The sequence below is a fragment of the Rhododendron vialii genome, chromosome 8a, assembly GCF_030253575.1.
Source record: "Rhododendron vialii isolate Sample 1 chromosome 8a, ASM3025357v1".
Lineage (NCBI taxonomy): Eukaryota > Viridiplantae > Streptophyta > Magnoliopsida > Ericales > Ericaceae > Rhododendron > Rhododendron vialii.
Genome location: NC_080564.1, coordinates 9,896,221 through 10,040,399, shown reverse-complemented (window position 1 = coordinate 10,040,399; position 144,179 = coordinate 9,896,221). Strand labels below are relative to the sequence as shown.

The window sequence follows — 144,179 nt, the reverse complement described above, 5'->3', positions numbered from 1 at the left end:
ACACAGTGGAAAGCCTACATAAAAAAAAAGAGTGCGAATATCAATTCCTCAAAAGAAATTTATTAATCTTTGAAATATGCAGTTACAATATTAAATGAATTAATAAGAGCACGATAGCATTTTTTTTTGGTTAAAAGTTGAGAGGTAGTATTCATAAAAAGATTCCCATGGGAAAAAGTTTGGACATTCCAATAGAAATAACATATAAGCGCATAGATGTGATGCTCTACAAAATGAGAAGAAACCCCCCGAAGGAAGACAAACCCCCCCTCCCACCCAACCACCCACCCACTCAACCACCCAATTAAGAAGGACAAAACTCTCCGAAAGAGGACATTATTAAAACAAATAACAAAATAAAAGAAGCACCGCCGAGACATCTGTCGTCACTCTTTTGCAACCACCTTGATAGACTCGTAACCACCACCTCTGCTTCACAAAATAGGAACACAACATTGGGAGGTGGTCGTCCAGCAAACGCGGTAGATAGTGTTAGGTCACAGATCTGAGAAGATAGAGGCTGAGAATGGTGGTGGACAGCATCTTATCTGCAACCACTAAAATCGAAGCCCAGGAACATCGTTGGAAAATGATTTTGGCTAAAAAGTTCCCGATGGACGCCCGAACTTCAATCGTGGCATTGAGATAGAAAACGGTTCGACGGTGGGGGAAGAGAATAGAGGAAGAGAGATCTGAGGGACAGATCCCTCCCTTCCCGCCACTTGAGAAGGGGGGGAGGGGAAGGGCTATTGGTAGGGATGGCAATCCGCCCCGCCCCGCCCCACCCCAAACGGGGTGGGTTTTCCACCTCATTTTGGGGTATCGGATTGGGATCGGGGTAAAAATTTTCAAACACGCCCGGGTTCGGGTAGGGTTCAGGGCAAAAGTACCCCACCCCGAATACCCGTCCCGAAATTACCCGCCTCGGTGTATATATGTATATATACTTATATACATGTCCTTTCATTTTTTTAGCATTAATCGAAAAAATAATGTCTCTTTATTGTCCAGTAGCCTAATTGAATTTAAAAAAGAAATAAAAATTGATATTTATTGGGTTTTTTTAAAAGTTTTCTTCAAATATTTTTAATAAATTATACACATAAAGAAATGGAATGAATTATCTAAAATATTAACTGCAATTAAAAGTTTAGATAAAAATGACATGAAATTCCCAACTTTGAGAGTCGTAGCTAGGGATGTGTTATCTATACTTGTTTCTACTGTTGCATCCGAGTCTACTTTCAACACTAGTGGGAGGGTTGTGTCTCCACATCACACTAGGCTCCATCCGAAGACAGTAGAGGAATTGATGTGCGCTCGTAGTTGGTTATTGACTCTTGAATCTAAGGTAATACTAAATTCCATTTACTTTTCTAGTGTTTTGTTTTTACTTTGTGCAATTGAATTGGATAGATATTAATCTGAAGAACATATGGTTTATTTTGTTTCCTTTTAAGGTGATAATTCAAATGAGTTTGCCTCGGCTGTTGATGATGTGGACGTTGATAGCTGTCAATCCTGTGTTACGGTGGTTGAAGATTGATTTGGTAAGTTAATTATGAAATTTTTTTTTCATTAGTTGTCAAAACTGTTAAAATAAAATAGCATTTTTGTGGATTGAAATGGCTCACTTTTGTGTTTCTCGTTTTTTTTTTTTTTCAGGCTTACTTCCAACATCTGAAATGGCTCGTGTTTTTTTTTTTTTTCAGGCTTACTTCCAACATCTGAAATGGCTCGCTTTTGTGGATCGAAATGGCTCTATTTGTCGACGAGCCTTTTGGGGTTTTATTTTAGTTTCCTGAAATTCCTAGTTTAATTTGGATGAATTTGTTGTAAGATCTCTTGTCGAGTACTTGAGTTGTTGTTTGTTGTTATGTTCGGATACTTAGGAGTAGCTACTTGCTTAAGGTTGACACGTATTATATGGCTATTTATCTTTGGAATGGCTTGTGTATACAACTAATACAAGAGGGGAAGAAGTCTAGACTACAGAGTCTGATCCTGTGCTAGTCTTTGATGGTGGTGGTGCTTCTGAATCTTCTTATTTGGTTTGGTTTCCATTTTCTTTTCTGCAGGAAATGTCTGAGTTTTTCTTTTTGGGTTTCAAGGCTCATTCTTCTTCTTGTGTGATTTGCATGTTTGCTATTTTGAATATCAGTGGCTTGGCTTGTAGTTTATCTGTGTGGGAAATGATTCTTCAGCTCTTTTCTGGGCTAGATGTCCATTTTCATCTGCATTGTTGGTCAATTTGCAGCCAACTGAGTTTTGATTGAGAATTGAGGGGAAAAAAAAAGGGGCGGGGCGGGTAAACTCGTCACCTGACAGGGCAGGAATGGGGGAATTTTTCATTACCCGGCAGGGTTTCAGGACGGGGTCGGGGTACATCAAAACTTGCCCCACCCCGCCCCGTTGCCATTCCTAGCTGTTGGCGGCTAGGGTTTTGAGATTTTTAGAGAGAGAGCCCTGAGAGAGAGACTAATTATGAGAAGTGAGCATGATAGCATCACAACGGGAGAAAAACAACGCACCCATACTGAGTTGGCACCCACATGGACAAAATGGAGCTAAGTATCCAGCAAATACAAGCCTCGATCAGGGAATACCCACACCTAAGCAGGACCATAACAAAAGAAAACGCAAGCCCCAAAGGTTAATCTGATTAATTGGTCGGTGAGTTTGCTCTCTGCACAATTGTCTAGGGCTCAATTTTTGGGGTCAGACTGCAAGAAAATAATTTCTCGTCAATTTTCTAATTCACATGGATGGCCTGCCTTTGACCAGACCGAAAAAAAGATTAGTTAATTGAAGTGCGCGTAAGCTGCTCTGACACCCCTAACCGTCGAACCAAAAACAAGAGAAATCACAGACTCATCACCGACCATCGGCTACAAAAGTATCACAGATGCCAAAACAAGATATATGTTACTTTCCAACCAAAAAAAAAAAAAAAGACCAGCAGGTTGCACCAAAATGAGATCTGCAGAAACAGCAGGACCGTAGTCATACCATTTCCCTGTGATAGCAGCAGGGACGGAGCTAGAAATTTCATCACGCAGGGGCGATCATGCATGCGAGAAAAAAATATAAATATGCATGCATAATCATGTAAATACATTAAAACTCAAAATAACGTAAATAAATAAATCAGTTTAACTAATGAGATCAATCTTGATGTATGTGTCTTGTTTTTCTTTTATTAATTGTTCATCTTCTTCTTTTTCATTCATCATAACTGGACGAATTCGGTATATGGGCTTTCATGTTACTTAATTTTACCAGTCAAAAAACAAAGAATTAGTAGAAGTATAGAATAGCAATTGGGGAAAGACATACCTACAACTTAAATTTCACAAAAATTACTTAGGATTTCCAAAATTTCTTCTCCTCGATCCATCACTATTTTCTCGAAATTGCCTTTGAAGTCTTAACATTTGGGGATGTTTGTGCCAAGAGAGAGGGGGGGGGGATTTGGTGTGCCATTGAGATTTTAGGGTAAAAATAAATAAAACTCTAAAACGCTAAACCCATCTAACGAAAGGTGGAAGTTTATTACTTGAAGAATATTCACAATATTAATCCTATAGTTCTATTTTTTGTTATATTTTAACCTTAGCTTTTAGTAATTAATGTTGGTATCTTCGTATTTCAAAGATTACTATTATATTTTTTTTTCCAAATTCTACACAGGGCTGAGCCTATATACTTTCATAGGATTTTTTTTTACATATAATGATAGTGTTTCTTTTTCTTCTTGCAGGGGCGACCGCCCCTACTGGCCCCTCCCTGAATAGCAGCATTTGCAAGGGTCATTCCTTGTGTGATTGGGCATTTACGGAAGTTGATTGCATTGAACGTTACAATCTTTGAATTTCTGAAAGTGATAATACACACTGACTAGCTAGCTAGGCCGGTGGGAAGCACGTGCTACCCCATGTAGATCCGAGAATAATTTTGTTTGTTCTCGTTTAAAGGGAATGAATATTACCCTTCCTGTGATTTGTAGGAATTTTGTATGGAACCGAGTCATGGTGAACTTGTGAATCCATTTAGTAACTCATAATACAAGAGACTACATGCATAATAATATCTTCCCCAGTGGTATTATTTAATCTAGACATTTGAAATTCTCTCTCTTTATTGACAGGGAAAAAAAATAATCCTGTCACCTTAATTCGATTCATTTTTTCATTCCACGCAAATGAAACAAAGTACAACTAATCCAATATTATCCAAAATCTTATCTTTAATCCAAGGGCCCCACGTGTTCCCTTCATTGTAGTACTATTCATAGTCCAGCAGCTTTCATTAATCCTTCGAAAGCTCAAGCATCATATACGACATCAGTGTCGTACCCATCTAATTCCACGCTTCAGTGTCGTATCCATCTAATTCCACGATTACCTAATTTGTTTTGACGTAATTGTTTGAATACAGATCACAATTTTTGTAATTTGAGATGATACATGCACGCCAATACCATAGCATTGAAAAAATGCGCAAAAAACTCTCATGTTTTAGTCAAAGTTCTATCCAAAACACAAAGCGAGAAAGACCGATCAAAAGGACTCTTGCCAAATTTTTATTTATTTTTAAACAGCGAACCAAAAAATTTATTGATAAGAAAAAAGAATTACAAAGCAAAGTTCAAGTTAGCAAGAAACCAACAGAGCATCCAAAGGGCCAAGTTTAGAACACCAAAGGGATCTAAAAATAGGTATAAATATAACAATGAAGCCCATAAGAAATTCAAAACCCAAATACAACAATTAAACCCAAAACACCGAAATTCAAAAACTAAAAGGCATAACCCATAGAAAACATAGGCCTGGCCGGAGACTAACCCATAGACAACATGAGCCAGCCTAAAAAGCATTCCTACCCACCACCAACCGTAGCCACCTGGAGTGAGACGGGCCGCTGCCACCACCGTCCCCGAAGCCCGAAAAACAAACCCCTATTGCTACCCAGGAGAACGGCTCGACCACCCCATCACAGGCCGCCCCACCACAACCCACCCACAGCCACCAACACCACCCAACACAGCAACAATCCACCACTACGACGACTCAACCTCCACCAGCCAAAAGCTGCCACCCAAAATACGACACTGACGCGTGGAATTAGATGGATACGACACTGATGTCGTATATGATGCTTGAGCTTTCGAAGGATTAATGAAAGCTGCTGGACTTAGATGGAGTAACAATGAAGGGAACACGTGAGGCCCTTGGATTAAAGATAAGATTGAATAATATTGGATTAATTGTACTGTGTCTCATTTGCGTGGAATGAAAAAATGAATCGAACTGCGAGGACGAATGCCAAATCGGGGTTCTCGGTGGCAAGGACTCACGCGATGGCTTAGGGCCGTAAACGAATCGAGCAGCTCGTGAGCTTGGCTTGGTCTGGCTCTGCTCATTTAGTAAACGAGCCGAGCTCGAATTTTCGGCTCGTTTACTGAACGAGTCAAGCGAAGCTCGGTTCGTTCGACAAAAGCTCGACCCGTTAAAGGAGGCTCGGCTCGATTAAAAAGGTTTGTTTAGTAAATGACTAAGCTCGGCTCGTTAAGGCTTGAGCCGAGCTCGAGCTCGCCGAAGCTCGATTCGGGTCAGGTCGTTTACACCCCTACGCGACGCCCAACCACCAGCCACCGCCGCACCTAGTCGTTAGGCACAGAACTAGAAACTCCCAGATGTAGAATCCGGTGGCTGAACGGAGGAAGGAAAGGAGGACGACAATAGAGGGTTCACTAAAATTGATTACAAAACTAGCAACCTTTTGCATAGTGCATGTCTATTATGACATGCGATGCGACACAATGAGTCCGTTTGATTAGCGAGATAATAGTTGAAAATGAAAGAAAGAAAAAAGAAATATATACTTTTTTTTGCGTTCACTTAGGAAGAATATCCTAAAAAGTGGTAGAAAGTGAACTTTCCTAGACAAGCTTCTAAGGGTATCCACAATGCTATAATAAAAAAATAGATAAACAATAATTGCCACATCAGCTTTTGAATATTCATTTAAGAGATTGTTAAGATTAGCAATATAAAAGTTCACAATGACATAATCAAAATTAGATAATCAAAACTTGTCTCATCACATTTTTAAACTACAAAAAAAAAAAAAAAAAACTACAAACCATAAACATAGAAAATATTTTTTTTTTCAAAAAATAGTTTTAAACTAATAAAAGTTAAATCAAAAATAGTTTTTGAATTTTTTTTTTTTAAAATAACTTTTGTGTAACTACAGCTTTTGAAAAATAGTTTTTATATAAAAAAAAGGTTTAAAAAAACAGTTTCCAAAACAAAACAGTGTTTTCAAACAAAGTACAATTTTTTTTTTGTATAAATACTATTTTTGAAAAACAATTAAAAAATAGTTTTTTAGTAAACTATTTTGTTTGAAAACATTGTTGAGAGAGAGAGAGAGAGAGAGAGAGAGAATATGAGGGTTCACTAAATTTGATTATTGACAAAAGATTGCTAGTTTTGGTTATCCAAAGCCTAGATGATAAGTGATCACCCATTCCACATCCAAGCAATGTTTAACATCCCCCTCATGGGCAGCTGCGTCTGAGGTCCGTCACGTGTGGCTTATCGTTGTGAAACATTTTTACTGGTCTATCATCGTGGGGTGTGAATTATGAATTTTATGTAATGTTTGGTGGAACGGGTCTCGCTCTGATACCATGTGGAAACCTTATAACTAACTCAAGACCAATTGACGATGAGTGGAGAGATCCCAAATGTCCCAGATGATAAGTGATCACCTATGCCACACCCAAGTAATGTTTAACAGTGAGCCATATTTTGCACAAACATTACTCCCTCCGTCCCTTATTTAGAGTCCAGTATTCTATTTTGGGCTGTCCTTTAATAAGTGTCATTTTGTAAAATTGGTGGGTAAAAGTTGGTACATTGTCTATTTTGTCTCTAAAAGTATATTCCATTTTGAAAAGTAAGTGAGTAAAAGTGTAATGATGATGGGTAAGTAGGAAAAGTGGAGGAAAAAGTTGATGTGAAAGGTATAATGATGATGTCTTTTTAATTAGTTAGAGTTACAAAGCAGGACACTTAAAAAGGAACGGACGGAGTATTAATTTTAGAAACCTATTACTTTTAATTATGTCATTGTGGATACTCTAAAGCATGAGAGCTTGTTTTACTTTTTGTCACAAAATGTGTAGAAAATCTTATTTTCTCGAGAAAATCAATAATAATTACTCTTACTTCTTTATCCTCTTCCCTCCCCATTTTCTCTTTTAATTTTAGCAATTTTATTCCTTCCAAACAAGGAAATCTTATTTTCTCTACTAGTATTTTCTTGTAAAACTTCCATTCTAATCAAACGGATGTGAAAAAAGGATAATTTTTCTTTTTCTTTTCTTTCACTTCACTTTCTATCATTTTCACTTTCTATTTTATTTTTCTCTCTAAACAAACGAACTCTATAGCTAGTGATGAGAGAAAATTGATGAAGTTAACATTGTACCACGAAATTAAGATTCAAATTGTTTTTATGTTGTGTGTTAAGGACCATGTAGTAACCAACTGAGGCTAGCTCAGTTGACTAGAACTTTTGTATCTCACTTGGAGGTCAGAAGTTTGAGTCATCCCACCTACATGTGGGTATTCTTTCCTTTGTATTTGTTGGAGTTATTTAATTTATTCCCTTAACGGAGCTTACAGTTAAGTTGGACTTATCATGTTAGTTCAGTTTTTGGGTTTGGTTATCTCGTAGACTCTCATCCAATAGATGTAGTGTCCCGTAATTTGTACTTTGTAATTCATAGATGATATAATAATCTCTCCTACCGATTGACGGAAAAAAAAAGAAAAAAACATGTATGTTCGACATTGTTGTACTCCTTGGAATATATACTAGCATCTCCAATGGTTCAAAAGAAAAACAACATTAAAAAAAAACCGACTTGGGTAACGGTCAAAAAGTTTCTTGTTCAAAATGTGTTGCACGTCGCTGACTTTTTCGGCATTAGGCTCCAATTGCCAATTGGGCTGTGGTCTTCATCCTTCTAAACTTAATTTTCTTCTTCGTTTTGTATTTTGTTCGGCTTTTTCAAATTTTTATTAGATTCGTGTGATATTTTTAGATTAATCATCAATCTCGACGAGAGGAGTCTAAAAAATACAAAATTATGACTGAAAGCAAAAAAAAATTTACTAAAGACGGAAAAAGTTCAAACAGATGTCTCTTATTTGTCTAAAGTGCCGTCTTATTTGAATTTTTCAACATCAATCCATATTTTTATACTTTTTGAGACGAACGATAACCCTAAAAATTACACCAAATAGCTAAAGAACAATTTACAAAGACTAAAAACTACCGAAATAAGTTTCAGACTTATCTATCTATCTATCAATATCCTATAGGAATGTGTGTGAGCCTCACAAGCCTCTAAACCCACCTTCCTAATTTTTTGGATTTTAATTTTTTCTAAAAAATAATAACCTAAACCCTCGGATCTAATTCTCTAGACCAACACCTGTACCACCCACATTTCTAGGGTGGGCTAAGCTCCACCCACTACCTATGTATACTTGAATGCTACTCTCAAGTCTGCCCCCCATGTTGCCCATTTGAAAGCCAAAAAAAATAAAGTTTTTTTTTTGGAACGGGAGTTGGCTCCAAGTTTGCCCACACCACTTATTTATATATATTTCCACCTTTTTTTTTATGAGTGTTGCTACAGGGACCGAATTGGGGGACCGAATTCGGACCGACGGCCGCCGGCGGGCCGTCTCCGGCCACCGGACGGCCGATCCGAGCCGTCCAAAAATTCTAAAAAACAAAACCGAGGGGCCCCACGCGGGAATCAACGTCATCCGAGGTGTGTAGGGTGCTTGATCGGAGCACCCATTTTCGTGTGTATATGTATAAAAACACGAAAAGGGGTGCTCCGATCAAGCACCCTACACACCTCGGATGACGTTGATTCCCGCGTGGGGCCCCTCGGTTTTTTTTTTTAGAATTTTTGGACGGCTCGGATCGGCCGTCCGGTGGCCGGAGACGGCCCGCCGGCGGCCGTCGGTCCGAATTCGGTCCCCCAATTCGGTCCCTGTAGCATTTTTGTTTTTTTATAGGCATATATATTCCCACCTCCAAACTCTAATAGTAAATCCCACATTCTTTAGAATTATCATTGCACACAATTCAAACATTCATCCCGACTGATGAAAACATTTCTAATATTCGTCCCCCACTAATAATTTCTATTATCAATCTCACTCCATGGTTTGTTGCAAGAATTTGTTCATGGAAATTTAAGCAGCAAGTTCGGTTTCATTTTTCACGAGAATTTGTTTGTGGATTTTCGAGTACCAATTTGTATGGGTCTAATTATTACGTGAATTTGTTCATGAAGCAAATACCATTTGCTCAAAGGTCGGTTTCCATTTCCAAACTACGTACCTACGCATTTACAAAGTTTTGACACGGTGCTAGCTAGGCATGTATTTGGCTGTGTTCTTCAGCTAGTATATTTGATTTAGTTCTTCGGCTCCATGTACCTGTATTCTTCGTCTCCATTTGCTACGAGAAGTTTGTCAGCGTAATTTTAAGTATGCTCCATTTGTTCCAAGAATTTGTTCAAAGATTTTTTAGCACCAAGTTCAGCGAGAATCTGTTCATGGATTTTTTGGTACAAGTTTGATTAATTGTTATGAGAATTTATTCACGTAGAGCATACCAAGGTTGGTTTTAATCTCCAAACTACCTACGCATGTAATTACTTCTTCTTCTTTTTTATTAGCGTTGTGCCCGTTCGATGCACAAGAAACAAAAAAAACCATCAACATAAACCCCATTTTTTCTATTGTTCCGTGCATTGAACGGGCACAACGCTAGTAAATTTACAATAGTGAAAAATAAGTGGATATAAACTTGTAGTATCAATATGGAACTCATAACTTCTGTGAAGGAATTCATATATAATACATGCCCATAAATCCACGACATCAACACTAAATTTTTAATATTTGTATGTTACTATATGAGTTTTTATCTTGATTATGTTTTATTTTTTTATCGGCAAAAAAGGATTTTTATTAATCATTGGAAGCGTTACAACGATTAAAAGGGATTCGAACTTGAAAAGGCATCACAACAGACAAGTCTAACATCCCAACGAAGTTGGCACGCCAGGCCCCGACAATCGCGGGCATCTTGAACCTCCGAGATAGAGTTGGCAAATGTTATGAACTTCTATGTGCAAATTAATGTTATGCATTTAAGGGGATTTAAAAGATTGCAGGTACACTCTCAAACAGAGATATACTGTACCATTTCCAGGTTAAAGATAGTGTATTTAATTACAATCCAATTTTTATACGGAGTAAGTTTTTCATCATTTCATTAACTTAAATGAAAAAACGGAAACCCATATATGTACATAGGAAATGAAAAACATTAAGACAAGCTTCAAATTAAAGATAAAAATACTCTCCTAGTGCTACTGGTTGCTAAAACTCCACGTACACCTCAACTGGGACTGATCCATGAATTCTCCGACGTGGGGGCGCCAAATTTTTCAAACCTTGAACAAAAATTTATAATCAAGCACAATAAAACAAAAATAGACTTCATCATATGAAAAAAAGTTCATGATTTGTATGTTTAATTTCAAATTGAAGTTCCTAAACATAAGGACAAAAACCATAAAAAAAAAAAAAAAAAAAAATCCAAATAACCTAAGAACACCCATACCCGGCCCACACCGAATAGCTCTTCCCTAGTCATATAATCCTTCAAAATATCATGGGCTCTCGCACTCAATCATCGCATTGCGCTTACGCTCTCAATTCTTGTTCTCGCTAATTTTAGTACTTTGAGATGAAACTTATAGACGCTTTCACGCTTGCGCACACGCATGCAGATTAGGCTATTTTCCCATATATAGCCCTCATCTTTAACCTGATGTTTGCACTCCCCAATACGCCCATACCGAATGGTGTGTGTCCTTCCAAAGCCCAGTAGTGTTACCTGCAAATAAAATATATATATATATATATATATATATACATCCATCTGTTATTCAACCAAAAACATTAGTAATTTGATTAATTTGGCACCAGTACAGTACTGCATAGATAAAATTGATAGTATCTGATTGGTTGAAAATTCTTAATTAGGGCCTATTCAAGTAAAGCCCAACTTATTAATCTCGATTGGTCGGCTGTTTGGTTGAAATTCTAGCTTAGGGCCTAGTCAAGCTCAACTGATCATCTGGAAGAGTTGAATGGTAAAGTATTATTTTTCTTTCTTTTGGGAAACATATCCAACGTACAAATTTGTATTTTTAAGCACAGTAATTTAGAAAAATGCACATACGTAAAACCGCACGCCATTTAGAGAGGTAAACAAAGTATGCAAAGTACATAAATATTCAACAAATTAGCTAGAGAAGTTAGTAAATATTCAAATCTTGACTAAGTTTTAATAGTTTCTTAATCTTTGTATTTGATGGAATTCTTGTAAGTGCCGGATGACTTATTAATTTGTTGACAATAGAATCAAAGCTATAGCCCCAAAAGCGGCATGCGAATATAATTAAGAAAAATACATGGCGGCCGGTACCTGGTCCTTCTCTCACTAATTAAAAATTCCATCAATTAGACCAGAAGTGTCACGCTATTCGTAATTAATTAATGCAGGGTATCTGTCCCTCCTTAATTTGGTAATCAATTACGCAATACATAACGCCGTTATTATTATAAGGTGGCTGTACCCCCACTTGATATGATCTCACATGGCCTTAATTAAGCTACTTAATTGATTATGTTGTTTCTGTACGTTTGTTTATTCGGTATATATATATATCAAGGAGCTAGGTAATTAACAATAACGCTTACATCTCCCTCCTCTTAAAAATCAGCTCAGCTGGATAGATCGATCGATGTCGAAAACTGATAAATCGGTTCCTTTAATTTTTACTTCAGAATTTTGGGCTGTGAATGAGCACTTTGCTGCATGTTAATAGTACTATAATGTTGGGATATCTCCACTTATATAAACGGTTAAGTGTTCTGTTGGATATAAAGCTTCTACACTTGCTAACCGAGAAGAACATAACCTCAAGGGGTTGGCCTACTGGTCTCGATTAAGACCTAAGATTTAAGATTTGCTCTCTCCTAAAATCTCATATTCGAAACCTCTCAGGTTCTATTAATAACTGAGATTTAAGATTTGGGATCAATTTATATAGAATTTTGCCCTGGCTTTAATTGGTACACCTTGCAAGTGCGCAGGGGAATTGGTCCCCTAAAGTTAGTCATAAGCTGGTCTGGACACCTGAGTTATAAGAAACTATGAACAACTTGCAAATTTTCCAATTAATTAATTAGACGTGGCATTTTGCATTGTAGAACGCAGGATATCTGTCCCCCCTCTGGTAATCAACTAATAACATGACTTTTTAGTTAAGGTGGTTGTAGGCCCACTTGATATGAACACGGTCTTAAACTAATTTATTATTATTTGTTGATTATATTTTGTTTCTGTTTCTTGAATCCGTATCAAGAATATTGAAATCAAAGAGTTGATTACTAGATTTTAACGAATCTAACGACTGTGATCTTCTAAAAATGATTAATTATTTTCTGATGAAGAGAAAAAGTCAGGGCCTCTTTTTATTAAAAAAAATATGGAGGAATCCGAGACATTAAAAAACCAAAATACGGAGTAAAAAGTACTCCCTCCGTCCCAAATTGAATGTCAATTTTTGATATCCGCGTCAATTTCAACTCCTTATATCTTTCAATATGGATCTCAAAATATATGCAATATGGATATTGTTTGATAGTTTTCGATTAGTTCTATTATACAAAGTTTTCAAACTCATGAAAAACATTATAAATTGAAAGATATAAGAGATGAAAAATGGCACGGGTTTTAAAAATTGTCATTCTTTTTAGGACGGAGGAAGTAGTATCTATCTGAAACAGACCCAAATGGACTTTGTATGCGGTGGTAAATCTGTACCATTAACCTTTCTTAAAATCAACCATGCAAACAACTCTTACGAATCAATATACTGGTGTTTCTTTGGAAATATAGTAGTAGAATTTTATGTGCTAGGGTTGCCATTATGTTTATTTTGAATAATAGAATTTTTTTGCCTAGCCTGCCATCATTTCGAAATAACCAAAGAGGACTATGCCAAAGCTTTTGATTATGACGTTCCTATTTTAAAACGGGAAAAAAAAAATACAGTATCTAGAAGAATTAGTCTAATTGGCTCTTGGGTCAAGAAGGATGCCGATCTGGTGGTGGGAATATGTTACTTTGTGGATATATTGTCTCCCGCGTGCGGAATTTTTTATATCCCGAGCTAAGACGCATGTCAATCATCACTGTCTACGTAATTGAAGGAATGAACATAGGAGCCCAAGGAACGAGTTCAATTTTGTTTACTAACTTTTTTTAGAGTGAGTGAACATTGCCCACTATGTCCCCGGTCTTATTTTGATGATCGAAACGGATCATCTCTTATTTTGACTAACCCTGTAAAAAATCAATGCAATTGGATATTGGGAATTGTTTGTTTAAATCGCACAATATTTTTCATATCAGATTCTTGTCAAATGGGTGTTCTTGATTAGTTTCTTGCCAATCGTAGGTTTAGATCTCGGATTGGGCAGATGACTGTTCTTTGAACACGATACTGGTTCAAGATTAATGAAAGTTTTTGCCGTTCAAAGAAAAAAGATTCTTGTCACATGTTTAAAATGAAAATTAGGTGATTTTATCAAGCATTTACTGATACCAGCTTGAGCTACTTTTTGCAGAAGAGTTAAAATATCATGTTCAAAGAGATGAACTGTTCCGATCATCGACATAGGACCGGGAACATGGTGTGGGTGAACAAAATTAAATTCCTAAGAAATGGAGGAAGTTATAGTGCAAAGAGTGTGTATCATAGCAAGGTTACATAACTTTTTTCTTTTCTATTTAGTTATATATTTTCAGTTTAATTTTATAAAAAAAAATCTATGGCACTACCCCTACAAGTTCCTAAAGTGAAAAAAAAATTCTTAAAACTCCTATATGTGTGGAAATATTCCAGAATTTCAGCTTATCAATCAATTTTTCTGTCGTGTGGATAACATTAAACATTGGTGAGAAAGGGTTCATTGAAGGAAAACGGGAAAAACACGACATGATGTTGATACACATGTCAAGCATCTGAGCCAGTTTGCCCACAACTTAACTATTTTTTCGGTGAAAGATTTCACGGGCCACAAGGCTCGATTAAAATTGGGACAATGATCATTGTGAACCGGCTCCACAAAGATTCATTACACCTTTCGAACTTAAGTCATTTGAGAGAGCATGCAAACCACACTGATCAAGACCTTAATTGTAACAGTGCACCGGTAAAATTAAGAACTGGACAAAAGTAATAGCTGTACAAAGTTGGAGCCATAACTTGCTAATTAAACGACACTAATCAACCCAAGGGTTGGCCTAATGGTCAAAATTTAGGACTTAGGAGTTTGCTCTTTCCAAAAGTTTCAGATTCAAAACCTCCACTACAAGAAATTCAAGATCTCCCAGCGGTTTTTTTTGCAACGGTTGAAAAAACCATCGGTATAGATGGTGTATAGCAACGGTTTTCATGTGACCGTTAGTAGATTATAACACTATAGCAACGGTTTTCATTAACCGTTACTAAAAACTGGACTATAGCAACGGTTTTCATTAACCGTTACTATAAACTGGATTATAGCATCGGTTTTCATTTACCGTTGGTAGAAACCGGATTTTTAAAAAAACGATTAAAAAAATCCCGTTAGTTAGTATAAATATTAAAAGGTGTATGATTTTTCACAAGTTATGGGCTAGCACAGTTGGTTCGCGCACACGCGCGCACACGCGAGGTCGGAGGTTCGATTCTCAGGAGGAGCAAGAATATTTCGCCCGCCATGTAGGCTGCCACGTGGGTGCCACGTCAGCGCCATGCGGGCAACATGTGGCTGCCATGTCAATGCCACGTGGAGGCTTACGTCACACAATGGTTGGTTTTTAAAAAAATGAAAATTGCCTTTAGCAATGGTTATAAGCGTTGCTAATGAAACCGTTGGTAAAAAAAATCTGTACCAACGCTCGTCAAAACCGTTGCTATACCTCTATAGCAACGGATATATTGCAACGGTTTGGCCGACGGTTCTCCAACCGTTGGTATAGCCTAAACGGGTCTCTACCAACGGTTTTTGGGTTTTTTGGCAACGCTTTCGACGTTGCTATAGAACGATTTTCTTGTAGTGCTCTCAGGTACTATCAACTAGGGGTGATAAACGAGCTAGCTAAACGAGCCGAGTAGGTAGTTGATCAAACTTGGTTTGAAAATTTAACAAGTTTCAAAAATATGTTCGAGCTTAGCTCATTTGTGAGACGAGTCAATCTCAAGTGGCTTAAATTTTTTATACATAATAAGTCGAACGTCGCACGAGCCGAGTAGTATCTTGTTCAAGCACAAACCAATATTGAACAAGCTTTTAACGAACAAACACGAGCTCAGGCTCGAGTAACTTGGTTCGTTTAGCAGCCCTACTATCAACTCCTTTGGGGCAAGTCCATATGGAGTTTTGTTTTGGCTTTAATTGAGCTCCCCGCATGATTGCGGTGGGATTGAACTCCCAGAATTAGTTGATTTGCGCTGCATACGTAAGGTGGCCCGATCCTGACTCTAATTCCTCCCTCCATGTATCTCCGTTATTCCTCGTGAATAAAATCAACAAAATTTCACTGTCAATGGAATATCAAAGTACCAACAATCCATCTTTGAGAGAGCATCACTCCTAGAAATTCCATCTCCTTGGCCCAGCCACTACAATCCATCTTTCTGTTCTTGTTCTTGTTCCTAATTTTCTTTTCTGTTTTTTTTTTTTTTTGAACTGGTTCTTGTTCTTGTTCTTTGTTTTTTTTTTTTTTGGTTCGACATGTGAAAACTTTTTATATATATCCGTTTAAAAACTAATTGGCAATGAATAGATAGGTCCCAACATTATATTAAGTGATCACTCATCCACTCGATCCCATGCAAGCAATGTGAGACTATAATAGGAGTATTTCCTTAACACAGCGATTAGGAAGTGTCCGAGCTAACATATACACACCTTGACTATTCCCTTCTCCATTCCGGTCAAAGGCAGGTCATCCATATGAGATTTAGGGATTCACAAGATATTTCTCTCTTGCGGCTTGGCTCCAAGAGGTTGTCAGGTTTCGAACTCCGAATATCTGGGTTTATAGCTCTTGCTGCTTGAACTATGTTGTTCTTGTTCTATTTGCTCTGGAGAATTTTTTTCCCTATTTTCCCCAAGCATGTGTAAGTGTAACCTTGACGAAAATGTTGGGATAAAAAAAAAACTTGTGAAAGAAACGCTCCCCATGGGGATCCGGGGTGCTGTAGTGCACCCCTGTGTACTGCATCTGTAAGACAGCCCATAGTCATCGTTCTTATCAACTAACAGTTCAGATTAAAAACAAAATTATTCTAGGGAAGAGTTAAATTCTTCTGGGAAAGAGTTTGTTTTTAATCTAAACCGTCAAAAACACTTTTGGACGGCTATAATGCCAGATTACACACAGCGCACTACAGCATTTCCAATCCCATGGGGTTTGCATGGCCCAAAGTCCTTAATGGGTTGGCTGGGGGAAATGGATCAGGCTTAACTGAGGCGAGGACAACGTAAAACCAGAAGGTCCAGAACGGACGGAAGCCCAGACCCCCTGCTCGTGGGCCGTACTTGTTTTAAATTCATCCAAACAAGACGTGTTTGCTTCCAAAAAAAGAGAAGAAAAAACGGCGGTGCTACGCCCACCATTCTATTTCACCACTCAGTATCTTACCGTCTGTTTTAACAATCAATTATCTGGATTTAAAAAAAAACTTTTCAAGTAATTTTTTTAAAATTCGGACCGTCCAAAATACTTTTGGACAATGAGATAGAGAGCGGTGATGGATAAAAAGAGAGAGAGAGAGAGAGAGAGAGAGAGAGGTGAATTCTGAGCGGTGGGCATAGAGTTTCTCAAGAAAAAAGGTTGTGTCCAAAATCAGGACCGATGATTTTACAGGCCCTACAGGACCGGCACAAATCATTAGTTGTATACCCGGACAACAAGAAAATAAATTATTTAGTAGTCTTGGAACACGATTTAGTGTCAAGATCTTTTCTAGATCCACATGTTTATATGGAACTCTTATATGTAAGAGTGGGCTTCTCACAAACAATATGTGGTTATATAGAAGATTGGTATAAGTCCAAAGAGATTAGTCGATGTGTGCGTAAACTGACTTGAATACGTGAGTTATTAAAAAGGATATAAAAAAGTAGTGCACTACATGACAGTACTCCAAAAGCACGTAACAGTTTTTCATAAATTTAAAAGATGGAAGAGTCAAGTTACAAATTGTGTTGTGGGGCCCGTAGCTTGGTCTTGAGCCTCACATAATTAACTTTCGTTTACGATTATATAATAATTAGATTGGGTTTCTCCTATATATTGTCTATATCGATTAAACAAAATGAAAACCCGAATTTCGAAACAGGTCATTCTCTCCTAAATACATCTTACAAAGTCCATTCATAAAAAAACAATGATTGTATGAAGTATTCGCAAATGCCCAAATTTGGACAAAAAAATCCGGCTCCACCGCCGGATGCGATCCGATATACTGTATCTAGCAGTTTTAATTATCCAGAATGCCTTGGAATTGGAAGCATCTATAACTGTCATTCTCTCTTTTGGTAGGTGAATTGTGTTATATAACTGAGACTAGAGAGAGAGAGAGAGAGAGCTCTCCCAACCTACCATTCAAACACAAAGCAATGCTTGGAGACAGGAATTTCGGTTAGCTACCAGACTATCTCGAAAGTGTATTAGTTGAGTTTCAGACAGCCCACCATATCTTCACTATTTTCCTCAACCCTGCTAGCTAGCTGCTGAAATAAATACCAGTCTCTGTCACTTTGTTACTCGAGTTTCATGCATTCCCCTCCTCGTTGCCAATCTCTGTTGCTGGATATATAGAGCAATTCTTTCTTAAATTGAAATTTGTCGGACCCCGGAATCTCTGTTACCGGCATTGTCGGCGGGCACTTTTTTTCTTCACTGGGTTGGGGAAGAATTAAGCTGATTCAGATTTCGATACTCCACTTTATTTCAAGGTACGTTTGTTTATCTGATTAAGGACACTATGTCTATATGGTTTTGTTGCCAATGGCAAGTTTGGCTTGTGAATATCAGAACAGACTCCTTTGAGCAAAAGCTTTGATTCTAAGGTAAATATGTAGGTATGAGAATAAATTATTTTGTTTCCTCCAAATCAATTACATTATGCCACATCGTCTAAACAATGGTATCAATTAATAGAATATGGCGGCATGGCGCAATGTAAATAATTTCATCTCTATAGGTACTTGAACTAAAATGACTTTGTACCAATGAAGTAGCATTGCTTGCTAATTTATCGATATTTTGAAGCTGTAGCAGGTCAGAATCTTACCTTTTAGATTAATTCCTGAAAAAGTGCTTTGACCCTTGAAAGTGATCTTGCTACCCATGGTAGTATTACTCTTCCCTCAAAAAAGTTGGAGAAATGGACGGATAGTTAGATTTGCTTATTATAGAATAGACTTTGTCGAGCGACTTGTGGGACCCATCAAAAATCCCAAATTGACATTCTTAAAAGTTCATAAGAATATCTGCTGATCATAGAGTAGATTTTATCAAGCGACTTGTAGAACCCATCAAAGATCCCAAATTGACATCCTTAAAAGTCCATCAAGAATATCATTCTAATGAAATTAAGTTGATCGGATATCCATAATTATTTGATCGATTCGTATTTGTGCTAAAGAATAGGCGATTAGTATATGGACCGCTCATTTTAGGGGCCCAAAATAAAGAACTGTATTATGTTATATTTATCCAGTACAACATCCCATACTTCGATTTATCCAGTACTATGACGCCTCATTTTCTTCTCATTTTCTTTTTTTTTTCAGCAGTAAATTCTATCAGTGATGCAAGTAGAGCAAGAATGCAGGGGTGAAACAGAGTCATAAAACATGTCTTCCAAAATTACCACAGACAGTTCACTCAAACTCGAATTGAACATCACACAATATGGCATTCTGACCAGACCTAATCAAGTAAGGCACCATACACATCACTTCTCATGTCGACTCCTTTTCGCGAATTAATTTAACACATGCTGAATTTTTGAACCGAATCCTGCAGGATCTTCGCCTCAGATGGGACATTGTGTTCTCGTTGGTGGTTCGTATGGTTTTATACGTCTCTATATTAGGTACGTTGTTTCGTGATCTGTTACCATCTGATTTAGGTTGTTTGCTCAAGACAGAAATTTCATAGATCAAGTTATAGTTTAGCAAATGGTTATCCAAAATGAAAGCGAACCATATCTAAAATTTTGCTAAATATTGTCAAAAGTTTTACCGAACCAATGGAGATGCTTTTAGTTGACAAGAAAAACGGTACAATAGCAAAATCGTTCCTGCCCGGAGTCCGGACATGATCTATTTTCTGAACTATGGATTATTATCGTCGCATATGTTGCAGTTTTGCTTGTGATAGTTGTCACTCTGATCTTCAAGTATCTGGGGCAATGTGGGAATGACGAGATTGTAGAACGAACGACAACAACCGAGAGTAGCCATTTGACGCCAACCAAGGCGATTTCATTCACGTATGGAACGTGTGATCCAGAAGAAGATCTGGAGTCCGGAAAGCGCAGTAGAAATTCTTCCGATGAGTTGTATGATGGAAAAATATGCATAATTTGCTACGATGAGCAACGGAATTGCTTCTTTGTGCCTTGCGGTCACTGTGCTACTTGCCATGTTTGCGCGCAGAGGTATGCATAAACATTTGAGTCTTATCAATTCGGTTTTTTCCCAAGTAAATTGAGGGACACAAGAAGCCTTACGAAAACTTGTCAATGCAGGATTATCGACGAGGACAGCAAAGCGTGCCCGGTGTGTCGAAGATTCATTCACAGAGTAAAGAAACTTTTCACACCACAAAATCAAAATGTGGCGGATTTTAGTAGGCAGAAAAAAATTGTATCTTTTGAGCGAGCATGAAAAATGTTCGATTAATATCATGTATGTGGACTGTGGCCCCATTCCACAAAGGTTTTTATTTTTTGATTTACGAGACATGTCATTCTCTCACAATACATCACCATTAATTCAAAAAATATTCCGAGTGAGCATGAAAAATGTTCGATTAATATTATGTATGCGGATTGTGGCCCCATTCCGCCAAGGTTTCTTAGTACTTATTTTTTGAATTAATGGTAATGTATTGTAAAAAAATGACATGTATTGTAAATCAAAAAATATATACTTACAAAATAAAAAACCTTAGCAGAACGGGACCGGAGTCAAACTTCTCATGAATGTCTTGTATGAAAGATGTTGGATGTCACCATTGTTTCAGTATTATTTATGCTAGGGTAAGATCCAAAAGATCTCATGCACGCTTCCATTTTTGGAAACTCTAACGTCGAGGATTGCTGACCCTATGTACGAAACTTTCTTGGGCCATAACTTGCAAATTGCTTTGAGCAATGCTATATTAACCACGTTTTGGATATCATGTGATGTGTCGCTATTATATTGATAAAATTTATTTCACTACATGACAAATAGGCAGGGTCGGCTCATACGTTTTAGAGTTCGAAAGCGAACCTCTTGAATGATGCCTTCCTATATTTTTCATACAAAAGTGATTAGAGATGGCAACTCAACCTGCCCCGCCCCGTCCCGATCGGGGCGGGTTTTTGTTGTGTTTTTTGGGGGTCGGGGGAAAATTGATGAAACCCGATCGGGGTAGGGTCGGGTTCGGGTTGACGTTACCCCGTTTGGGTATCCGCCCCGAAATCATTTTATGCATAAAAAACTATTTTTATTCTTGTATTTTTACCCTTAGAACTAAAATACCACATAAAATATTAATTATTTTTCCATTTTCCTTTTAGATAATAGATTTTGGTTAAATCATAAATTTTAATTGTTTGTGCTCACTTATTTTAAAATCTAGATCATATTTTCTCAATAAATAAAAAAAATGAGGGGAAGGGTACGGGGCGGAATGGGTAAACCCGATAGGGTCGGAGTGGGGGTACCCATAAATTACCTTGTCCGGGTTTGGGGTGGGGGCGGGGCTAAATTTTCGGGTCGGATCGGAGTGTGGCAAAACCCGCCCCGCCCCATTGCCATTCCTAAAAGTGATCTAAAAAGAGACTCATAAAAAAAAAAACTCTAATCAAGGCTTCAATCCTCCAATCACCCATGAATTAAAATCAAACGATTCAAAACCCCAAATAATATTATTATATTCATCACCATAAATAGAAAATCCTAAAAATTTTACCAATTAGGTCAACTGCTCAAGATAATAAAAAACTTACTTGGTAAAGGTGGAGAGTTGGAGATGGTAAAAGAGGGGTCTCAAGGAATTCTGTATGCAAGTATTTTTCATCTACGTCGTCGGTCATTGTCTTCCCTCCCCTTTGACTCCTCAAGCCGTCAAGCGTAAAGCATGAAGTGTTTGCTGTTTGCTACGTTTTTTTCTTCTTCTTTTTTGTTCGACCGCGTAATATATCTTCCTGCCGTCCCTTATTATTATTTTTTTTAACGCCTTAGTGTTTCTAATGAGTAATTCCACCATTTAGGTCTATTTTGTGGCTTCTAAATTTCAATTCGGCTTATTTTGTGTAAAGGTGCCTAGTGCAAAATTTTTTTGGACCATATATACATATATATATTTAGGGATCCTAAAATTTTGGGGGCCCTCATTTTTAATTTTTTGGGGGGGCCGGAAGCGCAGGCTTCCCCTGCCTTGGCCATAAGTCGGCCCTGCAAATAGGATATATTCCATGTATACAAGGGTGACACATTATGGCATCTTGTACCCAAATAAGGCACATTATACCAATACGATTCCTAAAACGATAACTCACTACAAGCTAGCTTGTCGGCACTCTGACAGCAATCTTCAAGAAATGATCATCACAATTCGAAGTGGTCATTTTATAGAGTTCACCAAGAACTTTAATTTTGTAAAAAAAAAAAAAAAAGTCAAGTTCATCGGAAATTGATAACTATATAGTCAACATGTGATTATGAAAAATGAACGGTCAGTATGAAGCAGAGAATCAACTGTAAGGCAAATCTCGTTTGATAATATTTTTATAAATTTCCGATTACCTTGATTTTTATGTGCACTTTCCACAAAGTCTAAAAAATTATCGTTAATAGTTTGTTTTTAGTCTGAATCGTTCAAAATATTTTTAGAAGACCAAGATTGGCCTCCATAAACTTTATTTACGAAACCTCTGTAAACATAGATTTTCCCTATAACAAGTGCCCCTGGGGCACAAGTTAAGATGCGATATATGTAGAATATTCACAAGTTAAGGTACAATAAATATGGAAAGTAGAATATATATGAAATATGCACAAATATCACAAGGAAACATTGATGAATGAGTATTTCATGTAATTGATTTGTATATTTTATTCTTAAATGTCCATATTAGTCCAATCTAAATACTTTGTTTAGGAATTAACTAAGAAAATCCCTAAATACTTAGTTTGGCTTTAGTCATTATGCAATGGGCCATTTACATAGGCAGAGGGCTTGTTTAATGGAATTTGATTTATACATTATCTAAAATGATGGAAATCTGTTTTTTTTTTTTGTTGTAAACCATTACTTCATTGACGAGACTTTCTAAATCTTCTTTCTATTAAACATGCGAGAAAAATTTCAAAAAAAAAAAGAAAAGAGAGGAGGGATCCTAACCATTCAACTCATAATGATTATATATTAATAACATTCATGCAAATATACGAAATATACAAATACGGAAAAGTGAGAATAAAAAATAAAAATCAATTACATGAAATAAATGTTTCCTTGTGATTTTTTTTGCATATTTCATATTTATTTCACCTTTCATATTTATGTACATATGAGGTCTGCCCTTTTCAACACAATGTCAATACTTATTACAATATACACGTCCAGCAAACCTACTCCCCTCTTCTAAAACCCTGTTTATTCTCTCTCTCTCTCTCTCTCTCTCTCTCTCTCTCTCTCTCTCTCTCTCCTCCTGCCGCCTTCCCCCCTTAAACCCTGTTTATCCCCCCAACAATGTCCGAACTCCCCCTCAAACCCTGTTCTCCCGCGATCGCCGAGGACGGCGAGAACGACTGCGAATCCAAATTTGACTGGGACTCACGCGGCCTCCAGGATCCCCGTCCGAAATCTGGACGCACTACAAGAAAGTCGGGCTATGCCAGCGGGTGGAATGGTCTGCAAAGTGCTGGTATAACCCAACACGACCTATACCAACGCTTGGGCAATGCGCTGGCGTAGAGGCGCTACTATAGCTCTATGCCAGCGCTTTTTGTGGGCGCTGGTATAAATTTATTTTTGCCAACGCTTTCTTTCCCAGCGATTTTAAGCGCTGGTATAACATAATTTTTACCAACACTATGTTCCCCAGCGGTTGCAAGCACTGGTGTAGACCTAAATGCACCTGGCCACCTCCACACTTTTACCAGCGCCTAAAAGCGTTACTGTAGGTTTAGTTTTTTTTTTTCTGTAAATAAAGAATTACTACTCCAATTTCAGCTACATCCCAACTAGTATAATAAATTATACTAGTCGCTTTCCCGGCCCATCACATATCGGTTCACTAACTTTTTCCAAATAACTCAAAAACCAAAATAATTCATTTTTAATTGGAGAAACTAATACTTCATATATGAAATGTCAAAAGTAGATCCATAACATTATCAACATTTAAAAGTAGATCAAACATGCCAAAATATTACAATCCAACTACATTGCAAAAAGTACATGGAATAGATAATTAATCAAAAGTCGACCATGCCATCCTTTACAAGATCTTCCCGAGATAGCTTTCAAAATGACAAGTTGAAATCATGGTTTTTGCTAGAACGTTCTATTACCTGCAATGCAAATGACGAAGAATAAGAACCAAGTTTATCTTTTAACTCCCATGAAAATTCATTCAAGTAAAAAAGTTGGATAACCACAACTAATAGAAGCTTTAAAACGGAACAAGCCAATGAACTGGACAGTTGCACTGGACACAACAATCAAGGAATGAGCTTCACAACAGGTAGCAGCTTTTGGGCTTCCTATAGCTTCATCCACATGATGCACAAAACACAAAAAATGTAGAAAACTATAGCAGCAGCTAACTGCTAAACAAGAGCAGTGAATAGCAGCAGTAGCGCAATCAGCAATGAGATACACCACTTTGATATGAACAAATGTAACAACAGAAATGCACCACTTGATTTGAACTCCATATGCAGTAAAACAACTGATAGGCAGTCAGAATAAAAACTGTAGATAGGCCGTATAATCAAAACAGCAGCAGCAACAACAAAACATCTTATACAGCGGACATGGGAATAGCAGGCAGCCATATCAGGCAACTACAAATTGGACAACAGGAGCATAACCATAAAACAATCAATAACAACAACAATGAAGAGCAGCAGCAACCAAAAGGGCACCTTATCTACGTATTGGACAAGGGGACACAGCGGGGACACGCCTAAATACGTAATGGACACGCTAGCAACTAATTTTCAGTTTCCAACAATATGAACTCGAATCCCAATTCTTACAACCATATATATTCCAGGCAAATCAGATCAATTTTCAGCCATTAGAGTTCAATTTCAGCATCTACAAGGGTGATTTATGCCTCTAAACAACATTTCCAGCAATTGCAACTGTCATTTCTTGCAAAAGATACAACTATAGACTTACAAGGGTGCTATGATTTCAATTCCTATACAATGTAAGAATGTACCTCAATCAGAATGCACCTCAATCAGAATATTCGATGTCATGACTTGCATGCGATGATCCTTGATGTGCTTGTGGAGAAATATGATCTAGGGAGCCATTGCAACTATCTCGAACCTAAGATATGCAAGGGAAAATTTGCATAAGCATCTAAACAATACAACTATATACTATCTTAAGTGTAACAAATTACAAATTTCATTAAGTGAAACAAATGTAATAACCTGTAATCTAGCATGCCTCATCACGATAGCCATTTGTTCTTTTAAAGTGCTCATTTCAGCCGCTTGAGATTGCACCTTGTCTTGTAGTTCACGTATAGTTTGTTTGTCTCTCATTCTCTCTTCTTCATCGGCCACACTAAACCGCTGGAAATCATTGCAAGTTGAGTGACTACTTTTAGGAGTAGGCTCAAACCCACAACCACAAACACGACCAGACCACTCTTTTTTATTAATCGCTTGAGAATAAATGTCATTCGGGGACCAATATATGCTGCCCTTAGAATTTCCTTCCAAGCTATTTGGAAGTAATTCCTTAATTTTTGCCTAAAAAATTGATACTAGTTTAACTAGAGCACAGAAGATGAACTAAAAACTACCAAAAAAATAGCGATAGACTATGGAGCACGGGTACCGGTACGCGGTACGGGTACGGGTACGGGTACGGAAAACGGCAAAACCCCAAAAAAGTAGGGTACGGGTACGGCGGGGGTACGGTGTATATATATATATATATATATATATATATATATATATATATATAATGTTTTTCTATTTTTTATTGCATAAAATGAAATATAAACCCATTTTACCAAACAAAAGCAAAATCAGTTCAAAATATGCATATCTATTAGTATTCAGAATTTCCGATACATATATACATATACATTACACATGCATACATTCGTACATATATACAAAGAGAGATTATTTCGATCGATAAAAAAAATATACAGAGAGAGACGAAGAGAAGAGAGATGGAGAGAGAGAGGGACAAAGAGAGAGAGAGGTGTTTATAAATGACAAATAAATTACATAATAAACCCACATTTTATAATTATTTACAAAAAAATCCCAGAAATTTTGAAAAAATTTTGGGCTAAAACGTACCCGTCCCGTACCCTTGCCGTACCCGTCCCGTACCCTTGCCGTACCCTTGCCGTACCCGTGCCGTACCCAAAATTACCAAAAGTACCCGACATAATTTTGCCGTACCGGGTACGTTTTTGCCGTACCCACGCCGTACCCGTACCCGTACCCGTACCCGGTACGGGTACGGCGACATTTTCGAAGTACCCGTGCTTCATAGGCGATAGATGAGCATAGAAAAGAAAAGTCATTTAATGCTAGTCATTATAAAATGGGCAAATTTTCGTACTCGTTCCTGTAGTTTTACGGTTGTCTCACTTTCGTCCCTCTAGTTTTAAAGTGCTCTAATTTCGTCCCTGTAGTTTGTTTTACGTTCCAAATTGGTAAAATCGTTAACACCGTTAACGAAACTAACGGAAAAAAAAAGTGTTCCAATTTTCAATCTGTTTGAACCGGTGCGAAGATTTTATTTTTTTGATCATTTTATCCTAAATGGTCGTAATGAATTTTTGGCTCTAAAGCCTTTCAACGAGCACCCGAAGACTCGTTTTTTAGTTTCAAGGCTCTCTTAGGGTGTTCATTGAAAGGCCTTAAAGCCAAAAATTCATTATGACCATTTAAGATAAAATGATCAGAAAAATAAGATATTTGCACCAGTTCAAACGGATTGAAAATTGGAACATTTATTTTTTTTTCCCGTTAGTTTCGTTAACGGTGTTAACGATTTTACCAATTTGGAACGTAAAACAAACTACAGGGACGAAATTAGAGCACTTTGAAACTAAAGGGATGAAAATGAGACAACCGTAAAACTACAGGGATGGCTACGAAAATTTGCCCTTATAAAATTTAAACTTGAAAAACATGATAACTCATACTATATTTGTAGCTGCAATGTCATTAATAGCATTCTCGTCTTTATCTGTGTGAGTTGTTACATACAGCTGTGCTCGGCTAGGTGCAAACCCAAAGCCTTCCTCCTGTTTTGTTACCAAGTCCATACATCAACTAATTGTTGAATTCAAAAAATATACCAAGTTGAAAATATGAAACAATAAACCAACTTCAAGTACCAATTCATGAGCATGTCGTGCATAAGATTTTGATCATGGACAACATTGAGGCTAAGCATGAATGAATTTGCACATTTCACACATGGACATAAGATTGTGCCCTCCTTTGACCCATTGAGAGAAGCAAAGTGCAAAAAGTCCATAATCCCTTGCAAATAGTCTCTAGACGATCTACTCTTCGTCATCCAAGTCTTATCCATTGGTTTAGTATTAACTAAAACAATGTAGGAAAAAAAAGTATCCAAGTAAAAAGGCGAATGAATTATCAATATGAATATCAATTAATCATCTTAGCCTACTATTTTGGGTATCAAGGCACGTAGAACATGATGGTTACTTTTATCTAATTCAATGGCATACAACAACGTAAGAAACACATGGAACAATTCATTCAGAATTACTCAATCACTTTACCATATTATTAAACTTGCTAGAATTAAATTAATCCTTGTGAAAAGTACCTCAAAAAAGTTCATTTGCTTGTACATCCAAGTCCTCCTCTGCCTCGTGAGGCTGCGAAGAGGTATGTGAGTTGGAAGGCCGTGAAGTTCTAGGCAAATGGTGAGGCTGTGAAGCTCTAGGCAAATAGGTAGTCTGCGAAGATCCATGTGGCTGAGTGGGTTTTGAAGCCCCACATGATTGGGCACGATTTGGAGATCCATGTGAGAGACTAGGTTGTGAATGTTGCTCTATTTTGCTAGTAAATCGTCTTTTCTTTGCCATGCCTATTCAAACAAACAGTAGAATAATAAACAATAATGGTCATTAATGCATAAGAGGGCATTAGCAAACTTCATGTAGCAAACTCATACTCAGCTAACTGTCTTGATTATGCAGGCATGGCTCCTTGCTCTAGTTTTTTTACCAGCAAGGTCAAACATTTTGATGCGTTTTGGATTAGTCGTTCATAAAGTGTTACTAGTTCACATAATAAAATACAAGTTCGCAGATGCTATCAATTTAACGAATTGCACAAAAACCAAGGGTTTCGAGTTTCTCAGACTGATTTCAAGCCCATTTTGGTCCACCAAACCTCAGAATCCGAAAGCAAGTATTCAAACAAAGTTGTAGAGGATCGAATCAGCTGTCCAACGCAATTTGAATCGAGTCTAACGAACATTGCATGTAAGAGTTATGCCCAAAATACGAACTGCTGTCTGGGAACAAAAACAGGACATCCAGATCTGGAATACAGATTGGACAATGGACGTTTCTGGGCATAATTTATGAGTATGAATTTCTGTTCATATTTTTTCTAGATAGTAGACTCAAACACAGAACTTTTGGCGCAAGAATCAACCAAAACGGAGCTTTGTAGAGTCCTACAGAATTTCTGCAAGATCTGTAAAAAAAACTTGAACCAGTCCGGCTAGGTGCAGAAAAGTGACGAAAATTAGGGATTTTCGAGGCCAAACTTCAACAATCAACAAGAGTAAGATCAACCACAATATCCACACATCACACTAACTCGAAAACACATAAAAGTAGTTAGATTTCCCTACCTCAAGCTTGAGAGCAACCCAAAGCTTCAAACCCAAACCCTAGCTTCAAGTCTTCCAATAAAGGGATGGCATGAGAGAATGGGGCTTAGTTCGGTGAAAAATGGTTAGTTCAGTGAAAAATGGTTAGAGTTCTAGTCAATGTCGTGTGTCAACGAACACCTCGGAGAAAATTTCTGTTGTACATTAAGTTGGAAATTCACCGAACTTATGTTGATACAGTTCCTGAACATATCTATCTGATGCTTACGGTGCAATATATATCCATGCTCTGTCACAGTATATTGAACTGTGTGTCACACACCTATTGTTGACCTGTGACCTACTCATGTGCGTTTTGCTGAATCAGCCGACTTCGCTTTGAATTATTTTTAGAATGATTTCAACAATCAAATAGTAGCCCAATAATCAAAAAACCCAACAAATCTCTGGCTATATAAACATACACATGCCAATACAAGAAATCTCTACCTATAGAACGAAAAACCTGGTCATTTGAAACAAAGATAAAACAAGATTCGTACATGCAGGGCCGAAAACCCACCTGAAGCACTACGTTGTACCTATTAATGTTGATTGAACTATACTATGATGTCAATAGGGAAAAAATTAAATCAAGGAATAAACTAGAAAACTAAAATAGGGGTGCTCGGTTCCAAGAGCGCTGGCCGAACACGGCGTGGTTTGCGACGTAACAAACTACGCCAGCCTCACAACGAAGCCAACATAAATCCTATCCAAATAAAAAAAAAGAAAAGGCAGTTTCATTATGGTGGTATACCAGCCGCCTGTTCTGGAACTTTCAGTTCCAATCGGCCGGTGGGTGCTTGCATGCTTGTGTGTGTGTGTGTGTGTGTGTGTGTGTGTGTGAGAGAGAGAGAGAGAGAGAGAGATGACTAACCGTTGGGAACGGACGAGGGAGGGCTTGGCGGATTGTGACGCACGGAGTGGTGGGGATGGAGGCCGTCGGGAGAGACGGAGGAAGGAGCTGCAGGAGAGAGCGAGAGTGAGAGAGAAGCGGGATTGATTTGGGGATTTCTCTTCAACGCCCTTTTGAGGGAGGCGCGAACGATTTTTAGGGATTTCAAGTATATGGGATTTCCTTCAGCACGCGCCAACAGATTGTGTTTTGGTGAATTAGGACCAAAAGAATTAAACGCCCTCGTATCGAGCAATACAAACAAACTCCAAACTTAATAAGCCAATTATATTTTAATAGTAGTCGATCTGAACCATTAGAATTTCACGTCTTACTGATTCCTTCATTATAACAAAAATCGAAGATCATCGGATATCAATGACCGCCTGATCGGACAATATTTGATACATCCCAACGCACTAAAGTATTGGATTGCAATACCCGCCCTCACCTGAGTCTTTTTTTATCGATCGGAACCGTCCATATTTTACATATCAGGGAGTTCATCAATCGTATATAAAACGAAGTTAATCGAGTATCGTTACACACTTAATCGGCCATACAAACTCATTTTTTTAATGAAATTGTGTCTTGATGAAGAAGTTTTTTAAATCCGATCGAGTCATTTTTTTACAAGAATGCTATAATCAACAAGGAAAACAAAAGCAACGGTCTGGATCGTCGTGATTGTATTGCGGTTGAATGACTACCGCACGTTCAAGTATAACACAAGATTTAATTTATTAACAATTATATTGAACGTATAGGATTTAAAGGCAATTACCAACTCAATTTTAATTGTGGTCGATTTGATCCGTTAGGATTTCAGAAGGGTGTGGGGACAAGTTGTTGCAACGGCTCAGATTTGCTTGATCCAAGGGTTGACGTTAGGGTTGTCCATCGGTCGGGTTTTTTCAGGTTCAGGTCGGGTTGGACCCGACCCGACTTTAGTCGGATTGTTAAAATGGTCACCCGAGCCCGACTGAAATACTTGTCGGGTTCCAACCGAACCGATTGCTCATTGGTTCGGGTCGGGTTCGGTCGGACGACGGGTTTGTACGGAGTCACAAATTCAATCACAGATCTAGAAATCAAAATCACAAACCAGATCACAATCACAATTAACAGCAAAATATTACAAAATCACGTTAACAATCACAGATCTACAAGAAAATGAGAACGAAAAAAAGATTAATAGTGTTTGAAAATAATCGAAGAACAGTTCAGAAAAATAAGAGGACTGAATAAGGTTTTGAAGTTTGAACAGTTCTTCGACGAGTAAGTCTTTCGGTCGTAAGAATCATTGTGGAGCTTGTTTCATGGATTACAGAAAATAATTGCAAACCTTTATTCTCTCTCCTCCTAAAAACCTTCGTTTCGTTCTTCTCTTTCTTGATCTCTGGGAACAACTGCAACAAGGACGCCGTATAGGAAGAGGTGGTGACGCCGCCGTTCGTCGGGCGGAGGATGGAGGAGAACGCCATTCGTTGGGTGGAAGATGGAGGAGAACGCCATTCGTTGGGTGGAGGAGTGGCCGGTGAAATGGAGGAGTGGAGGAGTGGTGTGCGCTGGGTGAAATGGAGGAGTGGATGAGTGGTGTGCGCTGGGAGTCGGGATGGGAAAGTGGAAATGGGGATAATAGGGTTTATTTTTCAGTTTTATAATAAAATCAGTTGGTCGGTTCGGGTCACCCGAGAAATGATCTGGTGCATCTGACACCCGACCGACTAAATGTGAAACTCGACTAAATCAACCCGAATCCGACCCGAATGACTAATCGGAACCGTCCGTTGTGTCTATTTTCGGGTCGGGGTCTGGTCGGGTGGTGGGGTGGGTCGGGCCCATGGACAGCCCTAGTTGACGTGTGTGTTTCAACTCTCTTAAGAAAGAGCCCACAATCTTTCAAATATTTCACAAAAATGTCATATCTTCTTTTTACCCAGCAGCTTCTGTCGATTGGGTCCCCCCCTCTCTCTCTCTCTCTCTCTCTCTCTCTCCTGTCATCTTTCGAATTCCTATCGAGATCTACAAATCCTGTCAGAAACTAGGCTAAGAAACATTTTTTCGATTATCAAAAAAAAGAAGAAACATTCCTTTGGAATTTTTAATTTATTCCGTCGAGCTGATTGAAGAAAGCTGTGTAAAAGTTGGGTTAAGAAAGTTCCGTGAAAGCAAAGGTAATTGGTCTAACAAATAAACCATTTTTTGAAAGCCGTGTGAAACATTCTTTTGGGATTTTTTTTGAGAGCTTTTGGTGTCTGTTTCTTTTCAGAGTGCAAGTAGTGTTTAAATTTCAATCTAGCTGCTCTTTCGGGTGGAATTTGTGTCTGTTCCAAATATTCAAAAAATTTGGGTGGTTTTTTTGGTGTGGGTGGGTGTGTTGTTAAATGTTACACATAATCGAGTTTTGTTATTTTGACTCCTCTTGACGTTCCATTTTGAATAATAGTTTAGCAGTGTAGTCTACGAGCTAGGTCCATATGTTTTCAGGCCCTTCTTTTTCTTTTTCTTCCTTCATTTTTCTGTTATCATGGGGGTAGTGCCGTAGGCACAAGCAAGCACTATGCATCCGGTGATCGCTTACACTGAGGTATTTTAACCAAAGCCTGAAGCTTTTTTCGATAGTCTGTTTTTTTCTTGCGGTCCGAACTAATTTTTTTTACTCCTTATATGGTTAGTTTATGGCGTTTGATAACTATTAGTGATTGAAATTACATTGAGATTTTTGATTTCTGGATTCTAATATGTTCTTTCATTTCTACAAATGGGTTTAATGTATGTGGTGGAGGATCCATTATAGTGCTATTTTAACTTTTTTACTTGGTATTTATTGAGATTCCATAAGCAAATTGATAGTTCTTTATAGCTAGCTTAAAAGTTTAGTCGGGGGAGTGTCGTACGCACGGGTAATTTTCTTTTGTGCCACTAAGAAAATGATCACATATTACATATTAATGAATGGGAAATTTTTATAAATGGTCCCTCTAGTTTTCATGAATTTTCATTTTCGTCCCTCTAGTATCAATTGTGTTACTTTTAGTCCTATAATTTGCATTCTGTCTCAATTTCGTCCCTCTCACTTACGGCGTTAATGAAACAAACGGAATTGGAGGACAAAATTGTCATTTCTCCTCACAGAGGGACTAAATTGAGATTTCATGCAAACTAGAGGGACTATTTCTATAATTTTGTTTTTTACTTTTGTTTTTGTAAATAAATTTAAAATACATCATATATAATATATTTCTCATCTCATTTTATAGTGAATAATAAAATATATGTTGAAATTTTGTAAAGTTTTTATTATATACATCACAAAAAATATGAGAAAATTCAAAAAACAACCCTTATGTTAATTGTCTTGGTCTTGTATTTTTTTTTCAATTGAATTTTCGCTATCGTTATTTTTTTTGTCATATGATTAAAAAGAAAAAGTTGTTCAGTAGTATTTAGAAATTTTGTAATTGTGTTTAATTAAGCAATGAAACACTATTAAATATTAAGAGATCAAATACATTAAAATATGGGTATAAGTGTATTTATTTTTGGACTTACTCATAAGATCACTCATATAACAAATAAACACGGATTTTAAACATTTTTTTATTGGGTGAAAAAATAAGAAGATTATAAGAACATGATACAAAGACATTAGCTAAGGGGTTGATTTGTGCATTTTCTAATATTTTTGTAATGTGTAATGAAATATAAATTTTTCAATATAGTTTGATTACCCAATAAAAAATAATTCAGTTGTCAAATACATTTCTTATGGTCTTTTTTATTTTATTTGCAAAAAACAAAAGTAAAATGTAAAATTTTAAAAATAATCCCTCTGGTTTGCATAAAATTTCAATTTGGTCCTTCTGTGAGAGAAAATGACAATTTTGCCCTTCAATTCCGTTTGTTTCATGGACGGCGTCAGGGAGAAGGACGAAATTGAGATGGAATGAAAACTATAGGGTTAAAAATGATACAATTAATAGTAGAGGGACGAAAATGAAAACTCGTGCAAACTAGAGGGACCATTTTTAAAAATTTCCCTTAATGAATTGATTTAGTGTTTGAGCCACTAACTAGCAAGTGCCATTGGCACGGACAATTCCAACCGGGGTGCGTAGTGCCGTAGACACGGGTAAACACTAGTCGTATATAAAACGAAGTTAATCGAGTATCGTTACACACTTGATCGGCCATACAAACTCATTTTTTTAATGAAATTGTGTCTTGATGAAGAAGTTTTTTAAATCCGATCGAGTCATTTTTTTACGAGAATGCTATAATCAACAAGGAAAACAAAAGCAACGGTCTGGATCGTCGTGATTGTATTGCGGTTGAATGACTACCATACGTTCAAGTATAACACAAGATTTAATTTATTAACAATTATATTGAACGTATAGAATTTAAAGGCAATTACCAACTCAATTTTTATTGTGGTCGATCTGATTCGTTAGGATTTCACATCTCACTGATTTCATCATTGTCACCAAAAACGGAGATCATCGGATTTCAGCGACCACCTGATCTGACAACATTTGATGCATCCCAAGGCATTAAAGTATTAGATTGCAAGACCTGACCCCGCCAAAGTCTTTATATTTCGATATGAACCATCTATCTTTTGCATATATTTGAATTTATCATTCGTACCAAGAATTAAGTTGATCGGGTATCTTTACACATTTAATCGGACGATAAGTATCATCCAAAAAATAAATTGCGTCACAATCAAGGAGCTTTCTAAACCCGATTGAACCAAATTTTTATGATAATGATTTAATCAATAAGCAAAACGATGATCAACGGCCTCGACTATTAAAATAGTTTTGTTTTATTGAGATCTGCTAAATAATTGTACTCCCTCCGTCCCATAATATTTGTCCGGTCCGCAAAACGAGGACTATAAAATAATGTATTTCTTTCAAGAAAAAATTCAAATTTTTTTCATAAGTTAAAAGAACTCGTCAAGATCTAGTAAATTGTCGAATTTTTTTCCAACTTTTCTTACAAAAATTGTATTATTTTTAGGTCTCCGTTTTGCGGACCGGACAAATATTATGGGACGGAGGGAGTATCAAAGAGTATTAAAAATGTATAACATGTAGTAATATTATTTTTATTTTTTCATCCGGTGCAGTAATATTAGTATTAGATGTAGTTTTGTTTGTTCATAGGGTCTATCCCAGCGCTTTTGTTGGGCCGCTGGCAAAGGAAGTGTCTATGCTAGTGCTTTTACTAGGCGTTAGTAAATAGAGGTCTATTCCAGCGCTTTTACTTGGGCGCTAGGAATTGGTCAATCTATTCCAGCGCTTTTGCTTTGGGCGTTGGGAAAGCCTCATTTTAGCAGCGGCTAGAAATAGCGCTGGTGTAGACCTCCTATTGTAGCGCTTTTTGCAAGCGCTGGTAGAAAAAACGCTGGCAAATCCCAAATTTTTTGTAGTGACGTCTTCAAGAAGTACAAGGTCTCCGACGTCTCCTTGTACGAGGTCAACAGCCAGCGCGACGTAATTCCTGTGGGCGCGGAGGACTCCTTGTTCGAGTATGTTTCCCTCCGCCCCAACGGCGTCTACACCAAGTCCCAGCTCCTGAAGGAGCTCGAAACCCTCTCCGCCGCCTGGGGCGTGTTCGAGAACGTCGACCTCCTTGCGGGAACGCTCCCTGACGGAACAATCCGTATCGGAATATTCATCTTCTCAGAGCTCTCTGCTTCTGCCCCCTCACCCTTAAACCCAGTTATCCACCCCAATAATGTCCGAACTCCCCCTCAAACCCTGTGTAAACGACGACAAATCCAAATTTGACTGGGACTCACACGACCTCCAGGCGGACGCCACGATCCCGGTCCGAAATCTGGATGCCTTCAAGAAGTACAAGGTCTCCTACGTCTACTTGTACGAGGTCAACAGCCAGCGCGACTTATTTCCTGTGGGCGCGGAGGACTCCTTGTTCGAGTGTGTTTCCCTCCGCCCCAACCGCGTCTACACCAAGTCCCAGCTCCTGAAGGAGCTCGAAACCCTCTCCGCCTTGGGCGTGTTCGAGAACGTCGACCTCAAGGGCGGAACCAGGAATAAAATCTATCTTGGGCTAACCCAAATTACATATATATAAACCAAAAAGAGGCAAACTTATATATAAATACGTAAATGTTCAAAAATAAATAAAAGAGAAGTACAAAAAAAACGTACACTATCGAAGTTGTACCCTAAAATGTTTCACAAAATAGAAATCATCTATTATCAAATATGAGTAGATGTCTTGGACAAGATCTCTTTCGATGTACATAATTATAGAATCCACTAGAAAATCATCCTCCATTTTGTTGCGCAAATTAGTTTTCACATGCTTTCAAGTTCGTCCGGTTCGGAGTATCAGTCCAGTCGCCAATCAAACCCTTCGAGCATCGCTGTTGAAATCGTTGCTTCAGGCCTTCAGGGCATTTGTCTAGGTGTAATAGATGACAGAACGGGGATTACGATTGATAAGAGAGTGACAAAACGTAATGCGTTGTGTGTTTTTATCTCTGCAATTAGGCTAGGCTGTAAAAAATGGGTTGGGCTAAATGGGTTAGGCATTGTATGGGCTGTGTTTTTACATATAATTTTTTTTTTTTTTTTTGAAGACCACTTGGGCTACAGCCTACTGTAGCCCATACACAGTACCGCCCTTGGTCGACCTCATGGCAGGAACGCACCCTGACGAAACAATCTGTATCGCAATATACATCTCAGAGAGGGAGTGGCTGTCTGCCAATTCCATCAAGTGCATTAACGTGGGGTTATTGCCGCTGTCGCAGCCGATGGAGATCGATGAGTCTCAATATGACCGACGAGAGGGAGCAGATGGAGTACATTACGAGTATGGAGATCGAGGGAGTATAACAGGAGGGTAAATGAGGTGTCGTCGAGGCGGCTGTGTTTGTTGTTGCCTAAGGAGGTGGAGGTGGAGGTGTCGAGGATGTTGGCGGAGAACAACTCTGTGAATGACAGGTTGTTTCACAGGATAAAGGACCGTGTGCAGAAGTGATACCACGATTAGGGGTACGCGTGCGCACAGGTCGTGAATTTCGGCAACTTGAATATATACCAAGGACGTGGTGTGTGAGGTGGTGGAAGGGGATATTACCCAGTTGGTGATTCGGTTCCAGGACAAGCTTGGGAATCCGGTACTGGAAGAGAATACACGTCGGGAAGTCGTGGAGCAAGAGTTGCACAAAGAGGTGGCGATCGATGCTTGTTTTGATTCTTTCTTTAATTGGCATTGCTGGTTTTTTTTTTTTTTATAGTACTAATTTCTCACTGATTGTGCTAGTTAGCCTAATTTGTAGTTGTTGTAGTGTTAATTGCATAATTAGTTACGTAGCTAGCTTGCCATGATTGCCTGGTTTGTTCTTCGATTTTGATCTGGTAGAATTTAGTCTATTTAGTTTCCTCCTTTGTTGTGATTTTATTAGTTTGCCTTATACTCCTTCAAAGTCATGTTTTGTAGACAATGAGGTGTGGGTAGTGCAATTTTGGGTTCTATTGCAATAGATAGATGATTAATTAGATTAGCTATGACGAATTATGAAAAAGAATTTATGGTTTTTGTTGCTTCGCTCTTGCCTCATAGTTTCTAGTTCACAGTAAATTGGTTGATTCAATTCATGGTTTTCACACAGTTAAATGCCTGCTCTTGCCTCATAATCCAGCCCGCGACCTGATGAGAACAACGAAGGGGGATTGATTGTGGAGATAAAGCTCGAGGTACCTGAACAGGAGTCAGCACTGAGTGGAGTATTGTCACGCTTTTTGGTTAGTAGGCTCTAAGGGGGGTTTATTTATGTTTTAAGTAATAGGCCGTGTTCTTATCAACTTAACTTAAATTTGAAATTTTTGTCTTTATTTGAATTTTTTTCATTTCTTAATTTTGCGCCAAACTTTTTTGAGTTATTGATTCGTCTCGACGAGAGGAATTGAAAAGTAAAATTGTTTTAATTTTTACCCAAGTATTTTTAGAAATAATCACTTTTTAATATAAAAAAATGCGCTAACAAATGCGAAAAAAATTTAAATAAGAATAAAATTTTCAAATTTAAGTTAAGTTCATAAGAACACAACCTTAATAGGATCTAGATGAGTACTCTTTATCTAAAAAGTAAAGTTTTTTGTTAGGATTGGTTATATGTGAGTGTTAATCATTATCTAGTTTCTGGATAAGTATTATCATTATCTAATTCTCTCTCCGTCCCTAAATAAATGTTCGGACCACATATTTAAGTCTCTAAAAAGATGCATTTTGTTCGTTAACAAATCAATAGTTATCAATGAATTCTTTCAAGTTGTGAAAAAAGTTTAAAATTTTTTAACCAAAAAAATGTTTTTTTTAAAGACCTAGGTTTGCGGACCAGACATTTATTTAGAGACGAAGAGAGTAAATATTTTGTTAGGAGTAGTATCTGCATGTTAGTGTTATCATTATCTAGTTTCTTAGCTTATAAATAAGATCTTTATTCATTGTTAAAAAATTATATGCTCCAATTATTAATCCGTTTGGACCGGTACGAAGATCCTAGCTATTTTTTTTTATCATTTTATCCTAAAGAATCATAATTAAATTTTTATCTCTAAGACTCTCATAATCAAGCATCTGCTCTATAGCGCAAACACGGCCTTACGTGGCATTTTCCATCCAAATTTCTAATTTCCGTTATCGATTGGACTAAGTAGATAACCGTACGATAATTGAGAGGATGAAATTTTCAAATTAATAGTTTAGGGAAAGTAGAAAACAAGTGCATAATTTAGAGGATAAGAAGGAAAACAACTCAAAATGAATCGAAAAACTGTTTTCTTTTTCTTCCGTTGCACAAGTTCTTAAACATAAAAATACTTTGGCGTTCCTTTAAAGTGTTCTCCAAATTGTCTCGAAACCATGCTTATGCACTACCTTAGGTCATCCACAGTGGTATAATCAAAAGCCAATTATTTCTAAAGTTAACAATATTTGTGCAAAAGATGGCTCACAATGGTATAATCAAACTTAGCAACATCCTTAGAAATAATCAAATTTTAGGCTTTGGATAACCAAAACTAGCAATATTTTTCAATAATCAAAATTTTTCAACCCCACATCACATAAGTTAACTAGTTCCAAAATTTATATACACACATGTTTCAATTGGTATTTTCTTATTCTCTTCTTTGCCAACTCTATATCTTTTTCACTTTACTTAGAGCATCCGCAATGGGAATAATCAAATTCAATAACCAAAATGTGTCACGTCAGCATTTGATTATCCATTTAGTTCATAATCAAACTTAACAAACTTTACCTTCACATTGGTTATTTTTGCATCCCTATAAAAAAAACTCTCACAATACGCAATGCACCTATGTCCAATTGCAAACGAGTTTTAATCACATTCGACCACATCAAATTATTCGTCTCGATGAGACGATTCTAATGTGGGGTGTTTTTTAGTTTTTTAGTTTTGAGTTTGGTTATTGGGTTTGGTTATTGAGTTTTGGTTATTGGTAAAAGTTGTTAAAATTGGTTATGGAATGGATGGAATTTGATTATTTGCTAAAAGACTTGTAACTTTGCTTATTACAATGTGAGGTGTTTTTTTTAGCATTGTTGTTAAGTTTGCTTATTCATACCAATTTGCTTATTACAATGTGGATGCTCTTACAAACTATTTCTCTTTCTTTTCCTCCAAAAGTGAAGTTCATATCTCTCGATCATCTACCATTCAACCCATTGTCATCGGATTAAAGTATTTCACTCTTCTTTTCTGTTTTTATTTTTTCCCCTCCAAAAAAAATTCATAATAGGAGGGAAGAAAGTCACCGATTTTTTCCCAAAATTAAAGGAGGGAATCGATATATTTTTGCCCAAAAAAACGTAAATGAAGAGAAGTGAATAGCGGGAAACAGAGGGGGAGAGAAAAAGTGAAATTGTTGTGGACCTCTTTATTTAGTTATGGACTAAAAGCAATCACTGTGAACTTATGGACTAGAAGCAATCACTGTGAACCTCAACATTGGTAATCTTAGCAACATCTTAAATGAATAATCAAAAGCTGATGTGTCAATTTTTGGTTATCCATTTTTTATTATGCCACTGTGGAAGGCCTTAGTTACCATGGCTATTATCTTGCAAAACAAGATTCAAAGACTAGATCGAGAAATTAGTAAATACTACTGTATATCCAGAACCAGATGCATTCGGAGCTGTCCAACATAGATCCGGTCATAGATGTCTATGTCCAAGTAGTATTTGGTTATCATACAAAGATCACCCCCTTCTTTTAAGGGATCCCTTAGACTTATAAAATGTCGACTTTTAACATGAGTCGTTAGATTGTGTTTTTAATTGTCCGGATCCGTGGACAATTTTTGATCGATAAAAAATAGTTTTTTAACGGTCAAAGATTATCCGCGAATCTGGATTATTGAAAACACAATCCAACGGCTTTGGAAAGAAGCCTGTATTAATTGTTTTCTTTGTGCGGGATTCCTTAGTGGAATAGCAGTCCTGGTGGTTATTTTCTAAACCATACTTTGAACCAAGACGACAGCTAAAGATCGTAGTAGCACCTGCGCAGAAAGTATTATTAAATTGCCACTATCAGTTCTTAAACTTCTATTAATGTCTAGTTTGAATCTTAAACTAGGATTTTTGCACATGTTAAGATGCTCTAAAGAAATTGTATTTCTCCATGAGTTTGTGCATAAGGTTCTTATTCTTATTTTTAAGTAATTATTTTTCGTTTTACTATGAGCTAGACAGGTCATTTTTTCCCAATACATCACTTTTAACTTAAAAAATAAATACTTATTTAAAAAATAAATTCTTATTTTAGTTCGTGGAACACACCCCTAGCTTAGGGCATTTGGCAATACGACTCATTAAACTATTATATGAACCCAAATTAAGTTAGTTCCCTACATAGTTATTAGTTAGGCAAGGCCCACATAGTTTTACTACATTTTTACCTTCATCCTACACCCGTTTTGAATATCAGCCCCAAAATTATTATCACAATCAAAGCAATGCACTCTTTCATTTTTTTTCGAAAACAACAAAAGCCCAAACAAAAGCAATGCACTTTCTAAAACTACACTTTTAAAAGGTCTCACCATTGACCGACTTTGCGATGAACAATTTTGGAAAAATGACGGTCAAAGACGTGTTTTGATAATTAATACTTATCAATGATATTTTTAGCATTAACAAGTGTTCTTAGCTTGTCCTTGGTGGGTATTAATTATCAAAATACGTCCTGAGCTGTCATTTTCCAGACAATTTTCTAATATTGCCCAAGGAGAATAGTGAGTTCAAAGAGTTTAAAATTGTGCTAATAGTCTCGTACTCACCCCACAACAAACACGCTTCGAAATACAGTAGTTTTTCTTTTTTTCTTCTTAACAATAGGTCAATTTTAGTTCATCATGCTATTGCTCTAGGTTTACATAAAACTACATTGATCTCAGTAAAAGGTGATTTAGATGGGTATGGTTCCAAATTTTTTATTTTTTGGTAGGTGAAATTTTATAAAGGGAAATACTAGGGACACGTCAATGTGTCACACTTCAACCACGCCCCTCTTACATGCATGTGTGGAAATTTCACAATATATACTAAGGACCCAATCATCTCAAAGCCACCTATTATGAATGGAGAATTTGACAAATGACCAAAATAAAAAGGATGTTTCAAGTTAATGCCAGATAAAAAGGATTACAATTATAGTTTTCTTTGCGATGGGCCAGGGACGAGGTGGTACTTGTGGTATTTTGACTTCAGATGTATTTTATTTGGCAGTTTACTGGATGTTAAATATCCTTGGATGGATTACTTTTTATTGAATTTGAAAGCACATCACATTATGACAGGGTAACGTTTCGCAGTTTAATGAATCTTCTACTTATTTGATGAGATGGCTAAGAGATTATTTATGATTCAGTTTAGGGTATCAATTTAGGCCTCGAATTGTCTGCATCCGATCGATCCTGGTGGAAATGGCATTACAGAGAACTATAGGAGAGTTTATTTTTACTAAGTTTAATGACAAAAATCCAGGAGTCAAAGGGTTAAATGAGAGAATTAATGATGTAGACCAATATTTTAGTTATTCTATAAATATAGAATTTCTGTTTATTATTTTGAATTTAGTATTTTAGTAGGATGTTCCGTTTTAGCGTAATTTCCTAGAATATTAGGCTTTCTTGTTTAGGTTGATTCTATTTCCTTTATATTATTCTCTTGCTCTCCAAGATTTAGATTTTTAGCCTTTCTTTATTTTCTTTTCTTTTTAGTATTTCTAGGCTATCATTATAAATTAGAATGTAAGCCTTTGGGCTCATTAGTTGTTTATGATTGATTAATGAAAATTTGAGAAGTTTTCTTAATATCGTTTGATCGTAGGTCGTCGAAAGAGTATCTCTAGTTCAAACTTATTTATGATTGTTTTTGTTGCGCGTTTTTTCTTTTTCTGCACGCCTCGTTGCATCAATTAATTTAAGGAACAATGGGAGTTTAGTAAATCTTAAGGAAGCATAATGTAATTTCGTTGGTTCTTTTGAATAATTGGGGGTTTCACACTTCATGGCCTTAGTCATATAATCTTTCTTCAAAATGTTATGCGTTCTCGCTCTCAATTTTTGCATTGCGATTGTACTCTCAATTCTCGCTCTCACGAATTTTAATAGGTTGAGATGTGTTTCAAATATCCTTTCACGCTCGTGCTCCTGCACTCGTACCTGCTCACGCTTGTAAATTATGTGACTTGATTCACAGCTGCAGGTTGATTCTGTGATACAAAAAACAGCACCAATCAACCACTTCTTCCTTAGGAGAAATTTTTGGGTACTGAGTGGTTGTACTGTTGGCGACCTCAGTCATCTAAATGTGTTTTGCACGGCTCAGATGTACTCCCTCTCTCACTCTTCACACCCAACCACTCTCTCTCCTTTATTTGTCTCTCTAAAATTCGTACCATTCAAAATACATTACGTTTGGATATGGTACCTGACAGACACTTCTAAGTTGGATACTTTCATGTTTATTATTTTTTGAATAATTCTTTAACTTGTTGTCATCATTTCAGACGGACAATTTGGTCTAAATTTAAGTCACCGTATATCTAAAGATTTAATTTCAAACTCGACCTGTCTTAATTGGAAGAACAAAAATAAAATAAAACCGATGTGTAAACTTAAAATTTTAAAAAGGAAAACAGTAAGATTAAACATTTTGAAATTATACAATTCACATTTATCTACAATCTTTTCACATAAAGAGTATGTAAAATTAAATAAATCCAAAAACAAAATTATATATATATATATATATATATAATGAGGGACTTTCATTTTCCGATCAAATTTTGAAAATCCGAACCGTTCAATGTGTGCAGAACGTAATTTTAAGGGTCTACGCGAGAAATCAGCAAAAAAAATGACCTGGAATGGCGTCATCCGAGCAGTTTTTTTGAACCGTTCAATGAAAACTGCTCGGATGAAGCCTTTCCCAGTCATTTTTTTTGCTGATTTCTCACGAGGACCCTTAAAATCACTTTCTGATAACTTTGAGCGGCTCGGATCATCAAAATTCAATCGAGAAGAGGAGTCTCGTATTTTAATAAAATGAGAGATCTCTTACCGAAACTTAACTCATATAGAAGAATTTTCAAGTGAAGTCAAACACGGATGGTAAAACAAAAATTAAAATAAAAAAGTGAAAGCCAACGTGCGAGGCTCATCAATAGCTCCAAAAGGGTCCACAAACATTTGCATAGAATATTGGAACTGGCTTTGTCTGCGAGCGGCAGCACGGAAGCTTGTGCTACCACGGGGAACGCACGGCCAGGACACACTTTCGTCTGTTGCCCCCCGCACACGTGGCGACAAGATAGTCGGCTTTCCTCGTGCTTTCGTTCTTTCACAGGTCGAGCATAATAATATACTTAACGGGTCCACGTCGATTCGTAGCATCAAAGTAGTGGAGTAGTGACTATTCTTTTGTTCGTGCTTATGCACTAGTGGTTAATATAATAACTTAAAAAGAAAGGGACATTTCACTTTCACTTCGAATTGATGCTTTACCATTCATAGGAGAAGATTTTGCGTGTCGGGCAGTATAACGGATGTGGTATCTCGTCGGCGATGTTAGCTGTTTAAGTATTTTTCGGGTGTTTCAGATTTTAGAGAGAGAAAAAGAGCAGAAAGTAGTGGGGTAAGGGCAAAGAGAGAAAATAAATCTGAATCGTTCAAACTACATTTGCACGGTTGAAATCGCAAACGAGCACCACCGCGTGGTATCCGCTCGGCATCCAAAAAATTCTCCCATTACACGCGAGTCCACTTGGGACTATTCAGAGTTTTGAATAGTTTGAATTTTCTAGTTATGTACAAGGTTACAAAATGATGGATTTGGATGTTCTTATCTTTATCGAGAGATATTTGAGATGTAATAAAATGAACAAAAGAAGGGAAACGAGACATTTAGATGAACTTTCAAAAACAAGAAATTTACAATTTTGGGTTTCTATTTGTTCTAATGATTTGGTATTTGAGTTTAGTTAACTCATACTAGCTAAACTAAACTCAAACATCCTAACGTTAAGTTCAATACGAACCTTAGAATTTTTTTTCCTGACCATATAGTGTGAGAACCCATTTGGGCCCATATCGGTGGATTATGGAAATTCCATGTGGTATATAATCGAACACGGCGAGCAATTGTATAATTTGAGATTAACAATATTTGAGCCACGTGATTAGGCTAAGAGTTAGGCAAGTGGGCTTACAATATGAATCGAGCACACACATAAGATCCTTATAATTTGTTGTCAGGGATTCACTCAATCAACTTTGGGGTAATTTTTTATCTTCGTAATCTTAGGTTTCCAAATTGTAGGATTATATTACTTAATTTAACCATAATGATTGGTTTTATATACTGTTGGAAAAGGGGAGCTCTTCCCTCAAGTCTGGCTTCTACAATTATGGGGTTAAAATATAAGTAAAATGACTAAAATCTGTATTTCAGATTAGGATATCAAAAGTAAAAGAAGACAAGGAAGCAGGGGGCAGCAGCATGTGTCCAGTTTGTGGGCCCACTCCAGTCTCGCTCCGATGATCGGAAGCGTTCACTTTGTAGAGCTCGTCGAGTAAAACCACTATGCAAAAAAATCAGCTTAATTGGATATCATTAAGTTCCTGATCGGAGCCCATATAACTCTCGGTCCATGGGTTACAGTGGATTTGATCCAGTGTTTCGGATCCATTCTTTTCAAGATAAAAAGGTTTTGATCAGGCACTTAATGATATCTAATTAAGCTGATTTTTTGCATAGTTATTTTACTCGACAAGCTCTATAAAGTGAACGCTTCCGATCATCGGAGCGAGACTGGGGTAGGTCCAAAAACGGGGCACAGCAGCCCCCCGCTTCCAGAAGACAAAACCCTTGAATCACCAAAAATATAGGGGAATAAAAGCCTTATCCTCTGCGAAAAAATAATTGTTACTTTTTATTTTGCATCAATTCCACTTTTTTCACGTTTGTTAATTTTGCTCTTTTTGGCTTATTTCAAAACAATTGGAGTCTCGATCATATTTTTAAGGGAAAAAAAAAATTTCTTTTTTTAGGGAAAACTAAGATCACATTCAATTTGCACATACAAACGTAGTGTCCTGTACTTTTATTTATGCAAAGTGTGTGTCGTGTGATCCCAACTCGTACTTAGATTTTGTCTGGGATTCCTCTCCTTCAGTTCTGTCCAATTTAATTTTTTGTGGGATTGACAAGGCTCCAAATAGTGATCGAAATCGTTCATCTTGTGGCTCATATAAATTCAACAAAACAAGAAATTAAAAAATTCATATTCAGTTGATACCGATTGACCATTAATTGAACCTCATTTATCTTGGAACAAATGCACTGACCACACTAAATCGGATCCATTTCTCTCAAAATAAATGTATTTGGATAAGTTATTGAAGGATATCAAATGAACTTGACTTTTTAACGATTGGTTAACTGACGAGTTCTACAACATATATATTGTTCCGAGAAATTATTCGTTGCCCTTGGAGTAACACCTCATTTTTGGCAGATGGTGCCTTAAACCAATCAAAACCTGCCTTTGAACTTTTTGTCATAACTTCTCCCACATCAACAACTCCCAACGGCCATACACCCAAACAACACAAACGGCAAAACAAGGGCGTCCTAGTACCCCTGTCTTTTCATAACTTCTCCCACATCAACAACTCCCAACGGCCATACACCCAAACAACACAAACGGCAAAACAAGGGCGTCCTAGTACCCCTGTCTTTTCAATCTTGACGTCCTTTGCTATTTGCTTAGCCTCCGAACCTCGTCTTCCAATAAGGTTGAAACATTTCAAGCGTAAGGCTAGGTCGTCGGTAGCATAGTAAACCGGCAAGACCGGGATCGTACTACAGGAAATTCGCAAAGTTTGGATGTTTCGTAAATATTTTTACCGATACTGGATTAAACTTATTTTTTGTAGAGACCACAAATAAAATATTTTAAACAAAATGAGCGACTCCGATCATTTTTTTAAGACTTAAAATGGGTCCAAAAAGAAATTTGTATCTACTGGTACAGATTTTTGATCTGTACCAGTAGACTTTCTGAAAATGATGTGTTGCCCAAGGGCAACGAATAATTTCTCATATATTGTTCCCATCATGGCATCATTGTAGCAACTTGCAAGTACGACACGCAACCTCAAAAAAGCAAACTGGACCCGATTGAATCGGAGGACGGTGAGAACTAGACCAGAGTCCTCCCCACCCACCTATCATTGTACAACATGTCAGCACATTACCCTTAAGTTCACATAATGGCTCAGGGCCTTGCGCTTGGGGCCGCGGCCTTGGACCTTTACATTTTGGCAAAAAATGGGGCACTTCTTGGCAAAAAATGAGGAACTTTTTTCTAAGATAAGTATATATATTTTGTGTGCGCAATTATAATATTGACTCCTTTGGTGATACAATGGTAAAGTATTTGCTCTTTCACATAAGATGGTTAGGTTCAAATCTGGATAGGGTATTTTTTTGAAGTGTCTTTTTGCAAAAAAAAATTTCCCTTGTCACACAAATTGGGATTGCTGTGATATATGGATAAGTATTTTTGTTTATTATTTTTAAATTAGAAAATTTATGTAGAACACTATTTTACAACTTGACTTAAGCATCCAAATATTTTGGGCCGGCCCTGCAACACCTTTCGAGAAGTATTTGGGTGTCGGGCAGGTCGGCAATCCTATTTGTCCAGACCTATTCTGGAAGGTTCGGATTTTAGAAAAAGAAAAAGAAGGAGTGATGGAATGAAAGAAGAGAGAATAAATTTTAATCGTCCAATAAATGGTAAAAAATCGCCGACGAATATCGTCACATAATAACTGCTCAGCATCGAAAAAGTTCTCCTCAACTGCACTCCAAAATGACAAAGCTATATAGTACTATCTCGATGCTACGCAATCTCATACCACGATTGTGCGGTCGCACAAACAGGAGAGAGAGAGAGAGAGAGAGAGAGAGGGGAAAAAGTGGACTGGTAGTTTCTTTCACAACTTCAATTCCTTCCTCCCTTCTCTCTAACGACAGGGGGAAAAAAAAAAAAAAAAACCAGAGCCCAAACGATTCCTTCCCTCGACATTTCCACCGCCGTTTCCCACTAAACGATGCCGTCTAACGAAGAGCAACAACAACCATTGCTCACCAAAACAGAGGACGGAGGAGGAGGAGAAGAAGAAACAGCCTACGAATCGGACGAGAAAGTTCACGTCATCGGCGTCGACGACGACGCACCCGACGACGACTGGGCCAAGACGCCGCCGTTTTCATGGAAGAAGCTGTGGCTGTTCACCGGGCCGGGCTTCCTAATGAGCATAGCGTTCCTCGATCCGGGCAACCTGGAGGGGGACCTCCAGGCGGGGGCGATCGCGGGGTACTCCCTGCTGTGGCTGCTGCTGTGGGCCACCGCCATGGGGCTCCTCGTCCAGCTTCTGTCGGCCCGGCTCGGCGTGGCGACAGGCCGGCACCTGGCCGAGCTGTGCAGGGAGGAGTACCCGAATTGGGCCAGGCTCCTGTTGTGGGTCATGGCTGAGCTTGCTCTTATTGGGGCCGATATTCAAGAAGTTATCGGGAGTGCGATTGCGATTAAGATTCTGAGTAATGGGGCTGTGCCTCTTTGGGCTGGTGTTGTTATCACTGCCTGTGATTGGTAATCTCCCTCAACTCTTTGAATAATTGGTGCGTTTTTTTGGGGGTTTTTCTTTTTAATTTTGAATACTATTTGGTGTGGATATAAGATTGGAGGTTCAGAAGTGTTTAGAGTTTTGTTCATTTCTTTGGTATTTTCGTCAGTTACTGAACATGATTTGAAAGGTGTTATGTTCTTACTGGCTTTCGTTGTTTCTATGCTATCAAACCCTAACTGGTTTCGCTCTTTGTCGTTAGTTGGAGACTGGAGTCAATAATCATGTGCTACTACACAATTGCTTTGTAATATTGGAGAATGGGTCTGTAAATTTTTTTGAACGGCAAAAAAATTTCATTAATCTTGAAAATGTTACAAGACTTAATAGGAGCAAGAAAACAACATCATGTTCAAAGATTTCTTGAGATTTATTAATCTTGAAAATGTTACAAGAAAACAAAAAAATTTATGTTTTTCTTTCTTTCCGGGCCAGAAATGGAAATAAGATTTCTTGAGATTTATTAATTTCCTTACATGTTCTTAGGAAACAAACAAAAACTACATGAATTAATTGTTCCGTAATTTCTGAACCTGCTCTAAGTTTGTTATTTTTGGTTTTTGTTTCAGTTTCATCCTTCTATTTCTTGAAAACTATGGTGTGAGGAAACTGGAAGCGATTTTTGCGGTTCTGATTGCAACAATGGCAGTTTCATTTGCTTGGATGTTTGGAGAGACAAAGCCCAATGGGGTAGAACTTCTTGAAGGTGAGAGTATTTTCATTTTTTCTTAAATCAGCAATTTCTTTACCGTCTGGCCATTCCTTTGTGTGGGACCTGACAAATTACCCTATGGGATCTTCTTTTCAGGTATTTTAATCCCAAAACTCAGCTCGAAAACAATACAACAGGCTGTGGGTGTTGTGGGTTGCATTATTATGCCTCACAATGTGTTCCTGCACTCAGCCCTCGTACAATCTAGAGAGATCGACCAGCGCAAGATTGGCCGCATTCGCGAAGCAATCAATTACTATTCCATAGAGTCCACTATTGCCCTTGCAATCTCCTTTGTGATCAACCTTTTTGTCACAACTGTATTCGCCAAGGCATTCTATGGTACCGAAATAGCCAATAGCATTGGCCTCGTAAATGCTGGGCAATACCTTCAAGAGAAGTTTGGGGGAGGTATACCAATTCTGTACATTTGGGGTATTGGTTTACTGGCAGCTGGGCAAAGTAGTACCATCACTGGAACCTATGCTGGGCAGTTTATCATGGGGGGTTTTCTGAACATGCGGTTGAAGAAGTGGCTCAGGGCGTTGATAACAAGAAGCTGTGCTATTATTCCAACTATGATTGTTGCTCTTGCTTTTGATGCATCCGATGACATGTTAGATGTTCTGAATGAATGGCTTAATGTGCTTCAGTCGGTTCAGATCCCTTTCGCGCTGATTCCCCTTCTCTGTTTGGTGTCCAAGGAGGAGATCATGGGAGTTTTCAAAATTGGCCCTGTCCTCCAGGTACATCATTACTCTCTCTCTCTCTCTCTCTCTCTCTCTCTCTCTCTCTCTCTCTCTCCTTTTTTTGGTGCTTTATAGTACATTATAATTCTTATCCTGAATCTAGTGACCCATCGTTTATGTTGCTTCAAAAATGGCCTTTGTAGGCTTTTTCTGGGGATTGGTAACCCCTAGTGTTTCCTTTCAGTGATTTTCTACACTGAATGGATGAACCTGCATATGCTCCATCTACTAGTATATACAAAATGTTGTAGTCGCCTTTAGTTTGAAATTTGTGATCATTTGCTACCCACGCCTCTGATTTAACATTCCTGTTACCCTGAGTTGGAACATGCTTCTTTTAATGCTAGAAGAAACAATGAATTGGAAATATAGTACAATGATTAGGTTCTAGCTTTATTTAATCGTGAAATTTCATGAAAATAATGCTCTTTATACAATTGGTAAAGTTCTGTCTGCTTGTTTGCCTTAATTGCTCATTTGTTAACGAATGTCTTGATTTTTCATGCATTTGTTACATTGCAAGTGGCCAAGTGATGCAGTTGAGGTTGATAGATTCCTGTTTTTTGGTGATTTCATCTTCGAAAATGGAGTATTCAGATATATTCCTATGTGCCGGATATATAGTTTCTAGAGTGGAGATTTTATTGTGATTGTACTTGGTACTTCGTTGAGTTCTTTGCATGGTAAAGAAGATGTGCGTCTTTTTAACGTGCTTACTAGAAATTTGGGTGCATCATTCCCCTGTGCTAGTACTCTTTAATAATACTGCTAATTGCTTTGTGAACAACCTTATCAGTGCTTTGCAAAGGTGGATTCATGCCTAAAAGATGTCTCGCTCTCCCTGTCTGCATCTTTTACGCAGCTGTAGAATACCTTTTTGGTCTCCTTTTCAGTAAAGCGTGTCCAAAATTTTCTGTTTCAAAGCACATACATGCAAAGAGAGCTAGAGACTGGGAGAGATATAATGGTGATTACATCTGTGGCTGCATATTTGTGCTCTCTAATTGCCTTTGTCATTGACATGGATTTGGTCGCTATTGTCTTTCCTTTTTGTATTCTGCTTTTGTAGTTTGTAGGTCTTATAAAACTCAATGAGAAAATAATAACGAATTTATTTGTTTTTATCATCGATGAACTTTAAGCTTAAGCTGGTGAAATTTGACTTGATTTTGCAATTGTAGAAGTGGCTTAATGGATTCACATTGTTTTCCATTTCTCTTTTCTTTTTGACAGACGGTGTCGTGGCTGGTGGCTGCCTTGGTGATCGTCATCAATGGATATCTTCTGGTGGAATTTTTCTCTTCTGAAGTTAACGGGTTGTTGTTGACCTCTGTAGTAGCTGCTTTTACAGCCGCATATGTTGCGTTTATCATATACCTTATATCACGGGGCATTACCTTTTCAAAATTGTTTGGCCAATTACCTGCCAAGAGGATAACAACCACAGGAAGCTGATCGATTTTTCCAACACGTAGTGTCAAATGTAAACTACAGATATGGGGGTGAACAATACAGGTCTTACATATATGCATGGTTCTGGGGATTAAACTTGGACTCTGATGCAGTGGATTTCGATTGGACCTGGTGCCCTTGGGGGGAAACAGTTGTATTCTTTTGTTGGTGGAACGATTACCTTGTTTTTAACTTCATTCCATGGATGATGGAAAAAACTGAGCAACGAATTCTGGGTAAGATCCCAAGCAGTGTATTGTGTATCATATGTTAAGAAAGTTGCTAGATGTAGCTGTAATACCCTTGTTCCAACAAACAGAAGGAAAAAAAATGCTGTAGTACTATGCCTTCTAATGGTTGGCATGTTGGGAATGTCCAACTTGATTTAGATAAATACTAGGTGCTGTTAGTCTATAGTTTCCATACACTTCCGATTTCTTTTTCATGTGGAGTGGAAATTTTATTTCGTAGTTTGTGCCTGGTGCGAGCCTCTTTTGCATTCGTCATTTTTGGCATGTAGGAATTTTCATTTTAGGCAGCTGGTGGAATGGAAATGGAAAATCACGAAATGAAAATGTCTGGGCTCAAATATAGTCTGAAATTTGTTGTGTGCAACATGAGAGGTTAAAAAATCTGCTAAGGAATGATATCAAAAGATCGACGAGTTTCCAATTGTTGTTCAAAGGTCTTTCTGGACAATTTCTTATCCAAGCTTCCCTCTTATAATTACTACTGCCATTTTGTGTTGGTAGTAGTCCTTTATCAGGATTCCTTCATCTGAGTATATTTTTCCTGCTTGGTTATGAAATTAGGCAGCAGTTACGATAGAAAAATTCTACTCAGGATACATCTATAATGCTTGGTTTAAAACAGCACACATCTATAAAGCTTGGTTCAAAACATCACACGTGAAACGTTATTCGAGATAAACTACGCGCCTGCAACCCTGTTTATTGTGTGTCATTCTATTGTTCGTATCTGTTGGCTTATTGATCTCATCTGATCGTGTGCTTTGAGGGTATGAATGATTTCTGTAACTGCAGACGTCTTGACTAGATTTTCATGTTTTTTAGCATGTTGTATGGATATTTCATCTCATTTGAATATTGCCAGAAATGAAACTCTGCATACGGTGATCTTAGAAGCTAATGATTGGTAACTTTGCCTTTGTGATAGTAACATTTCACACCAAATCATGGGTTCTGAAAAAGCTTTGAATCGTATCACAGTGACTGCTCTATTATGATTCATTATGTGAAGGATCTCGAGCCTGTCTCTCTCACCGAATGCAGCAATGCTTGTCTGAAGTTCCAATCAAATTTTTGTGCTCTGTTGCTAGGCTTGCTACAAATACTGATTTTCCAGTGTCCGGGTAGGCGGGTAATAAATAACCTTTGAGATCCATAGATGGGGAAAACGTTACCGTGTCCCACGCAAAGGTATGGTTTAACCTGTTGCAGCTTATGTTCAGTCATAAACTAGTTCGGAGATCTCTTGTGTAACAAAACAAAAAAACTCCCATCCTTCACCTAATGAAAGATGTCCTAAAATACTGCCTTCCGGGCCTTACTCCTTTGGCCATCACTCTGTTCTAAAGTTCTGTGAGCTCAAAGCAGACAACCTCAAGGTTAATCTAATGAATTTTGCCCATGAAAATCTGTCGTATGAAAAATATTGAAAGCAAATACAGAGGAAAAATGATATGTTCGGGTGGAATGGGAATCACCTGTGCAAATTGCTTTACGTTATCCGTATTCTGAAAAAATTAACTTCTTCGAAATAATAATGTAGAGTACACTATCTACCGGTTCATTATCTATTTATGTGAAATTAGATTGAATCAAAGTCTACAGGCATTGATGGTGAAAAACATAAAGACAGAAAAACATAAAGTATGTTGTTGAATGAGTTATTGGTGTTTTTAATAATCAAATTTAATGTAAAAGTCCCCAGGCAAAAAAAATTTGTTGGTGTTTGATTTAAGGTTGTCTTTTGGGGAATCCTTTTACTTTACTTTTTTTTAATGTTTGAAAATTTGTCTTTCGCAAACAATTTACTCCAAAGTTCCATCTTTATGCATTTGATGGTTGGGTACTGCTGAATCTTAAAGATTTGTTTGCACACAAAATATTAAAGTTAAGGGCATTTTCATCTAAAAATAATAAAGTTTAATCTTTCAAAAAAACCCAATATATTGTACTTATACAACATCCTATACTAGTAACTCGTTTAATAAGAATTAACACATGTCTTTGAGGCACGTATTAACAAAACTCAAAATTGATTACCAATTAAAAAAATATAATTAATTTTTCATCGTGTTAGAACAGAACGAGGACTATTAAATTAGGGCAGAAGTAATTATACAGATGTAAGCTGGCAACTAGGGCTGTAAATGAACTGAGCCGTTCGTGAACTGTTCAAGGCTCGACTTGGTAAAGGCTCGTTCGAGTTCGATTCATCTACTAAATGAACCGAACCTGAACCTCAACTTTAGGCTCGTTTCATAAATGAGCGGAACATGAACGCAACAGTATTCGGCTCGATTAGGCTCGCGAACCTGAAGTATATGTGTATCATGGGGATTTTATAGTTATATAGTAAAAATTTTAAAACTTGTACAAGTCTAAACGTTTACAATTACTAAAAATTTACTTATGCATATGTTTTTATATGTATATGAACATATTTATGTACATAATGAAAATTTTATTTGCAGTTTTAGACCTGTATAAGAACATAAAAATATGATATTATTGAATCGTTAAGGCTCGTAAACAAACTCGAGTTCGACCCAAAACTGGGCAAGCTCGGTTCGAGTTTGGCTCGTCATAATTTTCATTGAGTTCGGCTCAAGCTCGAGTTCGCTAAAAAACTTAATGAACGAATCTAAGTATTCTAATATTCGGCTCGATTCGGCTCGTTTACAGCCCTACTGGCAACGAAGATTATGATAATCTTGTGTTTGAGTTTTTCCATGAATTAATATGAGATTGCTTTGAACTGCGTCAAGTCGGGTTGGGAAGTCTTTTTCTTCGGCCCCGCTGGTATCACCTCGCCCGGAGGAAAGGAAAGCCCCTCTCTCTCTCTCTCTCTCCAATTCCAACGAGGAGAGAGAAAGAAACCTCCTAGCCTCTTCACTTCTCTCGCTTTGGATCTCTCTCATTTCCTCAATGGCGCGTCCAACGTCACGTTTCCCCGCGACCGTCTTGATCCTATTTTCCTTCCTATTCAACCCCTCCGTCGTCCTTCTCTCCTCCTCCGCTCCACGTATCTCCGACGAATCCGCCTCCCTCATCCTCCGACCACCCCACGGCGGCGGCAACCGCCACACCATGTTCCTCCCCCTCTTTCTCTCCCCCCACGGGAACTCATCCGCCTTCGCAGGCGTGAATTCCCGCCGCCATCTCCACGGATCCGACCCGCTACGGCCCAACGCCCGCATGCGCCTCTACGACGACCTCCTCCGCAACGGGTAAAACCACTTCCATTTGTTCATGCGTACGTAACTATGTGTATGTAGATATGGTGGAGTATTTGAATTGAATTGGATTTGATGTTGCAGTTACTATACCACAAGGCTGTGGATCGGGACTCCTCCGCAGAACTTCGCACTAATCGTTGATACGGGGAGTACTGTTACTTATGTTCCCTGCTCCACTTGCGAACAGTGTGGCAGACACCAGGTGATTATCTCACTCTTGGATGTTAAAAGTTTTGAAAACTTAAAAGAGTCATGTAATCATGTCTAAGACATGGAATTTTAGGTTTTAAATTTCGTCCTCTCTCCGAGCAAAAATCATGGCTCCGTCCTATTACTCACATAGTGGACCTAGCTCGACATTACAATCATTTCTTGCATTTCCATTTAGAGATTTAGAGTAAATGGTCCAAGTTTTCACTAGCATAATGAAATACCTGTATGCCCTCCACCTCTAGGAATGAATCCCATGTTTCAGATCGTATTCTTTGAGTTTTCAGATCCTATCTCAAGTCTTTGAGTTTAAAGACCAGTCTTCTCACATTGTCATCCATCATCCAACTCTCTCTTATAGTTATCTTCCGTCACATTTTGTCTCACTCTTATGAAATTGGTTAAGGAATAACAACACAGTCTAATCTATTAGAATGAGGAATCAATTAGAGACAACAATGAATAACACGGTGCAATAATAAAAATCAATGCACCTTCTTGATATCCTTGCACTAAAATCAGACGGCAATGCATTCGATTTGATAAGGATATCAAGGAGGTGCATTGGTTTTTTATTGTTGTATTGTGTAATTCACCGTTGTCTCTAATAGATTAGATTGTGTTGTTATTTCTTAACTAGTTTCATAAGAGTGAGAAGATGTGACATAAGATGACTATCAAAGAGAGTTGGATGACAATGTGAGAAGATTGGCCAACTCAAGGAATTGAGATATGCTCTAAAATGGGATTCATTCGTGTGAGTGAAGCTGTGAAGGGCATACAAGTATTTCGTTCTGGTTGTGAAAACTCATAATATTTACTCTAAATGGAAATGCAAGAGATGATTGTACTGTTGAGTTAGGTCCACTATGTGAGAAATAGTCTTTGGAGGGACGGAGCTAGGATTTACACGGAGAGAGGCCAAAATTTAAAACCTAAAATTCCATATGTTGACATTATGACATGACTCTTTAATTTTTCGTTACATATACTTGAAATTTAAGCATGAAATTTGAATTTAAAAGCAATTAATAATTTTCCGTGTTTCTGTTTAAGTGGATCAATGTGGATTGGACTTTTACTTGAGGCGTGCACTTTAATGTACCTAATAAGTAATTCAATGCTCAATTCGCTGGGGTGGGATGCCGTAGAACCAACCTTTGTAACAATGTAATTATGAGAATGATGTATTCTCAGTTTCATTTCTGAACTCTGGCATAATGTGATTGCTTGCTGTGATTTTTGTTTTAACATCATGATTGTACACTATTCTGTTTCTTTCGGGTAACGGTACATGACATTCGACATCCGCTTCCTTATTGGATACTGTTACAACCAGATGAAGGAATGAACGTTTTCTCGAAATTATGTTTTTGTGCAAGCTGTTTGGTCATATATTTGGCCACAATTCGACCTGGATTATGGATCGAAAGGAATTTTTTACACAGTAGATGCTCAATTTGTTGTTTAGAAGTGTTCAAAATACTTGAGTAGATATGTATGCAAAGATCAATAGCCTTATATTCTTAAGATTTTACATGCTTCATTTTTTGTCTCTGTGTTGAGTCGCATCAATTACTCACCAGGATCCAAAGTTCCAGCCCGAATTGTCAAGCACCTACCAACCTGTCAAGTGCAATATTGATTGCAACTGTGACAATGATAGGGTGCAATGTGTTTATGAGAGACAGTATGCCGAAATGAGTTCTAGCAGTGGTGTGCTTGGAGAGGACATTATGTCCTTTGGCAATGAAAGTGAGCTTGTACCCCAGCGTGCTGTTTTTGGTTGTGAAAATGTAGAAACTGGCGACCTTTATAGTCAACATGCTGACGGCATAATGGGTTTGGGTCGTGGTGATCTCAGTGTCGTGGACCAACTAGTTGACAGAGGCGTGATAAGCGATTCCTTTTCTTTGTGTTATGGGGGGATGGATATTGGTGGTGGTGCAATGGTTCTTGGTGGCTTTTCTCCCCCTGTTGCCATGGTCTTCACCAATTCTGATCCTGTGCGCAGGTATGTTTTGTAATATTAGTCTTAGATGAATAACAGTTACTGTATGGCCCTGTTTGTTTGTCCGGATTAGGGCATCGTACCGAACTACAGCTCTAAGGGGAACACATATCTTGTGTTTGTTTGGACTTCTGCAATCAGGATTAAATATCCATTGCTTGTTATGTCCCACAAAACATAGGATATACAATGCTATGGTGGTGCGGTATTATTATCTTTTCAAAATCAGTCCACTGAGCTTCCTTTTGTCCTATGCAATTTATTTTTTCCCTTCATTGTTAGTCCGGTTAAACAAACAGGCCCTATATGTTGGATACATCTTACACATTTACTCTAGTCTTGGGATGGCAACAGTCCATATTACAATATTGAGCTGAAGGAGTTACATGTTGCTGGGAAGCAGTTGTCTTTGAACCCCAGAGTTTTTGATGGAAAACATGGAACCGTCCTGGATAGTGGCACTACTTACGCTTACCTACCAGAAGCAGCATTCCTAGCATTTAAAGATGCTGTAAGATCCCCTTAATTTAAGCTCTGCATCTTCAATTTGTTTTGTCATTTGAATTTTATTTAATTAATTTGGTTTCTGATGGTGCATCTAAGTTCAATGTGTGTTTTTGGCTGCCTCAGTCCTCACATATGGGTCTATGTAGCCATTCTGTTTGTGTGCCTGCATGTGATAAATCATGTATCATCTGCACATTTATGTGTCTGTGTGCAGTGCACTGTGTGCATCCATTTATTTGTGACCCGCCATTTGGTATTTGCTGAATATTGGTGCTTTCTTTCCTATTCGTATATAGTTTGCTCTTTGACAATTTGGGGCACTGTTAGTTTTTCCAGTTTTTCTATTAGGAAGCATCATTCCTTGCTAATTCAACAATTTTATATTAGCAATTTATACTTTAATGCTAAAAAGCTCAAGTTGTGCTTTAGCTTATCATTTGTGTTTTTCATTTTTTTTTTGCCACATTCAATTATACAGGTGGCCATTGGCGCTTAATTGACCTCCATATTTTTGTCATGATATTTTCTGGTGTTTGTATTCAGATTATAAAAGAACTCAGTTCTCTCAAACGGATTCGTGGTCCTGACCCCAATTATAATGACATTTGCTTCTCTGGTGCTGGGAGGTTGTATTTGTATTCTATTAGTTTGCTTTCCTTTTGTCTTTCGGGTACTCCCTGTAATGCCTAACCTTTATGTTTGGTCCAGTGACGTCTCAGAACTCTCAAAATCCTTTCCCACCGTTGACATGGTATTTGGCAAGGGACAGAAACTGTCACTATCTCCTGAAAACTACTTGTTCCGTGTAAGCATCTGAGCTCTTCTCTGTTATTGTAACTGGCCCTCGTGAAAACAACATATTTTGATGGGCCTCAGACGTCCTTGCAACTGTTTATTTGATATGCAGTGACTGATTTTCTTTCTTTGCTTTATCTTGTTACATGTCGGCATAAAGCATTCAAAGGTTCATGGTGCCTACTGCTTGGGTATTTTCCAGAATGGCAAGGATCCAACCACCTTGTTAGGAGGTATTTTGTGATTTGCCAAATTTGTGAAAAGCAAATTCTCAGCAAAGTATTTGTGCCTTTTTTATATCCGTTGTCATGAGATGTGCGGGTATAATTTGGGTAAATAGCCTAATTAAAGGTTAGTAGACAAATATACCAAAAAGCATGCAACAACACCAAGAAAGGACATTGATTCAACTTGATCCGGCGAAGTTTGGGCAATGGTTAACAAACATCATTGTGAAAGGAGATTACAGCTACGCAACTTTTTCCCCAGAAATTATTTAAAATGTAGCCAACCTTATCCCGAAAGAATTAGAAACCTAGATGCAAAACATTGGAAGATGGAACAACAGCAGTATAATAGCAAAATCCTAACAAACAAATTGTGGTGCCTTTCCTAACAATCTCCTCAAAAGATTAAATCATTGACAAATATCCTAATAAAAAAACAACGAGAGGGAATTGTCAAAGTTTTTTTTTTGTTTCTTAGAGGAACAATAAGAGAACTCTTAGAAGTAAATCGAAATTTATAGTTCAGATTAAGAGAAGAATAAAAATCAAGTGAACGGAAAAAAGAACACAATCCTGTCTCACAAACATGCTTGTCCCCCCTCCTAACTTGTGTACAGTCCAAATTCTCACTTGTTATCATTATGGTGCTAAAAGGAATTCGCTTTCAGATCAGGATTAGGAAACTCTTTTGCCACAAAAAAGGGCCCATATACAAAGCATTAGGAACAGAAGATTAGCGTGGTTCATGTTTCACATACCATAGAAGTACGTAACATGTGAAGAAGATGGGATAACTGTCAAAAAAGAAGATTAGAAATTCAAAGAAGAAGAAGATGGAAAAACTTCCAAAAAACATGAAGATAAGGAGTTCAATTATAGACTTGTAGTTCTATCTTTTGATTCCTATTTTAAAGTCAGCGCTCTTGTGATTTTGTTTTTGTTTATAAAACTTGTAGGAATCATTGTCCGCAATACTCTTGTGATGTACGACCGTGAGCATGATAAAATTGGTTTCTGGAAAACTAATTGTTCTGAGTTATGGGAAAGACTTCACATTGCTGGTACTCCACCACCCATGCCGTCAACTTCTGACAGCACAAACTCAACTGCACCGGCTCCTGCTGGACCCCCACAGCATGATTTTCCTGGTAAAATAAGCTGCGCCTTTCAAAAGACCCTTGTTGAACTCAACTTGTGTGAAATTATAGCATTTTGGTTGATTTTATAGCCCTAAAGCACTTCTTATTAGTTGTTGCATTGGTGGTGCTGTCCATGGTTTGTTATTAGAGCTAAAATTGCCTCCATTAGTGGTGGAAGGAAGAAATGTCTATGCAATATAAATCTAGTTTTCCCAGCAGGAGACAGCTTACATCCTTTCTTTACTTTTCTTCAATAAACTTCTTTCTTAGTCAAATTCGATAGTAATTTTTTCAATTTGTTTCTTCCAAATTTCCATTATTGAAATTCATGGTGGTTGGGAGATTAAGAGTATATATTGTGATACTCATACTGGTGGTTGGGAAATTCACAAGTTCTCTTTACTTTTCAAAAAGAATTTTTCAAAAGATTCCCTCTACTTCCAACATTTCTCTCTCTATCTCTCTCCACTTATTACCCCTACTGTTTTTCAAAAAAAATTTCAAAAACCAAACCAAACACAGCATTTTGTTCTGAGTTATGGAAAAGACTTCACATTGCTGGTACTCCACCACCCATGCCGTCAACTTCTGACAGCACAAACTCAACTGCACCGGCCCCTGCTGGACCCCCACAACATGATTTTCCTGGTAAAATAAGCTGCGCCTTTCATAAGACCCTTGTCTAACTCAACTTGTGTGAAATTATAGCATTTTGGTTGATTTTATAGCCCTAAAGCACTTCTTATTAGTTGTTGCATTGGTGGTGCTGTCCATGGTTTGTTATTAGAGCTAAAATTGCCTCCATTAGTGGTGGAAGGAAGAAATGTCTATGCAAAATAAATCTAGTTTTCCCAGCAGGAGACAGCTTACTTCCTTTCTTTACTTTTCTTCAATAAACTTCTTTCTTAGTCAAATTCGATAGTAATTTTTTCAATTTGTTTCTTCCAAATTTCCATTATTGAAATTCACGGTGGTTGGGAGATTAAGAGCATATATTGTGATACTCGAACCGATGCTCTGGACTATCAATGAAGGAAGCATGGTAATGTGCACAGAAATTGAATTGGGTCTCTTGGCCTGCTCTCTTTGATGCCATTTGATTTTGATTTGGGGGTATGGTTCGCAGCAAAATAGGTATAGGGGGCCACTGTTTTAGTGGTTTTCTGAGAGCAGCCACTTTGAGCATATTGCTAAAGGTTAGGTCTGTCTCCAATCTTCCCCCACGTATACCCCAATGATTGGGGACTACATGGGTTCTGTTGTTGTTGTTGTTGTGTATAACTTGATTTGAGTAGGTGACCCTGTGGAGGCTTCTGTGTAGTCTCTTAACCAATTTTTCAATATTACTGGATGTTAAATGCTTACATTTGGAATCCAAACTGAGCTCAAACTAGCTCTTGCATTTTGAAGCACATGACAAAGGCAGTTATTTGAAGTGTGTGATTTGACTTTATCCACATCTATGTATCGTAAAATTCCTTCTTGAATTGATTTGATGTGACGTACTTTCACATGAACTTTGGTGTACAGGACAGTTTCAAGTTGGACTAGTGACATTTTACATGTCTTTGAGCGTCAAGTATTCAGACCTGAAGCCTCATATGACAGAACTTGCTCAGTTCATTGCCCAGGAGTTAGATGTTAATACTTCACAGGTAGCTTTGATAGAGACAAATATATCACCATCTGATAGCAGCTTCTTGTTCCACATTTAATCTAGTTTGTTTTAGTAGTCAGATATTGTACATTGAACTGTGTCTTTACCTCAGAGTGCCTATCTGGCATGTATCTTTTCAGATCCAGTTACTGAATTTTACAGCTAAAGGAAATGATTCCCTGATAAGATGGGCCATTCTGCCAGCAGGATCTACCGAGTACTTTTCTAATGCCACTGCAATGGTAAGTTTACATTTCAGAATTGGAAAGATTGTGTATAGAAAACTGGAATCATTTGCTTAGTAAATATGCTAATTGGCAGGGTATTATTGCACGGTTAGCTGAACATCGTGTCCAGCTTCCTGATACTTTTGGAAGTTATCAGTTGGTTGAATGGAATATTGAGCCCCCACCGAAACAGTGAGTACTATTCACCTGCTGCAGTTCTCTTTTCAATATGTTCTCATTTTATGTTTTTATGGATCTCTCTCTGGATAGGGGAATTTAGAATAGGCTATTGGAATTGTTAGTATATGTTTCGTACGAGTTCAATTCAATTTTGAGCAGCTACTTTAAATTTGGCTTTTACATGCACGTTCTCCCTTTTTCCTTTTCTTTTTCTATAACGGGTTTCCCTTTTCACTCAATTTTCAAGGGATGCTTCTTAAAATATCTTTGAAGGGTAGGGTTTGTACATGTTTTCCAATAAACTTAAAAGTTATGAGAATTTTTGACTTAGGCATATTACCTCTTTACCGATGTCTTGGTAGGTCTCTCTCTCTCTCTCTCTCTAAGTAAGGCTATAATAAGAAACGCATGAATTGGTTCTAGGGGTCTTAAAGAGAGAATGAATTGGTTGTGAAACTACTAGTGAACTCACTTATCTCCCAAGAGGAAGGAAAGCCAAAAAGAAAAAAGAAAAAGAACCCGGAGACAAACATACAAGACAATAGGTATGGTTGGTTTCACGAAAATGTTGTTACAATAGAGAGTGATTAGATCTTGCGCATCATTTCGCATTCCAAACAACAATGATTAGTGTGTGAGGGATCTAATGTCTGTTTTGCATGTAGAAGCTTCAACAGTAGTGAAGTAATTATAATAATACAAGTTGTTATACTTATTAACGTGTACTCTTCTTCCTTTCACATATTCATTGCCCCCATCCACGCAACCCCCCCCCCCTTCTGTTGGTTATTTTGCTGCTTCTATTCCACCTGTTTTTTTTTACTACACTAGGCAAACCGCTGTTTGCTTCCCTAATTTATAGAGATTCACATAATATTTTTCAGGTCATAACTCCTCCCTTTTTTTGTTATTCATATAAACGTCTTCGGTATGATGCAGGACGTGGTGGCCGGAACATTACATGGTTGTGGTCGTATCAATCGTTGTTGCATTAATTCTTGGATTATCAGCATCCGGGGGATGGATTATTTGGAGACGGAAGCAACAAATGCTTAATTCATATAGGCCTGTTGATGCTGTTATTCCTGAGCAAGAACTCCAGCCTCTGTGAACGCAAGTTTTTCTTGGCCTTATACATCATGTATAGTGCAGTCTAGCATTTTTGGCTCCCAAGTAAGGATGGTTGATTTCCGAAAGCCCAGATACCAAACTGATCAAAATTTCGCCAAGGGAGGATACATGCAAACTAACCTTTCAGGGCTTTATATGATGATTTATTAATTGAAATAGATTTGCAACAGGGAAATTGCTTACATGTGTGAATATTCTGAGACATCATAGAATCAAGGTCTGATCAATAGGCAAATGGTTTTTCACTTTTGGAATTTCGATCCGAGTGGCTACTCATATACAGTTGTAGGAACATGTGTAGTAAGGCAAGGAACTGTGCTGGAAATTACAGAAATTTGATCCTTCTTTTTATTTTATAGAATTTGTTAGGGCTGTTAGGCCTGTATTTGGATAATTGTTTGGGGAATTTTTAGGAGGCTTGTCTGCGCTGCAGGATTTTCCATTCCGTATTTTATTGATGTTTACTGAATTTTCTGGTCAGCTTCTCATCGAGTTCTTTGAGATTAATGATATATGTAGTAGACCGAAGTCCCCAATGTATGATTAGAAGACAAGAGAGTGGACGAAGAAAAAATGACGAATTTGGACGCCCAAGGACAAATAAATGGCTTTGCCTTCTTTCTTTTTTTTGTGCGCCAAATTTGGCTTGATAAATGGCAGTCATTTTTTCGGTTTCAGAAATGCCGACCATTGAAGCTCATTTCTTGAGACTAATGCCAAATAATGATCCATTGAAGCTCATTTCTTGAGACTTAATGCCAAATAATGATTTTGGCTTGAGAGATGGCTTACCATTAGAGATGTTCAAAATAGGTCTGGCCAAATTATTAGACATAATGCATTAATTTGTGTAAAATGGGTGTACTTGTTAGAATGATTAGGTAGCTAACCCCAGGGATTGCCTGGGTGGTCAAGGTGCGAGACTTACACATTTGCTTCCTTCTAGTTAAGGTCTAAGATTTAAAACATTGCAAGTGATATTAACTCTTTTGAGGTGCGGAGCTTTGCATTGGTTTTAATTGAGGCTCCCACAGTGGATGAGGGAATGGTCTTTCAAGATTAGTGGATGTGTGAATGAACTAGCTCAGATACTTGAGTTATAAAAAAACAAAATTGGGTACTTGAATTGCTATTCTTGTTGCTTTCGATGTTAAAAATCAATGACATGGTATATAACATAGAGCAATGTGCCATCCTTATAGTTTAAACAAAAAAAACCTCGAAGTAATCTAGTAGGGTAATTAATTTGAAGAATAAATACGAGCGTACAACTTGATTAATAACGCAATAGTAATAAAGATAAATGACACTAGTTTTAAGATATGAGATTTGATTAACGATTTGGGTTTTCCTTCATTTAAGTAAAAGTCGTGCCAACGGCTCATCCATTGACACGACTCGGGCATACGTGTTTTATTTCTGCCTTCAAGCTAATTTTCGAGATAAACAATAGACTAAACAAGCCGAACAAAATGAACGATTCAAAATAACTATTTAAACTTGACATGAGCCAATGCCGAGAGCTGAACAGGGTCCCAAATCCCTATTAATAAATACTTGAATTTTTCACTCTCGCTCTTAATTTTAGTTCGCTATAATAGTTGCCAATAGTTATAAAATGACCCAATGATAAAAAAAACAATATATATATATATATATATATATATACAGTTATTTTCAAATAAGGAGGTCATTATTTTAGTTAAAATAAGGACCTCCCCATTTCTCCCATTTTCCGATTGAATTTCGATGATCCGAGCCGCTCAATGTGTTTAGAACGTGATTTTAAGGGTACCCGCAAGAAATCGGCAAAAAAAATGACCGGGAAGGGCTTGATTTGAGCAGTTTTTATTTGAACCGTTTGATAAAAACATAACAAAAACTGCTCGGATGAAGCCCTTCCCATTTTTTTTTTGTCGATTTCTCGCGGGTACCCTTAAAATCACGTTCTGAATACATTGAGCGGCTCAGATCATCAAAATTTGATCGGGAAAGGGAGGTCCTTATTTTATTAAAATAAGGTGGTCCTTAGGAGAAGGGGACTCATATATATATATATATATATATATATATATATATATATATAATGACCGTCCATGCCTAATACAGAGTATCATTTTTAATGGGAGCTGCTATTTGCAGCCCTTTATTTTCTCTCATAACCCACTACATTTCTGTAGATGGTTGTTGAAAATCATACATAACATTTCGGTAAATAGCTGTTGAAAACAAGATTATATTTCAGTAACTATACGTCGAAAATATGTTCAACTTTCGGTAAACAACTGCCGAACATACATTTTCGATAAATAGCTGTTGAAAAAAATATTATATTTCGGTAATTGGATACTGAAAATATATCTCAATTTCGGTAACTAACTGTCGAGTATAATTGAAATTTTTTAACGAATTATGAGAGAAAATAAAGGGCTGCGAATAACATTGCTCTTTTTAATAGTTTTTGTGCATCTGCTAGACAAACTTTATTTATTTATTTATTGATCAGTATGAACTTTATTCATATATGCGTAGTTGCTTTTGCATTCTGTTTGGGAGTATGCATTTTATATTTTATTTTTTATTATTTGTTTGGTCTTTGTCCTGACCGTCTCCGGTCCGTTTCTTGTACTTTCTTTTTCTTTTTATTACTCCTCCCGTTTGGATTTAATTGTTCTTAGTTCTATTCTAACCGGTTAAAAAATAGATTATATTTTTAAATCTGTAATGAATTTCATATCAAATATGGATATTGTATCATAGATCTTGATTAGTTCTATAATAAAATATTTTCAAAATCAAGTAAAATATTATAAATTAAAAGATATAATCGATTAAAAAATGACACGAACTCTAAAAAAGAATTATTAAATTCAGAGAGAGTAATAGATTTTTTAAAGAAAATTCTAAAATCAGCCTAATAGGCTGACAATAATAAGTGTGTAAATATATATTAAAGAGTGTAAAAAATACACAAAAATATTTTTTTTTATCTGTTAATGTGCTTATCGTCAATCCAGTGGGGTGTCAATAGCAAGACCGATTTTTTAATTCTTCCGCAAACAAAAAAAGAGAGAAAAACAGAAGGTTTCAGAAGTATTAAAGAGACCACGACTTCCATTTGCTGTTGTCTTCGCTCGATTCTGGTACTTCTGGACTTCTGGTAATCACTCTCTCTCTCTCTCTCTCTCTCTCTCTCTCTCTCTCTCTCATATCTTTGTTTGATCCATGTATGAAATTTGCCGTTGATAAAAAAGAAAAAAGGTTTTCATTTTCCGATTCTGAATTTTCCTCCCATGCTTCGTGATTGATCATCGTCTTCTGAAAAATTCCAATTTTTGGACCGCCAAACAAAGTCCATCTGAATTCTCAAAATAAGAACCCATCTGGACTGTGCATATTATGGTTTCTAGATGCCTATATGCAGGTTGGCTGCAGAATTTTAGTTATGATGAAAACGTATGTAAAAATCCTTGTAGACATAACATGATATTAAATAAATTTATTTATTTATGTTGGCCGAAAACTTATCGGCCTAATTTATTTTGTTTGCTTGAACTTTATGTACCTAATAACAAATTTAAGTGGATTTTTATTTACTCTGAATTTGCACGCATGATCAAATGCAGACAATATTTAAAAAATTCAAATTAAAAAAAATATAAACCTTTAGTACGGATTTTTGAACTCAGGATTCGCTTGAACCATCTCGAAATGAAAAATTATTCAATGCTCTTGGGGTATCTCCTTGTGGAAATACCCAAACTCTTTTTACTATATCACACGTGGTCTCTATCACAAAGTGCATAGAGCCGACACAAATGTGTTGTACAGAAGGGCACAGAATAATTATTCATCTGTAAGACAAGTGGAGTGACCCCTACGTACCAAGTTATTATTTAATAGTCCGGGAGTACCGTCACGTAGTACTCGGACCACTTTACAACCACGCGTTCTTGCAGGGTCCATACACTTAGTAGTAGACCCCACAGGAATGTGTGGTTGTAAAGTGATCCGGAGTATCACGTGGTGGTACTCCTGGACTATTTGTATAATTTCACCTACCTATACGTGTATTTTGCTGCTTATTTGTATTTCGGTCTACATGCTTGATTTTTCCGACGACTAGTTGTTTCCAAGTCGTCGTTTCTTTTGTTTGGCTGCATGCAGTCTTTCCCTGCCTTTCCTTCTTGGAAATTCTGTTTAGGTAATTCACTTCCTGAAAGGACTAATGTATGTAGCAAATATCTAATTACGATTTACGCGGTGACTTTGAACGAGCAAGATGAGAAGTAGGTGTATTTTTCCTATCTGAAAAATTTAATCAGGTTAAGTTGGTCTGTTCTCTGGCTGAAACATGAAAGTTTAAAAAGATACGGGTAGTGCTTCTGTTTTAGGATGAAAGTGAAATAAGAAAGATTATATAAATCAGCTGAAAGAGGGAAGGTTTTCTCCCATAGCTATTTCTATAGGTCCTTTGTGGTGTTGTTATTGGAGAGTTGAAAAGACTAGTGCCTTGATCAGCTCAACCGCAGCAATGCGAGTTCGAACCGCTTGCAGTAGTTGTCCTTGTGAGCTAGATGCCACGTCTGAGGGAACCCTTGGTCAACTCGCACCTTAGTGGGGCTGTGGCGACTAGAATGTCCTTTCGCTGGGACAATGGCTATCTTGCACGAGCACCTCCCGGCTTAACATTACTCAGCTGTTAGGAATTCCTATGATCATGCGACTTATGCCCAAAGGGGGTCACTGAATAGGTCGTCCTTTACTAACCGATGTAATGAGCAAAAAAAGAAAAAGAAGAAAAAAAAATAAAAAAATGAAGGCCATGTTTTATCAGTTCCTTTCTACTTCGCTTTAAACCTGACATATGGTTAGGATTCTTAAATAGAACTATTCTATAGGATTATTGCTTAAGTTCAATCATCCTACTCAAGAGTTATAAATCTATATGCAAAGGTTTTTTGAAGATAAGAAAAGTTCTCTTCCCTAGGATTTATAAACAGTGATACACAGAAAGAAGCAAGAAATCTATGTCGGTATATGAATGTCCATATGATTAGCACATACTCTACGATAGCAACTCCTATAAAATAACTGAAATGCAAGTACAGCTTATGAGTTATGGAAATAGAAACAATCATATTTCATCAAATTTTACTTAGCAAAAGAAAACTAAAGAAATCAAAGTAATTAGAGAAAGCAATCAAAATAATCAAACACAAATTAAACAAGGCAATCACCCTGACCTCGACTCCCAACCCCGAGAAAATGACTTACACATGAGGATGATTGATGGTGCCAGCATTGCTCAACATGCCACTGCCAAGCTGCGATTACTGTTGTTTGGAGTGTTCCTTTTGCGCAGGTTTGCAATCGTTTAGGGTACCTGCTGATTGGAATTAAAAGATAAATTACTTGAATCAGGACAATTGCAAAAGTAAAAATTCTGTCTGATGGAGAAAAGAATGCTAGAGTATTGCAGTTATCTTTAAGCTTCTCTGTTGAAATCTCTTATTTGTGTAGGCATTTTTTTGAGTAACGATGCCATTGTTCTGTCTTAAATGAACATCATTTCTATTTTTATCTTCCCCATGTGAATAATTCGCCTGTATCATGTTTCTGGTTTTTGAAAACTCTCAATAATCTGTTTTCTTCTTGACACAGGCTTGATGGAGATATCATTAACAAATGTAGTTCTCAACAGCATCTCTTCTTTCTCTGAATTATCATCTCATGACAACATAACTCATGAGCCAGCTCTGAAATATTACCGAAAAGTTGAAGAGATATTGAAGTTGTTAAAACCAGTGCTTGATGTTGTTTTTGATGCTGGCATAGCATCTGAAGAACTGTTCCAAAAAGCATCTGCAGAGCTGGGACATACTGTCAATCAGCTAAAGGAGCTATTTGGAAATTTTCATCCATTGACGAGTAAAATCTATTTTGTATGATTTAATATTTATATGGCATTTTAAGTTTCTGAATTCTCGAGAAAACAGATCTATCTTACTCTGACATATTTAAGCTAAAGTACTCGAACTGATCATGTTGTGTCAACATTCTCTTGCTTAGAGCATCTACAATGTAATAATCAAAATCAAAAGATTGCTAAGTTAGCAATGTGTGCTTAAAAAAGTGCTCACATTGTAATAATCAAAGTTAGCAACCTCCTAACCAATAATCAAATTTGGGCATTTGAATAATCAAAAGTAACAATGTGGGACTTCACATTGCTAACTTTAGCAACCCTCTAAATGAATAATCAAAAGCTGACGTGGCAAGTTTTGATTATTCACTTTTGATTATTACATTGCGGATGCTCTTAGAAGATCTACAATTTGATCAATACTTGATTGCTTATGCCCTTTATTCGATGTAGAGATTGAAATTTAGTTACAACATCTATCGAGGGGTGAATGCTTTTTTAGATTTTAATGCTTTTTTGTGTGTGTTTGTGCTCTCTCTCTCTCTCTCTCTCTCTCTCTCTCTCGTATTTTTTTCCATTATTTTCCTAAATGTTCTGTTCACAGTTTCCCAAGTATGACTGATACAGAATCACAGATATCTGTAGCTATTTCTTCCACTGCCTTCTTGTTCTGGCAGTTCTTCTAATCTAGGTTCAGCACCTTCTTGTTCTGGCAGTAACTTCACTTTTGTGTCGTATGTTTGTCCAGGGTGTCCACTTTTGTGCTTTATGTTTGTTCTCCTGCCATCCTTTCACTTGCGTTTGTAGCTGTTTTTTCTTCTTCTTTCGTTTATCCTTTTTTGGCTCTAAGTCTATTGAAAAGTTGGTTTTAGCAAGTGGCAAATTCGTAGCGGTTTTAGTTGCCCTAGTAGATAGTGTCGATAGAATTGAGAGATTGGTGGAGATGTGAGATCTGTGGTGATGAAATTATGGTAAATAGTTTTGGTCATGTGGTAAAGTCAAAGATGCTGAAGAGATTATGGAGAGATTGCAAGGTGAAGATTTTTTGGGTGGTGGTTGATTTCCAGTGATGGTTAGTTGAAGTTGTAGCATACGAGATCAAATATTGTGCTGGCATCTCTAAGTTGCCAAAAGCTGTGGGCCACCATATTGGATGGTGGGGCACATTCATGGTAATGGTGGTAGCACGGGCTGTAAGGATGGTGTTGAAAGTAGAAAGCTGTGATGGTGGCGGTGGAAGGTCATGCAAGGTGGTGCATTCTTGATGGATAAAGAAGTGTTTCTCATCTCTTTTTGTTATAGTGTTTGGATTCTAGGTTGTTGCTTCCAAAGGAGGTGGTGGTACAGGTAGTGTGCTGGAAGTCGGAGTTATAGGTATTGGGAGAAGTGTAGAATTGATTTGGACATCATAGAAGGGAAGACACAAGACAGTGGGGGAGTTTGTGGTGGACCTGATGTGAGTAGTGCAATTGCAAGTTTCGAGGTGGTGTTGATATGGCGGTGATGACCATGGTAGTGTTAATGTTTTCCTGATTTCAGCATTTTCCGTGCGGTTGCTTTTTCTTTACATTGTTCCGGTTTAGGATTGATGCTTGTTCATGGGCTTGCACCATTTTATGCATGAACTTTATTCCTGGATTGTCAGTGTAAATCTTGTGCTATAAGGGGGTTATATCTATTGGTTGTAATGTTCAACACATTCCGATTCATCCTCTTAAAGTTGCTTTGATGCTTTCCGGGCCCAATTTTAAACCTTATGGTTTCTCTCCATCTGTTTGCACTGAGCATACCCGAAAAAATTCCTTCCGACTGGTACATCGGTTTGTCTCTCAATGGAATGTAAAACTTAGTGGGTTAAGTTAGAATATATCGATATTGGTGATTTTGACCTGATACTTCCCACCTTGTCCATGAGATTCGTCTTGCATTTTAAACACCTCTTTCCCACTTGAAAACAAAAGAGTTGGTTTTGGTTTGAACTTGTCATATGACACTGGCCGTGTGTCTGTGGATCATCATGATTTGTTTTGGTGGTTGTTCCTAGAGGACAACCTAGATTTGGATGCACACAAGGTGTTGAGTTGGTTTTTGACTAACACACACTAACTTTAGAGTTGCTTTTGTGCTGAAAACTCATTTTCAACCTAATCATGTTTTGGATAATCTCTAGGTTCTGCAAGCTGAAACATTGATATCAAAGATTTGGCCTTCCATTGTCGAAATTTTCGAGTGGCTGAAATATTTTGATTGGCTCCGTCTTGAATTGAATGCTTCATCTCTTGAGGTAAAGATATTTTCTTGTTTTATGTTATTGTTACCTTCTTGAGCTATTATGCATTTAACATGCCTACTATCTTCTCTCGTTTGAAGCCCCTTAAGTATATTGTTCCTTAGACAAAAATCCATCTTTAGAACATGCTAACGTTTAAGTTCTGGGTCTTTACTAATTTAAAGGCCAGCTTGAATTCTTCTATGAGAGTTCGATGAGGTCGACTGTTACACGACATGCTGAATTGCTTGGCACGACTGTTTGCAGCTTTGTGTGCAGAAAATCTTACAAATTGGTGTGGAACAAACACCAGCTATTATCAGTCAAGCCATTAGGGAGCAAGTGGATGGCTCTGGACCCAGCTCAGAGAGTTTGGCAAAATTTGAAGATCATCTGGGCTTAAGGTCAAACCTGGAGCTTCTAATAGAAGCTGTGGCCCTGGAAAAGTTGAAGGAGAATGCAGAACAAGCTGAAGAGAATTGTGAAGCGGTCTATTTTGATCAAATGATTGCTCTTGTTACCCACATGCACAAAGGACTTGTTATGATCAATGATAGGTCTAACCCTGTTCCCATACCTGCTAATTTCTGCTGCCCTCTTTCGCTTGAGCTGATGAGGGATCCCGTTATTGTGGCTTCGGGACAAACCTACGAGCGAGGTTTTATCAAAAAGTGGATTGATCTTGGGCTCACTGTTTGCCCTAAGACACGGCAAACTATGGTCCACACAAATCATATTCCCAATTACACTGTAAAGGCGCTAATTGCAAATTGGTGTGAAAGTAATAATGTAAAGCTACCTGACCCCATGAAATCCATAAGCTTTAACCGCCCTTGTTCAATTGCATATGCTGAGAACATAGCCTTAAGGATATGCATATCCTTCCTCATTCAAAAAGCAGCAAACCTGAGTCAACTCGGTCTAATGGTTCACCTGGAAATAACCTAGTTTCATCATCTGCCATTGAAGCCCAAGTCAGGAATCTTGTTGAGGACTTAAAGGGAACTTCATTTGAAGTGAAAAGAACTGCCACAGCTGAACTTAGGCTTCTTGCGAAGCATAACATGGATAACTGAATTGTGATCGGTTACTCTGGAGCCATCAACTTGTTGGTTGATCTCCTCCGTTCAACCGACGCTAAGATTCAAGAAGAATCCGTTACTGCCCTCCTCTATTTATCGATTAATCATAACAGCAAAACCTCAATTGCCCACGCAGGTGCGATTGAGCCTCTAATTCATGTTCTAGAGACAGGTACCCCAGAGGCTAAGGAGAACTCAGCTGCTACTCTTTTCAGTCTCTCAGTTATTGATGATAACAAGGTCAGGATCGGGAGGTCAGGCGCGATAAAGCCTCTGGTTGAGTTACTGGGACATGGGACTCCTAGGGGTAGGAAATATGCAGTCACTGCTTTGTTTAGTTTGTCAACATTTCACGAAAATAAGGGTCGGATTGTGCACCAGGGAGCTGTGAAGTACCTTGTGGAATTGATGCACCCCACAGTTGGGATGGTTGATAAGGCGGTTGCTGTTTTGGCAAATCTTGCCACCATTCATGAGGGAAGTGTTGCGGAAACTAAGGATCAAACCAGAACACAAACACACACACAAACACAGAGACAAAGATTTACGTGGTTCTCCAAAATCGGGTACGTCCACGGGGGGCAGCCAGATTATATTTAGGAGGAGGAGGATTACAAATCACTCAAACTCACACTCTCTCAAACTGATACAAAATCAGATACGTTTCTGATTTCCCACTCTCTGGTCTCTCACTCAAGAGAGATACAAAAAACATGGAGCAAAGCTCGAATTTTATAGGCTGTGCAAACTTCACTGTTCATGGCCATGCGAGGATCAATGCAAATCCACGCCTGAGATTTTTCCTGATTTGAGCGTGGCTTGAGAAATCTTCATAGGCTGCCAATCTTTGACTTCAATCACCCACATGGGAGAATGAATTGCATTCAATGCAACCCACGCCAAATCTTCTGCAAATGGGCAGATCTTTCCATTGTCAAGAAAGACTGCTAGTCTTTGACAAATGAGAATGAAGCCAAATCTCAACAATCTCCACCTTGGCGACAATTCTCCAAGGTCCGCTGCTGCCCCCAATGCGCCCTTAGGCGCTCTGAACCAGAGAGATGTTGATCAAGTCCAAACAATGATTGAACTTGATCCCAGTAACAACCTTTGTCAACATATCAGCTGGGTTGTCTGCAGTGGCAATCTTTTCAAGCAATATGTCCCCTTCTTCTAGAATTTCCCGAACAAAGTGAAAACGGACATCTATATGCTTTGTCCTGGTATGGTGCACCTGATTCTTTGCCAAATGAATGGCACTATGACTATCGCAATAGACATTGATGTGCTCCTGTTTGGCACCCAAATCACCAATCAAACCCTGCAACCAGATGGCTTCTTTTATGGCCTCAGTCACCGCCATATATTCAGCCTCCGTAGTAGATAGTGCAACCGTGGACTGTAAAGTCGAACGCCAACTAACTGGTCCTCCTGCCACAGTGAAAACATAACCAGTAGTTGACCGCCTCTTATCCAGATCACCAGCGTAATCTGAATCTACATAACCAACTGCAAGCTGATCACCAAATTTCTGATCTCTCCCAAATTTTAGGCCAACATTAACTGTTCCCTGAATGTATCTGAGAATCCATTTCACGGCCTGCCAATGACCCTTTCCTGGATCATGCATATATCTGCTAACCATACTGACAGCGTGTGAAATATCGGGTCTGGTACATACCATTGCATACATCAAGGATCCCACAGCGTTGGCATACGGAACTTGGGCCATCTGTTTTCGTTCCGCATCAGTACGAGGTGACATCGAAGCGCTGAGCTTAAAGTGCGGGGCTAACGGTGTACTAACGGGTTTAGCTTTGCCATCTATGCCAAACCGTTGGAGTACAGTCTTCAGATACTGAGTCTGCGATAAGCAAACTGTGCCCTGCTTCCTGTTGCGCTGAATCTCCATCCCAATGACCTTCTTTGCTTCTCCAAGGTCTTTCATTTCGAATTCTGAACTCAGTTGTGCCTTCAACCGAGAAATCTCCACCTTGCTCTTAGATGCAATTAGCATATCATCAACATATAAGAGCAAATAGATAAAGGAACCATCCCGAAGTTTACGAAAGTAAACACAATGGTCAAAACTGCTGCGAGTATACCTCTGCGTAGCCATAAACTGATCAAATCTCTTGTACCATTGTCGTGGCGACTGCTTTAGGCCATATAGTGACTTGCGAAGACGGCAAGCCCAATTTTCCTTTCCAGAGACCTTGAAACCATCTGGTTGTGACATATAGATCTCTTCGTCCAAGTCGCCATGCAAAAATGCAGTCTTAACATTGAGTTGCTGTAACTCGAGGTCGTACTGCGCAACCAAAGATAATAGAATGCGAATCGATGCATGCTTCACCACTGGAGAGAAGACCTCATTGTAGTCAATCCCTTCGCGCTGAGCATAACCCTTTGCCACCAATCTGGCCTTATGTCTAACACCACCCTTGACCGAACTGTCCTCTTTGTTGGCGTAGACCCATTTGCATCCTATTGCTTTATTCCCTTTGGGAAGTGGTACCAGCTCCCAAGTCTTATTCTTGTGAAGAGAACTCATCTCCTCATTCATAGCCTGCTTCCATTGAGAACTGTCAGAACCTGAAACGGCCTCCCTATACGTATTCGGAACACCTGTGATAACCGGAAGGGCGTATGCAACCATACCATCATATCGGGCAGGTTTTCGAATCTCCCTCCTCGGACGGCTAGTAGCAATAGACTGTGTTGGCGCTATAGCCTCGGGAACTGAAACATCATCAGACTCAGAACTCGAATCTGAAACATCACTGTGGTGCTCCTGTGGTGGCGAAATGGTAGGAACTTGAACTACAGGAACCTCTAGCTCCACCTGCTCTGACTGCTCCACCTGATCTGAACACCTTGGAATGGTGTTAACCTTTCGAGAGTTGGTTTGAAGCATGGCCGACTCATCGAAAGTAACATCTCGGCTGGTAATAATCTTCTTAGCCTCCGGGCACCAGAGTCTATAGGCCTTTACACCTGGAGTAAAGCCAACAAATATAGCCTTCCTAGCTCGAGGATCCAGCTTAGATTCTGTGACATGAAAATAAGCAGGACAACCAAATATATGCAGCCGATCGTAATCAATCGAAGATTGACCAAAGTATACCTCCATGGGAGTCCGTCCGCCAAGTGCCTCTGACGGTAGCCTGTTGATCAACTGACAGGCATAGGCGACTGCCTCTCCCCAAAATACTTTGCTCAAACCGGCGTTGGACAACATACACCGCACCTTAGTCACCAAAGTGCGGTTCATCCTCTCTGCAACTCCATTTTGCTGTGGAGTCTTCGCGGCGGTGAAATGTCGGACTATCCCCTCCTCCTGACAGATTTTGAGAAAGGGATCTGAAGTATACTCACCACCGTTGTCTGACCGAAGTACCTTGATTTTTCTGCCAGTCTGAGTCTCCACCCTCTGCTTCCAACGAAGGAAGGTGTCAAGGACCTCGTCCTTGCGTTTCATGGGATAAACCCATACTCTCCGTGAAAAATCATCAATAAACGTGACAAACCACCGTTTGCCACCAAAAGTTGCTGTCGTTGTGGGCCCCCAAACATCTGAATGAACATAATCCAGAATACCCTTCGTACGATGAACTGCGGTGCCAAATTTGACCCTGGTCTGTTTGCCCAGAACACAGTGCTCACAGAATCCAAACTTCCCTGTCTTGGCCCCCTTTAGGAGACCTTTCTTCACCAATCCTTGTAAAGCTTTCTCTCCGGCATGACCTAGGCGCATGTGCCAGAGTCGGGAAATGTCATCTGTAGCATCATCTGAGCTGCTGTTGGAGATGGCTACTCCTCCTGTAACTGTGCGCCCGTCGAGGAAGTATAAATTTCCCCTCCGAGTGCCTTTCAGGACCACTAATGCACCATGGGTTACTTTCAGGGCTCCACCTTCTAAAGTAATCTTGTAACCTTTTGCATCCAAGGTTCCAAGAGAAATCAAATTTTTCTTCAAATCCGGGACATACCGGACATCTGTCAAAAGCTTGGTTGTACCGTTGCGCAACTTGAGTCGGATTGTACCTATCCCCTGAGTTTTGCAGGCATTGTCGTTGCCCATCAAAACTACGCCACCGTCAATCTCCTGAAAGTTTGAGAACCAGTCCCGATGGGGACACATATGGTAGGTACATCCCGAGTCCAGAATCCATTCATCTGAATTCGTGTCTGATGAAACAATCAAGGCTGACGCCAAGTCGTCAACCTCTCCTCTTGCAACATTCGCTCGTTGTTGTTGTTGTTCCTTGATTTTGGGGCAATCCTTCTTCCAGTGCCCCGTTTCATGACAGTAAGCACACTCATCCTTTGCAATCTGCTTCCTATCACCGGATTTCTGATTCCTTTCAGCTGATTTGCCTTTTGACCTGGACCTGGACTGTCTCCTCCCGGACTGTCTATTCCTCGATTCAGTCCTTCCCCTTACTGATAGTGCTGATGAAGAGGGATCTCGATGAACTTGTTGATCCTTCTTCCGTACCTCGTTGTTAATCAAAGTAGAGCAAACGTCATTAAAACGAATTTCATCTTTTCCATACAGTAAGGTAGTAACCAAGTGGTCATATGTATCAGGCAAAGAATTTATCAACAAAAGTGCCTTATCCTCATCGTCAATTTTAACATCAAGGTTTTGCAAATCGGCCAAAATTTTATTGAAACTATTTAGATGTTCGTTCATTGACGCACCTTGTTGATACTGAAAACGATACAGGCTCTTCTTCAGGTAGAGTCTGTTCTCTATGCTCTTCGTCATGTACTTGCTCTCTAATTTCTGCCACAACTCCTTGGCTGAATTGTCCCTCATGACGGAATACTTGATGTCTTTGGACAAACAAAGACGGATCGTGCCACAAGCTTGCCGATTAAGCTTGTCCCAATCGGAGGTGGACATATCCTCAGGACGATCCTCCAAAGTGAATTCCAAATCTTGTTGATTTAGAATATCCAAAACTTCGCATTGCCACATGCCGAAGTTAATTGTGCCATCGAACTTATCCACTTCGAATTTGGCATTCGAAACCGAGCTCCTCCTCATGTAGGAACTGACCGAGGGCTCGTCTGAAGTCTTCTTATCTGATGATTTGTCCATAGGTGTTGAAGAAACAACACTAGGGCTCTCCTCGTCAATGCTGGACATCCAACGAAGTCAAAAACGAGAGTTTTACCGCTGAAAATACTCCCAACAGATTTTTTCGGAACGGAAACTCGAAAAACGGGGCACGGGGTTGGATCTGGAACGTCGAGATAGTCAAAATCGACTACTCACGGGCGCAAAACGGAGTTCGGACGCCTCCGAAATCACAGAAAAAAAATCTGGCAGTTTGACCATTGACCAGCCACTGTACCGCTGACTGGACTGCCACGTCAGCGTTGACCGGCTGACGTGGACAGTTGACCGCTGACGTGTCACCAAAATGGGACCCTTCTTGCTGACGTGGCACCGCCACGTGTTCGCTGACGTGGCTGCTGACTGGGCCGCTGACTCATCGCCTAGTCAGCGTTGACTGCCCATGTGGCGTTGACCGGCACACGCTCTCCACACGCCAGCGTGTGCTCTCCGCGTGCCAGCGTGCGCTATCCACGCGCGCGCAGATCTGACGCGCTCCGCACGCCCCACCTTTGACCGGCGCGTGCTCGCTCCTCCGGCCACCTCCGGCGACGTTCCGACCACCGTTGTGATCGTCTCAACAATCCGAATTTGGGTCTTTGATCAAAAAAAAATTCCGATCACTTTTCGGAACTGGGTTCTATCTGGACAGAACTCGCGGTGAACACGCCGCCGTCGAACGGAGCGTTCTGCTTCTGTGGTGCTCGGTTCGCGACGGGCCTTGGTGCGTTGGAATCGTCTCGGAGAGACGCACGAGACTCAGTGATCAAACTGAGTTTTTGATCAGAATTCCGTGACTGTAATTTTCTGGACAGAAACGGAAAACAGAGCCGAAACAGAGTTTGTGTTCTTGGTAACCAAATGCTCTGATACCAATTGTTGCGGAAACTAAGGATCAAACCAGAACACAAACACACACACAAACACAGAGACAAAGATTTACGTGGTTCTCCAAAATCGGGTACGTCCACGGGGGGCAGCCAGATTATATTTAGGAGGAGGAGGATTACAAATCACTCAAACTCACACTCTCTCAAACTGATACAAAATCAGATACGTTTCTGATTTCCCACTCTCTGGTCTCTCACTCAAGAGAGATACAAAAAACATGGAGCAAAGCTCGAATTTTATAGGCTGTGCAAACTTCACTGTTCATGGCCATGCGAGGATCAATGCAAATCCACGCCTGAGATTTTTCCTGATTTGAGCGTGGCTTGAGAAATCTTCATAGGCTGCCAATCTTTGACTTCAATCACCCACATGGGAGAATGAATTGCATTCAATGCAACCCACGCCAAATCTTCTGCAAATGGGCAGATCTTTCCATTGTCAAGAAAGACTGCTAGTCTTTGACAAATGAGAATGAAGCCAAATCTCAACAGGAAGGACTGCTATTGGTCAAGAGGGAGGGATTCCAGTTCTTGTTGAGGTTATTGAGTTGGGTTCTGCTAGAGGGAAGGAGCATGCAGCTGCTGCTCTTCTTCAGCTTTGCATTAACAGAATAAGATTCTGTAGCTTGGTCCTTCAGGAAGGAGCTGTTCCCCCTTTGGTGGCTTTGTCCCAGACAGGCACCCAGCGAGCGAAAGAAAAGGTGTGGGTATTTTTTATGTGACGTGGCATCTTTGAAATGTATGACGTACATGTGTTGACACTCCCGAAATGAGTCGTTGTAAAGGATATGTGTCTGTCATTTTAGTTAGGCATTCATGTCGGAAATATAATGGGTATTCATGTTTAACCACAGAATTCTTGACGGAAGTCTCATGTCATATCTAAAACGATATGCAACGCTGTAAACACAATTTACCTCGAAAAAATAAAGATAAATGAATGTCATTATTAATTTTTTCCAATGGCCTGGTGTCCTTAGGATCAGAAAGAAAGTATCCTTGAGATACGAATAAGTGAGCCTCACGCATAGAAACCACCTACACACAATCCATGTACCCTAATCAATGTAACATAGGGTGATGACACTCAATTTTTATTTCGAATGATGGGTTTCTGCAAAGCCACCGCCACATCATTCTGATGGGGGATTCTTTTTGAAGAAAATTCTGGTGGAAATAATTTTCCAAAAGTTTACGTCTTGCGACTCTCTCTTGTTCGTTTATCTACAAGTCTTCTTTAAACTGATGGAATAAGTTTTTGATGGGTTGCAGGCTCTGGCATTACTTAGCTTCTTGAGGAACCAGTGACATGGAAATGTTGGGCGGGGCTGAACGAAAAATGGCCTTTGGATGTGACCAAAGTTTAGTGGTAACATTCCATGTTGTGTGTAAATCTTATGGTGCAAGTAACAGACATGCATGGAACTTGTAATTACTAATTATTTGATGTCTCTTAATTTCTGAAGAAAATAAGTACGGGGAAACCGAAAAATAATCGATGGTGGATTGAGTTGTCCTCTCATGATTAACAAAAATCTGAATTCGAGCAGTTTCATTTTTCTTTTGCAACGTAACACCTGCAAGTTTAGTCATTGAGCCTTGTGTATTGTGATTTCCGGCCACATAATTGCAGATAAATAATAATTTGCGATCTACGAATGTTGGTACTATTTCTTCTTCCTTTATTGTTATCATGATTGATTTTGTTGTCATCAGTGCCACCGTTTATGTAATGTGAACCTCTGCTATACACATTCCCCTTTTGGACGACATACAGGCGCAAGCAATAGAATACATGTAGGGGTAGATGTGTATGTGAATAGATTTTTATTATGCGCGTCTGTGTGAGGGAGTTGTAGCTCAACCTCTAAATCTCAAACCCACATACGAGCGCACGCAAGGACTGTGTACCATGAAAGATGTAAAGCTGCTTCAGAGAAAAGAGGAAAAAACAACATGCTACTGGGGATAGGTATGGAGTTCCAACTCCATGCGGATCTACATATCGTCGGACCTTTGATGGGCATGGCTAACCTAGTAAGGCCTGTATTATCCTGGATGGTGTGTGGAAGCGCAATTCAAAGGCAAGGGGGGCTGCAGCTGGGGTTGCATTACAAACTACAACACCTTAGAGAGCCGCTTTCAAGAATGTTCCTTGCTGTAAGCTATTGTCGAGAGAAATGGTTCTTCACAGAAATGGTGGAATCAATTGCATGTTTGGAGGCTATAAAATGGGAATTTGGGGATTGTTGCTGTCCCGAGCCATTCAGTCGAGATGAAATCTGAGCCGTCCATTGCGAGCATGAACCCGGTCACCCGGGTTCATAAAATGGGCAATGCAATTTAATCACTGTATACACGATCCAGTACTAGAGCTGATAATTGGATTGTGGGTCTCCAACCACATTGATATGCACACCCAGACTATTACAGTATTACACAAATATTAACCCCCTTCGTTTTTTTATTTATTTATAATATCCACATGGTTTTACGTGTCATTTTCAATTATCTATAGCTGTTAATGTATATTGCTAAAAATATGCAATATTGACATTGTTTGATAGATCTCAATTATTTTCATAAGACAATCATTTTAAAAAAATATACGTCGAGAGATATAAGCCATTAAAAATGATACGTAAAATCGCATAGACACTTAAAAAGGGATAGAGGGAATACGTTTTTATCCCAACATTTCCTTTTTTTATATTTTTCTAAACAAATAATGTCGTTTCACTTTGATCCTGCTTTTTTCTTTTTAAAAAAACGAGAAACCCGCCAAGGGGAAGCTTTGGGCTAATTGGTTGCCTCTGTAGACCACCTCCAATATTGTTGATTTGCTGAAGTTTTTTATTCCCTCCACCATTACCATCTAGTGGTAGGTATAATTTGATGCTATCGACTTTTTCTCATGTATGTATTTGGAAATAGAGTATAAAATTATTCGCACCTTCAACCGCATCAAATCCCGTAAAAAAAAAGGAACGAAACAGCATAAAAAGCCCTACGAAACACCGGATTTTTTTTGCCTATCTAGCCAAGATCCACAGCGGATGTCGTAGAAGCTCTGGTTCACTTTTTATTGGATGGCTCAGCAGATATAACTACTGCCCATGAGTAGGTACCAGTGTAAAGCTAGCGAGATATTTTGATAAAAAAATTATTTAGCACATTTGGGTATTTTAGTTTTGGTAATAGGTAGAGAGAGAAATAGGGTAATGATTGGAGAGAGAGGTAATGAGTGGAGAGAGATAGAGAGAGAAATGGAATTAATAATTGAAAAAATAGGGTAATGATTGAAGAAATATATAAGGTAATAATTGAAAAATAAAATTAAAACAAAGTAAATATGCTAAACGAACATGACCTATGTCACTCTCCTTCCCCCCCTCCCCCCTTTTTTTGATGTATATTGTATTTGGAAATAGAGTATAAAAGGTGATTTTGGTATAATAAAAAAAAGAAAAAGAAAAGACACTTCCCTTTCTTTTTTCTTGTGTAGGCTTGCCAAACAAGATAGGTAAGAAAATGTTAGAAACCATACTCCATTTTTTTGTTTTGTCACCTGGATGAGGAATCAATGAACAGAAAGTCTGGTTCCCGAAGGAGGGATCCCGGATTCTCGATGGCGCGCCGGGCCCATTCCGGCCCCCAGACGGCTGATCCGAGCCGTCCAAAAATTGTAAAAAAATAAACCGAGTAGGCAATTGCGAGAATCAACGGCATCCAACGTGCGTAGGTGGCCGATCCAAACACTCCATTTTTGTGTGTAATTCTTTTTGAAAGGCCCATTCAATTTTTTTTTATAGAATTTGTGGACAGCTCGAATCAGCCGTTCGGTGACTGGAGTGGGCCCGGCGCGTCATCGGAAATCCGGTCGGGATCCCTCCCGTCAGAAACTGTAGCACCTCTCATCAATGAATCATAATCCTCATTTCTCACCTAACCATCCAGAGGGGCAGAATTTTTTTTGAAGTTCTTTTGTTATTTTGTTCTCATGGCGAACAGGTTCGTCACGTTGCCACAACATTGTTCTGTGGAAGCAGGAGGGCTGTCACAGTTTGGCCCGATTTTCTTGGCGTCCAGTTTGTGAAGCTGGGTTTTGTAAATACTCTGCAAAACCAGGAACTTTTTGCTATTAATTAATCAAAGTCTCGTTCCAGTCAGTAGTCCTTGGATCCACTATGAGAAAGTCAGAGAGGATGTCAAAAAGGAAAAGTTACAACGACCTCTAAAAGAATCACCCGTATGCGGATACAAAAAAAAAAAAAACCCATATCGAACGTATGTCGCGACATGATTGAAACACATTTGTCCCAAAAAATTTCTCTCAAATTCATACTTGTGGTTAAGTCTTTTTTTTGAATGCAAACAAAATTTTTTTTTTGGTTCATGTCCATCCTTACATCTAATTAGGCTAATTTTGTGAGCTCGACAAACTCGGCATGGAAGATGCTGTCAAAATGGGCCCATATCATGATCACAATAGGTCTCCAATCTCAATTTATGGATCTTTGGTTTTTGGCTCCCACTCTTATTAATTTTGCTTTTACAAATTTTAGTACTCCAGTTTGGGGCTGCTTTCTTAAAAGACGGTGTCACCCTTCCAGCTGGACCTAGAAATACTAACTAGGTAATTTCCGAGGACAGTCACCAGTCTAAAATCAATTGTGAAGATGACCAATGACTTGAGACCATGACGAAACAAAAAGTAGACTCTCTTTATCAAAGAACAAGAAAGTGGGAGATTTCAGCTGTATTAAAGGGGGCAAAAATAACTTCCATGACTCCATTAGCTGCTCTCTTCGCTCCTTTTTGGTAATCAATCTCTCTCTCTCTCTCTCTCTCTCTCTCTCTCTTTTCTTTGTTTTATCAGTCTAGGTTTTCATTTGCCGATTATGATTTTCAAGTCTCGTGCTTTGTGATTGATCATCATCTTCTCAAACGTTCCAATTTATGGATTGCCAAACTAAGACTGTGCATAGGAAAATTGACGGATTTGAATTTTTGAATCGACTGAATTCAGTTGACCAGATTGTGCGTGCCTGCAACTTTGCGTATTTTGCTGCTTATTTGGGGCTCGATTATCGGGCAAATTTATTCAGGTTAAGTTGGTCTATTATCTGGCTGAAACTTGGAAGTTTAAAAAGATACCGGTAGTGACCTGTGTTCGGAAGAAAGTGAAATAAGAAAGATAATAAATCAGCTGAAAGAGGGAAGGTTTCTCCCATAGCTGTTTCTCTAGGTTTATTGTGGTGGTGTTATTAGAGAGTTGAAAAGACTAGTGCCTTGATCAGGCTTTTGGGGATTACCTAATGCATTCAACCGAGGCAATGCGAGTTCGAACTTCAAACCGCTTGTGTTAGTAGTCCTCGTGAGCTAGACGCCATGTGTGAGGGAACCCTCGGTCAACTCATGCCTTAGTGAGGTTGCGGGGATGGGAATGTCCCTTTGCTGGGACAACAGCTATCTTGCAAGAGCACCTCCCAGTCCCTGCTTAATATTTCACAGCGGTTAGGAATTCCTATGATCATGCAACTCATGGCCGAAGGGGGTCACTACGTTGGTTGTCCTTTCCTAACCGTTTTAATGAGCAAAATAAAAAAATAAAAAAAATTGAGGCAATATTTTATCAGTTCCTTCCTACTTCGCTTTCAACCTGACATATGCTTAGGATTCTAAAATGGCACTATGCTGTAGCGTCATTGCTTAAGTTCAATCATCCTACTCGAACGTTATAAATCTATATGCATAGATTGAAGATTATAAAAGTTCTCTTTCCTAGGCATTTCTAAATAGTGATAACACAGAAAGGAGTGAGAAATCTATGTCCGTATATGGTTGTTTATATGATTGCCACAGACTGTGTGATCGCAACTCCTATAAAATAAGTGAAGGGCAAGTACAACTTATCGGTTATGGAAATAGAAACAATCAAATTTCGTTGAATTTTACTTAACAAAAAGAAACTAAATAAATCAAAATAATGAGAGGAAGCAATCAAAATAATTGTACACAAATTAAATGAGGCAATCAGCCCGACACCTGGACCCCAAGAGAATGAGTTAAACATGAGGATGGTTAATGGTGCAAGCATTGCTGGACATGCCACTGCTAAGCTGCGATCATTGTTGTTTGGAGTCTTTCTTTTGTGCATCTATGTATAGTGGCAGGTTTGCAATCATTAAGGGTACCTGCAGATTGGAATAAAATAAATAAATTATTTGAGTCAAGGACAATTGCAAAAGTGAAATTTCTGTCTAATGGAGAAAAGAATGCTAGAGTGTTGGACACTTGGACTTTTCTATAGGCTTCTCTGTTGGAAACTCTTATTTGTGTAGGCATTTTTTGTAGAACAATGCCATTATCCATTCTTATACCAACATTGTTGCCATTTATGTCTTCCACATGTGAATAATTGATCTGCATGTTTATGGTTTTTGGAAACTCTTATCGATTTATATATTATGCCTCGATCAGCATTTCTTGAAGCCTTAAAATGTTTCCGTCTCTCGTTTGTTTTTGATATCTTCTTTGCATGAGTCTGCTCTCGAAGTAATTTCTGTCATTTCAGCAATTCAGGTGGCTTCACAATTTGTATATTGTTTAGATATCAATGTATTTCTTTCTTTTACAGGGTGCAACATCTAGAAGATTTGATTCTAGTCTCCGAACATGAGTTTAATCTCTTGAAAATCTGAGATCTGGTTTCTTCTTGAAAGAGTTTTCTCCTATTTAGGGTTTAATCTAGTTTGTCAAGGATCAGCAATGTCATAAAGAGTGGACGTGAATAAAATTGCAGGTTAGTGATGACGTTTCTCGCTCTCTTTTTGTTTGTTTGGTGACCTGGTTATGACTTGTGTCAGTACTTCGATGGTTATATGTTAAATATCTGTGTTTCTTTTCAGTGTAATACATTTTATAACTCTTTATGGGGATGACTTATGGAGCACTGACACACCTAGGACAAGCGACACTCCGAGGACATGCAAAATACGTATGAACATGCCACGTATGAATTCAATTTTTTTTTAATGGTGGGACATGCTTTGGGGGGGGGGGGGGGGGGGGGGTTTGTAAGTTTGAAAGTTTTTCTGCATGTAAAAGTTTATAAGTTCAAAAGTATTGGGCTAAAAGTGTAATATAAAATGCATGTATATGTATATAGGCATACACCATCAGTGGATGACACATTCTATAGGAGCCCTCGCCATAGTTGTCAAAGGCGCGCCTAGGTGCACCCCCAGCACCTTGCGTCACCGCAGGCGAGGTGACTTGAACAAGGTGCAGTCAAGGTGCAAAAAAGCAACAAGGCGAGAAAAGCGACGAGGTTCAAAAAAGCGCGCTCCTTTCAAAATTGACCAAAAAAACACGTTTCTCTCTTTTCATATGTATATGTAAACTACATAATACATATACTCATATAGTCCTATATATAACACAACTTGTTTGTTCAATTATTTTCAAGCGTAATTATTTTCAGAAATAATTTAATTGAAATATTAGTATATACTATTTTTCCTATGGTTTTTGCATAGCTGCGCCTTGCTTCAAAAAGGCGCGCGCCTCGCCTTGCGCCTCTTCCCTCAGGCCCAATAGGACTTTGCGCCTCAGTGCGGCTTTCGCCCTTGACAACTATGGCCCTCACTTAAAATATCTAGTGGTTATAATCTACGTTTGCATAAGTATAACCAATGACATAAAGATTTTGTGCCCCCGCCGTATCCGTGTCCCCATTTTTTAAGAATTTTCATGTCACGCTACTGATTAAATTTTTATGCTTAAGTTTTCTGTAACATGCATGTTTGATATTCTAATTCCATAAGTTCCTTACCTTCTTAGATATTAAGCTCGAGGTCCCATATTTAACTACTACTTTGCATTTGATTCTAGTCTTCATAAATCATCACATTATTTTTCCGTTAAAAAAAATCTTCTCATTACTATGGCTTATTAAATTGTTAACCATCAACTCATCTAAAAGCTTAAGTTGTTAGAGAGAGGGGTAACTTTATTACTCATACCTTCAACACGCCCCCTCACGTGTAGCCATACTCTCCTCCATAAGCGGGCTAAACATGTGTAAATATTTTAATATTAGGTAGGCGGAGAGGTTCGAACACAAGATCTATTGCGTGCTCTGATACCATATTAGATAACCATTAACTCATCTAAAAGCTTAAGCTGTTAGAGAGGGGTAAGCTTAGTACTTATACGTTCAACATGGCTAAATTACCATGACTTCACTTTATTTTGCCGTGGTGGGGGGGGGGGGGGGGGGGGGGGGGGGGGGGGGGGGTGTGGAATTTTATGTTCGTGAAGAAAATATTGTGTTGAATAAATATAGATGGATTTACAAGAAGTGGGGTGATAGGTCAGTAATTGCCTAATGCAACCAGTCATCTTATCTCCTCTCTTTAATAAGTTGAGACCACCATTGTGGAACCCCAATGTTGACCAGACTACTGCCTTATCTTTTGAGAAAAAAACTCATCAAGGGAAACAAAACACCTTAAAGGTGGCGAATCCTACATACCACTTCTATTTAATGTTAGAGCAGGGTAAATCTCCGGCTTGGTCTTTTTTGCCATGTGCCAAGCATCTCATCGAGTCCCCATGCATCAATTTCAACGGGACTCGACATTCACGACTGACCCCGTCAGCTTTACTTTCTATGGTTTTTTGGTGTTAGTAACGCATACACGTCATTCATGATCATAGCATGTGCAGCTTCAGTTTGAAGCTACAGAGAAGAATGACTTTCCTTGGTCAATCATTTGTATGACTACATTTATGCCGTTGTGGGGTCTGTTAAAGATTCCAAAATCCTTGTTATTTTCATTTTCACGAGAGATGGAACTTTAACTTTCATTTTTAGCATAAACCTGTTGATGAAAATACTAAACAGCTTGGGCAATGAGGCCCAATGTGTGCTGCTGTAGTTACGTCATTTTGTATGCCGTAAGGTTCATTTAAATATATCTCCGTCAATTAATGGGCTTCTTTTGCCACATATTCAGTGCAAGTATGGGAACTTTTCTCTTAGCTTTGCTTCTGGTAGATTTTCCATCTTGTCTGTTCCTCCTATTTGCAATTTCATTGTCTTATTTATGTTGGTGGCTTAAAGTTTTTCCTTCATCCACATGACTGAAAACTGATAATTATTTAGTAATCTGTTTTGTCCTTGACACAGGCTTGATGGAGATATCATTAACAAATGTAGTTCTCAACAGCATCTCTTCTTTCTTTGATTTATCGTCTCATGACAACATAACTCATGAGCCAGCTCTGAAATATTACCGAAAAGTTGAAGAGATATTGAAGTTGTTAAAACCAGTGCTTGATGCTGTTTTTGATGCTGGCATAGCATCTGAAGAACTGCTCCAAAAAGCATTTGCAGAGCTGGGTCATTCTGTCAGTGAGCTAAAGGAACTATTTGGAAACTTGCATCCATTGACGAGTAAAATCTATTTTGTATGATTCAATCTTTCTACAGGCATTTTAAGTTTCTGAATTCTCTAGAAAACAGATCTATCTTACTACATGACCTAATTAATCGAAAATACCGGAACTGAGCTTGTTGTGTGACTGTGTCAACTGTCAAGTGTCAACATTCTCTTGCGTAGAAGATTTACAATTTTGATCAATCCTTGATTTCTTATTCCATTCATTCAAGGTAGAGATTGGAATTTTTGTTACATCTATGGAGTGGTGAATGTTTTATTAGATTTTAATGCTTATTTTTGTGTGTTTGTGCTCTCTCTCTCTCTCTCTCTCTCTCTCTCTCTCTCTCTCTCTCTCTCTCTCTCTCTGTTATTTTCACTGTGCGTGGCCGTGGTATTTGTTCTGTTCTCAGTTTCCCAAGTTTGACTGATACAGATACTCTTTTAATTTGGTCCTTATTCTAGAATCTGTAGTCATTTCTTCTACTGCCTTCTTGTTCTGGCAGTTGCCTAATCTAGGATCAGCACCGTCTTGTTCTGGCAGTAACTTCACTTATGTGTCGTATGATTGTCATCCAGGCAGTTTCACTTTTGTGCTTTATGTTTGTTTTCCTGCCATCCTTTCTCGTGCGTTAGTAGCCTCTCTTTTTTTTCTTTATCCTTTTTTGGCTCTAAGTCAACTGAAAAGTTGGTTTTAAAGTGGTCAATTTGTAGAAGTTTTAGTTGGCAGAGTCCATAGTGTCGATAGAGTTGAGAGATTGGTGGTGATGTGAGATCTTTGGAAATAAAAGTGTGGAAAATGGTTTTGCTCTTGTGGCAAAGTCATAGATGCTACTGAAGAGATTATGGAGGGATTGCAAGGTGTAGATTTTTTGGGTGGTTGTAGACTTCCAGTGATGTTCAGTTGAAGTTGGTAGAATATAAGGTTCCAACATTGTGATGGTATCTCTAAGTTGCCAAAAGCTGTGGCCCACCAAATTGGATGGTGGGGCACATTCATGATAATTGTGTTAGCACTGACTGTAAGGATGGTTTTGAAAGTAGAAAGCCGTGATGGTGGCGATGGAAGGTCAATTAATTTAGTTGGTGCCTTGGTGCATTTGTGACGGTTAAAGAAGTGTTTCTCTTCTCTTGCTTTGTTGTTTGGATTATAGGGTGTTACTTACAAAGGAGGTGGTGGTAGTGGGGTGGTGCTGGAAGTTGGCATTATAGATATTGGGAGAAGCGTTGAGTTGATTTGTACATCATCAAAGGGAAGACAGGAGACAGTGGTGGACCTCGTGTGAGTAGTGCCATTACAAGTTTCAAGGTGGTTTTGATGTGGCGGTGATGACCGTGGTAGTATCGATGTTTTCCTGATTTCAGCATTTTCGTGTGGTTGTTCTCTCCTTATTTTATTCTTTCAATTGGGGCTTGTAGGTTGCATGGACATTGTTCCAGTTTAGGATTGTTGCTTGTTCATGGGTTTGTACCCTTTTATGCATGAACTTTGTTCCTGGATTGACAGTGTAAATCTTATGCTATAAGAGGGGTAATATCTATTGGGTGTAATGTAAACACATTCCAATTCATCCTCTTAAAGTTGCTTTGATGCTTTCCAGGCCCAGTTTTGAACCTTATGGTTTCTTTCCATCTGGTCCCACTGAGTATACCGGAAAAAATTCCTTCCAACTGGTACAGCGGTTTCTCTCAAGAGAATGTAAAACTTAGTGGGTAAACTTGGAATATATCGGTATTGGTGATTTTGACCTGATACTGCCCCCCCTTGTCCATGAGATCCCTCTTGCATTCTGAACTCCTCTTTCCCACTTGAAAACTAAAGAGTTGGTTTTGGTTTTGGTTTTGGTTTGAACGTGACGTATGACACTGACAGTGTCTGTGGATTATCATGATATGTTTTGGTGGTTGTTCCTAGAGGACAACCTATAATTGGATGCACACAAAATGTTGAAGTGGTTTTTCACTTTAGAGTTGCTTTTGTGCTGAAAACTCATTTTCAACCCAATCATGTTTTGGAAAATCTCTAGGTTGTGCAAGTTGAAACATTGATATCAAAGATTCAGGCTTCTGTTGTCGGAATTTTCGAGTGGCTGAAATCTTTTGATGGTCTCCCTCTTGAATTGGATGCATCATCTCTTGAGGTAAAGTTATTGTCTTGTTTTATGTTATTGTTATCTTCTTGAGCTAGTTTGTATTTAACATGCCTAATGTCTTCTCTCGTTTGAAGCCTATTAGGTATACTGTTCCATAGACGAAAACCAATCATAGAACATGCTAACGTTTCAAATTCCGGGTCTTAACTAATTTAAAGCTAGCTTGACTTCTTTTATGAAAGTTCGATGCGGTATACTGTTACTGGACGTGCTGAATTGCTTGACACGACTGCTTGCAGCTTTGTATACAGAAAATCAAACAAATTGGTCTGGAGCAAACATCAGCTATTATCAGTCAAGCCATTAGCGAGCAAGTGGATGGCTCTGGACCCAGCTCAGAGAGTTTGGCAAAATTTGAAGATCATCTGAGCTTAAGGTCAAACCAGGAGCTACTGATAGAAGCTGTGGCCCTTGAAAAGTTGAAGGAGAATGCGGAGCAAGCTGAAGAGAATAGAGAAGCAGACTATTTTGATCAAATGATTGCTCTTGTTACCCACATGCACGAGGGCCTTGTTAAGGTCAAACAATCTGAGAGCTCTAACCCTATTCCGGCACCTGCTGATTTCTGCTGCCCTCTTTCACTTGAGCTGATGACGGATCCAGTAATTGTGGCTTCAGGACAAACCTATGAGCGAGGTTTTATCAAAAATTGGATTGATCTTGGGCTCACTGTTTGCCCTAAGACACGGCAAACTATGGCCCACACAAATCTTATTCCCAATTACACCGTAAAGGCACTAATTGCGAACTGGTGTGAAACAAATAATGTAAAGCTACCTGACCCCACGAGGGCCATAAACTTTAACCACCCTTCTTCAACTGTGTATGACGAGAAGATAGCCTCGAAGGATGCATATATCCTTCCTCATTCAAGAAGCAGCAAACCTGAGTCAACTCGGGCTAATGGTTCACCTGGAAATAATCTAATTTCATCCGGTGGAGTTCATTGCAAAGGAACTTCTTCATCACATCCTCATACTTCTGCAGAGGGTTCCCTGCCAACCCTGCCTGTTATTGCTGGAAATGGGCATGCTTTTAACTCAGGAGAGCAAAGTGTGGCGTCAAGCCAGGACTCTGTTTCATCTTCAAGAACAGAAGTTTGTAGTGCTGGAGGAGATAATGAGCAGTTAGCTCAATGCCACTATCGAAGTGCCTCAGTCTCCAGCATGCTTTCCGGTGCAAATATCTCACAAGGTATGTTGGATAATGGCAACGAGGTATCGTCACAGGTCACAGCCTACAATAGTGATACTTCTGGAGAGCTAACATCGTTAGAGCAACAAGTTACTACTACTACTACTACTTCTACCTCAACCTCCCCAAAGAGAGAACCAAAGTTTCCTCGGAGATTAGAAACGAGATCTAGAAGCCAAACAATGTGGCGCCGTCCTTCCAATGGGTTTGTTCCGAAGATAGTTTTGTCTTCTGCCATTGAACCAAGGGCGGATCTTTCTGGGGTTGAAGCCCAAGTCAGGAATCTTGTTGAGGACTTAAAGGGAACTTCATTTGAAGTGAAAAGAACTGCCACAGCTGAACTTAGGCTTCTTGCGAAGCATAACACGGATAACCGAATTGTGATCGCTAAATCTGGAGCCATCGACTTGTTGGTTGATCTCCTCCGTTCAACCGACGTTAAGATTCAAGAAGAATCCGTTACTGCCCTCCTCAATTTATCGATTAATGATAACAACAAAACCGCAATTGCCAACGCGAATGCGATTGAACCTCTAATTCATGTCCTAGAGACAGGTACCCCAGAGGCTAAGGAGAACTCAGCTGCTACTCTTTTTAGCCTCTCAGTTATTGAGGATAACAAGATTAGAATTGGAAGGTCTGGGGCGATAAAGCCTCTGGTTGAGTTACTGGGAAATGGGTCACCTAGGGGGAAGAAAGATGCATCCACTGCTTTGTTTAATTTGTCAATATTTCACGAAAACAAGCCTCGGATTGTGGAGGCTGGAGCTGTGAAGTACCTTGTGGAATTGATGGACCCTGCGGCTGGGATGGTTGATAAGGCGGTTGCTGTTTTGGCAAACCTTGCCACTATTCCGGAGGGAAGGACTGCTATTGGTCAAGAGGGAGGGATTCCAGTTCTTGTTGAGGTTGTTGAGTTGGGCTCCACTAGAGGGAAGGAGCATGCGGCTGCTGCTCTTCTTCAGCTTTGCATAACCAGTAACAAATTCTGTAGCGTGGTCCTTAAGGAAGGAGCTGTTCCCCCTTTGGTTGCTTTGTCTCAGACAGGCACCTCACGAGCAAAAGAAAAGGTATGGGTATTCTTTATGTTATGCGGGATCTTTCAAATGTATGACATACACATGCGGACACTCAGGAAATGAGTCAGTGTGTAGGACATGAATCTGACATTTTTAGTTTGGTATTCGTGTAGGAAACATAATCGGTATTCAAGTTAACTACACAACTATTAGCAAAACTCCCATGTCATAAGTAAAACGATATATGTAATGCTGTTAACGCAATTTACCTTGAAAAGCAAAAGCAAAAGAATATATAATTATGATTTCTTTGCAATGTCCTGGTGTCCTTAGGATCAGGAAAAAAGTGTCCTGGTTTCCTTGACATGAGAATTGATGAGTGTGACACTTAGACACACACCCATAAGCAATCCATGTACCCTAATCGATGCATCATGGTGATATACAAACAGAATTTTTATTTTGAATGATGGGTTTCTTAAAAGCAACTGCCTCATCATTCGGATGGGGGATTTTTGAAGAAAACTCTGGTTGGAAATCATTTTCTGAAAGTTTACGTCTTATGCAGCTCCCCTGGTCGTTTATCTAGAAGTCGTCTTTAAACTTATAGATAAGTTTTTGATGAGTTGCAGGCTCAGGCATTACTTAGCTGCTTCAGGAACCAGCGTCAGGGAAATAATGCTGGGCGGGGCTGAACAAAAAAAGACCTTTGGATGTGACCAAAATTTGGTGGTAAGATTCCATGTAGCGTGTAAATCTGATGGTGCAAGTAATGGATATGGAACTTGTATTTATTGAATGGCTCTTAATTCCGGAAGAAATAGAAAACGGAAAACCAAGATATTGATTTATGGAGGGTTGAGTTATTCCTCTCATGATTATATCATATAGTAAATTAATGTGACTCTGAGCATTTTCTTCTCTCTTTTTTCCCCAATACCTGCAAATTTAGTTGTTGAGCCTCTTGTAATTTGATTTCCGGCCACATATTACAGATGAATTATAGTTTTAATATATGAATGTTGAAACTATTTCTTCTTCCTTTACTGTAGCCATGGTTGTTTCTGTTGTGATCAGTGTCAATGTTATTTAATGCAAACCTGTGCTCTAGAGATTCCACTTTTGGATGAAAAAAAGTTACGAGTAATAATAGAATACATATGTAATTACGTACAAAATTTTCTTTATTTTTTGTACGTGTAGGTAGGATTCATGAGAGAGAGAGAGAGAGAGAGAGAGAGGTTGCGGATTGCAAATTTGCAATTAATAAGGGAATAGAGAAGAGAGGAGCTTTTGAGAGTTCGTGCTCAACTTCTAAAACTCACAAACCCACACTCGAGCTCTTAGGACCGGGTGTCAATGAAGATATAAAGCTGCTTTAGAATTTGGCTGAAAAAATAGGTAACGACACCATGCTACTGGGACACGTATGGATGGGATTGGAGATCCAACTCCATGCGGAGCTAGTCAGCGTCAGGCCTATGATAGCTGATCGTGTGCCCCTTTTTTATCCCCAGGAAAAATCAAGATTATATTGAAACAAAACCACTTACATGTGCAGAGGGGCATACCCAAGAACAAAGCAATACAAGCTAAAGCATGCTAAACCACAGGGCAACCACCCTTTTAAGAGCAACAATACAGATCAAACTAGAGAGACTCAAACAACAATCATTGAGAATCATAAACTTTACTACTAATGGACCATTGAGAACACAGGAGCCTATTAGTATCTGACTTCCTAATGTTCCTCCGACTATTACTACATACATCCCTTTCAATTCTGACAATCAAGAGCTCAGGGTTGCCACTTATGTTTGAAAGATTCCGAGCATTTCTCAGTTTTTGGTTCGTGCAGGTGGGTCTGTGCTTGGTTTTGCCAATTTGATGTTGGTGTTGATGTTTGTGGGGTGCGCGGTTTTGGCTTTAGTACTCGCAGCTGGTTGTACAGATTGAGGAGCTCCTCTTTTTGAGGTCACTGTTGTTGCTCAATTTTATCTCACAGCCTCTTAGGATCTTTTTATTGCACTTTTAGTTTGTTGGTGGTAGTTTTTTCCCCTTATTTACGATGTGATGTGAACTCCGGCATATGTATTTTTTTTTTTTTAGGAACCGGCATATGTTTTTGGTATGAATGAAGTTCTCATAGCAGACCACGCAAAAATAACCTAATTGTCAGAAGGTGGTAACCACACTTTTGAGTCATATGATGCAATAAAAAAAAAAACAGCTCATTTGATAGAAAGTCGTGACTACCAATTCAACAACTTACAAACCCGCTCTATTGCTCGAAGCTCATTAGGTAAGCGATTGGAAGGGGCATGAATGTTGTGTTCCTTCCAATCGCTTGCCTAATGAGCGTTGAGCAGTTGCTCCTCTCAAGTGGACTGCAGTTGTACAATAATCCTTCCACAAGGATCTTTGCTTGAGCTGGGGGTTCTCCCTTAAAAAATTTAGGCAGTAATCAAGTTAGATAATTATGAGGTTGGGTTAGGTGTTTTTTGTTCCTCTTGGTTTCCTTCGTTGCTCCTCTCACGAGCTTTTGGTTTTTCTCATTGTTTAAGGACCGAGTCCTTTTGTATCATGGGTTTTTGGTTTAATAAAATTGACTTTTACCGAAAAAGGAAAGGAAAAGAGGTTGGTTCCTCCACCTCCTTCACGAGCGTCAAGCAGTATGGCTAACCTAACCTGGTAAGGCCATGAAAATCGTGGATAGTGCATGGAAAAGTGATTCGAAGACCCCTACAACTTGCGATTGCAACACATACTATAGCACATCGGAGCCGCTTTTAAGGATGTTCCTTTGTGTACGTTGTGTTAAAAAAAAGAAAGAGAGGAGCATGGTGCTTCACAAATATTGTATGGAGGCAATAAAAAGCGCGATGCAGCAGGATCTAGACCGAGTAATATCACGGATCCAATGGAGCTGGTAATGGGATTGCGGGACTCCGGCCACATTGACATGACACTGTAATTCCAGATATTAGGGTTTTACTAGATATCATTTCTCTATCATCTTTTGTAAACAAATTAAATGGGCAGGCCAGTCAAATATGACGTATGTTTGGTAAACGTCATTTCAATTTGATCCTCTTTCCAAAGAAAGTAACCAGCACTGGCCAAGCGAGGAAGCTCCGGCCTTGGCACCTCCACAGACCACCTCCGTTGATAATTTCCTGAAGTTCTTTTTAGAGTGAACGGCTTAACCATAACGTTTTTTTGCTAAGCACTTTAACCATAGCGTTGCCATGACAATTGTTCTATGGAAGCACGCAGGCAGGCAGGCAGTAACAAGTTCAGCCCGATTTTTTTGGGTGTCCAAGAGTTTGTGAACCAGATACTTTTCACTCCTAATTAAATCTACTTCCAGCAACTTGTCTTTGTTTACGACCTCTAATAAGAAAAAGTCGAGAGAGGATGGAAAATTGAAAGATGGAATGAAACTAAGTCTCAATAATTTTTTTTGTTTGTTTGGAGGAAAGTCCTAATCTATACTACTCTCTTTTAAATGTACGAAGGTGTTTCCTCTTTTTCTTTGATGTCAAAAATACCCCTGCTAAAAGGAACAATTACTCCACTACAATCCTACCGGAATACCGAAGGTCGTGTTATAACGGAAGACCGCGTCTGTTGAATGACATGCGCCTCTTCGGGAATCACCACAGCCTTCGAACGTAAAGGTTGCATACGCGACTCTTGGATTAGCAACATTGAGGGAAACAAGGGAGCATTTCTACGGTAACACCGTCTGATGCCAGACGCAATTCACACGCCACAAATAGTTGTTTGTGATTAGGTTCGGTAATTTGATGTGGTTCTTCATCTTGTTATTGCTCTTCCATCTCATCCTAACAACATCGACAGTAGGATAACAATGGCCTCCATCACTCTGTTTCTCATGAACACGAGTTCACATTTGTCATAGCAAATGGGTACAAGCAAGTGCAACGAAGATGTCTCCGTGTGACTCCATTTCTCTTCCTTCGGTTTGGGCGTCATTCTTCATTTTTTTTTTCCAGCGAGAATGAAAATTAGTTTATTATACTTCTTTTGAATTTGAGAATTCAGGCACTTTGTAGAGATTGCACGAAACCTACCAATGATCTGGACGTAATTTTTCAGAAAATATGTGCAAAGTGTCCCCCCCCCCCCGTATGTATGTATATGTTTCGTCCTCCACTCTTTAGGAGTTTTGTTCTTCAGATTACGTTTCATGAACTTACCAATGACCTGGACGTAATTTTTCAGAAAGTATGTGCAAGGTGTTCGACAAATTGCCTGTTAGAGGTGTGAGATTTTTACCATCTCTTAAGGAAATATAATCTGAAGTGACTTTCCCCCTGTATGTATGTATATGTTTCTTCCTCTACTCTTTAGGATTTTTGTTCTTTAGATTATGTTTCATGTCACGCTCAAATGGTTTCGTTAACATTGTGAACAAATCATTCTAAGATTATTCTAATTGTGAGGGGTGGCTAAAACAGTTATCTTGAAACTCCTTCGCCAACCGTCAATCTATGCATAAACTGGTAAAGGAACTTTAATATATTAGTTGTTTCATAGTTTTAATGTCTTGTTCTTGTTCCACACTTGGTCCCCCAAGCATGATGCATAAGCACCGAAACTGAGATCACTGAGGGGTGGATTTTTCCTTATTAATGTATTATTGTTGTCTTCTTCAAAAGTTGAATTAATTAATTCCAAAACTTCATAATCTTTTTAGCTTTGACACGATTTTTCCTGTAATGATCATGTCAAGGTTTGAATGGAAGGACAACTGCTCACAAAATTACATATCGAAGGGCAGAAAACCAGCCACATCTACCAGTTCATAGATTTTCAACACAACGACATCGTTTGGAAAAAAAACAACCAAATGGAGAGACGACGTCTGCTAGGTACTGTTTCTTCCTCCATTTCATTTTCCCCCAGACTTTGTTTGGAAGTTTGGATTCCCCTAAATTAGAAATCAAATGCTATGGACTCTGCATCTCCAACAAATGAGAAGCCATAGCTCAGGCCAATCCCCACTTCCCAACCATTTGGAAGGGGTACACTAAAACAGTCATGGTACCAAGAACAAAAAAAAAAAAAAAACCCTCTGTTTACTCCCAAATAACAAACCGAATATGAAATTACTGTCCATAGAGACAGAGGAGAGGGGGAGGTTCCCTTGGCGACATATTTAGTCGTTTATATTGAGATAGGAACATTCATTTTCTTTAGCCTCTCTTCCTTGTGACCTCATAAAATATTTCTGAGATTAATATGGTTTTGGTTCAATTTTACATTGGACTTGATATGCTGTGTCAATGATCCATTCAAACAAACATCACTATTCTGATTGATTTTGCTATAAATTGGGCAATAGAAGCAGATGAATTTTTTTTTGGAGAGATGGGTTTGTTGGGATAGAAATGAAGTTTGACAAGAGAGGGAGAGAAGGTGGGAACTGGGTCTGTAGTCAGAGAAAGAGATATGGGAATGATTAATTGGGAAAAAAACGAAAAGGGACGTGGTCAATGTAGGGTCGCCGTTTAGTTGGTTTTATTCAAATGACACCATTGGATTTAAAGTTTATATATAGGCTGCAAGACGTGCCTGGTTTTCTACCCTTGGATGAGTTAGTTTGTGTGTTGTCGCTCTTCATCCAAACCTTGACATGATCATTATGGGGAAAATCATGACAGAGGATCCGCAACTGAGGGCCTAAGGGTAGGAGCCTAAGCTGTCCTACCCTTCTGATTGTCAGATGCAACACTTCACCTTCAAAATGGAAACCTATTCTGCCTGGTTTGTTTAGATTTAATGTCGCTGGATCTTCTCCCAGCTAGGTCTTACCGGTGTAGCTGGAATTTTCTGAATTATGAGGTTAAACAAGTTCCTTTCTTCTCACCATTCTTTTATTCTTTGGTTCTTTAAGAAAAAATAATGTGGTTGAGCTATCTCTAAATTGCTACTTGGATTTTTATTACTTTATTCACTTAGGCATATAATTTTCCAGTGCCATGAAGAGATCACTAAAGCGTTTGACCTTCCGGAGGATAGTCAGCATCTGCTGCATTTAAGTTCTGCAAAGCGACGTTTTTGGCTTACAAGTGAGATTAACATTGCAACTGATGAGTTAGCTAAGATGGAACAAGAACAATGTAAGCCGTAAATGGTAACTTGCTATTTTTTTGTCCACTTTTTGAATGTTACAATTGTTGGTTACAGATATCAAGGGGGCGATGTCTCTTTAGCACTATGTTACTATCAAACTTCTGAAACTTCCCTTTTGCTTAATATAAGCCACGTTTTGTTCGTCGACTGTATGGATTTGTACAAATGGTAAAATCCTCACTTGGCTTCAGCATACCTTTAGAAATATACGTCAGGATAGCGAGTGTTCTAGATGCCAGATGCATGTAAAGGATATGCACCATTTATTCATTGATTGGTGCTTTGATTTGAGACTTTTGGACTAACTTCACAGTTTCAGCTTCAGGGGACACTAAACAATTACAGGACGCCAGAACCAATGATTAGAGGGAAGCCTTGGAATGTTTTTTTATGTGTTGTTCTTCTATGATAGTTACGGTTGAGTAGAAACAAAAGTAAAGTGTTTGACAATCTGAATAGCGCTAAGCACAAAACTGAGACTTAACCAACAAAAACCGAACAAAACCTCGCATATTTACATGTTGGTTGCAAATTTCTAGGTAGATGCAAGTTGAGGTTGAACACTGATGACAGTTTGCAAGGTAACCTTGGGTTGGCTGGTCTTGGATTTGTCTTTAGGGACGAGAGGGCTGCTGGATGTTCTAACTTCTTAGAAGGTTGGCTAATGTCATGACCTGGAATGCCAAACTTAGGGGCATATTTCCTGGTCTGCAAATTGAAGAGTGAACTTGATCAAAGGGTGGAGCTCCTTCAAATTCCCCCTCATAAGGTGCTAGAGGACGAATGTAAAGAAAGCATGGCAAGAAGGAATTGGACTGTTGGCTATATTCCACGGGAGGGAAAGATGGGCCTCTAGCAGGATACACTTGTGGAAATTGAGTTAATTTGTCTTAAGGAAGTTAGAGAGCTTCTTTGAGCTGAATTTCACCAAAATTTGTAATCGTTGACTTTAGTTTATCTTACTTCTACCCTGTAATTCCAAAAAGAAAAAGAAATGATGCGTTGTTTTCTTTGTCATCTTATTTGGTTTCGATAATGAATGCAAAACGAGGTGGTTTTGGCGTGGCACAAGTTACTGTACACAAAAAATAAGAAGAAGAATGAAGCATATAAAACAAAAATTTATGTTGTTCACTTTGACCGGTTAAATGTAATGTTATAGATTTATCCACGCGCAAAGCACGTGCAACTTTACTAGTATCAAGAAAAGGAACAAACACTTTCTACTCAGAAAGTTTAAGTATACTAGCCAAAAGACAGTTGGACCCTCATAAAACAAACTTGTCTCCGAAATGGCCAGTCAAATGAAGTCACACAATTTGAATTCGACCACATACCGAAGAAAATGGGTAAAAAACATATAAATAACATGATGTGTACATAATAACTAAGAAATTGTATTCTAAGACAATTATTGGAGGAAAAAGGGATGAATGAAAAATAAATCCACTGCAGTTTCCTCCTGAGAACAATATACAACAAGCATACATGTAATACATAAACAAGCTGCTGAGAATATGGACAAATCTCTCCTAATTTTACCTCGATCTCTTTACTGCTCCAAGACGGGTTAACCAGATCAGGGAGAATCATCGGTTAGAATGTGTTGCTCATTACTGCTCATCTGTGCTGCACAAAATCAAATTATGTGAAAAAAATTGACAAATTTTCCAACACAGGTTTTCATAATTCATGAAAGTACAATAAAATTATCCCATGAAGTTTCGGTTTTGCGTGGCACACAGAATGAGTTCATCATCATTCTTCAGATTGAATAGCATTTGAAAGTTGAAACGAGTAATCCCAAGGTCAAGGCTTCAAGAGCAGGCAGGAAACCTTATTGTAATTTCAGCTTTCTGAAATGATACAACCGTGTGTGGATATGGGTGTCTTTAAACAAGTGTTCCTACATAAAACCAATACCTATATTTAAATTCTTAGCAGAAGACGTTGCCCATATGCCTCCAACCGCACGCAAAATAAGGAAATCATATTTGCCGTGCTATTATTTTTTGTTTTACAGTTTCCTTTAAATCAAAATCTAGTTAAACGAACTGCAGGGTTTTCAAATTTCCACCAAAAAATAATAACCTTTCATTTTTCATTGCACATTCAGATGGCCCTTATGCATGACCTAATGATGCAGCTCCCTCACCTTGTGTATGAAAAATGCTCAGTCAGTGTAGGAGCTGAGGGCAGCCACAACAGATCCAATTGTTTCAAAAGTTGATGCAACGTCTGGATAATCTTTCCAGGACGTAGTGACCTTCAGAGATGGATACAGCCAACTTTTTACCGAATCAACAAAGGAGTTTGGATCTAAGTTGAGAATAGCTTCCCAATCCACCTGCAAACCCTCGGGGATGCTCCCAGTGAACTCCATATTAGCAGCAAGAAGCAATCCAAGCAAAACTACAAACCCCACAGCAGCAGAGCCTCTGGAAAGCGGCATAAAATTGTACCTGAAAAAAGGATTAAGTTCATCTATGCAAAGAACCAAATTATTTCGTCAAGAGAGAAAATTTCATGGAATGAAAATAGGATTGTTTACCAGTAATATGTCATCCTCAAGATTGAATCTCTCACATTTTCAAGCATGCTGAAGTCAGTGGACCCATATGTCTCACCACAATAAGCATTGCACAGAGCCTGCATTTCGACACAATTGGGTACATTCAAAAGCAAGGTTGGATTTAGACCATGCAACCTTCAAAAAACTGGCGAAGGCAGTTCTTGGACGTAAATAATAATAGAATAATCTCTGCTAACTTCGTATTATCGAAAAGCAAATAAAAAAAAGAGAGGAAAATAGTAGAAACAAGACTATGGCCTCTCACCCTTTTGAGATTTGTTGGCATTGCAGAGGAGTGTCTAATCTAAAAGTCAAAATAAAACAAAATAAACTTTAACCATCACATTTATGATAACTGATGTCATAAAGTTACTCTTTTCCACAGTCATATACCTAGTTGGGAGTATACCAAGGGTAAACCCACTCTTCATCAATTTGTGGATCTATCAGAGCTTATTCTCATCGAACTGTGTACAGGACCTTTTTGGTTAGTGGCATCTTTTGGTATATGGGTTGCATCCGCTTGATGGTTCTTATCCTATATGAATTCTATTACCTTCTGGGGAAAAGAGAAGATCAAATAATGTTCTGTTGCTAATTGGATATCACTTATGATATCCTATAAGAGAAGGATACATTATTAGGTCAGCAATTTCATCAAGAAAAAGGAAAATAAATCCGAAATCCAACAAGGTACACAGAGAGAGAGAGAGAGAGAGAGAGAGAGAGAGAGCAGGACTCCTTCCTCATTAGAAGTTTCACTAAGAATGAGGAAGTTGTTTTCCAATATTTTCCTACTTCTTTGGAAACCTATTTCCTAACATTGTTGAGCTTTAAAGAGAAATATTGAATCGAAATTTCCAATTTCCTCATATTCCCCTTGTTCACAGAGGAGGAGGGAAAAATAAAATCATAACACAGATCAAGTACAATAGAAGGCACAGTGGTCCATTGGTGTTTAGCTGCCTTGCACTAGGCAAAAATGTAAATCAAGTCTTGAAGTCTTGCATGAACAAAAAGTATCACAGCCTACAGACGGCTTGACGGCTCCTTCACACAAAATTGCCAAGGAAGTGGGAGGAGGGCACGTTGTGTTGCGTATTGATCAGTAGTATGTGCTGCATTAAGTATCCATGGATGTCAAGTCACCTTTTTGCCCCAATACAAAATCAAGTCCTAGGCCATAAAGACATTAAGGGGGAATATTATTTCAGGATGACAGCAAACACTGGTGAATTTCCACCTTTTTCCGAGTGCGAGCATACACTGGTGTTGCAATTATAATGTAGGAGACAAAGGCGCAGACTGCTCAAGGAGGCTAAACTTAATCATTTTTTATTTTCTTTTTGTGGATAAGTGAAGAAGGCTAAAATTCCATACCTCGGGAGAGTTATGAAGACTAATGAAAGACTACACTATTTGACCAAAACTGCAAAACACCTCAAGATACATGATCTTTATGAAGCCTTAGGTGATCTACTTGACATGACAAATCAAGCTTGACTAGCTCCGCAAACATGTAACGTGAGTAAACCACCCCAAGGAAAAGATATGGTCAAAACCTAAAACACAATTTTTATCTGACGTATGTTATTGCTAGTACGCTGATATGGTGTATCAAGCTTGACTAGTTACAGCAAAAATATAACACGAGTAAACCACCCCTAAAGCAAAACCATGGTCTGAACTTAAATCGCAATTTATATCTCACTTATGTTTCTTGCCAGTACGTTAATATGGTCTCAAGCGCATAAAATATTTCCAGGCAAGGCAGAAAAAAACAATCCTAAAGTGGAGAACAATTGTACAGCTTAAATTTCATTCATATCAAGTAAATTGACAAAAAGGAAGAGCCATTAGATTAAGTTTGAGTATGCAGTCAGCCAGTCACATACCTCCCATGCCACAGTCATTTCAGCTTCAAACTCTTCCCATCTGGAAGGTGTACAAGGTGTTCTAATGGCGAAGTCAAATCCATGTTCTCCCCTAGAAGAATCATACGATGAATTCAAAACTACCAATTAGATAAATGATCTCAATCAACATAGAGGGCAGAAAAAAAAGAACTTTTTTGAAACCTAGGCCAAAATGAAGTTGAGAAATTACATCTTCACAAGAGTGATCCTGGTTCCTTCAAGACGTCTCCTAAATCAAGGCAAACAATAAAAAGATCATTCAGTTAACGATCAGAGGATTGATAAAACAACTCTCAAGCACTGCAAACATGCTAGTATAAGCAATGACAGAATTGCAAACTCTGTAGGCATGATTACCCCTCAACCGCTGTACTGCTGCACCAAGTAGCCAACCAGAAGTCCTGACCTACCACTCTGTAAAGATCAGAGCAGGATTCTGCATTCATAATCTGCAGGTTGTACACGTGTTATCACAGCTAAATGCATTCTAGAAGAGGAAAACAAACTACAGCAATCAGAGGGTGTTTGTAACAGAAGAAAAAGAGTTCAAGAACTGTCCTGACTACTTTAATACTAGAGAGTGCATTTTGAAAACTACACGCTACAAGCAAAAAAATATCATAGGCAGTAAATACAAGAAGAAGAAAAAACTCTTTTGATTGCACTTTGCTTGCTTGCATGCTCAAAAAACAAACTATTACTTTGCTACCTTTCTCTGGGTTCCTAGGTAACTGGTCCTACTCCCCAAGAAGAGTCATCAAGAGTAAGGGATACTTATACAGGAATCCTGCTGATTGCATCAACTTTAGCAAGACGCTAATGTTCCCATATCTGGTCCATAAACATTACTTATTAGTACCACACCCTTACTGCTGCACCACGAATTTCTTCGCCAACCTAAGCTTTATTTTACAAACCTCCAAAGCCCTTGACCAAATAAGCTCTCAAGTCATCCCAAACAAGGTTTCCAAAATGAATACATGTCGTGAATCCGTTTTATCATTTTATGAACATATCGAGATACGCATCTGTGTTGTAAGATGTATCAACAAGAGAACAAATAAGTTGAAAAATAGTAATACCCAATATAGAATATGAAACGCATTGCATATATTAAAAAGAAATGTTAATGTTACATAACTTGCATCTTCAAAAATAACATTTTCTAATAAGAAAAAGTATGGCATATCGTATAATCAAACAGGCGTGTACGCAAGAATATTCAATTAAACATAAGCTACGTCCAGAGATACGTATCGGTTTTACTTCTAATATGTGCTGAATTGTAAGATACCGTACATTATGTGTCACAAGATCTATTTTAACATAAGATATGTTTAGTCTCTATGTATTGGTTTTACTTGTGAACGTACTGAATTGTATGATCGTGGATTGTAAGATTTTGACAACATTGATCCCCACAACAAGCCTGATTTCGAGACCACTGCCACCTTCCCTAGATTAAGATTGGAGTTCCACTCGACATACTGATACTTAGAAAGTGTGAAACATTTGATACTTACTCTACATACAACGAGTCGAGAATAACTTAATGCTATTGTTCAATTGATCCTCTTCCTTTCCTTATTATGCAGGAACCTCCTATGTGGGTGGCGAATCCACCTCGGAACCTCATTCCCACGCTCCTTCCTAGGAACCTCGCTCCCATTGAGAAAGGAACCCACTCCCAACTAGGATAGAACCTCTTAGGCATATAAATCCCAAAAAAAAAAAAAAAAAGACGCCAAGCAAGAGAAAAGACAAAGTAATGATAATATTATAATAAAATTAACTTAAATTTGCTCAATTACTTAATATAACCATAATATTACTAAGTCGCTAAGACAATCTTTGCAATTGACATGAATGACGCATAATAATATTTATTTGCATTACATACTGTCATGTATTATTCCTAAACGCTCCCCATCCCGAAAGAGGAGCTCCTATAATCCTCCGCCACCGATCCCGCCCCCGCCCCCGCTTTGTGCAACTAAGATATGGAGAACTGTTGGAATCACATATTAAAATTATAAATATTTTTATGTTTTGCAATTTAAGTGGTAGAATAATATTTTCTTTTTGACATTTAACTATACTAAAATACATAAAAATATTTATAACTTTAATAATTTTTCCTAAACAATCCCGATGGCGCTCCCACACTTCTATGATCATCCCGGCCCCCGCCCTGCTCCCGCTTCGTGCAACTAAGGGATAAAGAAATGTTAATATAGTCCAAGAGAGTTTGAATTAAAAGATGACATTTCACTAATACTTAATTGCTGCGAAGCAAGATAGTAATTCTTAGGGTAGAAAGAAGCCTATTAGCACTCTCATTCCACCTGCTGTAAAGTTGGGAAGATGGAAAACAGTCAAGAGATAAGAGCAATGATCTCTGCAGTGCAAAAGACGCTAACGAAAATGATATAACTCACCTCTTGCAGTTTTCCATCCTTAGATAGATCAATGAAAGTATCTCCCTTGCTGTAGACATGCATTTTTTCCCTAATTACAGCCTTTGCAACATCTAAGGTTCTGCAGCATGACAATTAATAAGCTATCCCTTAACCTCAGCTTTAGAACACAACATATGTATGTTTCTCACCTTTCATAATTTGGAAAGTAGCGAACAACTTTCGCTTGCCCAAGAATAAGGGGCGTGTGAGACCCAAATCCTGAATTGAACTCCTCACTAAGTAGAAGAAAAGCCCGCATCCACATCAACAATCAACATATCAGTAAAATAGAAGTATTCAAACCAAGGATACAATCCTCATAATGAATAAAACAGCTTTCCAAAAAACAAAAATCAACCTCCAGATAAATATAGCTCCAAGAATGCCAAGAGTTTTCACACATTATCAGAAAATAGAAAACCGAAAAGACACAGGATGCTGATACAGCCAGGGAAATTTTAGTTTTTGCTATATTGATGTATCATTCATAATCGAGTCTTGCCTTCACCATACGGACACCTTAAAAAGTACTCTTATATTTTGGTCCAGGTTCAACCATTCAATATGGGATATTAATTTATCAATCTGGCCAACTTGAAGAAAAATAAGCAACCAACTATTTTTCTTCATTTGCAAAATTCGCAACGCAAACATTATTTTGCAATTAACCATAGATCCTTTAAAGCCAAAAGTTCCTTGAATTCTGGTCTACGAAATTAAAGGCGTGCCATGCTTGTATCCCAACCAACCTTTTAAGGATATGATTTTTTGCTACCATGCCGTGGGGAAATTATAGATCCATGCATGAAGAAATTACCTTAACTTGTTCACCCAGAGAACTGGGTCACAAGGTTCCGAGATCTGTCTCCATCTTACAGCCATTGAATAAACATCATGCCATGATATTGTAGCACGGCCCGAAGATCTATCCAAGGTAATTCCATACGAAGTTGATGTTTCGGAGGAACTGCTAGTACTACAACCAGCACCACCTCTGTTCTGGCTAGGAATACTGATTTTTTCCTTTCTTCGGGCTTTCTTTCCATATTTTGATGTGATTTTATTAGAATGTTTCCACTCTCCTTGCAAAGAACGCCATGCCTTTGACACCTTTTGTGCAATCTCAATAGCAGCTAAGCCAGCCATACGATGCTGGTAGACATAAAATAAAATTTATAATCAATAAATGCGATACTCAAAGTAACACTCAATAATCCAAAATGAAAAATTAATACACTGCCACATCAGTATCAATTTAGGTCAATAATATTATAGAAAAGTCCTACCTTTTGTTCCAATGCAGAAGACCATTTCAAAAAAAGTACCTACTTTTTGTTCTAACGCAGAAGACCATTTCAAATAGAGATGGTGCATCCTTGACATGTCGAAAACATCCTTCCATATAAAGTTCAAAAGAAGACAAAATTCCGACTACAATGGCAAACAAAGCTTAATTGAAAAAAACAATTAATGAAAAATTACAGACCTTTATGCCTTTGAATTCGAAGTTCTTACTGCCTCATCGTTGAAATAGGGGCATTCATGAAAAGAGAAAACGGGAGAGAAAATGCTAAGGTTTGTTGGATTAGCAAAATGAGGTCAGCAACCCCCACTAAAAAAATACGAGGAAGGTTCAGACCCATGTATGCCAATTGCCAATACAGTTCCCCCAGGTGGAGGAGTCAAAACTATTTTTTTGGGTCACAATTCCAGTATGAGTATAAGAGTTGTGTTGAGTGGTCTCCACAAATAAAATAGGGTAACCAAATCGACATGACACAAATGAGCTCAACCAAGGCATGAGATCTTTTAGCGGCTTACAAGACCAAATCCCGCAAGAACACCCACCATGTTGGGCGCTAGTGGAATAATTGGAGAATTGGGTAGTGACACATTGTGTGTTGGGATAACCAATTCGGTGGTACATATAAAAATGACACGACATGAATGGCAACTGACAAGTACCTTAGCAACAAGGACCTTGCATCAGCTTTTTGGAACCAAACACACAAACCTTCAGGCTTCAGCATGTTTGAGCAATATCCTGGGTGGATTTGATATTCTGATTTTCCATTCACTGATGGGACTAGTGTAATACTTGGCTTTGTAAGGACAGATGGTGAAAATTATGTGAGGAAGCTCTATCGGATTCTGGAAAGTAAACCATGTCTTCATGGTGGTAATCATAATCAACCTAGATTTCAGTTATTAAAGTTGATTTCATTGGTGACGACCACGTGGTTAGAAATATTCATTTCAAGTAGTTGATGCTGAGAAGAGCAGCGTACAAAGTGATAAAAGCAATGCAAACTCGAGGAAGAGTTTTTTTAAGAGAGAGGGTATCTGATGTAGGACAAGATTCGAAGAATTAGCGTTGGGAAGTTCTAGAATGTCTCCTTTAAAATACTACAGTCAAAAGATTTATAATAATATTCACAGTTACATCCCCTCTCTCAAATAATAAGGTAAGCTCATTGGATCCTCCTCATACTTTCTCTTTGCCTGTCTTGTCATTTTCCTGCTGCCGTTGGGTGGTTCTGCGCCAAGTGCAACCAATTTTCAAGCCAACAACTGACTTAGCAACTGGTCTTCTCCGAAAGGTAAAGAGTTAATATCCGACTTAAGTCTTCCTAACTCTAGGAGCAGCGGGTATTCCCCAGTTGAGAGCTTTCGCCCTTCCAACTCTTCTCTAGCTGGCTGGTGAAGCATGAATGAAGCATATGACCCAGAATTTGCATCTTGCCTATACAAATATGAGGTGAGAGAAAATTGTGGGAAGAAGATATCTATGGGTATTGGCAACTAACAGTTGAGTACAGATACGTATAAGGAGGATTGTAATCTTGTGGGAAAATATAGCTCTTTTATGAATTTTCCAATCAAAACAACTGAGGTTTTAGTATTCCTTGTGTTCAAGATGTTTACCTATTTCATTTGGATCAAGAATTTTTATGATAGAATGAGATCGAACGAGCTCATCTACTTGTATGATAAACTCATTCTTTCCGCAACTACACTACGTCATATTGTAAGAAGAACAAAAACACAGAAACCTTTTCACTAGACCGAATGTCACAGAGCATAGATCTATTATTGTAGCGCAAGAAAATCATGTTGGAGTAGGTTGTGGAGGGTAGGGATGTTGCTAGAGGAGAATAGGAATGTTGGTGATTGATATTATTTTGATAACCGACGGAAGGTCAATATGTCTGTGGATAATTGCCACATAGTGCATATAAAGTCTCATCATACTTTACTACTGTTTCTTTTCCACTCAATTTGTCTTTACTATAACAAGGACCCAAGTGTTTACGATCTTTAAACAATTCCCCCACGTAGAGAGAGTTTTCAAAATTCACGAGTCCTCCCAAATTACTTTTGTGACAGTGAAACCCACACCCATTTTTACTTCTACCAGTGTCCCCACTCCCCATATACTAACTTTTGGAGACTTGGGGGATCAGACAAAGACGAACACGAGTTAAAAACCCTTGCACCAGAGTAGATGTGAGATAGACTAACTCAAATGAATATAACATCTTACTAGATCCTTACTGCACAAAATATGGCCTTTTACCTTCCCCTTTGATTAACGAATTTGTATAAGCCTCAATTAGGTCCGAAAATGAGCGATGGGATCACTAGTTGGAAACCCATCACTTCCATAAGGTAAAGTGTCAACTAACTTTAAAACTACGAGAAGGAATTTTTGATAAGACAATTCTAGTTATCAATGAAGTCCAAAAGGAAGGACCACAGTCCATAATCGAAGGCAAAAAGGCAGGAAAGGGAAAACAATAAGAACCAACAGTTATAGACAAAACATAATTCTTCATTTTCAACATAGATCACCTGACGCTTATTGGGCAAGAAGCCAGGGCAATTATATTGAATATTCTTGCCGATAGAGTCTGCAGCCTGTATGAGAGCAGTCTTCTGCTTTGTGACAGCAACATCTTGCTTTCTCAGCTTATGTTTCCTCAGAGATTCGCGTAAGGGTGGTTGCCTGTAAACCTTCTCACACACATCTTTGGGGTGCAGCCTTTTGCACCAATACTCCTGAATAAAAACATTAAACAGATGCCATAAGGGAACAATTCCAGAACTTTTCTTGTGTCTTTTCCTTTTACCAAAACTTATAAAGCACAAGGAACGTTGTTTTTTTCCCTTCCCAAAGCATTGTGAATCCTGAAAAATCCATCATACGAGATCTTGTACTAATAGAAAGGTTAGATACTCCAAATAAAAAATCTCAACCAAAGCACATTGAAGCAACACTGATAAAATAACCCACAGCAATTCAATTCTCCAAGCCCCATACCTAATAACACGAGGTACAGATCAAGGTACTAAGACATGGGACAAGTATGATTTAAATTTCAAGCAGAATCACTTCAGATAGTGGGGATATATGTTTTGTTTGGAATGATGTAACCGGTTATTTTAGGTCAGTTAATATTCAGACCTACAGATCCTTTGAGCATGTTAAGAGTTTTTAGGACAGACGCTGGCGTTGGTAAATGGTCTAATTTTTGGGTCAAATTAGTGGAATTGGGATTATCTGTGCAATATAAGCTCTTCAATAGGCTTAATAGTACAAGCTTCAAAGTATTAAATTTGAACTCCTGGTCCTAGAGTGCTTAGGTTGCATCATGAACACCTAGGTATAAAGCTAACAAAATCGGAAAAAATAACTGTATTAAATATAGAGATTACATAAGTCATCATAAGCTGCAGGCCACTCAAACTCACATTCTGCACCAGGAAACATAAGATCTTGTTCGGTTAAGGGTTTTGGATTTTGGATTCTAATCATTATCCTATTTCTCTCTCAACTCATTACCCCTATCTCAAATCATTACTCTCATTTTTCTCTCTATCTCTCTCCAATCATTACCCCTATTTCCAATCATTACTTTATTTCTCTATACACTCATTACCTACAAATCCAAATCCAAAATCCCAAAACGAACGGGGTCAAAAAGTTGAGACTGATCAGACAACTAAACGCTCATGCAAGATCCATTCAGCTACGTGTAACTTTTTATATCTTACAGTGCATAAATATACATTGACCCATTTTTTAACTCATGGATCCATCTCCAGTCTAGCAGAACTAGAAGTCTAAATCTATCAAAACCTAAAACCTAAGTAGAATATAACAGGATGGTAACCTTAAACTGACAAATAATTGAACTCAGATGAAACCCAAACTTAGTAATACTCTTTCAATTAAGACTCAAAAGCCAAGACCGCCACGCCAAGTTCATTCAGGAGAGGATAAACAGCTTACAAATACTCTTTCAAGTAAATGAAAGTGCTACTTCAGAATCTGAAATAAACCATTGGAGAATGAAGTCATGCATGAGGAAGCCCAATCTTAGAAAGCGAAGCAAAAGCCAAAAAGATTCTTTATAGAACCCCTTGAGGGTGAGCACTCTATGAAGAAATTCCTTTAGGGTTGAACATCCATTGGAATTGTTTGGGGGTTAAACATCCTTGAGAATTCCAATGGAAATCAGGATTCCAAATTTGACAATTGCAGCACACTTCAGAGAAGAAAGGAATGACCTCTGCTCTGAACTGAAGCATGAAGTAGCTAGAGGAAAAAGACAGAAAAAGAAAAGACAAATAAGGCACATACAGAAATCTTCATCTTCTATTACCTTAAAGAGGGGATCAATATCTGCATCGATGTCAAACCAACTGAACTCGCTAGTGATCTTTGAAGCAGTATAGAGAGCAATTTCTTTCTGCACGAGTAGTCCACAGAATTCTTAATTGTAACAACAAAAATAATGATAATTAAAAGTCATTGTAAACCATATAGAAAATGCTACACGTAGAAATTTTATAATTACATGCAAGAAACCTATAATTCATCCATGTAAATAGTATAGCTTATGAAATCATTACTTGGCAAATATAAATCTGTGTCACATTTCTATAGCAAGCTATGTGCATATGTAAACATTCATGACACAAATGACTATTTGAAAAAAAAACATTCATGACACAAATGATAAAGACGTGTAGAAAACTCCATGCTTTACAGTGCGCCCCTATATATGTCCAATTATGGATGATGGTGGTTGGGTGGCGAGCATGAAAGGTTGAGCCAAACCAATAAAAGTGATTGAGGTGAGACTTAAGCACAGAGAGAGAGAGAGAGAGAGATACTAACTCCTGAAGCTGTGTAGTGTAAAAATACATCTGCAGTGAAGTGCTCAACCAAAGAGGGAATCACCCTTGTGAACACTGGTGGACGAAGTGGAAGCAATAATCTCAGCTTTAGTAGAGCAAGTAGTGGGGAGAACCAATGGAGGTGTGGAGAGGGAGAACAGAACCTCTAGGCAGGAGAATGATGATTAGCCATGAAGGAGAAGTTTGATCGAGACCTAAATATGTACTTTATGTATTACTGTATGTAGTAGTACTGTCTTCAGAAAAATTATGTACCAAGGGCAAGAACCTGGACCAGCCGAGCAGATCATCTGGTTGAACCTGTCCAGCCCGGCCAGTTTTAAAACATTGGTTTCAGGAACTATCTCATAGCCACACGCTTTAATTTGCAAAAGGAGAAACCAAATATGATTGCAGAAGATCGGAGAAAGAGTTGAGGGAGAAAGAACCCAGCACACATGCAAGAGAAGAAGGAAAGATTAGTAGGGGAGATGAAAATGATCAAAATTGCACTTCTTTCCTGCTTCATTGTTTTTAATCCAACGAAGGATTGTCCATGTAACAGTGAAGAGTAAAACTGCTTCAAAGTAAATTGTATCTTTATTCATTTCATGTACTTACACTATCACAATATCACTATGAGAGGCACGTGTAAAGGCCATAATTTCATTGAAATTACCATACAGTTAAGTCATCATCATCATGAGGAAGAAACAACGGGATGAGAGATCTATATAGGTTCTGTACACATATCCCCATCATAATGGTAATATTTCAAGATAATTGAGACTGCAGAAATGCTAAAATGATAAGGCGAAGTGGACCAAAGGTTTCAGATGGATACCGGTTCAATAAGTAAATTATCAGCCAAACTTGGAAACCAAAGTAGAGGACAACTTTTACCATTGAATATCATAGTCATGGTTTCATGCACAATAAGGCACATTAAAGTAGTTTGGTTTGGCACTATATTCACAACCATGCAATGGATAAAAGAAAACTTAAGTTTTATATATATAAATATATGTATGTATGTATGGATGGATGTATGTATGCACATATATATATGTAGATATGTATACTATTAATCAAACCTGATAGAAGGCCAGGCATTGAAGAACAAATTTTTCCATTGAATCTAGTTCCAAATCCAAAGCGGCATCATAATCTTTTACCTTCATCATGAAACAAAATGTCAGTCCACCAAAGCAAAGACGAATGAAACATGATGATCAGTATTTCCAATAGGAAAACAGAGAAAAACATCCCCCAGTACCGCTTCTTTATATTCTCCAATAGCATGGTGGCACGAGGCTCTTAAATATAAACATTCGATGTTTGAGCTCTCCAGACTCAACCCAAGTGATAAATCCTTGATAGCATTCCTTCACAAGTCAAGTGAGACAGTTAGACCATAGAAAAAGACCCCTATTGGAAGAGAAAGAACATAATGCTAACAGAATCAAGCATTCTGCACAACTAACTACAGAGATGGATAGTGGAATGGGAACTGTATGCAGATAGAAACTGAAAAAGGTGTACATAGAGTAAGCACTCTGTCAGGGTTTCAAAATGATGCAAGATCTTTAGACCTGGCATTAACGATCCATGCGGTTGAAACCTTAGCACGGGCAGAAAAAGGAAAATCTCTAAGATCCAAAGGGAAGGACAAGGTCTCCTAGATAAAGGAAAGTGCCTTCATGTGATGTTCGGTTGAGTAGTAAAGAAGAAGGAGATTGGGAGTTTCTTAGTTACAGAAAGTTGAAGGGCTGGGTTTGATGGGTTTTACACGAGGGGAGATAACTGATAAAGGAAAAAAGATGAGGGAGTCTTCGTGTATTTTTCTCAAACTCTAATCCATTTATGAGATTATTGTCCGGTCCAGGTGTCTATTATCACTATGAAACGTAGAAATATACTCGGGGCCCATTGCTGGTCAGTGGTAAAACATCTACCAAGCATGAACTGTGATTTTCTAGTCTCAGGCCAGCAGCTTTGTGCAAATTACACGAGAAGTTAGTTTGATCCAATTAGCCCCTCCAAGCGCCCAAATGGAATGTGTTCAAACATGAGACTAAAAAAGATATGATTGTGGCACAAGGTTAAACAGAAAAGAAGAAAAAAAAAAACTGGATACCACCTAATAGGAAAAAAAAGCACCAACTAATGGGACTTGTGTGGACGGTGAAATAACATCACGAAGACTATTCACTGAGTCAGTAGTCGCATTAGAATTACACTTGGACATATCCAAAGGAGAGAAAGAGGAAACATAAGTTGGTGGACAAGTTACCTGTGCTCTCCCAGCCCATGGAGTACAAGTCCACGCAAGTAATATGCTTTAGCAAACCTGTGAAGAAACATATTACGATTCTGCAGTACTTCAATATAGTGTAACCCGAAGAACAATCACAGAAGGGAGCAAGCACCAAAAGATCAGTGTGGACCATAAGATGGAAACATTGCAGACCTACATCATCACAGTTTTCTCCCCAAGCATAAAATGTGCTAGCCAAATGATTTTGTCATGCTATGTTTAAAAAAATTGATATTTTATGGACAGGAGGAGATTTAGTCCGGTGGAGAGAAGCAGAGGCTCAGCTTCTGCGCCATTGGATTTCTAAGAAACTATAGGGGAAGTCATAGAAGAGGGTGGAAGGAGTTTAACCAACCTGTTACGCTACAGCTTCTATGTACGCCATTATTAGAAGTGGCAAGGATATTATGAAGAGGTGACAGGTCTGGATGTAACAGGTTGCATTGGATTCCAATAATTCTGGGAGGATGATGGTTGGAAAATCGTTGGTTGGGATTTTTTGGACTTTACTAGGGAACAGTATCCGAAGCAGGAATAGACGCAAACATAATAGAGAAGGCTACTTGATTGCAGAGTTGGCTGGCTAGCTTGATCGGCATGATAAGGACGGAGCACGAAGAGTATGATGTTACAGAGATGCTTTCATACCTTGAAACAACATTACATGGACTTTTTCTCATCAGAAAAGACAAGGATCAAGGTATGGGGTATGTATCGAACCCTAGTATAGTGGTACCCAATAAAGACAATTGGATCCAACAAGTTTCTAAAACATTGAAGAAGAAATAACAAATATCTAATCTTAAAAATTTTGAGACAATGACATAGATTGGTAATTGAAATCGATTTCCCCCTAAATCACAATTTAGTTTTAAGTAGGCTCCTAGTCGTAACTAATAACACCAGGTATCTGAATGAGTTAATACATATCTACCTTCCATCAACTTGCAGAACCTGCTGAAGGCATTCGAGAGCCTTTTCTGAATTTGCTAAATCTTGGTGGAACTGCCAACAAAACCAAAATTTAAAAACAGCTGTTTGATAACTGTGCCACAAAACCTTAAGTTGTTAGAGATTCAGCCCAACAATGTATATCAAGCAATTCAATCATTCGACACCCTCCTCCACGTGCAACCCCATCTTGGACATGGAGATGCACACGTCCATATACATAAGACAGAGTAAATGCCTACAGAGAAGAATGCAAGAAAACCAATGCAAACAGAGAGATGATCCAGGACATCTTAAATACAAAGCTCCCATACAATACCATGCTAAGTCACTAATTTCACCATAAGCTTAAGCTGGTAGGAAAAGTGGTCCAACAATGTGTATCAAGCTAACCAACAGCAACACTATTTGTGAAGTTACTCGCCATATAACATAATTAAGTGAACTGTTTTAACATCCACACAAATGATGCTGTTGATGAAGATGGAACGGTAAAAAATAACTGGACCCTACCAAGCCAATAAAAGAATCAGTTACCCCTTAGGAAGTACTCTTAACATTCAGTATGGGTCCAAAAATCAGCCATGCCAACATGCTTTCTTACTTGAACTAAAGAAGCATAGTGAAAGGTAAAAGTCCAAATCAATCCAAAGACCACTGTGCAGTCCATATGTTCAGTCTCATAAGTATATTTATAAGGCACAACTAATTCATCATAGATATTCAACGGTTAAATGAGTTTTACAACAGGCCCTTTGATGAAATTGCTGTGGAGTGGTTACACAAATCTCAATAGGCTTTGCAAACCAAAACCAAAGGCTATAGGTAGCACGAGCATCAAGAAATCTTTCTGGTCCAAAAAAAAGTGTCCATGTGGTAGACGAGGGTATTTTGGTAATTTCAGAAAATCCATTTCTTGGCAGCAGTGGTCATTCAAGGGTCATCATGAATTTAGTAGTTGCATGAATATGCATTTAGATACATTAAACACATGTTATCTAGACTTTTGGAAAGTAGAATAGCCTTTTACAGGGCTTATAAATATCAATGTAATGTAATCATTCATTTTATGAGTGGAGCTGATTATTGAATTTGGTTGTAGACAAAGTAGAGGCTGAGGTCATCGTGATTGGGGTCGCAATCCTTGCAGAAATCGCCTAACCCTTGCGAGGGTGAAGTACTCTTTTCTCTCTCTTCTTCCTTTCATTCTTTCCTTTCTTCTTCTTTGTGCACTTACCCTAAGTACTATTCTTGTTTCCCTACCCAAAACCACCACAATTCATACGGTAGGCGGCAATGTTGAAGTGTCCTAAAACCGTCCTACGTCACCCTAACTTTCTAGCACAACTACATCATCAAACCAGAAGAATCACAACTGCTGAAGATGTGGCCTAATCCTCCGACAACATAGATGCACATATATCGTGTAAAAGTAGCTAAATAGCTGTACTATGATGTCGTCACCACTCACCAGAAATCTGACATCCATTTTTACTACCAACGCTATAGCCATTATTTTTCTTTTTTGGCACAACAATAATGTATCATTCCACTGTATAGCACGAAATATGTTACCACAACAGAGCAATGCATGTAATACAAACAGCTACAATATTCTGTCCCCATATGTACAACATAATTCTATATCACTAACAGTCAGCATCAGAAAGCCAAATGAAATGGAAAAGTACGTGTGAGACAGGCCAAGGAAGAAGACTCAAATAGTGTTTGGGGTTTTTCATTTATGTTGCTCCGTTAGCAGCAAATCAAGTGTATTCTCTACTTCCCTTTTTCAGTAGACTACATTGCTAGTTGCCCTAGGCTTCACAACTTAAACAATGTATGTGGTGTTTAAGAGGTGAATTATGCGGTTTATTTATTGAAAATACCTGTGTTAAGTGAGCCCATGCCTCAAGGAAATTTGGATCAAGTTTAATTGATTGCATGTGTGCCTCCTCAGCCCTTCTATATTCACCAATTGAAGATAATGCTGATCCCTGTAAAAACCAGAATTTGCTTCATCAGTATCATAAATATATAGATATTAACCCGTCAAAGCACATGAAGTGGACCCTCGATTGTAAAGTTTTTAAAATCACGAACTCACCAAATATGTGTAAGCTGATTTGTTGTCCTCATCAAGCTGTACACAAGCAGATAAGTCTTCAATAGCAGCATTAAAATCCTTAAACTTGAAATTAACAATCCCTGCAATAATTCCAAAACTTATGTTACTTACGTACATGGAATTCTCCATACCACCTTCTGCTGTATATCATGGAACGCCCATAAGCTTCTTGTATGTTATGCACAAGCATTGTCATCCTTTTACCGTTATGTAAGTTTATAGTTAGTAACCATTAGTAATTTACAATATTAAATGGCAACGGTCAGATGCAGCATTAATAATGATTTCAAGGTCATCATCATACACTAAATTTTATGAAAAACATAAAAGCTAGATAACTGTTTTTTTATCAACTACAACCAAACTTATGATCTTTCATTCTTATCTATTCATGCTCCTGATAAACACACCACCTGCATCTGTATCTAGAATGACTGTGCCAGAAAAACTAAGAGAAGACGTACACGATCAATCTATAGCAAAAACAAGAAATAACCAAGCCAATCCCCAGTTCAAATATAGAAGGGGATTGCATCCGCTTATACAAGAGGTGAAAGGATTCCTGAAAAGTGGAAGAGCTGAGTTCAGCAAGTTACCCCTTTCGTGTAATATGTCTGCTGAATTTGGCTCAAACTCCAACGCCTTAGTCAAGTCTGAAATGGCCTGGTGACAAAAAGGTAATTAAACATACCAAACGATCGCATATAAATTATGTGCAAGAACAAGCACTTAAACTGTCTTCAATGGCACTCAATCTATGGACCAGGTCAATGCAGTCAAAGCTACATTAAAATTACAAAAACCCATCAATCATGTCACTTGTGTTTTTGGAGACGGCCAGATTTTATATAATTGCTTTACATACTATATTCCCAAGTTCAAGGAATACAATTTTCCGACCTCTTCTAGGGGGACTTCATGAAGACCATTGACAGGTGGAACAAGTCGATTGGAGAGGATGATTGTCCTAGTTTAATTGGAAGGATGAAGTAAGGTCCGTGAAATATAATCTTCCTTCAGAGTTTAGCAACTCTTGGGACATAGAACTCATCAGAATAGGGTAGAAAGCAAACAAAGAAGCAGATGACTTAATCAGAATAGGGGTTACAATTCTACAGCATCTGTACTCATATTTACCTTATTGAAGGAGGATTTTCTGGTTGATGTAGTTCTCTTTCTATCTATATTCTGCTTTTGTTTGTAAATGATTTGTCATCTTTTATTCGTGTCTTTCCCTTCTTGTAAGTACTCAAAAAGAAACAAAATGACCTTTGACACTCAAGATCACCATAACCTGCATTCAGCTCTAGTTACTTAACCTCACAGTACTAAATACTGGTTGTCAGGTATCATATCGTACTATAAATAATGTGATTTTGGACCCCCGATCTCGAAAGTTTACCTATGTATCAGCCGATACTGTCGGTTTTTTATTTTGGGCAATACATGGCCATAACAGTGATACCACACACATTTATCCATTGTTAGAAACCTTGCTGACCCCTTTATTTCAATTCTTCAAAAACGTTATAAACCCAAACATCTTCATGAGCTCATCTACCATCTCAGAATATGACTGTACAATCATCCAACATCCTAATGTCAAATTACCTCGTAACAATCACCTCCAATATTTACCACCAGACTCAGATATTGACAAAAAGAATTGACTGCCTCCCTCATCTCATAACATTGACAACTGCTTGAAGTGGTAATATACAGACAACATAAATCTACTCCACATCACCACCGAATCAATCGTAAGTATCCCAAGCACTGTGGAGAGAACTACTGTACATTTCCTACATGAATTAATGGAGAATCTATGTGTGAGCTCTGAAACAACTACCGAAATAGCGGGAAAAAGGAAGTATAAAAGTCAATGTCCTAAACAACATGCTAGCTTGTGATCTCATTCATGTGATTAATACTAGCTGGGTAAATGCAGTCTGCAGAGAGACAAAAGTCGAAACCAGAGAATGAAGAGAATTTCAAGTATAGACGACAAAATAGATCTGTAAAAAAATACAGGGAAGAAACCTCACTTTTTTTTTTTGAATGGCGAAAAAGGATTTTATTAATCTTTGGAAACAAATTACAAAGATTAAAGGGACGCAAAGCATAAGGCATCAAATCAGAGCAAGAGCATACCCACAAAAAGGCGCCCCTCACACTGATAATCAATTGCCGCCAGGGCCCCAAAAGGGAAAGAAAACCAAACCACAGTAGCCCAATATAGACAACGTAAATACTAACCACGCCTCATCTAGAAATGCTCTTTAAAAGGATGTCCCAAATCTTGGTTATCCAGGATTCGTTCTAAGTTGGCCACTATATTTTTCCTGGTGCTCCTGTGTTGAGGGGGAGTATTGTGATGGATAGTTCCATATGCATTTTAAATAGGCTGAAGTTGCTTCATCTACTCCCTAAGATGGTGTTTCCTTGTACCCAAATAGATAGTCTATAGCGACATCTGAATTGCTATCTAGATTATTGCTAGAACCAATTGATTTTCGGGGAAGGTTATCGTCATCGTTAGTACAACTTATTGAGTTGAAAAGAATGAAAGAAAAGACAAAAGTTGCAGTTGTATCCAAAGTTCCCTAGCAAGGTGAGGCCCAAAATGGAATTCTGGAAAAGGCAGACCCTGACAAGTGCCATGGTTTGAGCTTGAATAATTGTTCAAACACTAGCACTTGAAAACTTCCTAGATATCTAGACTTGCAATAAAATTCTCAAGTTTTAACTGAAAAGATCAAGTCAGATAATCATAGAGCATTACAGAAGTATTGTAAGTTTCTAACTCCGTCGCATGGGGAGATTCTAGGATTCAAAGCACAGAAGATTGTGAATGTAAACAGATTTTTACTGAAACCACAAACTACAAGATTCTAAAGTTAAAGTATCATTGGAGCTTCAACTGTTTTAAGAATCGATTCAGGAACTTCATGAATATGCAGAGATTTTGGGCAGAGTATAAAATGAGAAGCTCTCACCTGGACAGATTCCCCCAAGGCAGCCCGGGCCTGCCCTCTACGTTTCCATGCCTCACCAGCTGATGGATTCGATTGAATAGCCTAATACAAACAACAATCCTATGTCATCAAACAAGAAAAAAAAAAACCATTGCAACACTGACTTAGCAGCACGCATGCACATTAATTTTGCAGTTTTTAGTACCCTTGTGAAATCAGCAATAGCAGCATCGAGTTCCCTTTGGAACGCATATGCCGTTCCTCTTCCTATCAGTGCCTCAGGATAAGTAGGATCCTCGTTTAGGATCTGTGCATATAATACTAAAGATTATAAAACTCATGATACCAGATGATTAACAGAGTTACCGTTAAGTAGGCCCATAACACCAACAATAAGGAAAATAATAAATGCCACCCGACAAGGGAAAAAAAAAAAAGAATGCAAGGAAAGAAGAACTGCTGCAGAAACATATCTCAAAGAGGTACAGACCATTAAGGCAACAATTTAACAATTTAGGCCAAAAGAAGTCTAACCTGGTCAAAGATGGATATCGCGTGAGCATATCTCCCTTCATTTACCTGCAAATGGACTAGATTATATAACCAAAAAGAGCAAATATGGAGCATCATCATTAATAAATCAATTACTATTTCTATATAAGTAGACTGTGCAACGAAGCGATGTTATTCTGTCTAATACAGAGTACTATAGTGAAACAATCCATTTCTTTTTCAGATTTTGACAGGACAAGTAAATTTCGCTGGACGCTTGTTAAGGAACTACAGTAATGAAGCTTAAATCAGGAAAAAATAAGATTGTCCTCCCAAAGACTTTCTAACAAATAGCAATGATGCATCACATTCACATTCAACTGGAAATTATAAAAACTTCAAAATTATTCACTTTGCATCCAAGTGATATGAAATTATCCCCTTGCCGAAAACCACAGAACACACTCATGCAATTAGTGAAAACGATTTAGTAAGTTAAATATACACACGTGGCCCCTGCCCAGGATGTATGATATACATACTAGCTCTAGCATCCACAAAGAGATGTACCATAGACAGCTCTGTATTTGTATCCAAACTTATCAATCCTCCAGGTAGTGTATCATTTCTTTTAATCAGTAGGTTACTAAGAAACGAGAACACTCGAGCGTAGCTGAAATGAGAATGTTGAGATGGATGTGTAGTAAGACTTTGAAAGAGAGAATTTGAAACCAGAACATTCGCGGAATGATAGGAGTAGCACCACCAGAAGATAAACCAAACCAAACCAAACCGAGCCTTATGTCCCAATCACCAGAAGATAAGATGAGAAAAAATAGATTAAGGTGGTTTGAATATGTTTACGTAGATCGACCGATGAGGTAATTAGGAAGAGTGATATGGTAACAGTTGAAGCTAACACTAAGGGGAGGGGTAGGACAAAATTGACATCGGAGACGGTAGTTCAAAAGGATCTAGGTTATTTGAATATTATGGAGCACAATGCCCTCGATAGAGCTCAATGGAAAAACGGATATATGTAGCCGACCCCAATTGCTTTCACTGGGACTTCAGCCTGTTTGTTTTGTATTGGAAGGTTACCTACCAGTACAGTAATTGCCGGCCTACCTTTTGGACATATCACTGCATGCCATGTTAAATTTGAAATACATATTTTTGCTTGTCAAATTTTCAAATTCTATAATGTATCTTGTTTCCTCCGACCAAAAATGTAGGGTCCATTTTAAGTAGTCAACGAGAAAAAATTGAGCTATCTCCTCATTTGCCCTACGTTCTCATATTCAAATTCAAACACGAAAGTGGGGGGAAAATGAATTCGAGTTTAAAAAGTAATCATAGCATTATCAAAAAGGAGGGTGATTTTGGAAATTCATTTATTTGGAAGAGCAATGATTGCGTTCTCTGAAAAAGTTGGATTCGTAAAAAGGGACCAACATTTTGGGACGGAGGGAGTGATATTATATTGCTTACAGGAAAAATCATTTTAGCAAATTATTGAAGTGAACACAATACTGCAAAAATGATACTCTGTATGCAATAAACAAATCTTCTCCAAAAGGCAGTGGGCCCAACATTACAAGAGAGTGATATGAAAACCTTACTTCTGCAAATATAATGTATTTTGATTACAGTTGGTCTTGTCATTGCATTTCAAAATGGTGACATTATGATATAGATAGTCTCCTTATCTTACTGATTAGTCAACCTACATCTGTGCATAGAACTCTGAGTTAGAACAAAATGTGCATCTCATAGCTAGAGAAACTGACGGAACTCAGAGAATTAGTCCGACATGGATGGAATGACCAGTAACAGACAGGGAAGCAAAACAAGCTGATGTGGAAGTCAATGTGCCTCATTTTTCGATCAAAACAGAATGTATCGTATCAGGCCAATCAGAAAGTACAAAATGAGGTTGATTCCTATAGCAGTAATACTGCAATGTATCACAATACCAAGGAAAGGAGAACATACCTGTGCAATTCCCCTTGATAATCGGAAATCTACGCTTATTGACTTGGCCTTCGAAATCCTAGCAACAGAGAACTTCTTATTCTTCTTGGCTTCATCAACTAAATCATGAGATTTCTCGCTGGGCTTTCTGCGGATCTCAGATATACTACTTGATTTGCTGCTAACGACAGGTGATTTATTGCATGTATCACTTAACTCCTTACATAATTCCGATTCCTCAGCCAATTTGCTAAGAATGCCGTAAGTTTCATTGGGCTGGCTACTATGGGCTCCATTGGGTAGGCCATTACTGGTTCCGTTTCGTTGGTCAGCAAACTTTCCGTTCGTCTTGATTTTATCACTTGATTCATTATGTATGTCACATTTACCATTTGATTGGCTGTGCATCTCAGACATATCATCTGACTTGCTGCACAGTTCAACCGCGCCGCTCAGCTCATTGTTTATATTGCAGGCATCACTTGATTTGTTTGAAATAGCAGGTGCAGCTTCAGATGCAGGCATAGAAGAGTCACATGACTCCATAGCATGGTTCTCAGAAATTTTCCCATTTTCTTTGGCAACAGAGAGAAGCTCAGATGCAGGCACAGAAGCCTCACATGACTCCATAGCATGGTCCTCAGAAATTTTCCCATTTTCTTTGGCAACAGAGAGAAGCTCAGATGCAGGCACAGAAGCCTCACATGACTCCATAGCATGGTCCTCAGAAATTCTCTCATTTTCTTTGGCAACTGAGAGAAGCTCTTCCAGTTCCAGCAATTGCTTCAAATCTGAAGACTGTCCAAGAGCATGTTCATACCCTTGCTCCCAAACCAAGAAAGCATCCTCTTTCCTTCCCAGAGCAGAAAATGCACGACCTAGTGACAGAAGACAAGAATAAGCTCATGAAATCACGCAGGATCCTCAAGTGAGAGATCAATTTGAAATCATAACTTTTCACTACAACAGAAGGATAAAATTCAAAGAGAAAAATAAGAATGATAAAAAAATTAATTTCAAAATAAGAGCATGGTCATCAGATCAATGTTTTCCATTGGGTCAACAGGCCAACCACAGGTGCAGGTGCAGCTCTCAACCTAAATCTGTAAAAGGTAAAAACTTTCCACCTTTAGCAGGCATAGGTACTGGTTTCCATAACCTTTTCTCCAAGTCATTAATTTCAAAACCCGACTTGGAAAGTCCCCAAAAATTGAAAGAGTATCGACCCATGTGATAAGAAAAAATGCATTCTGAAGATAGGTACTCTTTAAACTCTACAGCACACAGTAGGATTCCATGGAATTATGAATCCCACATGAACAATTAGGATGGGAGTTGAAGGTATTGTAGGTTCAACTTGGATGTAACAATACGTGTAAACAAATTGGCGTCTAATTTGATGAAATTGAAACAGCAAGGTAAAGGAAATCCGCCTCAATTAGGATAATGCAAAATCTAGTAAGAAGTATCTCTCTAGCATCTACTCTACTATTTCCCTCTCCTATCCCAACTCAACCCTTAGACAACATTCCCACGAATCTGTGAATTGAATTCCATACAAATTCTGTCCCTGCAAAATTATCAGAAAAATAATTTCATTAACAAGTGTATCTGCTATCATATTACCATATACATTACACCTTTTCATTTTCAGAGTTATGCCAGGAGACTACCAGAAAATCGAGACAGCAAATGCATATGTTGTATTATGCGCGTACAGATGAAGAGTATCCTTAGTATGTATTTTGCTTGTGAAGCTGAAGAGCATCTTTAGTATTTTGATTGCAAAACACATAATCTGAAGCACTGATACTCCAAAAATGGTGGCACATGAGACTACTGGGTAATGGAGGCATCAATTTGCTATTCAGTAATGTTGTTACACAGTAGCCGTAGCCACATCAGTATTCCTGTTTTTTAAAGTTTTCCCATACTAGTAACCGTGCTTCATAGACAATATCTGTGCACAGAGTCTTCAGTCATGCAAATTATACGGCATTCCATAACCAGAAGTAGGGGCAGCTACACGAAAGCCATGATCAGGAATACCAACATATGCCAGTATGTAGGTGAGTTCACGCTATTGTCTAAACAGTATTTTCGGTATTTTAGTCCAAAAATACATACAAATCAAGACAACTCATTTCCTTTAACTTTGTTGTCTAAATGGTATTTTTAGTGGAAACAAGTGGTACTTTGGCGTCTATCCGAAGACAAAAATAAAAAATAGAATACGTCATGAACTAGTAGGCATCAGTTTCTCTGTTGATACTTCAATAGATTGAGTTACTGGATAGTACTAACACCAGCCAAACTGTTTGACATATCCTTCTAGTTGCAAGAACTAAGCTTTATTCCTACAAGGCTAACTTTCACTCACTTTGCGTCCCACACCAACTTCGCACAGTGATAATTCATAAAATGCACCGAACATTAAATTCGAACTCAAATCATGCGATTAAAGGGACAATCATAAGCATGTCAACTACCAAACTTCCATCTAAGTAAAATCCTGCATTCAGAATCAGACATTCGGTTGCGAATTTCAAATTCTGCGTCTTATCCAATTCCAAATTTTCTTTTCCCATTCACGAGAAATTTAAAAGTAAAAGATTTGGATGATCGGAAAAAAAAAAAAACGACCTTTGAGAATGTAAGCTTGAAGCAGCGCGGGGTCGAGCTGGAGGGCCTTATCGCAGTCCTTGATCACGTGCTTGTGGAGCTCCAATTGACTATAGCAAAACGCTCGGTTACTGAAAAACAACAACAACCAATTCCAAATCAATCGATCGGACCAATTCATTTGAAAATCCACAATTGAACGGAAATATCAGAGATTGTGCGCGGACCAGATGTCTTGAATGGCGAAGGACTGGGAGAGAAGGGAATCAAGGACGCGAATGGCCTTGGACCAGTCTCGGGAGCTGCAGAGCTTCGCGAGTTCGATTCTCTCCGCGATTGCCGGCGCCATCCCACAGAGAGAGAGAAACAAGAAGCAACGGATCAGGAGCAGTGATGGCTTCAATCCTCTACTTCTTTGTTCGGATCGAAGGGAAATGATTAAAAAAAGGTCGAGAGAGAGAGAGAGGGAGGGAGGGAGAGAGAGAGAGAGAGAGCGAGAGAGAGAGGAGTGGAGAATCTGGAAATGAGTTCGAAGGAAGCGATGAGGAAAGGGGAGAGAGAGATAGAGCGAGAGCAACGATCGGTGGTTTATAATCGGCTAAATCTCACTTTTATTCCCTCGACTATTCAATTGTGTCTAATTTAGTTCTCGATTCATCGATTAAACCTATTGAATCCTTGACCATTCTAAATCGATACTCTACGTCTCAATTTGTTTGTCCACTTTTTGATTTTTAACGTCCCAAAATGTTTGTCGGATGTGATTTCGTCTTGTTTAAGTTCCCTTAGTGCCCTCTCTATTTTAAAAAATAAGCATTGGAAAAATGAGACATTTGGGTTATTGAGGGAGTTTTTTGGGGTAATAAGTAGAGAAAAAGAAAAAAAGTAATAATTGAAAAAAAAAATTATAGGAGACCATGTATATAGAGAGATAGGGTTGAGTATAGAGAGATAGGGTTGAGTCTAAGATTCAAAGTGAACAAAGTCCAAAACTTTTTAAGAGTAATCATTTTGTTCCCTAAGTTAGAGTTTCAAAGTTAGACAAACAAATTGTTACAGAGAGAATATCCATTTGGTCTAATTTTGCATTTTTCGTCTATTTACTAAGAAAGTTATTTTTCATTTTATAATATCACATAAACTTTTGTTCTCAAATATAAATAATTATTAAATTAAAATAAATATTTTTCTAGGGACAATTATTATTATTTTTTTGTATTATGAAAAAGGGAAAAAGTAGGTTTTCCCCTAATATTTTGTCCATACATACACAATATATATGTTATGCACCTAATTGGCAACAAATCACTCTCATTAACTACTAGACTAAATGATGATAGTAAGCTTTAATGTCGAGCCCAGCAACGTAATAGTTGCCATCATTCTGAAAATAGATTGGGAATCCAAAATGAGACTAATGCCCCGTTCTGCTAATGTTCTTATTTTTTAAGTACTAATTTTTTGCTTTACGAGATAGATCATTCTTTTACCTTACATCACCTTTAATTCAAAGATAAGTACTTATTTCCAATTGCATATCTATTTGGAAAGTTTAGGATTGAATAGGTTTAATTGATAGATTACGAACGAAATAGAAATAAATTGAATAATTCAGGGGATAAAAGTAGAATTTAGCCTCTCTCTCTTTTCCCTGCTCTTTTACACGTGTCCACCGGTGCCTTACGCTTTCGTCGAGCCAAGTAGTAGTACTATTCACGAGTGAGTGCAATACGACGCCGTTCGCATCCCGAGTCGGGCGAGAAGTCAATGCCACGGATTCCTTTAACCCACGTTCACTAGTCTATCTACTTGTGGATAAAATCACTCCACTAATATTAACCTAACATGTGGCCTTTTTTACTTTCATTTCATTTCTTCATGAGATTATTATTTACGCACTCTTTCATTTCACTTTATTTATGTAAAATTACCAATTTATGTTCTCATGTTAAAGGTTACTATTTAACTTGATATGCACTCAGGCCCGTTCCAGAACACCTTCTTAAAAAATAAGTACTTATTTTATATTTTCAAATTTAAAAATAATGTAAATGAAAAATAATTTTTCAATTTTTTTTGCACTGTATTAAAGATCTCAATGAGATCTATCAAACAAGATCCATAGCGATGGGAAAATTATTTGCGAAAGCACGTGATTTTTGAGCTTGAAATTACTTTCTTAAAAAATAAGTACTTATTTATCGTTCCGGAACAGGGCCTCAGTCTAATTTTGGGTTCCCAGTCTATTTTCGAAATGATAGCGATTGTTACGTTGCTGGGATCGACATTTAAAAATATATATGCGAGTAGACAAAGGGTGTGTAAAAATAATTTTTGTAGCGAAACTCACTGATGTGTTTGAGAGTGTACAAGGCTCGAAAAAGGAATTGATATTGTTTTTTTTTCAATACAAAGAAAAGCAGAAATTTTTTAATTATAAATAAATTTCAAACCTCACTTCAAAATTCTATATCTGAAATGTTTTAATTTGTTCTTGAAAATAGGAAGCTTTTCTAGCTAGTTGTTTTGCTCCGTAGTTAGTTGAAGCAATAGGAGGAGCCGAGGAGGGATATATACTTTTTCAAGACACCGGCCACTTTAGGGCTACAATATATGACCATTACATGAAATTAATTCATTTTTCGTCCAACGCTTTGTTCTAAGAGCTAGTAAAATACTACTCCCTCCGTCCCTTTTTAAGTGTCCTGCTTCGTAACTCCAACTTATTAAAAAGACATCATCATTACACCTTTCACATCAACTTTTTCCTCCACTTTCCTTACTTACTCATCATCATTACACTTTTACTCACTAACTTTTCAAAATAAAATCTACTTTTAGTGACAAAATAGACAATACACCAACTTTTACCCCCCTAACTTTACAAAATGGACACTTATTAAGGGACGGCTCAAAATAAAATACTGGACACAAAAAAAAAGACGGAGGAAGTAGTTAATCTCTCCTTAGAGGTAGTTTTTATGACCCAAGGGAGCTTATCTGAATATCTCAAGTTTTATCCAACTTAACTCCTCCATGTTAGAGATTTCCCTAATAGTTGATGAACTGTTATATTTTGATCGAGGCAATAAAATACACTCTAACATTTTGACAAAAACAAAAACAAAAAACAAAAAAACTCCTCCATGTTATTGGGAGCTGATCACAACATATGATGCTATGTTTAGATTAGATGTGTAGGGCTTCTGTTTTTGTGTTTATAGTAAAATTGACTCATCCATGTCCCATTGTTTCATGCTTAATACTTCCTCCATCTCGATTTGTTTGTCCTGTTTTTTACTTTTTAAAAGCGTTTGACCTCTAAAAAAAATCGTAAATAATTTTTAATTCGTAATGTTTTTAATATGCAATATGGATTTTGTTTGGTAGACCTCAATTAGTTTTATTATACAAAATCATAAAAAATATTATAAAATGTAAGATATAAGTATATTTTTGAAAGACACAAATTTCGACAATTGGATAAACAAATGAGGACGGATAGAGTACAAACTTAAATTTAAAGCTAGTAAAACTCTATGCGCATTTCCTTTATATAAAAAGAAAAAGAAAAAAACCCTCTATCTGTGTGTTTATATCAGTGGTACAAATTCTTTTCTGTAACGATCCGCTCCATCTTTGTACAATATTATTCGCTTTGGACGCCCAAAGTCCATAAACTTCCCAATAGGGCACCCATCCCTGGACTACCCCAGGATGAGCACGCTTAACTGTGAAGTTCGTATGCGCTTTGACTCGCCCTCACGGGCTTAAAAAGGCATTGTACAAGTAGGAAGGATCTTTTCTTATAAACCATGACTTGTCCCCTCCCGTCCGGACGGAGCCTGCCATCCTGCAATACCGCCGGCCACCGGAAAGCGGGGTGTCACATTTTCGGTCACAAACATGTCCTTTTTTATTTGTTGCAACATTGTTCAACTAGCTCCATTTTTTGTCCTTATTCAATTTTTTTTGTATTTGTTAGTTTTTCGTCAATTTTTTGAAGATTATTGCTTCATCGTGACGAAAGGAATCTAAAAAGTAAAAAATTATGATCAAAACATAATTTTTTTGAATAAAGACAAAAATAAGCCAATAAGCCAATTTTTTCGTCTTTATTCAAAAAAAATTGAATTTCGATCGTAATTTTTTTACTTTTTAGAGCAAGTTTATCAGCTACTTCAAAGTAGCTTTATAGTTATTTTGGCTTACAAAAAGGGGGAAAATACCCCTGCAGCAGAGAAGGAAAACAAGGAGGTATTTTGCCTCCATCTACAGTTATAAGCTAAAAATGGCTTACAATTGTTTATAAGCAATCCATTTTTTTATTTGTTTTCTCTCTCTCTTTCACTCTCTCTCTCTCTTTATTAATATTATTTTAATAAAAAAATAGGTAAAATAGATTGTATTGGTATAGTGTTAAAAAAATATGTGTAGATAAAATGAAAAATATGCACTATTCAAGAGCTTTTTAGCAAATGACTGGTAAACTTGCTCTTAGATTCTTCTTGTCATGAAGAAGCAATAATTTCCAAAAAAATTGACAAAAAACTAACAAATGCGAAAAAAAATTAAATGAAAACAAAAAAATAAGTCAAGTAGCTTATTTAGCTGAACGAGATGGTTTTTTTTTTCCCCTTTATTGAAGATGGACGGTCTTTTCTAGAAGCCGTCGAAAAGAAATAGAGGAAAGAGTTAAAAATAAGACGGGAATGAGTGGAAAGTGTGGAGAAAATTTATTGTTTTTAATACTCCGTACTGTATTATGTTATTTTTTCCTCTCTTTCTTCCTAAACTAAACAAAACAAGGAAAGAAAAACTTTTTAAACTTCTTCTTCCCTTCTCTCGTTTTCCTCATGTTCCACACAAACCAGGACCAGGAGATTCAAGATAGGAAAATGAATTGTCTTAACCCAAAATCAAGTAGATGATGGTCAAGTATACGTCAATATAGAGCCGGCTATGAGCTAAAGTTTGTGTTGTGGCTGCTTTAGGCTTTCAAAAAATTCTGAATTAGTTATAACTTATAAGGGTCTCTCCTACTTTTTTATCCCTCATTATAGTCTAACAAAAGAGACCTCATTTTTAATTTTCGCTTGAAATCTCCGAAAAGTCTGGCCCGACTCTGCGTTAATCAATTCAACCGAGGCTATTGCTAATATTCGTATCGTAGCTACCCACTGCACACCCACCCACACCCACCGCATACCCCACCCACAGCACACGTGTGGGGCTCCCTCCGGGCTCTGCACGGATAATTCGAGCCGCTCAATAATTTTTTTTTAAAAAAATCGAGTGGGCCTTCGTAAAAATCGTCTCAATCTGATACGTGTAGGTGCTCGTTTCAATCTTCCATTCGTGAACAGCTCGGATCATCTGATTTTTGGAAGTTTGGATCGAGTACTTACACATATCGGATTGAGACGATTTTCACGTAGGGCCAACTTGGTTTTTAAAAAAACAATTATTGAACAACTTGGATCATCCGTGTGAGGTCCGGAGTGGGCCCCACATGTGGTGGGTGTATCATTGACGTAAATACTCCATTTACAGTGGTACTGTGCAAACACCCAATAATTTGAAGCTACGTGAACACACGTGGACATATATAGATGCTTCCCCCGCATTGCAAGCAAAGAAGAATTGGAGACTAGCTGAAGCTACGTGAACACACGTGATCAATTCTAAGGAAATTCCTTAGCATTGATCAGCTGAAGCTTTTCTGTGTGGAGCTAATTTTGCAGGCACATTTCGTAAAGAAAGCATGAAGTACTATCGGACTGATATCAGCCCCGTTTTGCCTTGGCCCGAAAGAGTCGAATCCTATAAAAACTCTACCACCGAGCCCGAGGTTATAGTTCAAGTGGTTGGAGGAACTAACATAATGTTACTTCTCTCCCACCGATTTAGAGTTCGATACTTGGGATCAAATAGTTGGGAGAGGAAACTCCAATTTAATTTACATTTCGATGGGGGCCGGTTTGGTGACAGAGCCTGCAAACGTGGTAACGGATCAATATTTTCTCTCCGACCGTAATTTCAGTCCGAACACTCTGAGTAAGGTTGGTTTGCCAGATGATCAGGGGGTCGCTATGCTAGTTAAATCCAGCCCACTCTTCAAACTAGCCAGCAAAAAAAAGGCTGCGATATACCTGTCCGAACATTCTGGTGAAATAGATTGTCATGTCTTCAGGATTTGGACGGAATTTGCCAAGTTCAAAAATAGGGGTAGTAGGGTCACACTGTGTATAACGAACCTCTTCTCATTCATTTGATTTGCCATCTGGTTTCAACATATTTCAACGTTCTCTTGGGATCTTACAAGCTCATAACCAAAACCAACCAAAACGGCCCAACCGAATTGAATAAATTCAATCAATGGGTGGGGGTTCTCTGCCAAATTGGTCGGTATCGATTATAGCCGTTTGGTGTGAAAAGTGGCAAAAAAAACCCACTGAACCAAATCAATATTATTCCTACTAATTAGAACAACTAGAAGTACTACAGGTATAGTAAGCTCCGTACAGCAGCCGCGTACAGATTTATTTTGTGCCCGTCTCAGGTTTTACAAAGATGATCGAAACCGCTCATTTTGTTCAAAATAAATTGTTTAGGGTTCATGTAAAAAATCATCTCAATCCGATACCGGTAAATGCGTTTACGAATCATCCAATTTTGCTTCAGAAATTCATGCCAAATTCTGAAGCAAAATTGTATGATTTGTAAACGTCTTTATTGATATCGGATTAAGATGATTTTTTACAAAGATCTTAAACAAAATATTTTGAACAACATGAGTGGCTCCGATCATCTTTGTGGAACCCGAAACAGGCACAAAATAGATCTATGTGCGGTTACTGTCCAAGGTTTGATGTACCCCTAGCATTTCTGTTAGAACAACCACGTCTTTGATAATAAAACAAATCAAAAAAGTCAATTGATTTATTTATTATCACCCCGTTGCTCTCATTATTACATAAACCGGATTTTATATATACTTCCATACGTACTAGAATAAAATTGGTCAAGGTTTGAAAGAGATGTATGTAACGGTCGCAATATCACACATGTAAAAGAAAAAAAAAACACTTCATTGTAAATTGGTATAAGAGCATCTCCAATTAAGTATGTCAAATTTTATGTCGCCAAAATAACGAATAAATTAACAAATAAGAGGAGCTTCAACTTTTGTGTCTTTTGGGAGAAATTCTCGTTATATTTGGCCTGAACTGCTTCTATGCCATTTTTAAAGACAAGGCAAGTACAGGTTGCTTTGAAGGAGGATAAGAGGGTAATTTCACATACCAACTCACCTAGGCAATTGCTAAGGCAAGTACAGGTTAACTATTGTGCTTTACTTGAATTTTTTTGACCACGTACCGTTTAATACATCAAAAAAAAGTTCAAAAGAATAATAAAAATATATATCATACATTACTATTTTGACACTTATTATTGGAAGGGGGAGAGCTTGAGGTCAAATTAGGCCCCTTTTCCACTAAAAAATTTACATTGTAATTTATTGATTTTTGTGAAATTATTCATATTAAACTAAAAAATTTTGTCAAAAAATAAGTTGTTTCCACTAAAATAAAACATTCAACACAAATTCTCTCACAAAAACCCAACACATTTTCTACAACTTTTAATTTAGTGGAAACAACTTGACTACAAATAGCTACTAGAAGTTGTAGCTCACTGAAAATGCCTCTGGCTCGATTGGATGCGGGATGAGTTTTAGGGGTATTATTTATAGATGGGAAATAAGATAATAGGGGGTGTTATTTATGGAGGGGGGATAAGCTTGGGTAAAAAATTTGGTTTGGATGAGGGATAAAATAGTACTTGATTTGGATGAGAGATAAAACGGAAGAATAAGGCTGTTTTGTAATTGAAATAGAGGGAAAGAGGGATAAAGAGGGGGATAAGCTATGCCCACCGCAAAACCCAACCATATTTTATGGCCCCAAAACCGGCTTAAGGCGGATTAAATCGGAGGGGTGCATTTTGTGCCATCCAAACCAAAGCAAGCGTGAGATTCTGTGCATATCCGGGCGGATAAGCTATGGTCCCTTGCTACAGCTGCATCCAATCGTAGTGGCTTACTGGCATACAGGGATTTCAACTTAAATTTGGCATCTCCGAATGTCAAATCAACGTTAGAGATAGCATTCCCCAGCTGCCTGTTACCTAACCGTCCAAAGTTGTACATGGTCCCCCCATGCATTGTCACATGGACTAGTTAATTTGCTTCCCATTTGGCCTTCCAGCTTCCACATCAAATTCATACAAGTTGGATTTGGACTAGACGGAGTCATGTGCTCAATTGACCACACAATATGGGAAAATATCACACAGATATAATCAAACTGAGAGTCTACGCACGGAATTTTAAAACATAACTTCGGACACAACTACGTCCGAAACTGTTCAATGCATGTGGAGCCTATGTGCATCGAACAATTCATAATAAGTGTTTTAAGGTTATGTGCATAGCATTGCTCTCAAAACCTCCAAAAAAAAAAAAAACTCAGACGGCAATATCATAACGTATATGCCGGAGGAGCACCGGAACCACCACATCTGGCGAGCTCAACTGCGGGAGGTGACCGTCGGTGGACATGACCTCGACGATCGACTCCCCGCCGAGGTTCTGGTGGAGGTACTCAGAAACCACCACCGGCACCGCCAGATCCTTCAGGCTCTGTATGATGTGGCACGGCACCATCACCTGGCACAACAGATTCCTGTAATCGCTCTGGAATATGGTCTGGCCCACTCTTAGGGCTATGTCCGGTCGCATGTTGAATAAGGTCCGGCTAAACTCCTGAACCGCCACCGAGTCCATGTCGCCGCCCACCGCCAACGGCGCGAATCCGGAGCACCACGCTTTGTAGTTCGAGGCCATCGCCTCGAATAGCTGGTCTAGGTCTTCTTGCTCAAATCCTCCGTAGTAATCCACGTCGTTCAAGTACCTAGAAATAAGAATTCACTACAATTAGTATTAGTAGTAGTAGTTTATTAATTTTCCTTTCAAAACACATTTCTAAGAGCGTAATTAATACCCCGTCTTTTGACATCTTCGCTAGCAAGATCTTCAACCTTCTCTAGATTTTTGGTTTCCGGATTGGATGTCATGGAAGAACTTTGCGGATCGCTTTGGATCGCTATATTCACCAAACGGAGGTGTACCATGTTACGGAACACATGTTTCAATTAGCAACTCGTTAGGGTACCAGCGTTCCTAGTAAGATGGATTCTACTACCATTAGATCCTAATCCCTAAGTGAAATCTAAACAAATTGTGTTCAGTTCAACTCGAACAAATTAATGCACTCAGAACCTAAAGAATAATCTAATAGAGTACTCATGAAGTTGAGCAATTCCAATTGAACTTGAAAACCAATTGAGTCCATATCCCGCAAACGGGCAAGTGGAATCAAACAGAGATTAAAAAAATCGAGCATTTCCATTTCTAGATCACTACATGGCGTTGCAGGAGTAGATAATTTCAGATTCAAACCACGCTTTAATCTAAAACTGAAACAAAATCAAGAGTGAACTCATCCTAAATACTGTATTTTTGGGCTAAAATACCGAAAATATCATTTAGACAATAGCGTAAACTCATCCTAAATGATATCAGATTAATGTAGTTTTTAGTGTGATTGACGAGTTCGAGCTCCAAAAAGTTAACATTTCCGGTGAATGAAACGACCCCGAAAGGGCCAAGAATGACCGGATGACTTTCCCGTCCAGTAGATGATCCAGCTCCTAATTTAGATTACAATCTATCATGAGCTCAATTGAATTGTCAGCTAATCGATGAATAAGAATAATGAATTACCTCGGAGAAGCAGAGATCATGATAATCTTGGAGAACAGATCAGGCCGATTCACGGACGCGATTGCACCAATCACAGCCGAGACAGAGTGCCCGACAAAGACGCACGACTCGACCCGGAGCTCTTCCAGCAGCGCGAGCACGTCGTACGCGTACCCCTCCAGCGTAGCGTACCGCTCGAAGTCGAAGTACTCCGGGTTGGTGGTGCCGGCGCCCATGTTGTCGAACAGGACCACGCGGTGGTCGTCGACGAGGTGGGGGACCAGGTGCTTCCACACCGACTGGTCGGTGCCGAAGCCGTGGGCAAGGACAATGGTAGGGCGGTCGCCCGGGCCCAGCACCTTGACGTTGTGAGCTTCTTCCACTATGCCCATTGCTGGTTGCGGTGTTTTCTGTTTTTCTGTGGTGGGGTGTGTGTGTTTTTGTGCTGTTTTTTTTGCTTTTATATGGCTTCTCTGCAATCCAGCAGAGATGCGATCCAAGTGATCACAACCATCGGATGGTATTTTTAATGGTTCAATTTTTTTTTCTTCATATTTTTACCAATAAGAATATACTTTTACCGATAAAAATATCATCAAATCTGAATCATTAATTATCAAGATGAACTATTCAAATTAAACTGTGCACACGCTTCTTTGCAAATCCTTCTGCTTGATGTTGGATGGGTAGTTGCCTAGTTGGGTTGCTGTTTTGGGATTTTTTTTTTGAGTGTTTTGTGGACTGCTTTTGTCCACGAGTACTGTGGGATACTGTTTGCAGATAAGATTATTTTTAGGCATGAGTGCAAGTTGGGGGATCGGGCGTGGGCACTCTCTCTGGTGCATCTTTAGGCAGATTCCTATCGTTCATCTAGATAACTACTGGTCCAGATATATTTGTTATATTTTATAGATAATATTCAACTTTAACTGATAAAAGATAATAAATATATTTAAACAATTGATTTTCGAGATAAATACTTGTTTTTCTTAACCGACTTCGCATAAAGCGGTCTTCAACAATAGGTTTAATTTTACATAAACGTAAAAGAGAGGTGTAGCCTTTTCTAAATATATATTGGACCTTACACTAATTTTTTTTATATTATATTATATTCCCACTACTGTTTTTTTAGTATTATATTCCCATGACTGTTTGATGTAATGTTCCCAATAGTGTATTAGCATAATTGTTTAATCATTCTAAATCTAGCATTGGAAGTCATTGTTTGAGGCAGATGTGACGTAGGTCTAGTTGATATTGTAAGTCAATTAAATTTTTTTTTTGTTTTTATTCAATTTTTTTTTGTATTTTTTAGTTTTTCGTCTATTTTTTTAAAATTATTGTTTCTTTATGATGAGAAGAATTTAAAAAGTAAAAAATTAAGATCAAAATTTAATTTTTTTAATAAATACGAAAAAATTGACTTATTGACTTATTTTCGTCTTTATTTAAAAAAATTTGAATTTCGATTGTAATTTTTTACTTTTTAGATTCCTATCGTCATGACAAAACAATAATTCTCAAAAAATCGACGAAGAACTAACAAATGAGAAAAAAAATTGAATAAGGACAAAAAAAATAAGCCATTTGACTTTATAATGCCAAACTAGGCCTTATTAGAGAGCTAATGAGAAATTGAGATAATAAAGTAATTTGTTTGGCCTAAGCTTAGAGCATCCACAGTTGAATAAGCAAAACAAAAAATTGTTAAAGTTAGCAATGTTGAATCAAAAAAGTGCTCACATTGGAATAACCAAACCTAACAACTCATCAAATTTTGGCTCTTCAACAATCAAAACTAGCAATATTTTGTCAATAACCAAATTTTATCTTTCAATCAAGTACCAACATTACACAAAAATATTTTCTCTCTCTCTCTCTCTCTCTCAACAATGTTTTCAAAAAATAATTTTAAAAAATTATAACTTCCAGATTTTTTTTTCCCCAGAAACCATTTTTTTACAAAAAAAAAATTCCAAAATTTTTAAAAACTATAAGTAAATATAGTGTGTTTTTCAAAAAACTGTTTTTGAAATTTCAAAACTCTTTTATAGAAAACTATTTTTTTTACACAAAATCTATTTTTTTAAAACTGTATTTATAGTTTTTAAAATTTCAAAATTATTTGTGTAAATACAATTCTTTCAAAATTTCTCAAAATTGTATTTATAGTTTTTAAGTGAACAAAGTGTGTGTTTTTTGAAAAACTGTTTTTTGTTTCGAAAAACTTTTTTTTTTGAACTGTTTCTAACATAAACTATTTTTTTCCCCTTCAAAAACTGTTTTGTCAAAAAATATGCGCGAAATAAAGGGAAAAAGTTTGGAGGGCCCATTGATTTTGATTATAGGCAAAAAATAACCAATGTGAGATTTGACATTGTTAACTTTAGCAACTTCTAAATGGATAATCAAAATCTGATGTGACATGTTTTGATTATTCACATTTGCTTATTCCACTGCTGATGCTCTTAACCATTTATTACAGGGAGGCTTAATTATTCGTCCTAAAAGCCCTCCAGACTTATGGTTTCGTCCTCCTATTCTAATCTATTTATGATTTCGTCCTCCTACTGTTATTTATACCGTGAATGCCCTTTTATTGTTGGTATACACACACACACACACACATATAGCGTGGAAATAGGGGACGAAATCATAATCTCTTTCGTCCTCGCGAGAAACCCGTTGCCTCTGGCTACCAGTTCTACATAATTCTCGCGTGCACATCCCGAGATTGTCGTTGTTGATACTAATCGTCCATATCCATCTTAAACGGAATCCATCAATTCGATTTTGGAGCTCAAAATTTTCCAAAAACTCTAGTCTGTATAAACCCAAACCAGTCGAAGAACCCAATCTCGTCCGTCGTCCGTTTTTTTGAATACCGACGGCACACAACGGCGAATGCATTCCCCCGTCTTTTCCGAATGGGGTTTTTTTTGCAGAAAAGTTCGCGACACCCAAAATCAATCGTACGTGTTTGAAGCCACCAGCGGAGAAGAAGGTGACGAAACCGACATGGCCAGATTTCATAAGTCTATCCCTTAAACCCCCTTATCTTCTTCGGGTTTTTTGTTTGGATTTGCCGGTTGGACTTAGGTTATGTGTATAAAACTGATTTGTTTATGTCCATTGTGCTAAATTTGTTGTTGTGTGTCGCAATAAGGCATGAAATCAGTGGAGTAATCGGCTGGATGTCGTGATTGAGTGAGATTGAACCCGTTATTCATCAAATCATGATTTCGTGCTCCTATTTTAGTTTTTTGCTGAGTGTTCCAATTAAGATTCATGCTGATATTCATGAATTCATGATTTCGTCATGAAGTAGATATGTCATATTTTCCTAAAAATATCGATTTCTTTATTGTGTGTGTTACATTCCATGATTTCAATGTTATATTGTAGGGATGGCAATTCGAACCAAACCGATGGGTACCTGAACCGATAACCGAAATTATCCCCGAACCATAACCGAATTTTTCCCTGTGGGTACGGGTATGGTTGGCATAGAGGATACCCAAACGGGTTTCGGTTCGGTTCTGGTTCAGCAGATACTCGAACCGAACCCCGACCCGAACCCCGAACCAAAGTAGTAGTAAATTACAAAATTACCCCTACCTATATATATACCCATACGTTTTAGGGTTTTCCAAAACTCCAGTCTAATTCTCACCCACTTCTCAGACTTCGGTGATTGAGAGGGAGGCGGCGATTTTTCCATTTTAGATCAGATCAGATCTCTCTCTCTCTCTCTCTCTCGCCCGTAAGCTCCCATCTCCTGCAACTTTCGTCTTCTTTCTTCGTTACAGCACGTCGTTCTACAGGCTGCGACAACCATCGTCTTCAACGACTGCGTCGACCATCGTCGTCGTCTTCTTCTCCTCTCTCGTAGTCGTCTTCGGTTCAAGACCCTCCATTTCTCCAAGGTAATCTTTCTCTCCCTCTCTCTCTCATCAGTTTACAACTTCGATCCAAGACTAAAACAACTGGAGCTCTTACCTCGAGCCCACCCGGCCACACCCATAAGGAGGTGCTTTTACAACCATTTAACCCACTAAAAACGAAAAGGAAAGGGGTGAGAATCGAACTCTGGATCTAGCCAGTGACTTACCGCTAGAACACAAGATAGGATTTATGAAGTTTCAGGCTTTTATAATTTATATTACTAACTTGGACTGGAGGCCCTATTTTTTTCCTTCCTTGTCTGATTTTTTCTTCCTTGTATGACGAACTAAGTATTTTCGGCCACACCCAGCAAGAAATAAAAACCCTTTTCTTGTTTGATCTGTTTGAATACCAAAAAAACAGTAAAGATTTAAGAGGGTCTTACATTCTTGATACGCCTAACTTTTGATTTTAATCATAAAAATTCTTGTGTTTACGCACTTACTCATGGATTTCGTTCGATGTGTGCATATGGGATAGTGTACTGGGATAGCTTTTGTGGAAGTTGTTTTCGATCCAGCAAGTGCCCTTCCAACATTCCAGAATCTATTCTCTCTCTCGCTCTCGGAAAGTGAACAGTGAGTCATTTACTACCCAATTTCTAGTAGTTTATGTGTTAGTAGCTTGTATTTAGCTTGGTGGATACCTCTAACCTGATTTTAAGCCAAACCTGAGGTATAACGAAGCTAGGATAAATATTGAGTTTGTTTTTAGTTAGTATAGTTAGTTTTATTTGATTGCATTGCTTAACCGAGGTGGTAGCATAACCCTCGCATATTCTGTTTGCTGAGTTGAGGTGGCGGCCTTGCCCCTCCAGTCTGTTAGTTTGTTAGTCTGTTAGCTATTTATTTGATTGCATTGCATGAACGTTAATTTTTTGCACTATAAGAAACATGTCCTTGGACTGGGAAACAACCAAAAATTGAAATTGCTGATATATTCACTTGTTTATATCACTTGTTGTGGACTGCAATACTGGCGTGTTCCACTTGAAATTGCTAATATTTTTTGCTGCTAGCATTTTAGGATCTCAATTTATGTAGGCGTGTTATCAACTCATTTCTTGTTTTAATATCCCCCCCAAAAGTCAATATCAGATTAATGGAATGCATTTAGCTGTGTATTTTGGAAGCTTTATATGTTGAATCATTCGGTGTTTTCTTAGGATTAAAGATGTCTGAATCTCCTGTCAGTTCAAGTGCTCATTCAACAAATTCGATTGATGCTTCTGGTCCTTCTGGACCATCACAACCAACTAGTAACCCCTTATAATCAGATTCTCCTCTCAACAACCATACAAGTGAAAATGCGGATGAAGAAGTCGAAATACTATTAGATAAAGATAATGACGATGACAATAAAAAGCTAAGGAGTCCTTATTGAGCTCACTATAATAGGGGTGAAAATTGCGGGGGTTTACAAGGCCATTTGCAAGTATTGTGGAGCCAAAATAAATGGAGAAACAAAGAATGGAACCTCGATTTATCACAACACTATATTCGGAAACACCAAAAGAAGGATATCATGAGGCAACAAGTTCTAACAAACAATTTCATAAACAAAGATCGTCCTCCGCAACTAACTTCATATAGCTTTGATCATGGTATGGCACGGAAAGAACTTGCAAATGCCATAATCATGCATGAGTATCCTCTTTCAATTGTGAACCATGTTGGATTTAAGAGGTATTCAAATGCACTTCAACCTTTATTTAAGGTGCCGTGTAGAAACACAATGAAAAGTGAAATATTCAAGATTTATGAACACCATAAGGGGAAGACATTGAGTTTGGTGGTGAGTAATGCAAATAGATTGACTATCACAACGGATATGTGGACTTCGAGTAATCAAAAGAAAGGCTTCATGGCTGTCACTGCACACTTTATTGACGATTATTGGACTTTGCAAAGTCGCATTTTGAGGTATTTCTAACTAACATCGTTATCTTTATTCCTTTATTCAATGTAAATTTTTAATTTTTAATTAAATATCAATGTTACATGTTAGGTTCATATATATGCCATGTCCACATACAAAAGAAGTTCTATGTGACCAATTGTTAAATTGTTTGATGGATTGGAACATTAATAGGAAGATTTCAAGCATAACGGTTGATAATTGCTCTACCAATGATGCCATGATTGATCTTTTGTAGGACAAACTGTAATACCCCTAATCTTTAATTATGTTTTAAGTTAATTATGTGTTGTGTTTTAGGCTTAATTTGCTAGCTAATGAAATTGGAACATAAGTGGTTATAGGTCACACCAACACAGGATAGTTTTTCTTGTAATCTGTTAAAATGAAGGAAACTAACGTGTAATATTTCCCCCATCCTCATCACACGTAGAGAGAGAGAGAGAGAGAGAGAGAGAGAGAGAGAGAGAGAGAGAGAGAGAACCGTTCGGTGAGAAGGAAAAAGAAGAAGAAGAAGAAAATCTTGGAGATTTCTTCCTAGACTTGGATTGAAGCCTAATTTGGTAAGTACATGCCTAGATGAGTAAAATTTCTTGTTCTTGATGTTCAATTGTTGCTAGAAGTGCTGAATCTAAGTGGGTTTAGGGTAGAGATTGAAGTTTGTGTTGAAAACCCATGAACCCTGTTTAAATTCTCAGAAATTAACATGTTTAAAGTTGGTGTAATTCATGAATTTGGTATATTTGAGGCAGCCCATGAGTATGCTCTGGTTTGCTCATGTTTTTGTGAAGTTTCTATATGAGTTTTGATGTGAATTTTAGAGTTTTACCTCAGAAATTCGTATAGCTTGTGGGTAGGCTATTTAGAGCTCCAACAGAATTGAATTTGCCTTGTTCTTGAGGAATTTTTCTCACCATCTTCTCGACCTTAATATTTTTTGATATTTTTACTGAAGATGCCTGTATGTGTCTAATTTACTGTGTAAAATTTTCAGAACCTGATTCACAATGTGGAAGAAGTTAAAATTCATTAACCGACCTGCTGTTGTGGTATCTGCAGTGCTAACAGCATTGTCGCACTTTACGGGAACCGCTATAATTTTGAGCTCGGGCGATGAAATTGCGATCCGATTTCTGATTTTGAAACTAGACTCATAGACCTAAAATAATGCTTGAATATTGTGTCTTATTTATTCTTGTGCAAAGTCAGATTTTAGGTTAAAGGTTATGAACCTGCAGATTCTATGACTAATTTTTTAAGGCTAGCTATCTAATTTCATATTCTTACCATAGGACCTTATGTTCATTTAAAATAGGCTTGTTTGACATTCTCTAATCATGTTTTGTTGCCTAATTGTCTTAGGAGGTTCGGGTGACACGTGGATATGAGGTGAGTGATTAATACCCAAAACACATGGTTTGTTATAAGCTTTACGCTTCAATGATGTTTTATAATTTGATATGAACTCCATAGAATATCAATGGAAGTGGACATGTTTTATATCTATTAATGGCATCCTCCCACGTCCCAGCTTGCTAGGGGACACGTGCCAAAAGGCTAGCAAGGCAGGGCTATTATTTCGGATAACGAAAGATGTCTTAACTTATCCACTACCGGGGACGCCTGGTAGACATGAAATAAATAAAGGATGTGCATTACTATGCTATGTTGCTATGAGAAATGATTCGTTTTTTTTAAATGGTTTTATCATTGTCCATGGAAAGCATGTGAATTACGTATTAATCATTCATACGAGCTTTGGCTTATGAATTTTCCCACCTTTCAGGCAACGGGACATAGAGTGGTGGCGTGCAACTCTTCTTTTGGTCGCACTAAGTAGATGTTGGCTTGTAGATAGGGAGTTGTTTTTGGTGAGCATTTTTGTATGTAAATATGCACAGCTCTGGATGGTTTGCAATGTAGAGATCCTTGTAAAGACTTTTGGTTTGGCATATGTAATAAAATAGAATTTGCTTCCGCTTGTCGTTAATTAAGTCCCTTTAGTCATTTGCTAATGAGGTGTTTAACTTTAATATGGCCTTAGTGATGTGATCACTGGCGCCTTGTTGTGACTAGAGCTTTTAGGGGCGGACTAGGGTCGTGACACAAACTTGATAGTACATCGCATATGTTGGGTGGGGAATTGTTTCATATGCGTTGTTGTGCGCACATTCTTAATCTTATTGTTAAAGATGGGTTGGATGTTATCATGGTGGGTATTGAGAAAATCCGAGATAGCGTAGCTTATTGGACAATGTCACAAAAAAGGGAGAAAAAATTTGAAGAAATAGTTCACCAATTGAATGTGGGTAGTACTAAGAAATTAGGACTTGATTGTGCGATTAGGTGGAATTCAACATTCTTGATGCTTCAAATAGCCCTAGTTTATAAGGATGTGTTCAATCACTTAAGCAAACGAGATGCTCAATATCAGTCCTTACCAAGTGAACGTGAGTGGGGGTTTGCTAAAGATGTTTGTCAGAAGCTCAATTTTTTTTTTAAGGTGACAGAGTTGTTTTCTGGATCTAAATATCCTACTACTAATCAATGCTTTCCAAATATATGTGAGATTATACTTGAATTGAGAGATTGACTCCGTTTTGAGAATCAGGTGATTAGGGAAATAGCCAAACGAATGGTGGAAAAATTTGACAAGTATTGGTCTGTGGTAAATGGTGTTGTGGGGGTTTCTGCTGTGTTGGATCCTAGATACAAGATCAACGTGTTGGAGTTCTATTTTAAATTATTGTTTCCAACAACTTATAAGGAAGAAGTTGAAAAAGTTCGTGCACTTTGTTATAAATTGCTTAAGGAGTACCAAAGTCCTAGTTCAATGATGGAGGGTATTGGTGACTCTTCTTCCCAATTAAGTTTCATTGAAGAAGAGTCGCTATCAAAGTATAATGTCTATATGCTTAGGGAGTCGAAGAGAAGTAGGACAATTGATACTGCAAAATTGGAGTTGGTTCATTATTTGTCGGAAGCTGCCTTGCCAAAATCCGCGGGATTTGATGTCTTGAATTGGTGGAAATCACATGAACCCAAGTATCCAATTTTACAAGCCATGGCTAGGGATCTGTTAGCTATTCCGGTATCGACGGTTGCTTCTGAGTCTGCATTTAGCACGAGTGGTAGGTTGGTGAGTCCACATCGTAGTAGACTTCATCCCGATACGATGGAAGCCTTGACGTGTACTCAAAATTGGTTGTGGGCTAACGAAATGAAAGGTAATCAACTTAGTATCTTGTATTTTTCTACCTTTAGTAAAATAAAACTAGTATTTATGAATTTGTTTCTTTAATATTTGTTAAGTGAATCTACATCAGGGTACGCCACTATATATGATGATGCGAAAATGGAGAATTCGTGCGTGGCTCGTGAGGTAATTGTCATTTGTCTTACGTTTCTTGTGGTTTTAACATTTGCAAGTATTGCTCATATTAATTGAATTTTTTGTTGTCCATTTAAACATATATGAATTCTACAAATGAAGTTGGCATTTGAAGCTTCAAACGAAGTTATTTTGGGGGAGTTATCTTTTATGTTCTACTAGCATGTCACTACTGCAGTTGTTTTTTTTTGGAAGACTATGCGTGGCCTATTTTTTGTTGGGTGTGGTTGGATAATTAGAATTTGTGACTAAACTTTAAGTTGTATTATTGTGGTGTGTGATCTGTGGATGAACTTTAAGTTGTATTATTGTGGTGAGTGGTCTGTGATGGTTGGATGCAAGAACAGGAACAGTGGCTGGATGCAAGAACAGGGTGTCATCATTCAGAAGATATAATCTTGTGATGAAAACTGATAATATTTCGGACCATGTTGTAGTGGCTCTATTAGGTTCATGTTAAATATGTTGGAGCATGTTTTGTAATGTTGGTTTTATTTTGGTGTTTAATTTCTGCTTTTGTGGCCAGTTTTTTTTATAAGCCAATATTGATAATTTTTCGGTTGAAAACTGATAATATTGATAAGTCAATATTGATAATAGTGACCAGTTTTTTATAATGCTTGAAAACTGATAATATTTCGGTTCAGGTCGGTTCGGGTGAACATATTATTCTAATTCCATTCGGTTACCCATTCGGTTCGGGGATTACCCGATAACCGAATGGCTCAGAAATGGATTCATTCTTCCCTCCCCGTTCGGGGATTGGGGCGGATATGGAACTATTTTCGGGTTCGGAGATCGGGTACGGAATACCCGTTTTCCGCCCCGAATGCCATCCCTAATATATTGTTTATGTCGTATCTTTTTAAACTTGATTCGATCTAGACTAGGAACGGTAATGTAACATTGTAACCGTCATGATAACTTAACCATGTAATGTCATGGTAATTTAACCATTTAATCATGTAACAGTTTGAGTA

At 38.2% G+C, this 144,179-nt stretch overlaps 7 protein-coding genes and 1 non-coding gene across 15 annotated transcripts; 6 read left to right on the top strand and 2 right to left on the bottom strand.

The window, feature by feature from the left end:
- Window positions 1-17,842: 17,842 nt before the first annotated feature.
- On the top strand, window positions 17,843-20,429 carry LOC131336184 (E3 ubiquitin-protein ligase APD2-like). 2 transcript variants are annotated; one of them, XM_058371926.1, is made up of 5 exons: window positions 17,843-18,197; window positions 19,038-19,184; window positions 19,273-19,342; window positions 19,615-19,909; window positions 20,000-20,429. In XM_058371926.1, exons 2-5 carry the CDS (start codon window positions 19,101-19,103, stop codon window positions 20,136-20,138), a joined length of 588 nt encoding a protein of 195 aa, XP_058227909.1. In that variant the 5' UTR covers window positions 17,843-18,197; window positions 19,038-19,100; the 3' UTR covers window positions 20,139-20,429. The 2 variants fall into 2 exon arrangements, with proteins under 2 accessions (XP_058227909.1, XP_058227908.1); XM_058371925.1 differs by having other exon boundaries at window positions 17,942-18,197; window positions 19,041-19,184.
- Window positions 20,430-47,008: 26,579 nt separating this feature from the next.
- LOC131336183 (metal transporter Nramp3.2) lies at window positions 47,009-51,164 on the top strand. Its single transcript, XM_058371924.1, has 4 exons — window positions 47,009-47,744; window positions 48,348-48,484; window positions 48,587-49,236; window positions 50,473-51,164. The coding sequence occupies exons 1-4, from the start codon at window positions 47,203-47,205 to the stop codon at window positions 50,692-50,694; spliced, it is 1,551 nt and encodes a 516-aa protein (XP_058227907.1). The 5' UTR covers window positions 47,009-47,202; the 3' UTR covers window positions 50,695-51,164.
- A 2,527-nt stretch (window positions 51,165-53,691) lies between these two features.
- On the top strand, window positions 53,692-62,739 carry LOC131336182 (aspartic proteinase 36-like). Its single transcript, XM_058371923.1, has 12 exons — window positions 53,692-54,166; window positions 54,257-54,377; window positions 55,972-56,399; window positions 56,751-56,907; window positions 57,447-57,529; window positions 57,612-57,708; window positions 57,859-57,931; window positions 58,882-59,073; window positions 60,595-60,719; window positions 60,862-60,963; window positions 61,043-61,140; window positions 62,068-62,739. Exons 1-12 carry the CDS (start codon window positions 53,865-53,867, stop codon window positions 62,237-62,239), a joined length of 1,950 nt encoding a protein of 649 aa, XP_058227906.1. The 5' UTR covers window positions 53,692-53,864; the 3' UTR covers window positions 62,240-62,739.
- On the top strand, window positions 60,091-60,198 carry LOC131299372 (small nucleolar RNA snoR100). Its single transcript, XR_009190758.1, has one exon. It is a non-coding gene; the product is annotated as a small nucleolar RNA snoR100 (small nucleolar RNA).
- A 2,596-nt stretch (window positions 62,740-65,335) lies between the features above and the next one.
- LOC131336181 (U-box domain-containing protein 2) lies at window positions 65,336-79,224 on the top strand. The gene is given in 7 exon segments (XM_058371922.1): window positions 65,336-65,419; window positions 67,924-68,204; window positions 70,356-70,469; window positions 70,722-71,312; window positions 71,315-72,017; window positions 78,047-78,255; window positions 78,827-79,224. Coding segments are annotated over 6 exon segments (1,953 nt in total). The 5' UTR covers window positions 65,336-65,419; window positions 67,924-67,928; the 3' UTR covers window positions 78,887-79,224.
- A 2,963-nt stretch (window positions 79,225-82,187) lies between these two features.
- LOC131336180 (U-box domain-containing protein 4-like) lies at window positions 82,188-92,406 on the top strand. Of its 4 annotated transcripts, none has more exons than XM_058371920.1 (6): window positions 82,188-82,375; window positions 84,195-84,359; window positions 86,751-87,031; window positions 89,028-89,141; window positions 89,405-91,417; window positions 91,999-92,406. In XM_058371920.1, exons 3-6 carry the CDS (start codon window positions 86,756-86,758, stop codon window positions 92,059-92,061), a joined length of 2,466 nt encoding a protein of 821 aa, XP_058227903.1. In that variant the 5' UTR covers window positions 82,188-82,375; window positions 84,195-84,359; window positions 86,751-86,755; the 3' UTR covers window positions 92,062-92,406. The 4 variants fall into 4 exon arrangements, with proteins under 4 accessions (XP_058227903.1, XP_058227900.1, XP_058227902.1 ...); XM_058371917.1 differs by having other exon boundaries at window positions 82,226-82,375; window positions 89,393-91,417; XM_058371919.1 differs by lacking the exon at window positions 84,195-84,359 and having other exon boundaries at window positions 82,258-82,375; window positions 89,393-91,417.
- Window positions 92,407-98,852: 6,446 nt separating this feature from the next.
- On the bottom strand, window positions 98,853-124,676 carry LOC131336178 (suppressor of RPS4-RLD 1). 4 transcript variants are annotated; one of them, XR_009202757.1, is made up of 25 exons: window positions 124,345-124,676; window positions 124,139-124,248; window positions 121,517-122,373; window positions 119,564-119,608; window positions 119,235-119,336; window positions 119,051-119,131; window positions 116,651-116,717; window positions 116,034-116,134; window positions 115,816-115,923; window positions 113,910-113,980; window positions 112,952-113,008; window positions 111,935-112,043; window positions 111,753-111,833; window positions 110,142-110,228; window positions 108,328-108,534; window positions 105,293-105,627; window positions 104,625-104,711; window positions 104,455-104,554; window positions 102,374-102,465; window positions 102,207-102,245; window positions 101,996-102,086; window positions 100,080-100,177; window positions 99,684-99,990; window positions 99,365-99,434; window positions 98,853-99,157 (listed from the first exon to the last, which is right to left on the bottom strand). XR_009202757.1 is itself a non-coding variant. In XM_058371916.1 (24 exons), the coding sequence occupies exons 1-23, from the start codon at window positions 124,464-124,466 to the stop codon at window positions 99,702-99,704; spliced, it is 3,336 nt and encodes a 1,111-aa protein (XP_058227899.1). In that variant the 5' UTR covers window positions 124,467-124,676; the 3' UTR covers window positions 98,853-99,434; window positions 99,684-99,701. The 4 variants fall into 4 exon arrangements, 3 of the variants coding, with proteins under 3 accessions (XP_058227899.1, XP_058227898.1, XP_058227897.1); XM_058371916.1 differs by having other exon boundaries at window positions 98,853-99,434; XM_058371915.1 differs by lacking the exon at window positions 99,365-99,434.
- A 7,781-nt stretch (window positions 124,677-132,457) lies between these two features.
- On the bottom strand, window positions 132,458-134,388 carry LOC131336177 (probable esterase D14L). Its single transcript, XM_058371913.1, has 2 exons — window positions 133,965-134,388; window positions 132,458-133,092 (listed from the first exon to the last, which is right to left on the bottom strand). The coding sequence occupies exons 1-2, from the start codon at window positions 134,333-134,335 to the stop codon at window positions 132,648-132,650; spliced, it is 816 nt and encodes a 271-aa protein (XP_058227896.1). The 5' UTR covers window positions 134,336-134,388; the 3' UTR covers window positions 132,458-132,647.
- Window positions 134,389-144,179: the final 9,791 nt, after the last annotated feature.

Coding starts and splice junctions, on each gene's coding strand:
- LOC131336184 (XM_058371926.1), top strand. CDS start 19,101: ATGTCTTCCAAAATTACCACAGACAGTTCACTCAAACTCGAATTGAAC. Junction 19,185..19,272: donor TTCTGACCAGACCTAATCAA/GTAAGGCACCAT, acceptor CGAATCCTGCAG/GATCTTCGCCTCAGATGGGA. Junction 19,343..19,614: donor TTTATACGTCTCTATATTAG/GTACGTTGTTTC, acceptor CATATGTTGCAG/TTTTGCTTGTGATAGTTGTC.
- LOC131336180 (XM_058371917.1), top strand. CDS start 86,756: ATGGAGATATCATTAACAAATGTAGTTCTCAACAGCATCTCTTCTTTC. Junction 87,032..89,027: donor TGACGAGTAAAATCTATTTT/GTATGATTCAAT, acceptor GAAAATCTCTAG/GTTGTGCAAGTTGAAACATT. Junction 89,142..89,392: donor TGGATGCATCATCTCTTGAG/GTAAAGTTATTG, acceptor GACTGCTTGCAG/CTTTGTATACAGAAAATCAA.
- LOC131336183 (XM_058371924.1), top strand. CDS start 47,203: ATGCCGTCTAACGAAGAGCAACAACAACCATTGCTCACCAAAACAGAG. Junction 47,745..48,347: donor GTTATCACTGCCTGTGATTG/GTAATCTCCCTC, acceptor TTTTTGTTTCAG/TTTCATCCTTCTATTTCTTG. Junction 49,237..50,472: donor AAATTGGCCCTGTCCTCCAG/GTACATCATTAC, acceptor TCTTTTTGACAG/ACGGTGTCGTGGCTGGTGGC.
- LOC131336182 (XM_058371923.1), top strand. CDS start 53,865: ATGGCGCGTCCAACGTCACGTTTCCCCGCGACCGTCTTGATCCTATTT. Junction 56,908..57,446: donor TCCTAGCATTTAAAGATGCT/GTAAGATCCCCT, acceptor GTTTGTATTCAG/ATTATAAAAGAACTCAGTTC. Junction 57,530..57,611: donor TGCTTCTCTGGTGCTGGGAG/GTTGTATTTGTA, acceptor TGTTTGGTCCAG/TGACGTCTCAGAACTCTCAA.
- LOC131336177 (XM_058371913.1), bottom strand. CDS start 134,335: ATGGGCATAGTGGAAGAAGCTCACAACGTCAAGGTGCTGGGCCCGGGC. Junction 133,093..133,964: donor ATGATCTCTGCTTCTCCGAG/GTAATTCATTAT, acceptor TCTTATTTCTAG/GTACTTGAACGACGTGGATT.
- LOC131336178 (XM_058371916.1), bottom strand. CDS start 124,466: ATGGCGCCGGCAATCGCGGAGAGAATCGAACTCGCGAAGCTCTGCAGC. Junction 119,337..119,563: donor CGATATCCATCTTTGACCAG/GTTAGACTTCTT, acceptor TTATATGCACAG/ATCCTAAACGAGGATCCTAC. Junction 104,712..105,292: donor CTCTGGGTGAACAAGTTAAG/GTAATTTCTTCA, acceptor TCTTCTACTTAG/TGAGGAGTTCAATTCAGGAT.